The sequence below is a fragment of the Drosophila rhopaloa genome, unplaced genomic scaffold (genome assembly GCF_018152115.1).
Source record: "Drosophila rhopaloa isolate 14029-0021.01 unplaced genomic scaffold, ASM1815211v1 contig_2, whole genome shotgun sequence".
NCBI lineage: Eukaryota > Metazoa > Arthropoda > Insecta > Diptera > Drosophilidae > Drosophila > Drosophila rhopaloa.
In genome coordinates, this window is record NW_025335083.1 from 17,992,127 (window position 1) to 18,136,305 (window position 144,179).

At 39.1% G+C, this 144,179-nt stretch overlaps 4 protein-coding genes and 3 non-coding genes across 8 annotated transcripts; 4 read left to right on the forward strand and 3 right to left on the reverse strand.

The window, feature by feature from the left end:
* Nucleotides 1-8,831: 8,831 nt before the first annotated feature.
* LOC123037800 lies at nt 8,832-9,248 on the reverse strand. The gene is made up of 2 exons (XM_044460269.1): nt 9,192-9,248; nt 8,832-9,132 (listed from the first exon to the last, which is right to left on the reverse strand). Exons 1-2 carry the CDS (start codon nt 9,201-9,203, stop codon nt 8,935-8,937), a joined length of 210 nt encoding a protein of 69 aa, XP_044316204.1. The 5' UTR covers nt 9,204-9,248; the 3' UTR covers nt 8,832-8,934.
* A 10,882-nt stretch (nt 9,249-20,130) lies between these two features.
* On the forward strand, nt 20,131-20,202 carry Trnap-agg. The gene has a single exon. It is a non-coding gene; the product is annotated as a tRNA-Pro (tRNA).
* A 398-nt stretch (nt 20,203-20,600) lies between these two features.
* On the reverse strand, nt 20,601-20,672 carry Trnap-agg. The gene has a single exon. It is a non-coding gene; the product is annotated as a tRNA-Pro (tRNA).
* A 205-nt stretch (nt 20,673-20,877) lies between these two features.
* Trnap-agg lies at nt 20,878-20,949 on the forward strand. Its single transcript has one exon. It is a non-coding gene; the product is annotated as a tRNA-Pro (tRNA).
* Nucleotides 20,950-21,146: 197 nt separating this feature from the next.
* Nucleotides 21,147-108,669, reverse strand: LOC108042519 (protein outspread). 2 transcript variants are annotated; one of them, XM_044459791.1, is made up of 11 exons: nt 107,838-108,669; nt 59,640-59,720; nt 33,874-33,939; nt 32,669-33,245; nt 24,004-26,675; nt 23,585-23,719; nt 23,372-23,511; nt 23,097-23,246; nt 22,933-23,044; nt 22,371-22,728; nt 21,147-22,094 (listed from the first exon to the last, which is right to left on the reverse strand). In XM_044459791.1, the coding sequence occupies exons 1-11, from the start codon at nt 108,036-108,038 to the stop codon at nt 21,886-21,888; spliced, it is 4,701 nt and encodes a 1,566-aa protein (XP_044315726.1). In that variant the 5' UTR covers nt 108,039-108,669; the 3' UTR covers nt 21,147-21,885. The 2 variants fall into 2 exon arrangements, with proteins under 2 accessions (XP_044315726.1, XP_044315727.1); XM_044459792.1 differs by lacking the exon at nt 22,371-22,728 and having other exon boundaries at nt 21,981-22,094.
* On the forward strand, nt 37,796-39,661 carry LOC108042517 (alcohol dehydrogenase). Its single transcript, XM_017120842.2, has 4 exons — nt 37,796-37,923; nt 38,556-38,682; nt 38,741-39,145; nt 39,215-39,661. Exons 2-4 carry the CDS (start codon nt 38,584-38,586, stop codon nt 39,479-39,481), a joined length of 771 nt encoding a protein of 256 aa, XP_016976331.2. The 5' UTR covers nt 37,796-37,923; nt 38,556-38,583; the 3' UTR covers nt 39,482-39,661.
* On the forward strand, nt 39,766-41,401 carry LOC108042520 (alcohol dehydrogenase-related 31 kDa protein). The gene is made up of 3 exons (XM_017120846.2): nt 39,766-39,874; nt 40,431-40,835; nt 40,896-41,401. The coding sequence occupies exons 1-3, from the start codon at nt 39,779-39,781 to the stop codon at nt 41,211-41,213; spliced, it is 819 nt and encodes a 272-aa protein (XP_016976335.1). The 5' UTR covers nt 39,766-39,778; the 3' UTR covers nt 41,214-41,401.
* Nucleotides 108,670-144,179: the final 35,510 nt, after the last annotated feature.

The window sequence follows — 144,179 nt, forward strand, 5'->3', positions numbered from 1 at the left end:
AATATATTTCTCAACAGATCCTTCAGGTTGCTGTCCAAGCTCAAGGTATTTCTGTCTGATAGTCCTTGCGCTTTCAATTATCAATCCTTTTATTGGAAGTAAATCAGATTATTTACCCCATAATATTATTAGTTAATTTTTAAAAGGTTTTTAAAGTCTTCTTTAAGTTCCTTTGGGGCTGGAAACTAATCACTAGATAAACCAACCCACATGATCATTATTTCGGGCCATGAAATAACATTGTTCACCATTATTTTACCGATTTCCCGCATCAAAGCGAGCCGACAATGGTAGCTTTTCATATTTTGGTAATTTTGACAAATCGTTGTTCATCAGCGGCAGAAAGCAAATTGTCCCAAATGGTTTAGAAAAATGTTTGAGGCGCATGAAAATCGAGTGAGGTGGCCAACGAAAAGTAAATTAATTAGGCGTTTCAATCATTTTGAAATGTATCTTTTCCGTGCCCCAAATTGGTAGAATCATTTGTCAGAAGGCAGTCCTCCTCCCCCAAAATTTTGGGATCCCCCAGAGTTTGGCGTGCTCGTGTCAGTTGGCCGGGTCGAAAGGCGTCAATGGCGTCGAAAAAAGAAGGCAGAAGGGGATTCTTTGGAGGAGTGAGTAATTCGAAGCCCATCAACTCGAAGTCGGCGGCAGAAGCAATAATCAAAAGTTGTAATTATGCGTTATTTATTTTTTATTTATTGTGCATTACTCACAGAGAGAATCGGTACCGATATGAGGGACGCCGATTCCCAACTGATTTATTGTTGATAAATTTATGAAAATTTTTCTTCCCGACCGACCGACCCTTTCTGGCCAGAATTTGCTGCCCGGCCGGCTGGAACTCATCAATATCATTAATCATAAAATTAAGTATCATTTATATTAATTTATTATTGTGCCACAGAAATTTCAACAGAGCATTCGTTGCCCTCCTCAGCCACCGCTGGCTCCACTGATTTATCATATAATGCTCATTATCGTCCTCATATTTATCATGATGATGTTGTGCTCATTTTCGTCAGTCTCACGTTCCACCTCACTCGCCCCGTCTCGCTCCCGCCCGGCTCACTCTGTCTCTGTCTCATTCGCAGGCCATCATTAATCAGCGGCCGATCCCCCCTCTCGCTCGCTCGTCATTAGCCCTCTCTGTCGCTCCTTTCGTGCCCAGCTCGGAGCGGTGTAATTAATTATGGTCTTTTGTATTCCACCGACAATTTTCAGTGCTTTATGGCTCTCCTCTCTGCCGTGCTTATGAAATATTGTGTATAAATTGGAAGCACTTAATCATTTCGATTTACATTTTAATTAAAATATTATATATCAAAATGGGTCCCCGATGATCGGATGCCGGCCAGGGGGCGCTTAACCCAAAACATGTGTCGGTGGATAAAGCCGCAAAGTGTCTGCGTTTTTGGCGGGGCTTCCCCATTAAAAAGTAATTTTTAAGTTTTATACACACAGGCCAAAACAGTCAATTAAATGTGTCCCAAACTATGGGACATTTTCAACTTTGCGGCAAGGCATTCCACCTCCGGTGTATTTATTTATGGGACTACATTTTAATCTACAACATTGGGTGTCAAAGGGCGATCCAATGAAAAATAATAATGGAATCCTTTGGCCCAGTCAACGAGGAAGGGACTCAAAGGCAGGCCAGGAGTCAGACAGGAGTCATTGCCGAGCAAACAAAGAATGGCATGAAAGGACATCGGCTCCGAGCCAAAACAGGAGCCAATCTCATGACCAGCTAAAAAATTAAAACGAAATGCAATGCCGGGGCAAACACAAATCGAACAGGGAAACTGGCTCGGGCTCCTTGGCCAATTCACAATTTAACAAACTAATAAATATTTTGCTTTCGCCTTCCGGTGCTACAGGCTCTGAGCAATGTGCTCGCTCCAAAGGACATGGATGTGCCTTGTGCCTGGGAAAATGGAGCAATTCCTTTGGCATCTGCAAAGTGCAGGGGACTCATGGAGGGGGGCGGGGGAAAATCAGTGGGGGCACGGTGCGAAGGGTCGGGCAGAAATATATAAATCAAAGGTTGCACTAAACTTTAGCCTGCTCGATGTCGTTGCCAGGATAACAACAAGAACGATGAGCATTGCTGGTGAAATGCGTCGAGTGATGGCAGCGTGAGTCGAGTATTATGGTTAAAATGGAAAATAAAGACAAATAATAACTCTGTAGTCTTAATGTTATACCTTGAATCACTTTTCCAGAGTTTATTTTATTCTGAAGACATCTCGTCTTTCAAACAATCGGTGTAAAAAAGAGGACTAGATCAGCTTACCTATAAATAAAATACCATATTACACCATACGCGGTTAAGGAAGCTATCGCCTTTTGGCATTCTAATACAAATCAGACATTTTTATCCCTAAAAGTAACAAATATGTATTAAAATACTTTATTCTCCAATAATGTTAAAAAGAAAATCTCTTAAATCTCTATATTAAAATATCAACAATATAGTATCACATCAAATAGATTAATAAATACAAATAAAAGTTTGGTTGCAAAACTCAACATACAAGTAGAGTGATATTGTATTGTTGGATTGAAAATTTGGGTTACCAGAAATGTAGTACCTCCTGTCTTTCAGTGTACGACGGAGTGATGCAAGTTGGATTAGTTCGTGGCACGCTGACATCGCCAGTGGGATCAGCAGTGGGTAGCCTTTGGCTGCTTGATAACTTGATAGGTGCTGGCTGCATTGTTGGTGCCACCGTTGTTGTTCTAGCTGCTGTTGTTGTTGTTATGCTGCTGCCAACAAGGACACTTCGGTGTTGGCCTTAAGAAGGAGTGAGCGAGAGGGAGAGGGAGAGGCGGTGAAGGGGGAGAGGGATAGCGACTGGGGCTTGGGGATCCGCACATGGCTTGCAACTGCCAGGCTGTCGGATATGCACTGACATAAATTGCTTCAACTGACAACGCCAGAGGACAAGGGGGACGTGGGGACCGGCAGGATGGATACTGCCGTGCCCAGGACCTTGCCCCATGATTACTGCCTCTGTCTCTGTCTCTGTCGCTTTCCCTGTCTCTGTCTCGGTCTCGGCGCTGGCAATAACTTTTCTGTGTCCGGGACCCCGTCTGCTGCTTTGGGGTAAAATTAATATTAAAATGGAAGCATCGCCTTCGCCCAATGTCCGACGCATTGCAATGCCAGCAAGGACCTATCTCACGCTCTGTGCTTCCCCCTTTCACACTGAAAAAAAGAGATTGCCTCTTTCCAAAATCCGAAAAAAATCACCTCGAGTTTCGGTTTTTTGATCAAAACCCTGGCAAATAATGGTCAAACGTTGGAGTGTCATATCTCGTTGAATTCGTTATAAAATTTCCAATCGATTGGCATTCACACCAAAAAAATTTTTTTTTGGCTCGGTTTTCGCAAAAATTTATGATGTAACCCCTTATAAAAAATCGAAAATCGGTCAAAAAATTAATTTTCCCAAATTTACCTGAAATTGATTGGTTAGGTTCCCAGCTGTACGAAAAAGTCATTCTTTTGGCTGTGTGAAATAAGTTTTTCGAAATTGGATCAAAAAACCCTAAAATATTAACTTGAGTTTCAGTTTTTTATCAAAACCATGTCCTTTATTTGGTCAAATTATGGAATGTGCAATACCTGATGCGCTTTATTATTAAGTACATTAATCTCTACTTAAAAACATTTTTTCTGAGTGCACCTCCGGTATCCCTCCCTTCGCAGCTGATGGGGGCACTGCCAGGGCAAAGGACATTTCCAATTTATTTACGCTCAGAGGCACTTTGTCTGCTCCGCTCGCCTTCACCAAACTCCTCTGAGTTCCTTGTTCGGACTGCTCCTCTTTCACTACTTTCTCCTGGTCCTTTCCCGCTGCATATGACAGTATTTGTGTAGCTTGTCAGGGGGAAAACAGATGGGGGAACGGGAGGGATCAGAGGTCGAATCTCTTTGCCTCTTTGCTAGTCTGCCTTTTATTTTTGACAGCAAAATGTTCCTTCTGGTCGTGTTAGCGTGAAAAGTGTTGAAAGGTGTGAAAATGAAAATTTACTACTTGGCCGCCAAGATTTATGCTGGCCAATATTTTCGCTTTCTCCTTCAAAAGGCGACTGAGAGTAAGAGGAACTGTTAAGGGAAGAGAAATGTCCAAGGACTCTGGTGTCATCTAAATGAAATGAGAGAAGTGAAACTTTGTGTCATCGGTATGTTGTATCTATAACTCTAATTCTTCAGCATACTCTAACATTTTACTTTCCTGCCTTTATTGACATTTCAAAAAAATTATCTTCTATTTGACAAAACTAATATTGTAAAAATAATCACAAAAAACAAAATAAAATGGGTAGAACTAAATTTAATTAAACATTCTTGTTGGTAATTTAAGTTATTGGTTTGGATTAAAATAATATACAATATACGTACTAAATTTGTTTTCAATATTTCTTTTTAATTTTCAGTCATTCAACATTATCTACAGTTTCTCTTTTGTATTTTTCTGCAAATATTAATTTCCCTCGCTGCAACGCTCTAATATCAATTTCCGCTTTCGCATGGAATCCATGCAAATGTCCTCCTCTGATTGCCTTATCGATTGCCGACAACCTGATCCAATACATCCCGTCTGTCTGTCATTCGCACTGTCGTCGATTGGCATCCCGACTTGACGTATCCCCACAGCAGCAGCAACAAATCTTGTGTCAAGCATCCCGACACGCACTTGATAAATTATTATCTGCAGTCTGGGTGATGAAAGCCAATGAAGTCGGCAGGAGGGAGATCGGGGGAGCTGCTCCATGGAGTTCACGTCGTTGCCCTCGGTGCCATGCACTTTGCACTTCGGCACAATTTATATTTAAAAGACAGGAGGTGTATGCAGTGGGATCCAAAAGATGGCCATACAGAGTGAAAAATAATGGTGTCAATGGCAAATTGCCATATTCATTTATTGTACGCAATTCCTAATAAGTTCGCATTGGATCAATTATACACAGCAATTTTTAAAGTAATTTTTCAAACCTCTTAATTTAATTTCAAATAACCAATAATATACATCCAAAAGTTTTTTACTTCCGTTTTTTCCTGTAAGCTGGTATTCTTTATAACTAAGAAATTTTGGATTCACATATTCCAAAATATTTTTTTATTATGCCGAGGAAATAATAAATGTTCATTTGTATTTATTTTCATAATCGTTGAAATAAAGGTACCTATTTAAGGAAGTGGATGATACATTTGTTAGTTTTGAATTATATCGTATTTATTTTAATAAAGGTCCGAGATTATTTTATGGCATTCTTAAATAAGATTTATGTAAGTCCAATCCTCCTAACCTATTTGACATTGACATTTTTGCTCAGTGCACCTGATTTGAGGAAAATGAGAAGAAGCTGCAGCAGCAGTAGCCGGAAAAGTGTCCAGCAGCTCTCGAGAGCGACGCGTAAGTGGAGCGGTAAACAAGTGACCCGACCACGCCCACCAGCCACCGCCGCCCACATGGAGGTCATGGGAAATGGGATGGGCAGGCGGATGTTGGAAGTCGAAGGAGGCAGCTGGAGGCCGAGCTTTGTGGGCAAAATGTTGGCTGCAGTCGCTCAGCGGGCGGGCGCCATTTACCAAGTGTCAAAAGCAAAGCTAAAGCTATTGTCGACATGACTTTGGACGACAACAACAGCAAGAAGAGTGCTTTTCCCACCGAAAAAGTGGAATGCTTTGTTGGCAATTGCCGAGGAGTTTCCCGGCGAAGTTGGAGAACTTGCAGCTGTGCAGGACCTGGAGCTCCGGACTCCGGACTTCGAACTTCGGAGAGAAGCAAGGAAGGAGAGCAGCATGTGTCAGCTTCTTTTCAGAACGAAAAGGGATTTTCCTCTCCGGCGGGTCAAGACGAAGGCGGGACCGATAGAAAAGTGGGTGACAAGTAACCGGAAAATGTATTTTATTGTTTGCATCCGGACATTTCGTTTTTCCGACCTCTGCCCTCTGGCAGCTCAGCCCCCCTCCCCTCCGCCGACCAGTGACTTGGTCTTCTGGCACTAAATTTGTCGAGTAATTGATGATATTGCACTTTTTCCCCAAGTAAGTTCGGGGAAAGAGGAGAGCTGCAGATGCTCTGAGAGTTGTGGGCGTTATTGTGGTAATGTCCTGGTCGAGAAGAGTGGCAGGGTAATGGATGGAGATATATGCTGGTGGACACTGAGAAGGGGAAATGCTGCCGTTGATGCCGTGGGTTTCTGTAGACTAGTGTGATGTTTGAAGAATTATTATCTATGTGTATTATAGCAATGCATCGCCTACGGGGCTTAACGTTTCAAATATATTGGTTGGTAAGATCATCATCATAGCTTCCATTGTTGAAGTATTGTTGCTAAAGACTTCTTTTTATAGCGTAATTCCAGATTAGACTTACATTTACCCGCCCTATTTTACCTCTATAGAAACTATATATAATATTTTAAGAGGCTTTTAAAATCTTTGGATTGGTTTGTATATTATAACATTTATTTATATTAGGTCTACATTTTTGTAGTCAATTTGGTGTTATAATAAAAGTGTAAAAACAAACTAAAATTTTGAATGATCAGGTACTTTAAATTATTGGGATAAACACCGATCCTTAAGGCCCAGAGCGGTGATGTTAGTCTCTGTCCCACCAAGCTCCCACCAACCAACCACCCATTTGAGCCAGTTCGAGGCAGGCTAACTTGATAGATTGTCTAAATGTGCTGCGTATGAATGAATGAATGAATAAGCGAGTGCGGCCCCATCCACCACTGGCCCAGTCCGCCGTTTGATGGCCACCTCGAAAACGCCCGTTGGGTCCGCCTGATGCTTCTCCGAGATTGATGGCCAAAATGGCTGTTGAAACAACGGCGATGTGATGGCGATGGCGATGGCGAACAAGCAGCAGCAGCAGCAGCAGCGACTGCCGCTCAATGAAGAAAAATAATCACCAACATCATTTATTTTCCGTTTTGCCTGCCGACGTCGTACAGCACACATCAATCTTTTGCAACAGCAACAGCCAACTATCGACCATGACCAGGCCTGGACTTTGGCTAAAAGCAGGGAATGGGATCGGTCTGGGGAACTGGGACTTTTGGCCGTGATGTATACTTTTGTGAGCCTGACAGCTTCTGACGTGGATGTGGACGTGGACGAGAAGCCAGGCTTCAGCTTGATGTTTGATGGCTGATGTTTGATGCTAGGAGCCCGGAGGTTTTGCAGGTTTGGAGGCTTGGAGGTTTGGAGGCTGACAGACGACTTTTGACGTTTGCCTGCAATTAACGATGCCATCCCACTGGCTCAGTGTTGAAAAATGACTGCAGCTGCAGGTGAAAATGGCACGGCAGAGTGTTGGTTAATGACACGACAACAGCTCGAGTCAGCCAGCGCGGAGGAGACACCCCTCCCCCGCACTTAAATCATTAATTCCAATGACGAGGACCCCACACACGCAGCCCCATCACTCAGCCAGAGTGATGTCAAAGATAGACGAGCAGCCCGGAGCAGCTCCAAGCAGCGGAGGATGTGTCTCTGGCGGTGGAAGTGGTAGTGGAAGTGAAAATGGAAGTAGAAGTTGCCCGGGGCAGGGGTAGTCATCATCTGGAGTCGGAGTCAGCGTCGGAGTCAAAGTCGCGTCCTCGTTTGCTGAGACTAATTTGTGGCCCTCTTCTGAGACGCCCACAATGAGAAACACTACACTCATAGAAAACAGGGTACTGTAAAGCGACATCTGAGCCCAAAATAAAAAGGCTTAGGCTTGTGTTTATTCTATTAAAGAGAACACACTCTTTATTCTTTTAAATTGATTATAAAATTGATAGTAAAATGACTAAGCAAATTAAAATTTAACAAATTACGCTTAAAAAACAACAATAAGTACTTATAAATATCATCTTAAATACCATCATTTTGCTATGTTGCTTCCTACGCAACTGTACTTTTCCTTTTAATAAATATCCATTAAAATTAATAAATATTTATAAGCTTTGTAGTCTTTTTTAAAATATAAAATAAATCATATTAACAAAGTGCTTAGAAAATTTGTACAAATTTCATAGCATACTTTTCAGCTAGACAAGATAACATCACGATATAAAAAAGTCATGATTCGTAAAGGTTTTTCCTCAGTGCAGCCACAACTTTTTGATCCTTGCTGAGGCTCGTTATGTGACTAGTGACTTGGTTTTGTTGCCAGTCACTTGAAAAGTCATTAATCATTTTGGTGGATTTCGCTTTTTGCGCCATTTTGGGCGTAGTTGAGCGCCGAGCTGTCGGAGTCGCTGGATTTCGACTCGTAGTGCTGCAGAAATCCATCACGCACCCAAATGGCAGCCACCACCCAAACATCCAAACAGCCAACAGCTAACAGCCAACATCAATGTCAACGTCAGGCGGAGCAGGACGCGGATGTGTGCGCGGATGCGAGCGCGGATGTGAGCGCGGACAAGGCGACGGCAGCGACGTGTGACAGGCGGAAGAAAAGAGCCACCCATCAAGTGAGTTGGGCCAAAAAAGAGGCGGAGTGGCGGAGAAGCCGCCGCTGAATGAAAGTGCTTTGTGATTAGGAGTCAAAGCATATGCTTTTTAATTTGCATGTCAGTTCGCGGTGCCAGTGTGCCGTTGGCCAGATGATGTACTGCACGCTCGTCTCGGATTAGAATGCCTGTCTATTGCACCGTGAGATAGTCAGCAGGTTACTATCCGCAATTTGTGGACTTGTTATGCGAGCTAAATACAAGATACTGTGGGCACAAAGGGTAGATAGTTCCTGGAAATTATGGCTTGAAAGGGGCCAATCCGTTGACTAATTGGTGATATTCCCTGTTGTCAAAGACATAAATAGTACTGTTTTTAATGTGTATTGGTTAAATTATTTATTTCGAATTTCAAAAAAACGGTTATTTTATTTGTTCTGAAGCCAATAAAAGATCTGTTTGTTAATTCTGCTAGTTCCTTTTGCCCATATTATACCTAGGAGGTTGAGCAGATCGTTGACCATACGGCTGAGCAGATAAGTCTGTGATTACGTAGCCGCCGCTTTGGGGGGCATCATCGGTTTGTGGAGGTGGACATTGTGGAAGCACATGCCCGAAAACGGGGATTGCAGTCATCAGGACAACAGCCACCACAACAAAAAGTAGAGGCTGAGGAAATTATATATTTTAAATTTATATTTTATAATTTCTTTAACTGCTGTACTCACCAACAACTTCATCTCGACAGATATTCTGAATACGAGTTCTCCCCAGAGTGCATCGGTTTATATACCCCAGAGCTGCTCCTTATCGCTTCCACAGATGGGTTTTTATGCGCTTTAGCTGCGATAATGGACTTCGAGGTCATCTCATTTCTCGGTAGAAAGAACATTACATCAACATTTTCAAAGAATTGCAATAATCAAGAAGATAGACTTTCCTGGTATTTTTGTATGCTAGACTTACACTCTGTTGTGGAACCGATTGACAAAACATATTATTTATTTTTATAGTCTTGCAAATTGTCCTATCATGTCTCTTTCTCGAAACAATGAACTGATAAAACTAGCTCCACTCTTTCAAATTGTTCACTGTATCGATTGGAAATTAGTTATACATGAATGATCTACAGTTCTTTCGACTACACTAATGAAAAACAATAGTTTCGAGTTTGGGACATGAATATTTATGTTAAGCCACAAAAATGTTCAAATATCGGAAACCCATTTTATAATTAATATCCCTTAAATAAATTTAAGTATTAATTAAGTATTAATTAAGCGAAGATTTGTTTCTATTTGTTGTATATTACATTAGAACGCCATCTAGCGGTCATCAACAATAGACCTAGATTGTTGTATTTCTACACCAGCTCGAATTTACCCAAGTCATCAACCATACATTAACATGGTAGATGCATTGACTATATTTTTGACGAAACAGCAGCGACACCTTCCATACTTAACGAAACCCTAACAGAACTGTGTTAATCTGTTAACAGAATGTTTAACATATAGTCGGCCGATCCTTATGAAATTTGGTAGGTTGGATTGATTGGCCCAATATAAAACCCATTGCAAATCCCAACTTCCTAACTTTACAAACACAAGTTACGGCAATTCCGATCAATCAGTTATATGGCAGCTATAGGGTATAGTCGGCCGATCCCGTTCCGACATATATACTGCGTGCAAAGGAAAGAAGGGTGTGTGCAAAGTTTCAATTCGATATCTTTAAAACTGAGAGACTAGTTTGCGTACAAATAGACAGACGGACAGACGGACATGGCTATATCAACTCAGGAGATAGTTGAATACGTAAGGAAGTTGGGTAAAGATTATATGGCATTGTAATCTGATTTTTGTATAGCTTAAAATATGTCTTAAAAATGAAATAGAGTGTGATTGTAATTTTTTTTGATTAAAGCATAAAGCAAAGTATAAGATATAGAAACCCATGCCGAAAGGATCAACCAGGAAATGCTAAGTGACTCAATAGCACTTGCTACCTGGCACCTGCCACTCTGTCAAATCGTCCACTAAAAGACATTTAATTTAAAAGGCTCACTCGTCTCCCACCCGATGGCAGTCACTTAATGCAGATTCGCTGGAGGTGCGGTGGCTAATTAAAACAGCAGTTAAATTAGCGACGTAAAGCTGGGCGAGCAATTGACAAATTGTCGGCGAGACCGCCAAACAAGACCAAGCCGAACCGAGTGGAATCGAAACCCGCCGCATCGATCAGCGGCGACAGAAACACTTTGCCTGTCGTCTGTCGGTTGGTTTTGGCCATCTGGCGAGTTGGCCAATTCCTGGGCCGCAAGATGCCGTTAAATGGACACGCAGCGCGAGCCACATCTGAAGAAAGAGCTAATGCCAGATCCAGAGCCAAGGCCCCAGACTTGCCGCAGTTCTCGCTCTGCGTAGCCAGAGATGCTTCCTGTTTGATAAATTTGAAAATCAATTGAAAATGGCCGAAAGGCCGACGCATCTTGGTGGGAGACAGACTGTGTGTAGAGGCCGAGAGAGATTCGCGGAAAAGCAGCTGGAAGCTGTTCCGAGTTGAATCCCGAGTCGGAGATGCGTTCCCCCTGGGAACTGGAAACGCCAGTCACCGCTAAACTCCTAGCCAAGTCAAGTGTGGCTGTGGGACAGGAATTAAACTAGCTATCTGGGAGACTCCGATTTGAAAAACGGCTTTAAAACCTTTTGGAACCAAACATGTATTTTATAATTCATAAATAATTTAGTCTTAGTCCCCGCTAAGATATGCTATATGATATACCTTGTATTCTGAACAGCAAACAAAACCAGTCACACATTGTTTTAATAAAATAAAATTAGAATTAAGCTAAATTTAATTATGATTTTTAAGTTGTATAAGCAAATTTAGCTTATTAGAATCAAATGTTCAGAACACCGGTTTGAATAAAGTCCGATGTAATGTTACTATATTTATGAAGCTTCTAATTAACGGTGTCAAGATAAGAATTCATTCTTAAGTTTTTCTTTAATCTTTGTATTAATAATTTGTTTTAAGTTTTTCAATTTTTTTCCTGAGGTAATATATCCTTTGCCTACTTTCTAGTCACCTGTCACTAGCTTCAGTCACTCCATAGCCACGCACTTGCAGTCGCATCTCTGGCACTCACTGGCCATAACCCAGAATATTTAAGTTTTTTATTGATATTTTCTAGCCATCTATTTACCGCGGCTGGATCATCTGCCCGCTGTCCGATCCCCAATCCCCGCTACGATCGATGCAAATAAATCACTATGGAAAATGCAGTCGATGAAAAAAAGCGACGCGTAAGTGCCGCCAAATAAATTTCGCAATTTATTTATTGCAGAGTCCGCGCGGCTGCCGTTCGATTTGGATGAGGATGAGGATGGAGATGGGGATGGGGATTCCCCTCGCACTCCCTGTTTGGAGTCCATCCATGGTCAGGTTTTTGGCTATCGGCAAAACAGGCGCGTCGCGGAAGAGAAGTATTTTATTTCATTGCCAGCAAATTGGCAATAAGTGAAATTTGTTGGCCCCGCTCGGCAGGTGTGTGCCAATGGCCAATGGCGATTGAAGGAAAAGGAAATTTGAATCGCACGCAGATTCCCTTACTGGGGAAATTGGGTTAGCAATGCCACCTCTGAAAAGGGGGGCGTGTCCGCGCCCTTTTAGCAGCTCCTAAAGAGCCACTTAATATATCATCGGGCGGTTTAATTTGCCGATCGCTCAGGCACCTGCGAATTCCCGCGCAGCACAGCCGTAACCGATCGACTCTGACCCATTTCCCCATTGGTAAACATTCACTTTTGTGTCCGTAATTTATTGTTATACCTGCGCCTTCAACGGCATCATTTTTGCATAAATAAATCAACCGAAGTGGAGGCGAGCTGGCGGGCAAAGTGCAAATGAATTAGCATTTGTATTCACCCGATTCCCATACGCATCATTAGCCTAAGAGGCGGCATCAAGTGCAATTTAACCGTTAACAAAAGCCCATTGTGGGCTAACAACCCATTGTGTGAGTGTGTGGTGTATGGAGTGTGCTGTGTGTGGTGTGGGGAAAGCCTTTTACCCGCCAACCAGAAAGCCCGCGGAAAGAAAAGAATCCGCGCAGACGCAAATTGATTGAACGCAGCGAAGGAGTCGCTTCTCCATTGGAGTCGTCGCAGCGGAGAACCTGGCTAATGACCGCAAATTAACACTGGCCAAGGAGCCGCAAGACGAGTGTGTCATTAACAGAAGTGTTTGCCATCGGAGGGGGGCGAGGAGGGGGATAAGGAGGAGGAGGAGGAGGAGGAGGAGGAGGAGGAGGAGGAGCTGGTCGAGTGGCAGCCACTCACTTTGGCGCGGGCTTTTAGCATATCTTCTAATAGATCGCCAACTTGGCATACTTAACTCACGTTCCGAGTTAGTGTTTTCCTTAACTCTTTCTGGCCAGTTGACCGTGCTAAGTTGGGCCATAAATCGGCAGTTAACGCTAGCAGATCTCCAGCTACCGTCGTCGCCGCGAGCATTCATAACTTAAAGATTCTTCAAGTTCGGAGTATGGAAACCGTGGAAAGTCGAGGCGAAAATCTAGACTTGGTCTTAATGCAAGATGATGGTATCATGAAAGCAAATAATTGTTTCTAAATATATTAAAACACGTACTTGATTAAAGTAGCAATTTATATAATGTTCAAAACAGCAAAGTAGCAATCTCATACATAAAAATCCATTTCCGAACTTAATTAATTCTTTATAGACTTCAATCTGTATCCCAATAATAAAGATACATTGTTTCATATCCTCAAGTTAATATGGCTCAAAATCTGCGATACACTTTCATGTGGGAAGTATCACCGAACTAACCCAAATCTCGCCCAATTATCTATCACTATATAAAGCTATCCAGCCCACCCCGCACTTCAATTTGCAATTTGAGGCGAAAACCCAGGGAAAATGCAACATTTCGTTTGCAAATTGCTTGTGTGTAGGTTTTGGACAACTTTTTCTGTTAGCATCTTTCTATTCCTATAATTACCACAGAAATCGCATAACAAGCTGCTGCAATGGCGAAGGAAAAAAAAAGTTGCAAATGGGGGGCGGATGGGGAGTTACTGGGGATACGAAAACTGGGTCAGCTCTGTGGCATTATTGGTTTAGTGGATCAAACCGACAACGACTACGCAAAAGGCAATTTGAGTTGCAGAGGAGAACGAAATAAAACAAAAAGCATGGACCTCCACCGGCCACATTTATTAGATCAATGTCTCGGCAACAGCTAGGCAACATCGAGAGCAACAACCATCGGCTACCCACAGGACTGAGACTGAGACTGAGACTCAAACTGAGTCTCAGACTGAGACTGCTGAATAAATTGCAGAGGCTGCGGCCTACTCGAGCAGCAACGAAAACAAAAAGCTGGGGAAAACACAAAATCAAACGAATGACTAGCATGAGGCCAATATATAATAATGGTTAAACGCCCAGGCAGCGGTCTCTGCACTGCACTGCACTGCACTCCTCAGCAGCAACATCTAATAACAGCAGCAACATCTGCGGCGGCAACAAGAACAACTAAACAACCAAACAACCAAACAACCGAACAACCAGCCACCAACTGCCCATTAAACGGAGCTCTAGAGAATCCACCTCGATTGGCATTGGCACTGGCGAAACAATTTAAATAGAATTCGCCAGCATCAATGGGAAATTCGAATTGAATTTGTTGCTGATGCATGTTCAAGTTGCTGCTGTTCAGCACCACCCAACCAAAAAACTCGGAGAGTGAAAATAATCATTAAAATAAATTGGTGGCTAAATCTGTGAAGGATTTATAAAGTCTTGACCAGATGGAACTATAAGAAAAGGTTATAAAAAACCAAATCGTCGAGGTTATAAAGATTACAATTATTGCAAATCATCAATGAGCTTTTATTTTATATTTTTAAATTAGTTTATATCTTGTTTAAATGACTACAAGCTTTAAAAAAATGTAGTTTCTTTTTTACCAGAGAAATTTTTTAATTTTATAAGCTCTTTAAAAGCTTTTTAAATAAAATACAAAAGTCGCTTGACTTTAATCCTCGATGACTTTTGTTTAGTCCTTAATTTAAACGACTGCCAAGCTGAATAAAAGGCTTGGTTAATCTTCCAGAAAATTGAATCCATATTTTACCAGCTAGAATCTAGTCAAATTGGATAAATATTCATTGAAACTATTTTTTCTGCCAGGGTAGTGGACAGCATCACAGAGAATTTGTAGGAAACGCATAGGCACACTTGCTGCAAGATTTATATGCATCCATGCTCGGTATTAGAAAATTGTCTGGGCAAATGTTTTCGGCAAGCATGTTGCACATGTTGCACATGTTGCTGCCGCACAGCCACATAGTTTCTCCAGCAAGATCAATAAAACCTGGCCGGCTACTGGCCTTGCCTTGGTCGGTTCCGCCTATTGCCGTTTGCTGCCTGCCTGCCTGCATATTAATTTATGTTTCGACATTTGCCTTGGCCCGGAGAATTTCCAAACCACACCCAACTACAATTTGTTGCTGCTTTTCGGCCAATCGGCTGACAAGCAGTGCCTAAAATTCAATTAAAAATATTAAGGCTGAGCCTGGGCCCAGCTACTGCTTATTAGACTTTTGGGCCGAACATTTCTTCATGGCATTTGATTTGGGGTTCTCCCGCCCTGCCCTCGCCCCTGGGCTGGAGAACATTTTCGATCAGCGATCAACGATCTGAGATCGACACCTTGAGCCCCTTAAACCAGTGGTTTGCTCGATTGCTTTGGCTACCGATCAACGACCAACTGCGCTCCGAAAGTGTGTTTATCCAGGCTGAACCGCAAATTATCACTGCTCGTAAATAAAAACGTTTCTTTTTACGGCTTGATGGTCAGAAATTGGTGACGATTTCCAAAATTAATAACCAAATCTTTATTATGGGGTACTTTTAAAGTAGCTGCAAATAACACATTTCAGAATTTAGAGAACAACCAATAAAATTGATTCTAACAATCAAGCTCCATTTTGTTTAATTCCATGCGCCCAATAATTATTGTTGAAAATCCGGCATTGAATATATACAACGTATAAAAAGGAAATAGAACCACTGACATTTTTATATAAAAATATGTTGTCCTACTAAACCACAGACTGCCCACCTTCAATTAACATATGTAAATGTTTGGCTGATAGCGATATTATAACGTTTTCCTTTTCGTCAACAGAGCTTTAATATGCTACTTAGCCATATTTGAAACTAAACATTAATACAGTAAATATGATAATAAATTGCAATGGAAACCCTTAAATGGTTATGTTAGGTTTAATACTGATTAATTTTCTCAGTGCCTCAAACTTTTTTCCAAAATTTCCGTACCCCTCACCAACAACAAGAGATTCGCGATGATCTTGACCATGTTAATTCCCTTGGGGATGTGTGCTCTGTTACGTTAACTGCAAGCCGAAACGAGAACAAAGGCTAATTGGGGAAAGCCGAAGTTTAAACACCCTTGCATACAATCAAATAAAGGGATGAGTAGAAAATTATATAAAACTATTATTTTAGACATTAAAATTAAGATATGCGCAAATTTAGTACCGCATACACAGCGGAAAACCTTGTTCACTGCGTTACAAGCTTCTGACAAAAATGATAATACCCCACTGGAAGGATAGAAGAAAGACACGCACTGTGCCCGCTCCGTTAACCACCAGAAACGAGAAACGGTCGACAAATTTATGACTTCACAGTTACCCACGGATGCAGATCGCAGAAGGGGGATCGGGATCTTTTGACTGTGTGCCCAACTACCGCACAATTTACGATCGGTTCATTTAGGTGGCCCATTGTCCGATGCACCGATGTTTATGCAATGTTTTTGTGATTTCATATCGGCCAGCTGGGAATTTGTAGCGGCAACGCCTTTGCCTTTCATTGTGGGCGTTGAATCTGGCCATCTCCCTTTTCCCCCAAACTTCAGGTATATTGCAGTGCCATCTCCATTGGATCTTTCTCCACCTATTTTTTTTGTGGTGCTGTTGTTGTCTGGGAGAAGCGCATCCTAGCCAAATATGTGCGAGCCAAAAACGTGAGCCGAACAAATTGTTACTGCCTTAAATAGTAAACAGATTTTTTCGTTCATTCCTGCCACGGCCAAAAACGGGGTCTGCGTATTACGGCAGCCAACGAGGCTGCCTTCGATTCTTCCCAGTCGATTCCCAGAGGGTTGAGCTGGGTCAATCCTCGGCAGAGGTCCCCAGGAGCATTTAAAAATCAATTTGGGCGCATTTATGTTTCACACGATGGCCCAGAGAGAAACAGAAACAGAAACGGAGGAGCACTGAGCCGGGGAAGTCGCGTTTGATGATTATCTCGGTTTGTGTGACTTTCGGTTTCCAAGCTCGTGTACGATCCGTGTATATGGTGTGTGCCTGGAAAATGGATGGAAATGTGTGTCACCGGGTCTCTGTGTCTCTCCACCTCCAAGCTGGCAATCCTCCAACTTTAGCCGCAACTCCCATTCCCATTTCCATTCCCAATTCAAAACAATTACCAATTGTTTATTTGTTCTTACAACTTGTTGTCGACTTCCCCAGTGGCCTGGTGGTATTGGTGCTGGTGACTTCCCCATCCCGATGCCAATCCCCTCTTCGCCTCCACGAATTCATCAATTGCCACACTATCTTGATCTCGAGTCGGCGCACAGAAGTTTACTCAGTCGAAACGGTCCCAAACCGAAACTTTCCTTAGCCACTTTGACAGTCGGCACTTTATCTTCGCCGGCTTTTAATTTCACTAATGACAATTGATGAGCGTACACGTTTATGAAAATGGAAAATCTAATGAAACTGAATTTCCCAATGTTAGCCAAGTGAAGTAAATCCAGCCGCGCAAAATCCAATGTCAAAGTGTTCCATCAATCAGGGGTAATGTGCTGGAAGTTGTTAGAAGAAGAGGCGGTTTTTAAAGCTAAACAAGATATCATTAAAGTTGTCTAAGTTTAAATTATTTTTTTAGCTTTCTCTGAATGATAATGAGGCATTTTTGTCAAGGTTTCCAGAGCTACATTGCGAATTTCATAAGCTCAAGATCGAAACCACATTTTAACTTTATAATAGAATTTTCTACATTCTTTTTGAAATATCTGTACAATTTCGTTATAATAAAATATAATATTCCTAGGTAATACTCGTTATTAAATTCAAATTGGTTTTTGACGTATACCTTCCAATTAGCTCAGTTATTGAATAAAATGTGGCACTGCCACACACATTTGGTGAATGCCCGTGGAGGCATTTCAAGATCGCGGCACTCGTAAATCGCAGAAGCCTGGAAACATTTGCCGCGACCAGCCCACAAAGCGATCTTAAAGACAATCCGCAACAGGGATGACTAGAAAAGTATGCCAGCAGCGTTTTCGAGTTGCAGTTGTTATTGTTGTTGCTGCTGCTGTTGCGGCTTCTGCACCGAAGTTGTCATCGTCAATTAGTTTAAAGGCAGTATAAATTTATGTTAACAGCTACCAAACATAATATCCCCTGAGAGTCGGAACGAAACGAAACCATTTTCCCTTTTCACCATGTTTTCAGCAGGAGAAGAGGGGCAACATCAACGCCAGCTACCGTTTCTGCCACTGTTGCAAGTTGCTGATGTTGCTGTTGCTGCAGTTGTTGCTGCTGCTGCTGCTGATTTTGCTGCTCTGGCATTGTTTTGGGGCGCGCGATTTCGTGGCCGTTATAACAGGCCCAAAGAATCCGAGGCGGACGTTATGCCTCAATGAAGTCAGAGTCTCAGTTGGATCTGGGATCCCGATCCCCCTTCCCCTCCCCTTCCCCCACGCCGGGGCAAGAAGGCCAATTGGGTCGTGGCTGGGCCTTTGATGTTGTCGCAGTTTGTTAGAATCTGCTGCTGCAGCCAGGAGCCACAATAAGAAACAAAAAATTGCACATGGCCCAGGCGTAGCATTATTTAATGTAATCGATCGTGATGGGTTTGTTCTAATTTGCGGTGATTTTGTTTTTGGCGCTTGTTAAGAACTGCCAGAGTGAAAGAGCCAGGCGAAATCCTTTGAAGTTGGTCAACGATTTAGTGTCGTATCTTTTATGGTATATCATAAAAGTTTACGTGTCCGTGTTTAATTAGTTGGGGGCAGGACGTGAGTGGTTGAGGTGCCATAAATTGCCTTGGCCTGTCGAATTTTTCACCGTCTAAAATTATAGTTTAGTAATTGGATTAATGAAAAAGATAATCTGCTGAGAAAAGCTTTTTGGTTAGATGTCCTAAATCAAATTTATTTTTGACATTCAGATGTCCAAATAAGTTTTAAAAATTTTCCTATACATAAGCTATGGTGTTAAGTAGTAAGCTTCCCTCTTTTAAATTAACTCATAACGTTTTTAAATGAAAATATGAAATACAAAACTAACTTTATTTGTTTTATTAAATCTGATATACAACTATTTGAATAAAATAAAATGTGGGTGTATTCCAAGATTATATTGCCATTTGATAAATAACAATACAATCACTGATATTTGTAGGTACATTTAATACAAAGTTTCTTGACAAAATTCCTAATTTTTTTCCATGTATTACTGGTTTTATGCTTTTGTTCTTATTTCTAGTTGCGTATCACACTAATCAGAGCTCGTTGCTGCAATATATACATATGCGAAGACTTTTCTCAATTTCAAGTTGGAAAATTGCATGGACAACTAGATGGTAATTGCAGGTGTGCAACATGGTAATGACGACTTTGGCCAGCGGCATGCTGTTGGGTGGAAGTGGAGGCCCCAATTGAGGGATGATTGGATGGGACGGGACGAGATCGGGAATTGCGTTGGGAAGAGGCGGACGACTTCCACCCGATCATGCTCATTACTGGGAACTAGTTATGGTTAGCAATGACCAGCTCTTAGCCCCTTGGAATCATAATCATAGATGACCCAAATTCTGGGCTAGATATAAAACATAAATATGTGCACGCCATCACTTTTCAGATGATTATAAATCTCACTACACAAAGTTAGGTAGTTAGTTATTACGTGGCACAAAAACTGTAGAGAAATATAGTTCGCTAGTTAAATACATTTGTATATAATAATTTTTCATCACAAAATTGTATATCACATTGTATATTTTGTATGTTAAAGGTGCAATTCGTCATGACTTTCTTACCTCGTTAAGATATGTTTTTGTTTGATTTAAAGTGACGTCACAATCACTCTGCTGCCAAAAAAGGCAATCGATCCAGAAGAAAAACACAACCCAAGTGACCAAAGCAGATATCCCAGAGTTCTCGGGAAAAACTCCATAACAGCAAATGCATTCTGCATTTTAAACTCGCCAAAGGGTTTTTTAGTCCAGTGAGTCCAGTCGCACGTCCCAAGGGAACGTTAGTTGACATTTATGGAATGGGACTTCTGTCTTCCTTGGACTGCCCAGTCGCTTTTCTTTTTCACTTTTCTGAAAACCATCCGATGCGGTAGACTGCCTGGAACCATCGATGTCTGAGTCTGAACGCGCTCATTTATTCAGATGCTCGTTTTTGCTGCAGAAATTGCATGACATCGTGTTTTTGTCGCGTCTTCAGTTTTCCTGGAAGCTTTATTTGCACTTGCGCATGGAGTGGCTGCCATGACAAAACGGAAATTTAGCGCGAGTTGTTCAACTGGCTCGTTGGTCTAGGGGTATGATTTCCGCTTAGGGTGCGGGAGGTCCCGGGTTCAAATCCCGGACGAGCCCAAGAGAAAATAATTTTTTTGTATTACCTATGCTGGCTTTTTTGTAAGCAACTACCTATTCAGTAATACTAAAGAAGTAATTAATGTTAAAGCATAAAAGCACTTTTGTAAACTAATCCAAGTGTAAAAGTATAGAACTTAATCCATTCTTCTTAATATGCTATTTTATCGCCTCTTCTAAAAATTAAAGATGTCAAACCTATTTGGCAGTTAAAAGTCTTAACTTTAATTAAACTCCTGAAAAGGTAAGAAAAAAACAGGAAAATACAATTTTATTGCTGTAGCTTTTATCTTAACCAAATCGTAAATAGCAACAGTTGAATTGGTCTCCTACCATATGAACAAACTTAGTAAAAAAGAAATATTAAATCAGCATGACCCAAAAAAGATACGTAACTTGGGCTCGTCCGGGATTTGAACCCGGGACCTCCCGCACCCTAAGCGGAAATCATACCCCTAGACCAACGAGCCAGGTGATCGTCGCGGCTCACAAAATCAAAGCAATTTTCCACGCTGAGTTGGTTTGTCTACGTGTTTAGTGAAAATTATTGGTTAAAATGATAATAATAACTGGTTTCGTGGCTACTTTCAAGGCTAAAGCTTTCTGTTGACCGTGAAAGAACCGGGCTGTACGGGCGGTAACCTAAGTAAGCGTTTGGACAGACAAGTGGTAACTGGCTCGTTGGTCTAGGGGTATGATTTCCGCTTAGGGTGCGGGAGGTCCCGGGTTCAAATCCCGGACGAGCCCAAGTAAAATACATTTTTTGTTTTTTTTTTTCAAATTATAAACATTGCTTATAGTTTTTATTTTTGTTGCACAAATAACGACTTATGGGTAAATAATATTAACATTTGTTGTTTTGCCCCTCTTATTTAGTAAGATTAAAATTGCATTAATTTAGGTAAAATATATTTGATTAATACCAATGGTTAACAAAACAAAAGTAAAATTAGATGATTTATTGTTTGTATTTTCTTTATGTATAATGCATTTACATGTATGTAAGCTGAAAACAATTTCAATATATTTAATACAAACGAAAAAAAAGGGAAGCAGACAAGTTTAATTGCTTCTTGCTCGCTTTGAAGTTGACCTATGAACTACATAAACATAAATAAATGACACATTTTGTGGACATAGAGAATTGGATAAACGTACAGTAGAATAACATACAGATACAATGATAGAATAGATGATAAATACATAAATTTGGCCCAAAATTGTTGTTGTTTTTGTAGCTGTTGATGACGCAGTGGCTGCTGCTGCTATATTTGTTGGGGTTAGTATTCCATTGCTCGACGTCCCTTCCACTTTTTGGGATGGAGGGGGGTGAACAGTCGTTGTTAGCTTAACTCCATTTGATATCTGAAGCTCCTCATATAAATATTTTACTCATCTGCTACATCACCAACATCATCATCATCATCATTATGATCTTCAACCAGTTTTTTGCTCTGTTAGAGAAATGTTATTCGTTTTATGTACATACATCTTGATGTTCTGCCGTTCGATTTTGTCTTGCATTTGGTTGCTTGGTTATTAATATATTTTAAATAATTATAATTATTTAGTTATTATTAGCACTAATTATTCTTTGGTTGTTCCACTGGTTCTGTTTGTTGTTTGCTTTTGCTTTTGCTCTTGGTTATTGCATTTCATTTTTCGATATTATTTTCGATTTGTTCATTGTGCTTTTTCTTCCTGGAGTTCCTGTTGCTGAATGTTAATGACGGCAGCCGTTTTAAACATTTGCTTGTGACTGGGCTTATTTGGATCGGTTGTTGGTGCTGTTGCTGTTGTTGTTGTTGTTGTTGTTAGTTTTGATGATGCTGGTGATGTCTGTGCAGCGGATTTTCTCAAACTCTTGCCAAACGTGGAGTTGCCCTTCAAACCTGCAACGAGTGCCAAAAAAAGAGAGAACACACCCAAAATTAGTTTAATCTTTTGGCTTTGCAGTGAAAGCCAAACAAAAGTTGGCAATACAGAGATATATTTATGTGTTTTTACGCCGGTAGGAGCACTGAAAAGGGCCAGGATATGTAGGTGTACGGAAAGACAGACAGAAGCAGAGACAGCCGTGATGATATTGTGTAGAATGTAGGAGGAAGAGTGCTCTGCCCCAGGAGAGATAGAGAGTGGTTCGAGTGGAGAATGGCTTTTGCGTTTACCTGGGAAGCTCAAACGATTCTGATAGATGGCGAATATATCGAAGGGCCTGTAGCATGGCTCGTAACCATCCTCGGGCCCATCGACATCTCGATAGAGGGGGGGACTCTGATCAGAAGCGTTTGCGGCAGACACGGGGGAACAGTTTAGCATATGGGGGGGTATCACGAAGAGACTTTGCTCCATTTTCTCGGGTGGCGCTCGCGATGATTCGGCAGTTTCTGCATCGCAGTCGGAATCGGAATTGGAATCTGAATCTGAATCCGGATTGGACTCAGTGTCGCTCGAGGCCGCTGATGTGGTTGCTGTGGTTGTGGCAGTGGCTCTTGTTGCTGTTGCAGCCATTATTTGTGGTGCGGGCTTGGGTGGTTGTTTGTAGTTGTGGTGTGTTGTTTGTGTTGTGTTTTGTTTCGGTTTATATATTTTTTTTTTGGGATAGTGGAAGATGGTAACAAAGTGGATTAGTTGTTGTCTGCTGCTGTAGTGATTAGTGTTAGTCACAATTTATACTAATTCGTCTAGTGTTAATTTAGGGGCTTGAGTGGTCTCGTGCTAACTCCTTACCTCGCTATCTTCACAATCAGCACCTTCTCGAGCGTCGGTGGTCAGGCCCTGCACGAAGTGAACATCATTCGATGGATCATCGGAGGCCAAGTGGGCACGAAATTGCTTATTTCTGTAAGATATAAATATAAGGATCATTAGGTATGCAATATGAATCACGTTACCTTAACTCCAGTTGCTGCATCTGCTGAAAATGTCTGAGCTTGCTGTTGGCCATATGCAGCTTTTCCTCCAAGGCCGCGTTTTCCACACACTTGATGGAGTACTTCTCCGAAAAGGATAAAATTTCCAGACGAAGCTCTCCGAGATCCTCCCTGAGTTGTAAATGGAATATATTTAGTTAATATATATATTGAAATTTCATTTTTGGAATTCTTTGTACTATATTTATAACAGATATAACGCTTGTCTTGACGATAACATTAAAAACTAAACTTACTCCTTCAGTTTGGCTCCATCACCCCTCATTTGTTCGCCTCTTTGGACCTGTCGCAGGAACTCCTGCTTGAATCGAGCCACCTCCCGCTGAACTTCGCTTTGGTGCGCCTTTCTCATGGCATCCAGAGCAGCCAAAGTGGCCTATAAAATAAATAGGGGAATCCAGAAAGGTAATGAAATAGTTGAAAGGGCTATATCTTTTTGTGATACCCACCTGAGTCTCCTCGGCCAGGGCGGTTTCCTTTTCGGCCAGCAATCGCTCAATTTCCATCTTGTGTTTCTGCTCCAGGTCGCAGGTGAACCGCCTGTGCGAAGTCTCCATGGCACTCAATCCCTTCTCGCAGAGGGTCTAAAATACATAAAATACAATATAACATAATATAAAATGTAACAATATATATTCCTAAATTCGTAATTATATTGTAAATATAGTTTATCTTTATTAGTTAAAATATTACATGAATAAAAAAATTGTAATATATTTCAAAATATGCCACTCATACGTTTTTATTTTGCTTTGAGATTTATTTGAAGGTAACAACTCTTGCAAAAAACATCTCCAATTTTAGACTTCAGTTTTATTTATTGTTTCAGCTAGTAACCGATTTAATCCAATTAGTACTATGTACTCACCCTCAGTTGTTCGATCTCGGTTTGATAGCGCTTGCGGAAGCTCTGCTCGTCGGCTGCGTTGGCGTGTTCGGTGTGGTAGACCTCCCTGAGGCACTCCAGCTGCTTGCCATGCTCCCGCTCCAGGAGCTCCAGTCGCTTTTCCAGGCGGCGGCAGCGCTCCTGCTGCCTTCCCAGCTCCTCGCTCAGTTCCTGGCGCTGCTGCAGTAGTAGCTCCTGCTCCTGCTCCTGACTGGCACACTTGTCCAACGCTTGGGCCAGATCGCTTTCCCGCTGCTCCAGCAACTGCTCGCTCCGCTGCAGATCCGTTTCGGTTTGCTGCTGCAGGGCGGATAGTTTCTCCACCCGTTGCCGCAGATCGCAGCACTTGTGGCAGGCATCCTGCAGGCAGGTGAGCTCCATCTGCTCGCTGACCATCACACAGGTTTCGGCCAGGGCCCGTTCCAGCTGACGCAGTCCATCCTTGCGATCGTTCATGGGCGAGACGGAGCGACGGGTGCGTTGGCCCGCCCGTATCTGCTGCAATTGGGTGAGACTCTGCTCCAGACGCTCCTTGCTGCCCAGGAGCACGTGCTCCAGACTGTGCAGACGCTGCAGGAGGTGGGCGTTCAGCGGTGACTGGCTGCTGGACTCGCTGCTCGAGGATTCCGGCGGTGTGCCCTCCTTCCGCTCCACCGTTTCCCGCTGCAACTCGCTCAGCTTCAGTTCCAGTTGCTCCTTGCCCTTCAGTGACAGCGAGCGTCTCCTCTCCGATTTGGCCAATTTCTGCTTGAGAGCCCGCACCTGCCGCTCTGAACTGCTGTATTTGAGCGTTAAATCCTGAATGCGGGCTGCCATCAGCTGCAGTTGAGCTCCATCCTCGTGCTGCCGTCGCTCCAGTTTTTGCTGCAAAGCAGCCTGGGCCAACTCCAAGGCATCGTATTGGTTTTGCGACTGCTTCAGTTCCCGCTTCATGGCTCGAATTTCATTGACGGCCTTCTCGAAGCGCGACCTCAGCTCATTGTACTCCTCGGCCAGCGAATCGCGTTGCAGGCAATAAGGATCGATGTCGCTGATGGTGGTCAGATCGCTCAGCGAGTCCATGCGCTTGATTTTGTGACGCTGCAGGTTGCTCAGACCACCGGTGCCGCCTCCGCCGCCGTGATCCTGGGCCTGCAGTTCCCGCAACCGCTTGTAGAGTCCTTCGTTCTCCTCGATTCCCTGGGCCAGGCGATCCTCCAGCTGCTTAATCTGGCACTGACTTTCGGTCAGCTGCAGTCCCAGGTTGTGCATTAGGTCGGAGGCACTCTGCTTGGCCTGGCTCAGTTCGCTGTTCAGTTGCTGCTGCTGTTCCTGCAGTCGGGCAGTCAGTTGCTGTTCGGTTCTTTGGAGGGTGGCCAGTAGCTCCGACATGCGAGCTTCCCTCAGGGAGGCTTCTGCCCGCAGGGTCTCACATTGTTGCTTCAGCTCCCTGCTCTCCGTCGGCTGCAGCTCCTCGGGAACGACCAGCAGGGGCAACTCATCGCTGGCCACACTGTCCACCGTACTTCGTCGCGAACTGGGCGGCGAACTGCGACTCCTTTTGTGCAAACTGGCCAGGCTGCGATTGCGCAGGCAACTCCGCAGGACAGGCGGTGAAGGCGAGAGGGGGGATCCCCAGTCCAAGCTGTCCCGCCGTCCGCCCTCCGATGCCGTCCTGTACTCCTCGTCCGAGGAGAAATGCGGTCCCGCTGGGGTTCCCGGGGTCGCAGGACTCGAGGCTGGCTGCTGCAACTGGGCCTTGATGAAGTCCTGCTCGATGTCCGTCTGCTTGGGCGGCGCATCCAGTTGGGGCAGTCCGGCGGCACTTCGTAGGACTGCCAACCAACTGTTCCGCGAACTGGGCGACAAGCTGGCCAGAAGCAGACGCTGCTTGTCCCAAGTGGTCAGCTGGAAGGCGTGCTGTTTGCTGGCCGCAGGTTCCGCCAGAACGCTGGTCAAACTGTTCACGTCCAGGACGCCATCGAGGACACCACGCTCCTCGCACAACGGATCGCGGTAGTAGAAGAGCGCCGCTCCACTCAAAGTGAACCAGTGCTTGGACCACTCGCCCGTCCGATTGTCCTGCTTCATTAGCCAACCCTTCTTGGCATTCAGCGACTCCTCTGCGGTGACCTTAGCCGGTGGTTTGCCTTGACCCGCGGAGGCCTTACTGCTCGCCTTGCCCACCGCACGCAGCTCATCCGTTTTGGCCATGTAGTTAACGCACAGCTCGTCCAGATTGCAGCCGCCATCGGGATCGCCCCTCTCGTGTTGGTAGTGCTTCGGGGACTTCAGGTGCAGCTGTAGCCTGGCAGTGGGCTTCGCCTTGTCACCCTGCTCCATAACCGTGGGTATCTTCTTGACTATGGCTGAGACGATCGCAGGCGTGGAGTTGGAGGCCAGGGGCAGGGATTTGGGACGCTCGCTGGTCGTGTTCTGGGACTTATTGTTGCCGCTGTTGGAGGTCACCTGGAAGTCCGTTTCGTCCCGCGATGTCACCTGGTACTGGCTGTGATGGCTGAAGTGGTGCTGGTTGTTCAGGGCATTGTTCACCGCCGTGGACCAGCGTTTGTTCTGCTGCTGACTCAGATTCGTTATGGTGTTCGCAATGTCCTTGATCGTCTTCTCATCCCGACGGATGTCCTCGATCAGCAGGCAGGTGGTGGGCTGGGAAACTGAAACAATATGGGAAAGGGAAAATGTCAGTTGGAATTTAAGTTAATTAATACAAAGAGTATCTATCTTAGACTTAAGTTGAAAAGTACTAAAGCTCTGCAGCGTTTTAAATTCCATAACTGTTTTCATAATTCTCAATTACTAACTTGATTGAAAATATTCTAGCTTATCATCATACCAAGGAAAATCTCAAAGCTCTTAAAGCATTTAGAACAAAGCTAGCAATCATTGTCAAATTATAAAGAAGAGATCGTTTAGACAGATAATCAGGCAATTATAAGTTTACGATCTGTGCGGTGATCAAGGATCATAAATTGCCCATCTGCCTTAGACCAAAACAAACCTCGGCCTGCAATCTACACATTCTTTTCCTTTAATTGGCTCAACGTCTTCATTAAATACTTTGAAATATGAGCATGTCGGTAATTTCATTTGGTCGGCTGTCCGGGATCTCTGTCTCTCTGGACCTAAGCAAACCATATCAATGCCATTGACTGAAATTAACTTAGACAGAGGATCGCGTGGATGGTGGATTGGGGATTGGGGATTGAGGATTCGGAGGTACTCCACCCCTAACAATATTTATGCCCAGCATAGAGCCATAAAACGCGGCGAGGGATCCAAGTTATGTGCGCGCAAATATAATAAAATTATTAAAACGGGCACACGATGGTATTGTAAGGGGATCCGAGGGATCGCGATAAGCCTGGCTGGCCAGCAAGAGTGCCATAATTTTATTAACACCCAAACAAGTCGAGGACGAACCATCGGAGACGAACCAGACGAGAGGCAGCTCCGAGTTGTCCCATAAAATATGTGATTACAAAATATATATTTAGACGCGAGTGAGTGAGTGAGTTTTGCCCGCGACCTGTTCCAGCCAGCCGCCACATTTAGGTTTATTATGATTATGATACAAATTTCCGACTGGCCATAAAGTCGAGCGTCTGAGGCAGCGACATGGACCTGAACCTGAGAGTCTGAGGTCTCGGTTTTGATCTCGGTCTCTGAGTGCGCATCAATTCGGTCAGTCGAACAGGTTGGTTGGTCGCTTTTCGGCTGCTCCGCGGCGTTTATCTTGATTATTGAGCTGTTGCGAAAAGCGAAAGGAGGTGGACCAGCAGCAGCCTCTGAACTCCAGCTGCAGATACGGATGCATGGCTAAAGCTCCTCGGCCCGGGATGGGTATCCAGCTCAAACTCTGACAGAAACGGAGCTGGGCACTGACTGACTGACTCACCGAGCAGGTTCAAGGTTACTGTGCTAACTGCGCCAAGGGGAGGCTACGGGGCGGCTACGTGGTGATGGTGATGGCGATGGCGATGGGCACGGGGTATGCCTTTAATTGGTCGACTTGTCGGCCCATCGCACAAAAGCAAAAGGCTGACCAAAGTGGCCCTGGCGACGGTACGTCGATTAGGGTTCGAGTTCCAGTTCGGGGCTGGGACTATGTCAGCAATGGAATTTATAATGCTTATGATATTACACATAGCCGAAGGACAGCAGGACAATGGTAGTTTACTCCCCGAATGGGGTTCATTATGTTTACGATGGTGCGGTCAGGAAATATGAGTTCGTTTGGAGTTCAAGATGTTAAAGGGTCTGAAATTATTGCCAAGCAAACTAATGATCACTTGATCACTTGTAAGTCTGAAATATAGAAGAAACCAGATGATAGATCATTTGGATACCGATATTCATGTTGATAGAACCTTATTTCTTTGCAATAGATTCTTAATTTTAGAAATTTTCCCTTAAAATCGAAGTACATTTTTAAAAATCCACTTTGAAAGTAAAAAAACCTTTCTTTAAGCCTCATAATGGCTTACATAAAGTTAAATTAATTCTTGAAGAAAGAACTCCTGGGACGTCTGACAAGTTAGCTTGCCATAAATCATAGTATTCAAAATGTAAACTATAAAACTACTAAATTCAGGACACCCTATGGCGTAAGCAATAAAGATCCCTATGAGGTGAGGATCTCTTCACCAGTTTACAGGTCATTCCTCATTCGTTTCTTGATGCCTCGCCAGAATCGCCCATAAAACCATCCCCACTTGCTGCTTTATTATCAGTGGCCCTTTGTTTCGCTTTTGTGGCCTGCCCTTGATGTGTTTTGCACCATTTAATATTTATTGTGGCTTTTACTACGCGCTTTCAAGTTCAAGATCAAATCAGGGAACACAGAGTCCAGTGGGGCAAAAAAAATGAAAACATAAAAAAAAAACGCGTAAGGTGCTAAGTGTAATTAAGTTGATAAAAACAGTGTTCGCAGATACATGGGCTGGCAAGTGGCTTGATGCCGCTGCTGATTGAGAGAGCCCTATAATTATGTTTCCCTGCAGATGAGAACCTCTGACCATGAGACAACGTAAAGGGATGGGGAGAGATTCAGTGCTTCAGCTGCGGGATTTTTGGAATTGTCTCTGGTGGCGACTTTTTTCATTTCTTTAATTAACAGCATTTGATTAATTATGGCCACAATTAAGCGCACTCAGAACAACCCACTCAATCATGGCCGGGCTTCCTGCAAATAACTCCCGATCTCCTCGAACACCCGATATTTCCCCCACTTTGCCAGCGAAGCTCCGCCTCAGACGTAATAAATAATCAAATTGCAAGTTGATTTACCTGCCCGGCTCTGCCTTTTGGGCGAACGAAAGCGAAAATTGCCTTTGGATTGGAATCGCTCCCGCCCGTTGAAACAGCCTCAACCTCCCACCTCCTCTTTTGTGCCCGAGGGCCCCCTCACACGATGACTTTGAAAAATTTCTAACTGGCCGTACAAAAAAAATAAAACCCTGCCAGACCGGACCCCAACTTGTTGCATAAATTTTACTCGCAAGTCGTTACACTTATGAATATTGATTGGTTATAGGTGATGGTGGCGGTGGGGCTGCCGCTTCTTGGGCTTCTACCGCCGACGGTTCGACTCTCGAGCTCTGGTGTTCTGGAGTTCTCTTCTCCAGGCTCGTAAATCGCACAACCTGCATCGTTAGCTGCCGAGACGCCCCTCCCGGCCCATTCCATGCTGTCATTTTGCATTTGCACAGAAGTTGTCCGGCCTCAATGGAGTTGGGTCCTCCTAACCACGTTTGTTAACATGCTTTTTCTGTGTGGCTCATAATGGGACTCCTCAATAGAAAGATAATGAATTCGCGGCGCAACTAATGGAACTCTCTATAGGTATCCTACAAAGTTGCAAAGGGTCGCAATTAGGGATTGATATAGTATGAAGGTTAGGCACCGATAACAACGCTTGGCAGATAGTTCAAATGCAAGTTCTATGTCAAACTTACACCGAGGAAAATAAGTATGGAGTAAAGAGAGAGTAAAGTTATAAGTCTTTGATTTTTTGATTCGAAATTTTAACACAAACCAAAACTAAACTTTAAGCGGACCGCGTTAGACATCTTGATTTTCTAACGACCCAATGTAACCGTATTTCAAACATTTCTTGTGAGGAATAACAAGCTGATCTTAAACTTTTTCCAGTGCAACAGATTAATGAATTGTGCAGCTACTTTGTTGCAATCATAAGTAGTTACTTCTGCTCCTCTTCTAGCATTTAACAATTTGTCATTGTATTACAATCTTGCACTTAATTCTTGTGAAACTCCAACTTCTTCGGAAACTTGTTCGCTTGTAATGGGCCCTAGGTTGATGCTTTGATTGTTGGTCTGGGATTTGTCTGGGGATTTATTTTTTCGGGGCGTTTAATCGCCAGTTGGGTTGGGAAGTTGCAGTGCTGCATTTCGTCACCTCTGCCGAGGGGCTGTTGAAATTTCTAAACTAATCCACAGAGCAGAGCCTTTCCACACCAGACCCCGAGATTTATTTGCACTGTAATTATTCACTTTGCCGTGAAACTTTGCCCATTACAAGTCCCTACACACGTGTCTGTGTAGCCACACGGATGGAGAGGGTCTTGGCGGACTCATGTCCAGAGGGGCTATCATGTGGCACTGACTTGGAAAATATTTCAACTGGCCCCGGCCTGACATTGGCCTGCCGACGGCTATTAGGTGTAGACAGTTTATAATCTTTGTCGTTGTGCATTTTAAGAGCTTTTCCCCACATCCGCACCCTAACACCCATTCAGAAAGTGGTCGCCTCCCCTTCGCAGCCGCCCGACCAATGAATTGCCTCATTTGCCGCACAATTTTGCTTATTGATGGAATGTAATTAGTCTGTGTCAGCACCCAGCTCCACGAAGCCGGTGAGCCAAATGCCCTAGAGTCCTACCTGGTAACTGATCTCGGCCTCTCCAGACCCATTACTAGCCAACGGTGCACCGCTAATCGAAAAAGGTGGCAAATGTGAGTGTGAAAACTGACCATTAGAGTGCCTCCAGAAGCGGTACTTTCCGCAGGTACGTGCAATAATGAAATGCATTCTTTAGAACAACTATTATTATTATGATTTGTCTGGATAAACAAATGGCTTGCATTTATAATTCTATGTAATATTTGTTGCTATTAGCAACTGAACTTTTACGATCATTTGTTGTACCATGAACATACGCAGATTTATTTGGTTTTAGTTTATTTATTTAAAAGGCAGAAAAAATGTCAATAAAATGTAAATACCATCCTCACGGTTAGCTAAATGTAAGTTTAAAGCTTAGAATTGGAAATTTACAGTTTAAAACCTATTTTTAGCTTACCATGAAGACAAGAAACTGGGCCTAAATCAGCTATATGAATTTAAAGCCCTCTTTACCCATTTGTCTGTTTTTTTCTCAAAAGGTCTTTAGGTTTTCACATCGGCACCCTTTAAAGTTATAGCCCCTCAGATTTGTCTAGTTGCATAGTTCATTTTCGCTTTCCATTTCGTGGCCACAACAATTCGAACTGGTTCACGTATTTAACTGGCGATTTATCAACGGAATAATGCCATTTGATGTGGATGCTGAGCCTTGAATTTGCAAGCAAGCAGGGAGTTGGGCGAAGGGTCCAACCGTGATGGCACAACAACGGATCTGAGGGCAGACACACTATAATTTAAGCGTGAATATCATTTTTCCATGAACAAGTATCCTGCAGCAATGTATGTGAGAACATTCACAGTAACTGCAATTACCGACCCACCAACCGATCCAGCAACGGACCAACTCCACTCGATCCGTTGTGTGTTTGTGTGTGCGAGAGTCTGCTGGGATCTAAAGAAAATTTATGAAGCCTACCATTATACGATCTTAAGTAGTGGCGGGGATTTCTCCTCCACCAACTCTGCTGCACGTTTGTCCCTGTGTTTGTGTGTGAATTCAAGGTTAATTTCGTGTCTGCGGCTTTAACTAGCTGCACGCACTGCCCTCCATCTCCATCTTCATCTCCATCAGCCGGTTCCCTGCATCCCCGAACAGCCCCATCCCTGCAATCCCTCAGCCGAGTCTGACTCTCTGACTCTGTCCGTCTGGGCCGTGGTTGATAATTTTGATTGCTGCAAGCCATAAATGATCATAAAAATTATAGCAGCCGATACGGGCCCAACCGAACTCAACTCTACTCCAGGCAAAGGGAAAGGGAAAGGGCGGGCGGAGGGAGACAATTCGCGAAAAAAGGGTGGAAAATACAGAGCAGAAGATACCCAAACTCGAAAGCCATTTTCTTCAAAAAGTAAAAGTTCGTTTCATCACCATTATTGCACAAGATAAATTTGCCCTACAATAATTCATTGCTTTGCTGACTGGTAAATTAGTTAAATTACTATAGACTACGTAATAAAGTTTGTTACTCATGGAACCATAATTTCTTAAACATTTTCTAACAACAGATAAGTCTTAGCTAAGAAAGAAAGTTTATTTTTTTTAAGATGTTATTTAAATAAATATTTTAATGCTTACCTACAACTTAAGTCTAACGAAACTAATTTTGGTAATACATCAATGTCTTAATAGGAAAAATTATAATAAGAAGAAAACGTTTACGAAGTTTTCGTCTAATATTTTATGTACAAAATTTCCGCATTTTAGATGCCAAAAAGAACTCACCCCGATTTGTGATCTCGTTGCCGGCATTCCGATTGTTCTCGTCCTGGCCGCCAATGTTGACAGTCTTCGACTTCCTGCGCACCGTGTCATCCTCCTCGTCCTCCTCGTCCACATCCTCACCAGTTTCCACACCGTCATCCTCCTCGTCGTCGGCAAGAGCGGATTGCGTGGTGGTCAGTGCCGATCCTCCGGTTTTCGTGGAGCTGGGACCCAGATCCAGGGTGCTCAGCAGATTGCCGGCCGACTGCGAGGACGTGAGCGTGTCCTTGTGATAGGAGCTGTGCCGATTGCCCAACTTTGTGGAGAGCGTTAGATCGCCATTGCTCGACTGGCGCAGACTTCCAACCACTTGACCGCCGGGCAGAGTGGCACTCCGCTTGTGGCGACCTTTCGACTTGGGAAAGGCGGCCAGGATGTTCAGCCACCACTGGGACTCCTCCGAACTGGTGCCCTTCACAAAGGTCACGCGCTCGGGGGCGGTTATGGCGATGGAGTTGGGATGACCTGTCACCTCCACGGCGCCAGTCACCTCCAGCACTTTGGTCATGTCCACGCACGCCTGCGGTATGGTTTCGGGCTATCGGAAAGAGATGAATTTCCTTGTTAAATTTGTTCAACTTTATATTTTCATTTTCACCTAAAAATGTATAACTATACTAATTAATAGTTCTAGGATTTTAATAATCGTGAATACAATCCCAAATAATAAATATTAAACTGTTGTGTGAAGTCTTCAAAATCGAGATATGCTAAATGCCACGTAGTTTATGGTTTTCAACTTGATTTTATGGATTCTTAAATAATTTTATAAGTACGATAGCTGTAGTAATAAATAAATCGTGTGGCAATTAGGAACCACTTGAGTTCTTTCACTTCATAAATTATTTGCTGACTAGATAAAATCAAATTTGTTGGTGTTGCCCGCTGCACACTTTTTGTGCCTAACGATAAGACATGGTCAGTAAACATATATATTTTTCAAGAGCAAGGCCGTAATCAGAAACATTCCCGAGGGATAATTAAATATTTAAAGAGCTCTGTTATCTCATATTTGCCATTATTATTATTATTATCATTATTTGTCTTTTAATATTTGTTATTACTGCAGAACCACTGACTGTTATCACAAAAAAGATATCCAAAAAATATTTTTCCTTAGAAATGTTAACTAATAAAAGATAAAATAGTTTCAGCAAAGTACTTACATAATCATCTACCGAATACGTTAGCTCGCCATCGTCATAGAGAACAAACCATCTCCTCTGCCAGCGCTAGAAATCAAAAATAAAGAAAATGTCCATTAGAAGTCAATTCAAAGATGGAAATATGATTTTCTTATGTTTAAATACAATTTATACAAAATTCTTATATAGTCAATTTCAGTCGCAACTCAAACTAAATCATTTTTTGATCTTCACTTAGTGGTAAGACTAACTCCCAATCTCATCACTCTAGAACAAATTTGCATTGTCGCTCGCAATTTGCAATATAAAAGGTGGGGCAAGAAATTGCGAGGAGAGATAGAGTTCGGGGGGTAAATAATGTTCAACGCCCCCGACAGAAATCATAATTCCTTTATAATTCGTTCTTTCATATATTTTCTGGCGTTGTCATTCCCATGAAAGGTAACCAAGCCCCAACGCCTTCGCCTTTGCATTGGCACTGATTCGGTGTGGATCTGGATCTGATTCTGATTGTTATTGTCGGTTGCCAGAATCATAACAAACGTGCAACAGCCACAAGGGTATAGGACTCAACGTGTGTCTGATATTTATGCAAATTGCTAAAAGTCAAAGCAAATTAAGCTCAACCTTCAGCGAAGATGACGTTGAATTCTGTTGCCCCATTGCGTTGCAAGTCGAGAGTTGCAAGTTGCAAGTTGCAACTCCCTAAAGTTGATTTCTCCCCATCCAACAATGGCCAGGTGAGAGGGAGTGAGTGTGAGTGGAGTGCCGAGGTGTGTCGAGCGTTTTATTTATAAGGCCTAGAAGAAGGGAACTCGCACACGAATAATCAAGCCTCAGCACCATTTCTCACTTTACGCTCTAGTTCTTTATATTTTTCGTACTATTCTTTTTTCGCCTTCGCTTTTTTTTGCCATTGAATTCATAAATATTGAATCGAATCTATTGGGTGTTTGGGCCTACAAGAATGTTTGGATTAATGAAGTGAGAGGTAACGATTTCCTTCAGATCTGATGAGCTTTCTTTTGGCTGATCAGAATTTGTGGAGGCAATAAAAACATGTTAACGATGATAAGGAATTATTTTTATTTTGAAAATATTCACGACTTGATGGTACATAAGAAGTCTATATAAGCTCTTAAAGTTTATTTATACGACATAACAGTGGACATAAACACTTGTAAATTATTTATAAGTATAACACATTAATGTTTATACCTAGTTAATTATTTAAGAGCCATAGAAAATAATATGAGGAAATCGTTGTGCGGTTTTCCCAGAGACCCCAAAGTAAAGTCAAGCGTACAGGGAAACCTGATCAGCTCGCGGGAAAGACTCTCTGCACTCAATTACGTCAAACCAGGTTGAATTCCTCCTTTTCGCCGTCGAGAGATTGCCAAGAGTCAAATGGGTCAAGCAGTGGAATAGTAAATTAGATTATGTTCGCATCGAGATGCAACGGAAAGCACGCCCCAAATATTCATATTAGAACGCACCAAGGCTTCCTCCAGCCCCACCAGAGCCCCCTGGATCTTCACATTTCCCACTTTCGCCCTAATATACTGGAGGTAAGCAGCTTAGACCGCGTCGTTTAGAAGCCCCAGTTTCGTTTCAATAGGCAGACACAGACACTCGCAGCGGGAAGACAATGCCACTGGCTTAATTAGCCCGGGGAACGGCATCTCAATGCTGGCGAGCGCGTACTTATGGGCGTGAGTGTGCCGGTGCGCTGGTGTGGGAGCTAGTGTAAATCGGTTTTGACAGGTACGCCGTTGGCGTCATTACCCCCGCAGAGGTTGAATGTCACCGGCGGCAAGACTTGGGGGCCAAGCCGATAAGGCGCACACTTGCCACCGTACAGTGCACACGGAGAAAAAGATTTGATCTAATAATTTAATCAGAAATAAGAAAATACTGCGTTATAAGCAATATGGTTTCAACAAGACATCATATACTCATTAAGTTAACTTTATAACTGACCACTTTAAAATCAAATGAGAAATAGAGTTGAATTAAATTAAATATTTAATATTCCTTATATAAAAATGAACATAGCGTAAATTATTACATAATTATATTTTAGGAAATGTTAGCACTAAAAGCTTTCCTAAACTTTTAAAAAATACAAAACACAACAAATAAATCTATAAATAATTTTCCTGTTGACGTAGCTGAGAAACATAATAAACAAATTTAAGTGGTTGGCTTCAATACTTATTTGTTAAATTTGCATATGAGTGCCATATTTTTTTTTACTAAGTGTACCTAATAAAAATAATAATCGACGGGCTGCGCTGGCCCCAAACAGTACGAAGATGTGAGGTACGTGTGCTGATAAGGAAAACTGTGGCCCAGACAAGTCCAGACCGTATTAAATTAACGTCTGGAGGCCCGAACAGTCATACGATGTTGTTTATATTACTTCCCGGACAGTTGCCAAGGCAGCCGAGCAACTCGTTCGATTAGTGGGTCAATTCGGAAAATGAGTTATTGATTGTGTAAGGAAATTTCGAGCTGAACTTCTTTATCAGTGACCGAATTTTTCCTAACATGCTCTCTCCAAGTGACCATGCATGTTTAGTGATAACACTCAGTGCGACCCCCAAAGATTATCAATAGAAGGCTATACTTAATATAAATAAATTAAAAGAAATAAACGAAGTAAAAATAGATTTCTTCTTTTATAAATAATTAAACGTCCGCAAAAAGCTTTCAGAGATCGCAGCCATATAAGTCCCGACTTCTATATACATAGCCCACATTTGTTTAGTTTTCCACATCAGAAAACTGGTTGAATTTATATGCAAATTGAAAGCTTGTTTCTTCCGCATGCTTATATCTCTTCTCACGTATCATTGTCTCCTCCCTCTTTCAATTTAACCCCCTGAATAGAACACAAGTATGGGAAAATTTCGGGACTTATTCGATAAGATTTTCTTATCTTTAGCTAATTTGGGATTGAGATAGGCTAAGGGAATAGTTTAAGCGGTCGGTTTGTTAAATAAGCAAGAAAATAATGTGTTACGACTGGTAAATAAGTATCATTTTGGTATTACAAAACAAAATTTAAAAAAATTTCATGAATACATTACGCTTGCTTACAATGTCTGTGAGCTTTCAAATATAAATTATTTTGAATACCTATTCAAATATTAGTTTTAGATATACCCTTTTCAATGCCAGCATGGGTTAACTTTTAACTGTTGATGTTCGGCTGCACTTAAAACCGCTATTCCAACTCGGCCACAAAGTGGGCTTGGTCGCTTCTCGCAGTTGCGGACAAGTGAGATTGCTAATGAGCTGCTTTTAGGGGGCGTGTTGTGCTTGCTTTCCTACATTTCTAGATTGATTCTACGCTGCCTCCAGCTGGCCGCTCAACCCCTTCGAATCCCTCGGGCTCTCTATCTGAGTTACACGTATGCAAATTAAGCCGAAGTTCAATTGTGACCGCAGCAACAACACAAGCTTGGATCGTTCTATATTTTTGCCAGCTATGCTTGACATTCACAAGGTTAAAGCTCTTACTATATTGTATGAGGGGCTATACACTTTCAAAAATATGTTCACTTAATAAAAATAAAATTAAGTTTATAATATGAACTATGAGTTCGGCTAGAGCTTAAATTGTTGGGTTATATTGTCTTCTTCGCTTTTAATGAAGCCTGTTTTTTCCGTCACAAAATCCTTTTTGATATAATTTGAAAATCTAATTAAAAATAATCTGTATATAAAAGAGATATAGATAAAAGATACCTCCTTTGTATTGATTAACCAAAAGGAAAAGAAATGTGTCTCAGTGCACTCTCTGCCGCTGCGTTATCTATTGTACACGGCATTTATTTGCAGATCATTTGCTTGTGTATTTTTATTGCATTTTACATATTACAAATTATTTGAGCGCCGCTGCCGCCGTTAGCGTCGACGTCGACTGCAGTCGACCCACGCAGAACACTATTTAAGGCGCTGCGAAAGTCGAAGACACCGATTATTGTCTCAGTGCAGTTGTCAGTTGCAGTTCAGCAGACCGGCTAACGAGTACTTGCATTTCTTCAAATTTTCTCAATTGATCAAGTAAGTAAGAAGGAAGGCACCCACTTGATGGGAAGACTTATTTAATTTAATTTATTAAATAATTGGGAAAATAAAAACACCAAGAGTAATAAATAAATAAAAAAAATTCCAGCCAATAATTAGATCTGATAAGATTCACAATTTTGAACAGTGTCAGTGGAAGATCGCTTCTGTTAAATTATAAAATTGTTTGGCAAATTTAAATTGCTGCGAAAAATACCTGTTAGTTAACTTCTATAATTAGACATTTTAACATAACCCGCCCCTGTTAACCGGCGCCGTGCCTTCGTTAGCTATCTCAAAAACAAAGCGCGTGCAGACCATCAGTAATTTTCCAAACATCAGACATAGTGCGGCATAAATTATAAACATACTCACAGAAAAAGCTTTGCCGGTACAAATCCCAAACAAAAACAAACCGAAGTGTGCCGAAAAATAAAAATAAAAATAAACCATAAACTAGGCAGCGCTGCCAACGCTGGCGTCGCAGTCAAAATAGACGATCGCGTAAAGTAAGATAATGAAAAAGCTCCACGTAACCGAAGCTTCTGCAGGGAAGATCTTCCTATAAATACGGGGCCGAACCGATGTGGAAACCAACAACTAACTGAGTCCCCTTCCCATCGCCACAGATCGAAAGAGCCAGCTAAAGAAGTCACCATGTCGACTACATTGACCAACAAGAACGTCATTTTCGTGGCCGGTCTGGGAGGCATTGGCCTGGACACCAGCAAGGAGCTGGTCAAGCGGGACCTGAAGGTAACTAAGCGAGGTAGTCTCCATTAGAGTGAGGTCTAATCCATGTAATCCCTCGCAGAACCTGGTGATCCTGGACCGCATTGACAACCCGGCTGCCATTGCCGAGCTGAAGGCAATCAATCCCAAGGTGACCGTCACCTTCTACCCCTACGATGTGACCGTGCCCATTGCCGAGACCACCAAGCTGCTGAAGACCATCTTCGCCAAGCTGAAGACCGTCGACATCCTGATCAACGGAGCTGGCATCCTGGACGATCACCAGATCGAGCGCACCATTGCCGTTAACTACACCGGCCTGGTCAACACCACGACCGCCATTCTGGACTTCTGGGACAAGCGCAAGGGCGGTCCCGGTGGAATCATTTGCAACATTGGATCGGTGACCGGTTTCAATGCCATCTACCAGGTGCCCGTCTACTCCGGCACCAAGGCCGCCGTGGTCAACTTCACCAGCTCCCTGGCGGTAAGTCCATTGCAAGTAACACCTCTTTGGATTGGGAAATAACTCCCTTTCTATAAATGTAATCCACAGAAACTGGCCCCCATTACCGGTGTGACCGCCTACACCGTGAACCCCGGCATCACCCGCACCACCCTGGTGCACAAATTCAACTCCTGGTTGGATGTGGAGCCCGAGGTGGCCGAGAAGCTCCTGGCCCATCCCACCCAGCCCTCGTTGGCCTGCGCCGAGAACTTCGTGAAGGCCATCGAGCTGAACCAGAACGGTGCCATCTGGAAACTGGACTTGGGCACTCTGGAGGCCATCGAGTGGTCCAAGCACTGGGACTCCGGCATCTAAACGTGATACTTCCCGGAAGCACATAAAATTAGTTCATAGGGTTCTGCGAACCACTAGATATTCAGGCATGGCAATAAGGCTGATTCGACGCACACTCACATTCTTTCCTTCTAATACGATAATAAAACTCTCCAATAAAAAAACGTAAAAATATATATAAATATTGAGAAATCCAAACAAGTGATAAGCCCTCTATTTAATTAAAATAGATAAAGGGGTGTGGCACAGGGCAGGGCAGGAACGGCCAGTTGGTCCGCCAATCAGTCGGAAAACAGAAGTCGTCGAAAGCGGGAAAGAATGTTCGATTTGACGGGCAAGCATGTCTGCTATGTGGCGGATTGCGGAGGAATTGCACTGGAGACCAGCAAGATTCTCATGACCAAGAACATAGCGGTGAGTGAGCGGGAAGCTGGGCTCTGGGCTTTGTGATCTGGGCTCTGGCTTACTGGTTCCACCCAGCATCCAACGCACTCGAAACTAGTCCAACAAGCCGCTGTCGAAACTAATTAAGTTAATGAGTTTTTCATGTTTGTTTCGCGCGCTGCAACAATTTAGTTTGTGTTTCAGTTTGGCTTAGATTTCGTTGAAGGATTTAGCACTTTCGCTTGTCATGGTATTTTTGAAATGATATTTGAAATGAATGATGCTTAGAGGGCATTTCCAAAGGTGTATCTAACATAGATTTGATATTAAATGTATTTATTTATTTTTAGTGACAAGATAAGCAATTCACGGTTTGACTCTTTGTGTTTCTTATCTTACAATACTTCAATGAAAGATTTGATATTAAACCTCCTATGAAGTTTATTTTAAACAATAAGATAAACAATTTTTCGTTTAAATGCTTTTATTCCTTATCTTCAGTTGCTTATTAAGAGAACAAACTCTTTAAAGAGAAACAGATGCATAGGAAGTATTTGAATATAAATTACAAATTTTTCATTTTCAGAAACTGGCCATTTTACAGAGTGTAGAGAACCCCCAAGCCATTGCTCAGCTTCAGTCGATTAAGCCGAGTACCCAGATATTTTTTTGGACCTACGACGTGACCATGGCCAGGGAGGAAATGAAACAGTACTTTGATGAGGTGATGGTCCAAATGGACTACATCGATGTGCTGATCAATGGAGCTACATTGTGCGACGAAAACAATATTGCTGCTACCATCAATACAAATTTAACTGGAATGATGAACACTGTTGCCACAGTTTTGCCCTATATGGATAGAAAAATGGGAGGATCTGGCGGATTGATTGTGAATGTTACGTCTGTCATTGGATTGGATCCATCGCCTGTTTTTTGTGCCTACAGTGCTTCCAAGTTCGGTGTGATTGGGTTTACAAGAAGTTTAGCGGTGAGTAAAATACATTGTTTTGCATTGCCTATGTTTTATTTTGAATAATATTAACTTTAGGACCCTCTTTACTATTCCCAAAACGGAGTAGCGGTGATGGCAGTTTGTTGTGGTCCCACCAGGGTTTTTGTGGATAGGGAACTAAAAGCTTTTCTGGAATACGGACAATCATTTGCCGATCGCCTTCGACATGCCCCCTGCCAACCGACATCTGTTTGTGGTCAGAATATTGTCACTGCCATCGAGAAATCGGAGAATGGCCAGATTTGGATTGCTGATAAGGGTGGTCTGGAACTTGTCAAATTACATTGGTACTGGCATATGGCCGATCAGTTTCTGAACTATATGCAGAGCAACGACGAAGATGATCGCGATTAATTTCAAATCAAATAAAACAATGAGTTACTCCAAAAGTAGGCAATCCATTTATAAATGATAATAGATATGGGTCATCTATGGGGTGTGAATTAATAATGACAAATATCGGGGTGCCTAAAAGTATGCAGCAGATTTTTTGGGAACTTTAATTAGATGGTGTTCATTATGTGCTTGGGGAAACTCATTCAATGTTATTGATAAGAAAATTGAAGAAGGAAAAATACACAAATAAAAAGTGTTTCCAAAACTTCAATATCAAAGTTTTTAGCTATACATAAGTTGGAATTGAAAAATACGGAATATTATTAAAAACATATTTAACATATTATTTATTCATATTACAATTTGATTATGGTTTTTTCACATTTTTACTTTTCTCATCTGAGATTTTAGACTTAGCCTTTGATCTAAATTGCAAATGTAAAGTCAAGACCATCTACTCAAGACTTTTTCCCCCATCAATATCCGCAGCATTTTCGTGCGCAATTTTAGACCGTCTCTAGTGGCATCTCAACTATGGGAATGCAAGTCGAAATTTTGCTAGAGCAATGCCGTGCATTGAACTTTGGCACATTTCCTAACGCACAACCAGCCAGCCAGTCAGCCAAAGGAAATCCAATCGAGCGACCGAGAATTGAATGCGAAAACAAACAAATCTGCCGACACATTGCCCAGGAATATAGTAGTGAGTGGGGAGGGGTTCCACGTTCCATGTACATGCATACATATAAGCTAGCTATAAAGAAGGGTGAACAGTGGGCACGCCGCCTTGGCATACTTCCAATTCGAGTGCGTTGTCTTCCTTCTCCTAGTCGGGGCCACTCGGATCGTAAAAAATCAATAGCCACCAGACCAAAAAGAGCCACAATGCCATCGGACATTGAGGACCCAACGCAGCGGAATGGAACCAACGGAATCGCATGTCTTGGAATCTGGCCAGGCCATATCAAACCATTTTTCCAGAGTTTCCCCCATCCACAACGCTGCCGTTGCAAGTTTGCTTTCCTTTCCGCGGCGCAACTTAATTCCAAAAATCGATTAGTCACTGTAAGCGAACCATGCAATTGTCCAGCATTTTTCATTTATAACTCCTTTTTTTCGTTTAATTTTTCTGGTTTATTCCTCTTCTCTCGTTTTTTTTTTTGGCACACGCTTGATTAATTTGGCCAGCTGCCGGGAGTCAAGGGGGGAGGACATTTAAAAATGCAGGAAGTAATCGATTGGCTAGGGCACAATAGCCAAAATGGGAGAGGCCATGAGTCGCAAAAATGTTGGGGTAGGTTGGCTAAATGGAAACGTGGAAAAGCTAGTAATTTTGTAATACAAGAAAAGCGGCTTTAAGTAATAAATATTCTTTGTAGGTAATTGCACAACCACACAATTATCTTTGATACGGTTTTTTATGGCTTATAATTATTATTTATTTGTTTATCTCAAAAAACTAATATTAGTATACTTAAACGTTCTGACTTCTGTATGGTGTGCTGGTAAACACGTATATGCTTATTATCGTAATAGATATTGATGGTAATTTTGTATTTAATAATACTCTTATGTTTTTAAACATAACAATTACTTATGAGAGTATCTAGGCTGCGACTAGTTCTAGTATTTTATCCACCACTGTAGATCGAACAAAAATATGCGACCGACCGGTTGCCGGCAGTAGGTGGAGATTAATCAACAAAAAAATTTACGGAAAAATGGAGGAAAAAAAATAACTGATGCTTTTTAAATGGCAATACGTGCCTGGTCACCAGGTATTTTACTAATTAACCTGACGGATGCACGCCACAGCCGAAGAAGATTGTGATTATGCAACTACATGGATCGGCCCAGCTGTCTGTACATAGGCGTTTATATGTAGGAGATAATAAAGTTGCGATCTGATGGGGGCTTATATGAAACACTGATAATGTACTTATTAAGGAACGTAATAACATTCATTAAAAAAATGATGGTAGTAATTAGGCAAAGGTTATCTAACCAATTTTAAGTTCGAATTTCAAAGGTAAAGGATGCTAGATTGTTCTTTCAAATGTTCTGCTCTATAAACTTGGGGCTTAAATTCATTGAATATATTTTTATTGTTTAAGAGATCAATCTGTATACATTTGCTTTAAGCATACAAATAACAAATTGTAACCTACTTTCTGGGAATCACTGCAGGAAACATTATAATTTTATTAGTTATAAAATATTTCTGACGATTTGTTCTACAACGTTAATGGTGATTTCTGATCTAGTTCCCCCCGGGCAGAGTTCACCAATCTCGACTCGTTTCATAAGACATGCGGTGCGGCAGCGTGGCAAAAAAAGCAACACATGAACACATGTTAGATATGAGAGCACATGCCCGCACAATCAGCTCTGAAACTATGAAACTTTGAAACTCTGAAAGCCAAGTCCAAGTCCCATTTGTATGGGCGACTCGTAGACTCTAAAACTCTGGGCCTGCGAATGCGACTGAGATTTAGACCGAGACTGTGAGACCGATGCGGAGTTTGGAGCGGCGCATAAAGATTATCTATGGCCGCACATGGCACCAGGCGGTCAGACAAGATTATATGCGAAATGCGAAGCCAAATAACAAGTGTTACTCAAGGCAGCAAATTAATAGCCAACATTTTTCTAAACTAATCACGACAAGTGCTCCGGGTTTGGGGCTGACACAGAAACTCAAACAGCCGGCTCAAAAGGCAAACGCCAACTGGCGGCCAAAGACAGATAGATCAGAGCGGGGCTTAAATGCCAGAAAATGCAGTAAGCGAAAAAATAAACATGAAGAAAAATGACAGGCAAAAACGTTACTTGCCCTCCGGGGCTCGTCGCTTCTCCCCCCTCCCAACCCATCCATCCGCTTCACTCTGGATTTCTAGCCATATATCCATGGACCATGGACCATTCCCGATTCGGGAGTGGAGCGGAACTTGAGCCGCCGATCTGAGATTCCGACACGTGCCGGGCGACAATGGGACCGCCAAATGCCCATAACAATGGCTGGAGTACGAACAGCAAACATTTTGTAAATTTGCGTCCATTGACACTTTGAATGATACAGATCTCGCTGCTCTGGATCTCGGTTCTGCTGCTGCTGCTGCTGTTGCTCTAGATGGAGGGTCACCCTGTTTAACCGGGAGGGCCACCTAGCCGGCAGATTGGCCCACGCAAAGTTCCTCCCGCTCCCCAGTTTCGCCCCCTGTTCTGGACGCATGGTACCCATTTCAGCCTTGAGGCAGCAACCACTTTGTATGTACAAGAGACGAATGTGAAATGATGTCAGTGCACTGCAAAAATTGGGGCAATCGAAATTTTGGAGTATGTATATGTCCCCAATGAAAACAATGAATTTTTTTAAAGGAATATTGTTTCAAAGTATTGACATGAATAAAATAAATACCTTTCAAAATCTTGAAATAAAATGATTGCAATAAAATATGAATACAGTGCTTAATCCATGAAATAGTGATATGTAAATTATTCTAATCAAACATAATTTTACAACAAGAAAAAATTAACTTAAATTTCCACAGTTTTATACCAAACTGAAAATGTTCCAGGGCCATTGTGAAATATATTTCAATTTTGGTCAAGATTTTGATAATGCAAACCAATAATAATAAATAAATGGTTTTCGTTAATTTTAGATTAATCAAAATAGATAGATGGAACCAAAAAACTATAAACAACTTAATAAATTCTAAAACTGTATTTTTCATAACTTTTTTTCAGAACTTCTTTCCTTGCAGTGTAAAAATAAGCAATATTCTGAAAGAGGGAGTCGTAAAGGGTGGTGATGGAAGGGGGGCTCGGGACCGGTCCTGGGTGCATGTAACACAATCAGGAAGTAATTTTTATGCTATGTACCCATAGCATGTGTCGCCGTCATCGTCGACGTAGCTGATGTTGCTGCTGTCGCTGTTGATTTTGCCCAGGTTGTTGTTGTTGCTTAGCCGGTGTGGATGTGATGTGGATGTGATGTGGATGTGGATGTGGATGCGAGTGATCTGGCCAGTCAGTGGAGACAGTCGCTCAGGCAGCCGAGAAGTTGGGAAGTTGAGCTGGGTTGAGGAGTCGTCCGTTCGGACAGATCTTAAAGTAGTGGCTTCTCTGGGGTGGGTTCGTTTTCGTTCTGAACTCTCTGCCGAGTTGTCGGGGGAATTGCATTTGAGCTCCCTTCTCCCTTTGGGAGTCGAGGGGCTGAGGGGCATGGGGGCCACGGCATTGATTGCCGAGATGATGATGACGACGATGATGTGAGGCAATCGCTGAATCAATCTTGGCCAGTAGTTCAACGTTTACTGTTATTAGTTGCTGGAACATTGCATTTTGATCGGTCCCAATATATTTTGCTCTTCGTTTTTCAATAGAAAAAAGCCTGGGGCCACAAAAAGGTGTGCACTGACGATAAAGCTTGGAAGTTTTTCTGTTTATTGTTATATGTTTTTGATTGAAAATACAAAATATCGTATTATATATTTTTTAGGTATAAAAAGAACAAAAACTTTGGTGAGCATGTAAAATATTTTAAAAGAATTCCAACCTAAAAAATGTGTTAACTAAGTCAGTCCTTAAAAAAAGTTGACAATATTTTTGATTATTTCCTGAGCAAGCTTTATTTTTCAACCTGGCCCACGGTTAATTATGACACTTTAATAAGCAGAAAATGAAATCGAAACCACTCGGGCTGAACCATCCAATCAACAACTCTATCTAAATAACAAGTATCTCGAATGCAATTTAAGCTGCCCCACGAAAGACCTGCAAAATGGGAAACCAACGGAAAAACAACGAATTGTGAAATAATTTGGCAATTTCAAATTTGATGGCAAGCCAAAATTGCGGCAATAGAAATCGATTAGCGCCACGCTTCAGCTGACCAGCAATATAATACAAAAAAAAAACAAAATTGGAGAGCCCAAAAAATTAAGCTATCGACAATGGATGAGGAAAATGTTCGGTAAACGGGCTCGTGCGGAATGCGTTTGCTCTCTGGTTTTCCTCTCCGGAAAACTCATTCAGCCATTAAATGCCGTTATCTGCTGATTACATAATAAAAGCACAACCAAGAAGCAGCGGCAACAAATGCTACTGCAACAGTGCCCAGAGCTAAGAGACCTAATTCGAGGCGCATCTGCAGAAGAGTTACGGCAAATGCAGCAGCAACTGCAGCAGCAGCAGCAGCAGCCGCAACAGCAACATGCAATAATATAACGTAACATTTAGAACGTCTTTGTTGTTGCTGCTGCGTCTTTGTTGTTGCTGCTGCTGCAACTTGTGTTGCTGTTACCCACAGCAAAGCTGACCAAGAGAAAAGGCTGCCGCAACAATTTCTCGCAACATTTAGCTGCCTTGCATCATTTGGAGCTGCACTCAGGGAAAATAGCAACCATTATTTATTGCCATAAAATAGTAGGGATTTAAATTGTAATAAGCATTAAATAGCTAGATAATTTGAAAGTTAATAAATAGACTCTCAACATTTTAATGTCTAAAACTAAACTTTACACTAAACTGACACTTATGTAGTTAATACAATTTCTTTCGGTGTGACAACTGCGCTTACTTTAATGGATAGGAATGGGGTGGCACACGCGGCTTCGACAAGGGAATGTGACAATGACTAAAAACAGGAAGGCAATATTTCTGAACGGCTTTTCCAAAGAATACGCCGAATTTTATGAATAGAATTTCTAAAATCCCTTTTTTTAAATATTTTTATTCATTGCATTTCAGTTTAGGTCATAAGGAAATTCTGAAGAAATTAGACTTTAATATTAGCTATAAAATATGCTCTAGTATGCGTTAGTACGCTTTAATTGATTTTATATAAAAAGTGGCTTAACTATCAAACAAAGCAGAAGAGCCCATGATATTTTCTTTTACAAGTCTCCTTGTTAAATATGATGAACGGTATAGAAACGGCAACATGGACAAGAAGAGCGACACCAACAGAGAGACTTTAAGGTCGTTTCGTATCTGCAGATACAATATTAAAAAGAGCCTTATACATTATTATACCCTTATAGAGGGTAAAGCCATGTTGTCATTTCTCCTGCACAAAAATAAGAGGATGTCCTTTCTCAATATTCTGAATCCCTCATTAAGTTTTCTAATCGAGTTTTCAAAAATGTCTAAGACTATTGCTTCATGTTTGAAAACCACTGAAGATAATAAAACTTTCCTGAATATCAAGTTAGAGGACGAATTTCGCAATTTCTTTTAATTTCTTTAAAGATAATGAACAAATTCGCCTTGGGACAAATACCATTTTATGTAGTTAGCAGCCATTTAAGCAATAAAAAGGGTATTTATGGATTTGGATTCCTTGGCAGGCAGCTTTCCTTTCTTGTTTTGGAGCCGAGAAAATGCGGTTGGCGATTGCCTGGCCGAGTGCTGTTCGCCGTCCTACCTGGGCTGCCTTGTATCTAGGTGCAAGAAATCGAGTCTCAAATTGCGCCAAAGCCGCCAACTGGCCCGCTCCGCTCTTGGCCATTAGTTATTAGAGCTTGGTCAGCGTGTGTGCTGTGGCGAGCCTTTGTATTGGTGTCTTGGAATTTTCAACAAGTTTTGCTAAAATATGATATTACCCAAGCAGGTTGCAGTCGAAAAAAGAAAAAACGAAAAAAAAACGGCAACGGCAGAAATATTTGTATGGATATTTGGAAATGGCGCCCCGTTCCCAGTCCACGATGGGTATGGGTGAACAAACTCCAAAAGTGACTTCGGTTGCAAGAGACCCGAAAAATGCATATATGAAAACATTCGGGGGGATCGTAAGTCAGCTGACCATTGATTGACGTTGATTGTTGGCCTGTTTTGTTTGTCGCGCGTTCAGTGAACTCATTTACAGATTCGGTTTCTTTTCGCCAGTGTGACAAGGCATTAAATGTCAGCTAGAGTATCCCCAATTTTGTGTCAGCCAATCTGACAGCTCGCTGTGATTTGTGACCATGGAAGAGACACTTGTGAAGGAAGATGGGTTGAATAGAAGATAGAGTCATAGAGATATGCATGCACGTGTGGTCATTCGGCCAGGCATTTCGCACGATAATGAAGCTTATGCAAAGTGCCGAAGGTTGAAGGTCTTTGCTCAGCTTCATTTGTTGTCGAGATTTTCGCATTTGATTTATGAAAATTGCAAATGTTTTTCTTTTGTGCAAACAATGTGGGCAGGCCACTGACAGAGTTAGGAATTTTAAGTGGTTCCAGTTTACTCGCTGTACTAGCAAATTTGGAACTAGTTGTAAATTGACAAAGTCGTAAAGTCTTGTTGCCAGATTAAAAACAGTATGCAAATATTTCTGTTCAGCCAGCCTTTAATAAAACTCTGTACTAGTTTCTGAGTTTAACGAGTAGTAATAAATGGTTCAAATATGTTGTTGTAAAAAAGTAAAATAACATACCAAAATGAGTACAGGAAAATTAAAAAAAAATACCCTTTCTAAACTTGTTTTTTATATATGTGGATGTGAAAGTAGTGTTGTAAAATATATGGATTTTGGTACCCAAATTTGACTTAGGATATGTGATATTGATGTTTGTAAAGCTTCCAGGACTAATTAAGAAAAATTTCAAAAAACACTATTTAATTTCAACACATGCTTGTCAATAAAAAGATTTCAATAATATTTTTTGCCTCATCTGTTGAATTAACCCACTTCCGATGACTTTATCTTAGTCAACTAAAACAGCTTGTGTCTCGTCCAAAGTTTGCGCAAAAACCTCCCACAGTTCAGACAGTAATATGCCATAATAAATTGATGCAAATGAACTTTTGACTAACGAAGGTCAATTGTCTTTTGTCAGTGTTTCTATGTTGTTTATTGTGGTGTGTTGTCATAGCCACAGTAGAAATAAATGGATGGATTGGATGAGGTTCCCCGAACCACAGATAAACTTGGGCTAATTATGAACCTCTGACCCCCCTGCCAACCCCCCGGGTGTACGAAAAGAAACTAATTGAATCGGCCTGAGCAACGAAAAAATATATAACCAAAACAAAAAACAGAAAAAATCGAAGAAAAATGCCATAATGGGTTCACTAATTGCTTCAATTAGACATCGACTGAGGCTCTCAAAGGCAGCAGCAACAGGTGTGCAAAACGACCGACAAAGTTGTGCAATATCTATGAAGCTCAATTGCAGTCGGTCTCTCGGTTGGGGCCAAGTATACTTGGATCTCTCTATTGTTTTCGAAAGTTCACGATATTTCTGTTGTTTCGCTTTTGCGGTCACACCTTTGTGGATTTTTCAATTAAACGATCAACTGACCTTGATACTTCGCTTCGCAATTCAGTTTATGCTTACACGGTTCAATCACTGTATCTCGTCTTATTCTGTATTTGATCTTCACTTACCTGAAAGAAAATAAAACATTTGAAAAGATTCATTAGTGAGTTATTAGATGCAAGAACACGGACTTAAGGAGAACAAACACACTTCCTTATTGCCTACGGCGAGATGCCTAATCTGGCCAGCCATTTAAAGCCCAAGAAACCTTCGCATACACTTAGAAAAAATATCAATTATAATTTGAATAATTAATTACTTTTAACTAGTAAGCTTAAGACTATGAATTAATTTTAAAAGCTATGAATTAATTTTTTTTTCTATCCTTAACGAAAAAAAACAAAAGATATTTCTTCATAAAATGTTTTTTGGCTTGAAGGTTTTTTTAAGCTATCATTTAAATATACAATTCACGATTAAAGTCTCGCATATTCAATAAAAATCGAGTATTTAATACATAATACATTTTTTAACAGTGCCATTAACTCCTTGATGCTTAAGAGATCCCAGCAAAGAGCTGGCTGGCATAATGAATTGTCAATCATTATGCAATCTTCGAGTGAAAAATGATGCAGCAGGTTTCCCTGCTCTCGCTGGGATATCTTTTAGCCGGAGAATGCGTGGGCCGCCAACATTTAGACAGACTCCGAGACAGACAGTCGGACAGGCAGACAGACAGACAATCTTGTGATGTGCAACATGGTCTTAGATCTTTTGCCGTGGCATGTGGCGCTAGAGTAAAAGGCTTCAGAGAGAAAGAGGCTTGAACTCGAGCCCGAATCTCGACTTGTAGTCGGCCCCATCATGTATAACACGGACAGCTCGGCGCGTTCCTTACCCTTTTCGGTTCGCTTTTTGGCGTTTATTATGTGGCGTTCTCGTTTGCATTCGGAAATACGCATACATGTGGCAGCTCCCAAAGACTGGGCCCTTTTAGGAGACAAGACAAGTTGCGCGATGATGGATGCCACAAGCTGGGCTCATAAATTGAGCTTGTTTCAGCCGAGCAACAGAAGATGGACAGATGTGCGGGGGCGTCTATTGGTTAGCCTTGTCAACACACCCAGTCTGAATGGCTATTGGGAAATGCCTTTGTGATCTGTGTTCGATTGCAATGCTTACGAAAGAGTTTGAGATGATTGAAAAATGGTAGGAAACTGACTTGGAAATACGATTTGGGTTTATCTCAATGGACGAAAAATTAAATCGATGGAAGAGTTAGGAAACTTTAGCATGAGTTAATTATATATTTTATATAATTCTTAAAATGTTTTTTCTTTACAAATTGATTACTAACAAGAAGAAGTACCATTTCATAAAACTTTGTATTCGTAAAATAATTGTTTTGCTTCTATAACAGAAACAAAATTAGATAATATGAATTTTAGTTTTGGTTTAAGTGTACAACGATAAAATTCTATTTAAGTTTTAGCCGCTTTTTTAATGATATATTTCCTGAATTAAGTGTAATAAAAAACCATAACTGGCATATAAAAAAACAAACAATTTAAAAACGTTTTTTTTTTGCCAAAATTAATGGCTTGAGTATTTATGATTAGTATTTGAACCAGTTTTATTCTGCAACTTTAATTGACAATTAAAAGTTGTCCTAATAACCCATGAGACTTAATGCTTACCACATACTCCATAACGAACTGAAAACTAATCAGTGTCAATAATGATCAAATGCGATTGCCAAAGCACCGCAGGAAGTCAATTATTGATTTAGTCATTACCAAACAGCTGGGAGCTCTCAATTTCAATATTCGTAAATTGATTATTTCATTGTTGCTGTGAACGGTGCAGTTTTGTTGTTCTCAGGTGAATGCAACTTCCTTTGGGGCGACAAAAGAGCACTTGCTGTGGTCATAAAAGTTAATAGAGTCGACTATTAACTTGTCAGTGGGCCCCACAGCAGTTGGCCATTTTGCAAGAGAGGCGACCATTGCGAAATATCTACATACATATGTATACATATAGTCGGTGGGGCAGGGAGAATCCAGAGTTGGCAAGTCGTCAAGTCACCAAGTCGTCAATCATTTTCATTTCGTTAAACGTGTCAAATGACGGTCGCGAGCGGAAATCGTTCACTAGTAGTTATTTTCTTTTATGGGGGAATGGGCTAACCGCCGGCGACTGGGAGAGCGGCAATTGGCTTATTAAATGCGCCTTAATGCGATACGTGTTAAGCGGGCAGTAAGCAGCAGCATAAAAACAACAAGGAACAACAACAAAAAAAAAGAGAAAAACGATTGCAACATCGCTGACACGCCCACAAAACTGCAGCTGCAGGAGGCGTTTTTTCGTAATTAGTGCGAACGAGACACTCTCCAAACAGAGCTGGAAAAACAATACCACCGACAGTGGTAACACAAAAAAGGTAATTACGCGGAAATCAAACATCTAACGTCTCCCTGGTGATTTTGCAAAAGTCGTTACCGTTATGATGAAAACTTTAGTGCGACCATTTCCACCGCCCCCCAGTTTTTCCACCCCGCCTATATCCCCGTCTCTTTTTGTTTGGCTGTACAATATTGCACATGGGCCAGATGACAAAAACAAACTGCTGCAGCGGATGAAAAACAAAACAAATGCCGACAGAAACGATATACGAACTTGCATAAAGCAGCAGCCAGCAAATGAAAAAAGTTAAATAATACCTTGCAGGGGAGGGGAGGAGATGTGAAGGGGCTCAGAAAGATGAGTAGACATCTCATAAGCTTTCAAGTGTGTGAGTTTCGAATGGGCAACACGCTGGAGTGTGTCAAAATCAAAGGTCTACACTATACCGGAAGTATAACGTGACAAAAGGTTGAAAAAACATAAAACAGAATTCTTAAAGTAATAATCAATGTATTAATTAGTCAATAACGCGAGTTCTTAACGCATTTTTAAGAAATCGACCACAATATTGCAAAAGCACAAAAAATAATGGGGCTTAAACAATTCTTTGATATGATAATATGTTTTGAACTTTACTGAAGGTAAGAAAATGCATTTATAAATTAAAGATAAACTATTTCGATTTCAAAAGGATTTAAAACCGATTACTGAACTAACCAAGGCTCAGTTTTGGGCAGTTTAAAAAAGTTGTATTTTATCGATAAAGGATTTTTACGAAGTGAATTCAAACACTCAACAAAGTGCTTTACATTAGCCTTATTGTTTGACCAACCAAATTTACTGTATATATTCCGATTATATTCCTGCGATTTCATGCTATTTCATAAGTCCAGTAAGTCCCACATTCTCCATCCAGGGTATCCAACAGGCAGAAATAAAAGCCAACATTTTATTAAGGCTGGCCCGCTAGGCTTGATGAGCACAATAAAACCACACCACAGTTAGAAATATAGCCTCCGACCGTCTGACAGTTCGTCAATGCAACCACACATAGGCTGCAGCACCACTGCACCACAATAAACCCCCAGACCCCCCCACCCACCACCCATCGCACATAGCGGCTCCATTCAACGACAATGACGGCGTGGAAATCCAATACGCGATCTCTCGAAGTCAACGTCATCTCCGTTAGACGCTCAGTCTACGTAAGTCTCGCCTTGTCTCAGCCCGCTGTTTTATGTAATGGCTAGAAGCAAAAAGCGAGGAAAAATCACTGAAGGCGAAGGAGACTGAGGCAGGCCATAATCCATTGACATAGCACTCCAAGTAATACTGATTGAAGCAAGATTGAAGTTCGCACACTCTTTCCACTCCTAAGAACTGAATTTAATTTATTACTATTTTCAATGTCATAGGAAAGTAGATATAGATTTGATTCGCATTAAGGATATTTATCAAACTAGCATACAATTCAATAAATTATTATTAAATAATTCAAAGATAAGCTGACAGAAAGACAAAGCTTTAAAATCTTTTTAAAATATTTTTTACTAAGTTACCTTTTTCTAAGAGTCCCAACAATTTTTAAGTGTAACAGAATATATATTAGTTTTAGAAAAACAATACAAAAACTTTTCAAAAATGTAATCGTGAAAACTGATTTAAAAACAATTTTTGTTAATTAAAATCAAGACCCAATGTTAATTGAGATTTGATAAGTGACATATAGTCATGATATATAATGTATTTTATTTTTGCTAGTATAGGGTATCGAAAATCCATACATTGTTGATTCGTTGTCATTTTGAAATATGACTTTAAACAATGTGCACAAGTAATTCTCTTCTTGTCTCGCTTTTTTTCTGAGATGAGTTTTGTTTTGCCCTTTTTCGCCATTGAATTCTTGTGGCGTTGGTGGCGACAGCCTGAGCATTAACCGTTAACAATTGTGGGCCCTGAAAGACCAGGGCAATCAATTAACACACCTTTCGGGTGGGTGGAAAAGGGCGGAGGTGCACTCCGAGCACCCACGTCGAGAACTCCATCCACTTCGTTTTACTCCAGCGTTGACAGTTGCAAATGCATCAGTCGGTCGCGCGAGTCGTGGGCTAATTTGCGGTTTCAGCTTGCAGCCCAACTAATTAACATATAAATTTAGAGGTGTTGCACTTTGTATTTATTTATGAATGAAACTGACAGAGACAAAGAGATGGCTGGTCGTGGAGGTGGAAGAGGAGGATGGCAAGTGGGAGAGTTTCCAGTGCACTGAGAAAAATAAGTGTCTATAAATTGGTGTATTATATGTCAATGATCCAAGGAGGTAATTTGGGATATACCATTAAATGAATACTCTCAGTTTGGTTAATAAAAACCAATTAATGAGTCTTATAATTGCCAAAAAAACAAACCGTCTGAAAAATTGTCAAAAAGGGCAAATATTTGGTTTACATTATTGGTTTTTCTTTTTTCTAGGTTTGCTCAAAATTGTTTTCTGTCAGTGTGCAAATCTGTAATATGCATCTCGTATTCTTATGCAAGCCAAGGTCGACTTCAGTTCCGTTCACAGAGCTGCAGCATCGACAAGCCAACCAACCGATTGCAGTTTATGGAAAAGAGTTTAGCCAGCCAAGATTTATTGGCATGTTATTCTAATTGCTATTTATTGGCGGTGGGAGAGCAGCAGCTCAGCTGCCTTGCTGTCTGACAGTCAGTCATTCAGTTAGTCATTCCATTCAATCGTTCATGCGGCCATTCTCAAGTTGGCAGGCCGTCAAGTGTGCAAATTAGTTTGTTTGGTTTGGTTTTTATGCATGTGCTTAACCCACTTGTCCGGAGTGTGCTCAGAATTGATCACCACAAAAATAACTGCATATTTGCTAAATATTTGCTTTATGTCAATGCAAGTATTGTTTAAGGTTTGCAGGGAGTTTGGTTATTCAATTTTGTTTTTTATTTTTGAACATATGTTTTCTGAATTTATTGAATCGAGTATTTTAAATAAACATTTTTGAGAGCGTATTTCACTGTTAATTTTGTATCATTAATATGCAATTAGCACCTTTGAAAACGTATTCGTTAGGCAAGATTGAGGGATTAATTTTTCTTTAAAGTCCATTTGCAACACACAATTAACAAGCACATAAATTTGAACAACTTCTTGGGGCTTACAGCATCGTGATCGATTCGTTTCAGAGGTGATAGATCGATATTTTTCCCCGCACAGACCGTATAATCATTAGTTCTGGATTACAGATCTACCACCTATGCATCCGCATCACCCACAGTCTCACCGGCAATTCATTTCCACTTCCATCCCATTTAAATCGGTACGCCTACAGCGAACTCAATCGATAGTCTCCATTCCTATCATCCGTTAATTGCAACTAATGAATTTGCTTACGTGTAGACACTTTTCAGTTAATATTCTAATTTGTTCTCCTCACCTCCCTCGCCGTTTGTAATTAGTTTCGAGAGGAAATTACAAACGACTACGCATACTGTGGGCGTACGGCGAAAAAAGAAAAACGAAATCAAATGGTTTCAAGTCTCTATCGAGCTCTAGAAAAATGGAAAGAGAACGGGGCCGGATCGTAAAATGTTGGATGCTTATTTTTATAGCGGATTCTCTCGGCTATCAAAAGACCATAAACCGAGTCTGGGTCTAAGCCTGACCGCAAATCGCAGCTATTACCGCTAGAGAAACCAAATTAATATGCAGCATTTCGTGTAATTCGCCCACCAAGCCAAAACACTTCCTTAATAAAGCCCAGGGAGACCGACCGCCGGGCCAGCTAATGCGTGCATAATTTTTAATAAACATTTTTCAAGATCCCCAGCTGCAGCTGCGGCGGACTGCCCGTGGAGGCAGGCCGAAAACGCTTCCTGGTTTAATTAATAAAGCCACAGACTGGAGAGTGCGGCAGAAGGCTCTCCCGGCTCTGCAGGTCGACTTGTCCTGGCCAACTTGTCAATCAACAACATTTCTGAAACGGTGGCGGTCAGCCATGACCATGATGATTGTGATTATCAATTTCATTATCAGGCCCCGGCTCGAGATCAACCCGAGGCAAACACTTCCGTTTTAGAAGGGGGGTACTTCGTTTCAGGAGCAGGTCCATTGCACCCAAGGCTCGCCAAAGTGCCCAACTCAATGCCTCCTCACGCAAAAGTCGTCATTATGAAAATATTTCCCCGCAACCAGCATCTCCGGCAAAAAGCTTATCGGCTGCTGCTCAGCCAGCGCTTATGTTGCCCACGTGTCCGTCCGTCTTTTCCGTCCGTCCGTCGTCACCGGAGCAGGTTTTTCCTTTCTGGAAATTATGCACTTTGTATGCAGAAAAGTTGGCGAGGCGATAAAAATCTGCATAATTCCAAGCCGCAAGTTTATTGCCATTTCCTAGCGTTCGGAGCAAGGGAGAAAGATGCTCGGCGTGGCGAGAGTAAGACAGCTGGAAAAGGAGTTTCCCCCCCATTTGGCTGGACCCTTTCATAATCGTAATCAATATTAAGTTATATGATAAATTATCGGATACCAAATTGCAGCATTTAACTTGTCAAAGGAAATTATCGGAAATTATGCTAAAAAGGGTTTCAGCGGCAGTGGCGGTGAAATTACTTTCGGAACTCCGGACGCTTAACTTAACTGTCGATTTGTCTTAAGGGTTATGAGACTGATCGAGGGTATTGGGCCGATCTCAGATCCGAGATGAAGTATAAAAAAACCAGTAAATTGATTTGTATAAAAATCGAATGGGCTCAAAAGAAGAAGATTTAATGACAGTAGTTAGTTTTATGTCGACGGTTCTTTTTTACATAAAGTCATTATGAATGATACTAATTAATTAAACTGTTTTAATTATCCTTTTTAAATCTTATTACGAATGATACTATTAAATTATACTATCTTATAAGATTTAATTTTCTCTGTTTAATAACAATTCGTTCTTTTTTACTGCCTTACTATAAGTAACAATTTAAGACTGATGAATGGTGTCGTGTGATGTATTCGTAAGATTTTTAAATTATAAGCGTAAGAAAACAGTAAGCAAAACAGCTTTCTCCTGAGAAAATTATTATTTTGTCTCTCACCACCCACAAAGACCACAAACAGCATGGAAATCTAATCGAAAAACCATAGACAACAAAACACCTTTGGGGCCTCCCAATCAAGTTCAGGTGCATAGCCGGCAGACCCAAACAAAAAGCTATCCTAATAATGTTCAAACAAAAAAGTGCCAATGCAAAGAGTCGAGACAATAAGAAATTGGTTGCACCTGCAGCGGTTGCGGGGTTGCAAGACTGGGGAAGTTGTATCTTGGTATCTTGGCCAGAGCACAGAACACAGAGCACGTAATTGCCCCACTGGGGGTACATAATGGCGGCAGGAAAGGGAGCAGGCATTATTGCAGCGGCGGCAGTAGAGGTTCTTTGTGGGTAACCCAGAGCCCAGAGCTCAGGATTTGCTGAAGGCCAGGAAAGGGGCACCACTTGATGACTGCTCAACTCAGATAAAGAACTGATGGGCGATGGAGATATTTCCCCGAGAAGCCGGGAAAGTTAAGCAACCTGATACATGGACTTAAGTGAAATGGAAATTGAGTGTGGAATTACCATAGGGAGAGCAACTTAGTAAGGACAATTAAGCTACTTCCTATGATTTAGTGATTGCTTTTTAAGTAATTGTTTTACTGTAAGATTAAATTTAATCATTGGAACATCAATTTATACTTTGTGAATTAATAAAGAATACATTTCACAACCAAAAAGAAGTCTTCGTTGATAATATGAATAATATAAATACTATAATATAATACAACCCATTTAAATACTTAACAAAACTTAATATGCACATTTTCTTGATTAATTCAATTATTTTTGCACATTCGCCAAAAGAAAGTCAGCAGTAAACACTGGCTAGTTGCTCAAATTTATTTCCTTCCCATTCCCGCTCCAGCACCACAATTAGCCCCGCCCTCGATTCAAGACACTTGACGATTGCCTTCCCCGCTCGTTGGATCTGAGTGCTTTTCCAGCACAAAACAGCTCACAACATCCGGTTAGTGGCTGCGACTGCTTCTGCACAAATGTTAATTAAATACCTGTCCATCTATTAAAAAACATACGTAAATTTATGTTGTTAACAAGGAAGTGCGCTTTGCGCATGCGCACACTTTTATTATTATCATCAGCATCGCTGTCGTTGCCGGAGTTTGTCGGAGTTGGCCGTCGCTCAGCACAAATCAGAGGCAGTGTGGCCACCATTTGGCCATTTCTACCTGTCCGCCCGATCCCTCCCCGTTCCCCCTTTCAACAGCCCACCTGCCCCTGCCCCACATCCAAATACTCGCTGTAACTGTTTGCAGCCATTTGCATATGTCGCCGAACGTTTGCGTTGCGGTTTTAACGATGCGCTGCTGTCGCCACGTCGCTACGTCATTCGCTAATTGGTCGAGATACAAATCGCCACGAGAGAGTGAAGTGACGACGTCGAGGCCTCCAGTCCAAAACCAAAGCCAAGTCCAAGTACCAAGTCCAGCTCCCCAGGAAGAGGATGAGGATGAGGATGTGGAAGAGGCGTTGCCGGTATTGGTCATCAGCTGTTGAAAGTGCGGGTGCTGCTGGAAGTACATGCACTGCAACAAAGATCTTTCGTTTTCCCATTGACAGAATGGATTATTTATAGCTCATTCTGACTTTAATGGCGTTTAGATAATCATTTCAAGTAAGATCTATAGGTATGGTAAATAGCTTCTTAGATATAACTACCTTAATCCTGAATGGGCACTTCCAGGAAACGAATTAATGACCACCTTAACCTCCAAGCTTCTATTTATTCTTATATCATACTTTATTTATATTTAAGAAAAGGTTTTAAATTGTACATAAAATTCTCCATTAAATAAAAAACGACTATTTAAAGTTGTTAAAATTGTGGTGCTTATAACTTTACATATTTATATTTTCTGAACAATATAACTTACTCAATTAGTTATAACCGATTGCTGGATTAATGTAGAAAGATTTTTTGAAGTGTATCGACTGCCAAACTGTCATCATTACCTTCCTCTTTCCGTTCCCCCGTGTCACCTTTCCCCTCGCCATCAAACATCGGCACTTTCTTTGCCAACCGTCCAAAAACAAATCGGTGGCTGTGCGTCGCCTCTGTCCCGCCAGATGCTGTCAAATATTTGCTCAAGTGTTTCTGCTTTTCACACCACTCCGCCAAAGCCACCGAGTCTCCACCCATGACCACCCCACCCCATCCCAACCCACCACTCCCCCGCGGGTGGACAAGGCTGGCAATTTGCTTTATGGGATTTACTTGTAGTGGGGATAGGCGGTTTGGCATTTTTGGGAAAGTGGACATCGGAAATTTGGTTAGCCTTAATGCATTCAAGGTGTGATTTTTTCATTTCGTGTGCCCCCAAATGAACTGGTTCGCCAAGTGTGGAACTCTTGGGATGGGGATCTCTCTAAACAGTCAGTTTGTTTGAGAGCTGTGAAGATGAGGTGCTAAACTTGCAGCGGTCATTAAGTTCACCTTGTATTAGATATGGATTTGGACTGTTATTCTAAAACTAGTTACAATTGGTTTTACCAAAACCAAATGAACACCTGCGATCATGAAATTATTTTTGATTGGCGAAATTGGCAAACAGCATATTGACAAAGTCTGACTGAACTTATTCATAAAATATTTCTTTTGTGTAAACTTAAAAATTAATTTAGAGTGCTTTAAAGTATCGATAAATATCAGCTCATTCTAGAAAATGAATTATCAATAGAACTCACCTTTGTTCTGTACAATGGATTGCTGAAGTCCCAGTCCGGCGCCACAAATAGATATCCGCATTTGGAGACCTTTCGCGATGCCTATGAAATGTTGAAAGAGAAGAAAAGTTATGTTAATATTTATTATGAATAAAAGTGTCGCATAAGCCTAATAAACACATTTCAATGCCGATTGGTTACGGAATATAAATTACATAATTTTGGCTGGAAAGTCTAGTGAATTATGAAAATATTTTCTAGCTATTTGTTAACGAATAATCAATAAATAACCAAAACTATTTAATCCTAATTAGCAAAACAAATTTATTCACAAATATCATTGGCGAAAAACAATCGAAAAAGTGAACAAAGTTATCATATCTCGCTTATCTTTGAACCGAAGAAAAAAACAAATTTAAATGTATTTTTAATTAAAAAACTGCCAAATTTTCTTAGCCCCCTTTTGTGTTTGGCTTTAACGCTGTCTGCTTATCGGCAATTTGTTTTGTGTGTGTGTGGCGCACGTGCTACGTTAACAATACCGCAACCAGATATGCGCACATATATATGAAGTTTTTACCCAAACTATTCGTCTAAGCCATGACTAATGTTAATGACGTGCGCCAATTTAACTGTCTGCGTGGTATTTTTGGCTTTTATTTTTTGTGGGGTTAAAGCAAATAAAATAAATTACAAGTAGAAACGACTACACAAACCAGACCACTTGGCCGCCACACATTGGTGGGGGTGGGGGTGGGTGGGGCTCAGGGGGTCTTGGCCTTTGCACACCTCTGGTCTAGAGCAGGCGAACAATAAGCGACAATTGGGCCGCATTTAAAGTGGATTTCGGTCGTTAGTCGCGCCCGCCACTAAGCTGCTGTCGGTCTCTTGTTTTGGATTGTTTTGGTCTGGTTTGGGTGGGTGTACATATATTTCTTTTCGATTTGACAAAGCTGCAAATGAGAGTGCCAAGTGGGGGATACCACAGTGCTCCCTGCAATTGAACCCAACTGAACTGGCATTTAATTTGAGGCAGCTCCCGCGGTGGCCTAAGGTCGTCAATCAGCCTCTAATTAACGAAAGTGAGACTATTTTAAATTGGAGCAAATATCTATATATGAAGAGGTGAAGTTAATCACTTTCATGGAATACCTAAGTATTACTTATCAGTAATATAAAAAGGATAGTTTAAGCAAGAGGTAAAATATAAAAAATAGAAAAATGTTGGAACATAAACGCATTTTATTTCAAAATAATAAAGAAATAATTTCCATTGCGTAATGCATTAAATTGCAAGTATTAAAATATTAACAAAAAACTACACAATTAGAATTTGATCAATTCTACATGAAAATAGGTCATCACTATATTGTACAAGATTTAATTATTTACTTAGTTTTACTTAAAGAAAATAAAAGCTAAGCATTAAATTCTCGGAAAATCAATTTAAAACGATCTTGTAATATTTATCTTATCGAAAAGCCAAACTGCCAAACTTCCTCAATTTCAAACGGACCACCAATTAAGTCGCCTTTTGCTAGTGACCAAACAACCTCAAAAAGTGCCTGGGATCCCGAGTTTTGACTCGATCCCGACCGACCCCGATCATGTCTTGTAAGCTGACACCATAAAATGTTAACAAAACAATAAAATAACAAAAACGAAAACCAAAGCCCAAAAACGAAATGTGTAATACGGTAGTTCCCGGCCACTCACTCGCCTCTGAAACTATCCAACAACTTAACAAAGTTGGCCGAAAAAAAGAAAAAAGAAAACCTCCCACTCCTCTTCCACGGAGGTCTAATCGAGCTACTCTATATACATTTTTTCGTTTGGGGTCTCCGGCTGTCTGGTTTGCAATTACGCTGGCTAATTTTATTTATCTGGTTTGTGATTTTCTTATATTTTTTTTTTTGGTAGCATTTTATGATATTCTCTGTGGTTGCTGCTGTTGTTGTCGGTGGTGGGTCGCTTAAATGCTCCATTAACATTGATTTATGTGAAAAGTCGCACGTTTGTATTCAAATAGCTGGCGGAGAGAGAATGAGTGAGAGACTTGTAACAGTTGCAACAGTAGCTGCAATTGCAATTGCAGTTGCAGTTGCAGTTTGCAGCTGCTGTCAGGCTTTCATCAGGTTAAGTCAGTCGACACGTTTTCCACATAAATTTCAATGGGTCCGAGAAGTTAAGTGACAGAAATAGGTTCAGGTTTAGTGGGTAGCACCTTCTAACGACCCGTTTGCGATCGGGGGCTCACACGATCACCAAATTGCGATCTACTTTTGTCACATTACGGCCACCGCTAAACTGTGCGACGTGTGGGGACTCCACTTCGATGGCGAAGAGGGGTTCCACAGTACCGTTGGCTACTACTACTCGTAATACCCGACCACGTACCCCAGTCCCGACTCCACTGGCACTGGCACTGCCAGACATTCAAACATAAATTATCAATGCCAGCCTGGTCGCTGTTTTGGTTGCTTGCAAAATTAACAAAAAAAAAAACCTTATACGAAAACTACAGGCGCAAAAATAGAAAAAATTCGTGACTAAATGAGTCACAATTGTCTTCCAAATTGTGCGAACTGTTTTTCATTTTTGTTGTCCCCCAGAAGAATTGATCAAATTGAAAGGAAATGACTCTGCTTCTATTGATATTAATATACCCTCAGTAAACAGTTTTCTAATAACTGCTTTGTAAATAGTAGCTGTGGGAAAAAATATATTTCCCATAAGGTCAATCATGCAGGAAGATCGAGATTATAAGTTCACCTTTACACAGTGTTGGATGCCAATTACCTTAAGCAAATTAAAATCTTAAAAGAAGATTTCAAGCTTAGAAATGTTAAAGAAAATACAAATTATAATGTAATGAAACAAACTTAAATTTTGTTTGTATCAGAAAGATACTTTTTGTGTAAATTTACATATTTATTTCTTACTTATTTGTTAGGTCACCTGTTTATTAACACTTTGTTTTTCTGAAATGACTTTAAAAGTTTCATTATTCAGGAGCCAATTTCGGAGCCTTAGCCCAACCCAAATTCTGTTTTTAGGGTATTTCAAATCAAATCCAAGCCACATTCTGAATATTTATGCATCGCGCATGTCGCTGCTGACACACAAATGGGAGATTTTCAAGAAAAACTGGGCGAACTACGGGGAGTACGGGGTCTTTTGGGACTGCGCGTGCAGAATTTTGAATGAGCCGCTGGGAGGATGGGCGTAGCAACGCCCCCAGGCGCTGGCTAATGAAGCAAAGTGCGCCGTGCAAATGTGGACCAACCCAGACAAAAGCCTAACTGATTGATCGCGCCGAGTGAGTAACTCAGCTACAAATACACATGCTAATGACAAATCAAAAGGTTGTGACTGAAATTGGGAACTGAGTATGTATCTTGCCTTGGGGCAATGCTAGGTTTTTAGGTAAAATTTTCTCAAATAAATGTAATCGAAAACCATTTCCGATCAAATTAGTTTGTAAACAAACTAAAATTAAGCCTCTTTTAAAATCGATTAGAACTGTTATTGGAACAACTTTAGTAACAAAATAAATTATAGATTCGCAATGGCTGAGTCTTAAACCATCTATACATTTAATTAAATGAATACGATAGTTCTTATTATATAGCTAATAAATAAACCATATCTGTACAAAATGTCAAGTGAGATGGACGAGTGTTTAAAATCAAAAAACACTCCAAAACGAAAATCAACAACAAGAAATTCCAGTGAATAAAGTTTACATCAAATGTTAAATGAAAAGGATGTGTATCTAACTTAAAACCAAGAATAATTTGTATCTTCAAGACGAAAAACAACATGAAATTGCAAACCTTAGCTACTTTTGAACAAATCACATACAGACAACACTCGATATGAAGTCATGCAAACACAATTATGTATGACAGACACAGGTAACGATTGGGGGAATCTTAGCTCATACTTATCCGCCATATATATGCAGTCTTATACTTACTGGTTCTGCCAGACTCGACGAGGAACGCTATTGCGCAAGCGTGCAAGATTCGAATAGAGAATGCATTCGGTTAGTTAGTGAATTAAATAGTTATAGGCAAAGTCATAGAAAGAGAGGGGGGTGAAGAACGAAATGACTCAATTAGCGGCGGGGAAGATGTCTCTGATGGGCTGCCAGCGATGAGGCTGATGCATTTTGACATTTAGCCACATTCGAGATGACATTCAAGACGCTCGAGATGATGATGATGCCGAGCCCCAACTTACCCCAGCTGCAGCAGCAGCAGCCAAATGAATTTAAATTGCATGAGACCGACTTGTTTTCGATTTAATTTGATAAGAATCCCGGGGCGAGACGGGTCGTCGTCGCATACTTATGACTGTGAAATGTCAAATCAAAAGTCACGTTTTTCACTCACTGCCGCGCGCTGATTTATTGGCAGCGGCCGGGGCTATTAACTGAACCGTACCGCTGGCCATAAATCGGCTCGGATCGCCGAGCTCCACTTGCGGAGTTGTGGAAAATTTCACTTTTGCTGCCGCTGCGGCTAATAAGCCAAAAACCGATTGACAAATAAACAATTTGTGGCATCCCCTCCACATATCACGTATGTGCGCACACTTGCAGCTATCTATATATACCGTGTTTAGTTAGTGAGCCGCACGCACACGTGGATCATGTCCACCAAATCCAAGTCCAAGTCAAAGTCAAGTCAAGTCCCAAACAAACCAGCTTCGAGTTGGAGTGGAAAGTTGTTTGCAGCTTCAATCTCTTGAATCTCTCGTCGAATCTCTTGGGCTTTTAACTCAATTTCAGCCTGCTTTAGCTGCGACTTCAGCGCTAGCTTTGTTTGTTTATTTATTTTTGTTTATTTATACATGTGTATTTTCAGTCTTGCCAATGCAGTTGTTGTTTCGCTTCGAGTTTCTAAGTTGCGGCTTAATAGGCAAGCAGCGGCAACAACAACTTCTATCGGCCCAACATCCTCAACCGCAGCGACAACAACCCCAACAACAACAACAACCGACTAAATCATCATTAGCCACCACATCCATCCAGTTGGTAGAGAGATGGAGATGGCAACAGGTTTTCGACCGTCCGCTTGCTATAAACATCTTTTGCTTTTCTGATCACTAATTTTTGCAAAAGTTATCAAATGGTTTTTCCTAATTTTATATCCCATTCAATAAAGTAATTAAAGTCAAGTATAATAGTTGAAACATGCGGACAACATGAGCTGTTCATCAATAAAAGTTACAAGATTAATGTTCTTGAGTTATACGTTTTATAATTTGTTTGTATTTATTCGTTCAATTTTGATGCGACTTTTTAAAGATTGTGGAATTTTAATGAACATACGGGGAATTTAATTCACTTCCGCAGAAGTCTAACCAATATGCTAATTTGAATTCCCTTGAAAATAAAGTGGTGACAAAAATAAATTAAATGCAAAAACCGCTGGATAATCCCCGAAGCCTAAGATTTCCCCTATATAAAACGAATTCTTCAGAAAGCGAAATCATTACGGCATTTTCGGAATTTCATGTGCATAATGCTTTTGTATGGGACATGAAAATTACAGGCCATTAATTCTTATAATTGAACCATCAAATTGTAAAGTGGATGAAGTCCAGCGAAGTCTGCGCCTTTGTCATACAGTCCTACCTTCAGTAAGTGGGCCAACGATCGAGAAAAACAAGATTGAGTGAGACAATTGGAATTACTTGGCTGGCCATCAATGAATGAAAACCATTTTTACCAGCAACATTGTTTTTTCCGGTTATAAATCGTATCAATCAATCGATGGGGAGGTTTCGGAGGAGCATAATTAATGTGTGAGAACAACTTTCTTCGCTGACCATGAATCGAAGCGCCTCAGTGGTTCGGAATCCGACTCCGGATAATAAAAATGAAAGTGGCCCTCGATTTGTTGGCCAAAAGGGCCGTCGCCGATCTTAGGCGCGATTAAGCCAATGACGGCTAATCTCTGCTCATTCATAAGTATAAGTATATGCCTTACCCACCACGCATGGAGACGTCTCCGACATGAAATATGATTAATAAGTTTCGCACGCTTATTAAGTCCCCCGATCAAAAGGAAAAGATATAAAGCTGAGAGAAGAAAGTGGTTTGCGATCGGCCGACACACAGGTTGATTGACTTAAAGAAGGTAGGGACAAGGGTTAATGCCATGAGCATTTTTAAATACGTCTTTGTGTGTAAGCTTTACTAGTGTAATAACATTTTTAAAAAGAGCCTGGTAATTTTAAAAATTTTGTAATTATTTTCTCTATTAAAAAATAGTATTTACTATCGTATTAGCTCAAATTTACTGATCATATTCCCAAACCTCATCTTTAAAATGATTTAACTTATGAATCTTAGGCGCAGATCTTTATTTATAAATGGTTTTTAGATTTTATTTAATTTGAAAAAAGTTTCCCTACCCTAAGACCATATTTAACTAATAAGAGTTACGGTACCAAATGCCAAATCAACTTTGACAACTTATTCAAGGGTATGGAAAATCGAAAGTACAAAAGAAATCGAAAGCGAAACTGCGCAACACAAACGAAACTTAAACAGAAACAGAGAGACGAACATCAAGTGCAACAAACCGATGAACCGTCGGGCAGAGAGGGGGCAGCTCCCCGGGGGAAAGGGGTCGCAGTGGCGTGGAGTGCTAAGGGGGGTCGAGGGGCGCTAGTGGCAAGTGCATGGCACGGCATGGCATGAAAATATGGTGTGCTATGGCACTGGGTAGCAAGTGTGACTGACCAGCAGCTGAGAGGCAACTGCAGTTGGAAATGAAAGCGAATGTCGTCGTTGTAGCGGTTGTATGTTTGGTGCACTCAAAAAAATAAATTTCAATTTATATGAAAACAAAATATTTCTAAAGGAACTACCAAAAAACGCCTGTGAAGATTATAAAAGACTGGGGAAAAACAAATTGTTCATTTTCCAAAACTTTTTAAACAACCATAAGCGGCTTTCCTTTTGAAAATATTATACAAAATTATTTAATAGATTAACTAAAAAATCGGTTGAAACAGTTTTACTTAAGGAAGAAACTTTTAAGTACCCATATATTTTTTTTAACGCCATTTTTAGAAGACTTTATATAAGAATTTCTGCGTCTCTAGATTTTTTTAAATTTGTGATTCCTTTCCACCTAAGTTTTTCCGTACTTCGATATAATTTTTCCGCGGTGTATCCGCTTGATCATCGCCTGCGGTGCGCGGTCGCGCTTCAAGCTCCATTTACGAAAAAAAAGCGGATCGAAGCGAGGGCCAAAGAGATACAGCCATCGAATGGTGGGGCCATCGGGGGGGCAGACAGTGTGTCTGTTTGTTTGTCCGCTTGTCGGCCAAACCGATCCGATCCGGAACCGCTGGCAGCGATCGAATCCGATTCGAGGCGAGTCAACGTATCCCAACATCCGACCAGTTCTGCATTGCATGCCAAGAATTTCGCCTGCATCGCCCAGCAACTCGTAGAGTGGGAAAGTTTCGGGCCGCAGCTTTGTTGCTGTCCCATCGGCGGCATCAGAGTTATTAACATAACATAATATTGACTTGGATGGGCCGTGCCCATTGTGTAATATTTAAGAAAAACAAAAAAAACGTATTGGAAATTTCAGTTTCTTCCACCTCTCTTTCTTTTCCCCAGTTTCACTTTCGTTGGCCGCTGTGGGAAGTGCATTTTGAGCCTCATGCTGAGTGGGAATGGAATCGAATCATATGAGATCACCTGCATGGGTGACATCGTTTAGGCCCGGTAATTAGTCACCATTATATGACGTGGAGAAAGGGAGAGCTTGAGAAAAAAAAGTTAATTTAAGAAAACTTAAGGCTAAGAAAAGTATTGCTTATGGCTTTCATGAAAACATATAGGCGGTTATTTAATTAAATAAAATCTTTAATATAATTTGTAATTTATCGTTCGTCACTAGAACCAACTTTTCTGGACAATATTTCGTTTTTTAAGCCAAACAATAAGATAAGATATATTTTGTACAATTCTAAATTGGATCCAGCATTTATACAATTAAACATAATTAACCCTAAAAACCCCCTTTTATACAAACAAAAATATAAATCTAGGCAACAAATCTTTGTAATCAATCCAATTGCGATTTCCGTAGTTTTTTACATTATTGCTACCTCAATAAAAACTCCAACCGCAAAATCAAATTACAAACCCATAAGGCAGCAATTAAAGCCAAGACTACAATTGCTCAAAAAGAAACCACCGCCAGACCAAACTAATTAAAACTCCCCGCGGGTAACTCATAAAAGCCAAGCCAAGCCAGTAAATAAATAAAATTAAAATCTAGTCATCCAGACGGTGGCCACACACAAAGGCGGAAAATGCAATCCTTTTTATTTTGTGGTGCTGTTGTCTGAGAAATTACAATAGAAAAACTGTCAGAAATTGATTTCCAAATGGGAAAACAACGCACGGGCAGCCGCACAACAAAAATTACAAAACAATAGTTTAAAGCCAACATTTCACTTTCAATGGACGGGGGCAGAGGTGAAGAAGGGCGAGGAGGCTTTTATTGGTAGCTTCATCATCTTTCGCATCTGGAGAGACTTCTGCGTGGATGTGAATGTGGATGTGGATGCTGCTTTGGTTGCCTCTTCATTTGAAAGCTCGGCATTTGAAATCGACGTCCGATGGTGGAAAATCGTGCACATGAATTTCAGTAAGTAAAAGTAAAAATCACCTTCAACGTTTTTGGCTTCTTGTGCGCCGCATATGTTTGCATTTGATTGTGTTTCTTTTTTGTTGTACGAGTACGATTTTTTATTTTATTTTTATTGCCGCACATGAGTTTGCAAGTTGCCGGGACTCAACTCAACTAGACTCCGTTCCGACTTTTGGGCGATAGACATCGCACATACACTCGATCGCACAGGTCGTGTCTGGCGACTTCATGTTGGCAATACGACAGAGGGACGAACGGACGGGCAGACGGGTAGACGGTATTACAATTCATTTAGAAATGCATTTAAAAATACATAAAATACTCTGACTGTGGCAGCGGCATCGGCGGGGAGTGGGCAGCGGCAAATGAAAATGAAAGCGAAAAGAATGTGACAATGAAATGGAAAGTTTTCGCCAAGTATTTTCAGTGTAATCATTGCCATAGTATGCATCATATGTGCAGAAAACTGGTAAGACTTGCTCCTGAAAGTCTTTGTGTTTCCAGTTTATTTCAAAAAGGCTTCATTTTGCTGGCTTTACACTAACTATATAAAAAAAATTTTCTAAATGGGTAAACAAATTAGGAACGCATAAAAAATACAATACCCGAAAATTGCATGGGATTAAACAAAAGGAAAAAATATTTTTTTAATTATTATTTCAGAAATAGGTTAAAAGCTTGCCTGGTTTGATCGTCCTAAATCCATTTATATTTCAAATTTTTCATTCAAAATTTTGGTAATAATAGTGGCCGTATAAAAATGTAAACATAAAAAAGAACAACCTAAGGCTGTCTGTTTTGAAATATTAAATACCAAGTTAGTTAAAGACCCAAAGCTATTTAATCTCACACCAACTCGCCGGTAACAGATTTCTTAACTTTTCAAAATATATGCTATTACAAGCAATTGCAGTGTGGCCAGCTTATTTAGTTATGCACAGGACAATCAAGATTTCCCCCATAACTTGCCGCTGGTTACATTACCAATCAACAGCAATCATCGTTATTTATGAGAGTTGCACAACGATGATCTGTAAGAAAAAACGGAAAACAGCCAAAACCCAAAATAAAGGGGGACCAGGACCACCTGGATTGATTGTCTTTAGGTATCCGAAATTAATCATCTGTCTGATTTTAAGGAAAGGACGCGATGAAGGGCACACAGAAAAAGAGGGGGTCTGACAGATGACCAACAGCAAATGATTCGTTGTCGTGCCCTTGTGTGTCAAATTCATCATTAAATGTCAACGCTTCGGGGGACCTCATGCGAAACTCTCGCCAAACTAAAAAACCAAACCGATCCAAGATCGAACTGTGTGGGGGAAAATCGGAGAAGGTGCAGCCAAAAAGGTTAACAACTCGATGCCAATTGAGTAACTTAACAAGGAGAGCCACAGGGCGCTTTAGCGGACCAAAACAAAGGCGGAAAACTTGACAGGGCTAGGAAAAATAGTAAGAGCTCGTTTCTCGGTTACCCTGCAATAACCAAATAAAATGAGAAATGATGGCGCCTCTTAATTCATAAACAACAAATAATTAAAGGCACAAAAGGTAAAATTTTATTAGTAAATTATTTTTATATTATTTGTTGTATTTCAATTAAAATCCCTTTAATAACTTGATTGAACCATAAAAAATAGTTAGACAGTAAGGTTCGGAAATAGTTTATAGACCATAAAGGCCTAAATGAAAATTATAAAATTCAAATATTAACCACACATAGAAAAAAATTAAAAGTAGGTCTTTATGAAAATGGAGTTCCCTGATTTTTTGGGTATTATATGTAATTTGGTTCACCTGCAATCCATTAAGCCCTCGACCGTTCCCTTAACCTTGACAACAATATTCCGCTTCCTTGAGCTGTAGATATACACCTATAAATATACATATGTATATAACACAGACCCATAACAAGGCGTCTTGCAACGCGAGAAAACTTGCAGCAGGAGAAAAAAACGAAATAATTGCGCGACTGCATAAATTTTCGCAGGCCAAAAGACGGCCAGACAGACCGACTCACAGCTACTTTCGTTTTTAATTTAAAAAAAAAATAACAAAACGAAAAAAAAGAAGTACGGTACTGAAGGAGGAAAAGCGCTTTGCGGTTGTGGGTATGTGTATGCAAGAGATCGTTGATCGTTGATCGCCGTCAAATGGCAACGAACCTTCGACAGACCGCAGTCAAGTTTTGCCTTTGCACATAAATTTTGTTTGGCCATCGATGGCGAGGAAGTCGAGGAAAGCCGGGAAAAACTGAGGAAATCTGGTGAAAAAGGGGGGAAAAAGGGGCAGTGGAAGCCTAGGGTACGTACTGCCGATGAAGATCGATGATTGTCATCGTCAGGGGCTGCTTTGCCGCTTGTTGCCGCTGCTGCTGTTGACACTAAGTGAAAGTGAACTTGATGGGGCCACGTCATGATCGCCGTCATTCATGATCGAGTCCGTTTGATCTTGGGTTTCCTTTCGGGCCGCAGCTCTGCATTTTCCCCCGATCGTCCAATTAGAAATGTTTGACATTTAACATTGTTCCGGGATACGCAAAATGTGGCACCACCAATCGCAATAGCAATCGCAATTCACAACTGGGCGGCTTAGATGAAAACCCATGCTTTTTGCAATTTGAATGGAATTTTCGCTGCATTTACCACATGTGTGTGTGGCTATGTCCATTGCCAGCAATTTGCGTTCGATTTTGGTCAAGAAAAAAAGGTGAAAAGTGAAATATGACAAGGAGTGATGGTGAGGGGGCTACTCTTATCTGCAGCTGCAATTCAATTTCTGGTTATTTCCAACCCTCCTTTTTCCGCCAAATTGATGTTGTATTTTACAATTTGGTTTCTTTTTCAGTTTTCGGCCAGTTTTGATTGCACTTGGGCAGATTAGATAAGCAAATGTTAAGTTATGCGATCGTAAACTAAAGCTGCGGGTTTTCCTTTTCCCTCTTACATGGTTATAAAAAACACAGTAAAATAAAGCAAAGACGTTTGATCAGTTTACAGGGAAAGCTCTCTGGAAAAATGGTACAGCCTAAATAAGCCATTAGTAAAATATGTTTTAGGCTAGACTTCAGCAGGAGTCATAAAGGGCAACACTTATTTATTTGTATTTTTATTAGACATTTGTACAAAACGGGGGTCGAATTTTTTTCGATTATTTTTAACAATAGCAAACGGTTAGGAAAGTAGCGAATAATAATATAAAACTATTTTACTATCTCTACATTTATAGATTTCGCAATTAGGCTGACAAAATGCTTTCTTATTTCTTTGTATTTAATTACTTTAAAGGTTTTTATTAAGTCTTGTCGAAAGTACATGACGAAAAATCTTAATGTGAAATATTCTCATAGGAAATTTTTGATAAGCACCCATCAAATGACCTCCAACTTATTTTTAGTGACTGCCACAACGTTTTTTAAACCCTTTCCAAATACCTCTTTTATCTTAAATTTGTAATTATCTACAAGCTTACGTATGTTTTTTCTATTTTGACCGACATAGATTAGCATTGTGAATGGCTCTATCGCTTGGGTGTACTGGTTGTGTGTGCTTACCTGCAATGAGATAAAGAAAATGGTAGAAAAATTAGTTCGGTTAGTTCGGTTATGATAAATACTATGGTTTGTGCGGGACACAGCCAACGACCATTGAGTGGTGCATTGAAGGAAAAACTGGCACAAATGACTTTATACGAGGCAGTAATTCAACAAAACAATGCACACACACAAGCCAAAAAGGTTAGGTTAACTTATATGGTTTTGGGGCCGATCCGGACCCCGTCAGTGTTGTTGTAATTACAAAATTGGTTCGGCAAGCGGTAGAGAGAGTTTCCCGATACCCCCCGCTCAACCCATTGGCCATTCTGATGATTTTTATGAATGAAAACAGTGGACAGAAACGGTTCAGCGTTTGTCTATTTATGGCTAGGCAATACCTGGCTCCACACTTATCAATATATGTGTATAGTCTTTGGCCGGTTTCACATTTCATTCAGTAGAAAATCAGTTGCTCAATAAGCGAGAATCGGAAAAGTGGGACACTACCGCGTCGGCGTTGCAACTTCCTTTTTGCCTCTTTTCACTCCTCCACCTCGTTGTCGCATTATTGTTAAGGCAGAGAAACCAACAAACAAGTCAGCGAGCCAAATTCAACTGAAGAAGTCACTTAAGTGCCAACGTAAAAACGTTTAAATGCCATTGCGCATACGCCACGTTGGACACAGGCGGAAGGAGAAGAGGTCGTCTGTCGCTATGCTATTTAACATAATTTGGTCATGCCATTGCAAGCGTTATTACTTTTACGGCTAGGTCTGCATTACTTGGCACTGAGTTCCAACATACTTGAAAAAGATTTTTCAATGTTGGATTGGTTGAGTATTTAAAATATTCAAGGATTTAAACTGAATGGGAACAAAATGTAGAACATGATTAAGCTTCCTTACACTATATATTTTATAAAAATTATTTATGTAAAATAATATATTTGTTGTATAATTTGAATCCATAACTCATATTTAATTTTTAAGTGGCAGAAATCATTTAAATCCCTATTACAATTCATGTTGTAAAGTTAAATAAGAATAACACCCCCTAACAACGAAAAAAGTAATAATATTTTTTGAAGTTTAACTTTGCTAGGGCATTCCTCATTCCTCAGCATTTTTTCTAAAATGCTCTTCCGCAATTATAGTCGTATTTTTCTTTATGGCACTTCAAGCCTCAATTCATTTCTCTACGTGCATAGATGGGTTAGGAGTATGCCCCATTGTTGGCTGGGCAGTTATGTTTTTTGGAATGTTAGTGTGTCAGTGGGACAAAGTGTAATGAAATGAAACTGCAGCAGTTTTCGTTACTTTTATGGACTTTTGGTTCGGTTTCAGTCGATGCAATAAGCAACGCCTCGACGTCCAGTTACATAAAGGCCAGGCTTATTTTCAGGTGTCAAATGCATCGGCCCAAGAGAAATAAAATCTGGGTACGTGGGCCGAGTCGGACTTATACTTTCGCTGTTATTTACGACCACATACTAATTTTCGAATCTTCAAAGCCATAAAGATTAGAGGGAGACGGAGCCGAGGAGTTGGAGCTGGTGAAGTACCGCTAGAATGAAGTTTGCGCGCGCCAAAACAATTCCAGCCCGACAACGAGAATCGCAAAAAGGAGCCAAGACGATTGCCTGGCAACAAATTCGCATGACTTCCGTCATTGACATACAACATGACAGTTGATTTCTGTATTTGATATCCCAGCGAATTTACCACTGCTCGCTCGTTCGCTCGTGTGTCTGTATGTTGGACTGAGTCCGCAAAAGACTCCAAAAAATACGCGAAGAACGAAGAATCTCTGGAGGAAAATGTGTGATGAGTGCCAGGCCGCAAGACAGGAGACCCGGAGTCATCTTCTGGCTGGCTGTGCAGTTAAAAGAACATTTCGCTGAGGCAGCATCAGCATCAGCAGAAACTGGGAGACTCGGGATTCTCGTCGGCCACTCTTCGGGAACCGTTAAATGGTACAATATTGAAATTTATTTTTATGCTGATGCTGATGATGATGACGATGATCATTTGGCGATGGGGGAACCGGTTGCGATGGCCCTGCTCCTGGCCATATGCCAATGCCATTGCGGAGTTGCCTGGCTGCCTGGTTGCCAGTTTGCCGGGAACTCTGGCTCTTTGCCGTGTCCCAATGCCAATTGGCCAAATGTCAAAGCAACGCAAATTCATCATCAAGCCAGTGACAGCACTGCCGGAATGGCAGGAAAACACTGGATGAACTTTAAATATGATGGGAACTTGGGACAAGAAGAATGATGGGAATTTTGGAAATGACAGAGCACCAAAAGAAACAAATTGTAGACTTTTAAAATTAGAATACTTTAAGTTATTTGATGCATACAATCAAATCAAATGTAGAATCCAATCATTTATATATTTTTGCGATATGTATTCAGTTAATTAATTGGGGATTGCTTTAACGAATTAATTTATGTTAGCTCTCATTAAAGCAAATGTTAAGTGCGTAATTTTAAGAATCTTTATGAAAGGTAGATTAGAATTTTGTTAATATATTAAACCTTTTTGGGTACGAGTGTTTTATTTTAAGAATTCCATAATATTATGTTTCGACCGTGAGTTCAGCAAGTTGAGTGGAAATATTCACATTAGCCCATTCCTAAGTGCAATGTGTCCCACAACCCGCACAGTGGCTACAAAACATTACCAATCGAGGGGAATTGGTTGTTGGTGCTGCTGGCTGGCACTGCGTGCTACTTATCGCCACTTGGCCAAGAAGTTGAGGTGGAAGAAGAAAATTCAAGTATAAATTACCAAACCAAGCAAAGAACCTGCTACCAAGACTTATGACCGTATTTGATATTGCCTAATGGTCTGCTGGCTGCTTGGCTGGTCGGTTTTTCTATTAAATGTTTTTCTCTTTCTGCTGCTGCTGCGGCCAAAGGAGAGAAGCAGCAACTTGGCTACTTTTCAACTAGAAGTAGGAGTTGTTGACTGGAATTGCTCAATTTGTGTGTGCAGCAGCAGCAGCAGCCGCACAAACAAAGCCAACGAGAGGTAGCGGCTAAATAACAAGCCAACTTGGATGACGATGCTTGTGATGCTGATGCTGACGTACATTCGGAGCTCGTCCACCTCACAGCCCGGCGTCTTACCAATCGAAGTCTCTTGGCTCGCTGGTGACGGCATTTCCAGCCAACATTGTTGTCCCAAACAGCGGCAACACCAACGTAGCGCGTAAACCAACAACAACAACCACCGCCACAACTTGGCAATTGCAAGTTGTATAATTTATTTATTTTTCCTATTTTTCTTCTATTGTATACACTTGTTAGAAAATCGGGCATTGCAATCCGACAACGAAGTTTGCTTGGGCTAATACAAAAAGTTCTTCTTATAAAAACGTTAGAATACATCTATGCACCTAATAATACAAAATCGACTTGGTGAAACTTATAAATATTTTATTTAAACGTAGGTTTAATAATTCCCTGAAATTTTCTTATAAAGAAATAGACAAAACAAATTTAAAGTTAATATGTCTGTACATATATTATATTAAAATATATTTAATTTAAGTAATTCTACAAAATTTAGGAACCGTCTTGAGATTGTTTAAATTAAGTACTGAATATAAAATGATTTGAAGTGTTGTTTCTAAATATGTAAAAATTGAGTATGTTTGGATCCTGAATTTACTTTATATGCTAACTTCAAATCAAATAAAATTGGTACCTAATGTATATGAAGATCCACGATTGATTTGATTAATAAATTTCACAATTTCTTTGCCATTTTTTCGCTATGAGTGTAATCGATTTCCGTCAAACTTCTGTAATTAAGTTTGCCGCCTATCTTTCCTACTCGATTCTGCTATTTTTTTGTTCGAGTCATTTTCAATTTTAAATTGTACAAAAAAACACTGGTGGCTGCCTGAGCCGAGTGTTGTAGTTGCTGCTGTAGATCGATTCAATGAATTTAAAATGCATTTAACTTGAAATTTAGGTCAAAAGTTGTTGTTGCTGCTGTTGTTGCAATTGCTGTTGCTGGTGTAGATGTTGCTGCAGCAACCAGTGAGGCAGCCGGTGCTGAGCTGCTGCAGTATCCACTGCACGTTCATCAAGTCTGAAATATTCTTAGCGTGGCATTTGGAAAACAACTTGCGAGTTAGAATTGTTTTTGCCGTTTTGCAGATAGACGACTGGTTTTAGTTGGGGATTGCGTAGTGCCGGAAAGTCGGTAAAGTGCGGGAATGCCCTATGCCATCCCTCACTCCCCTCTTAAATTCTAATTGCACTTTTAGCTAAGTCTAGCATTTTCCCCTATCTTCCACTCTACTGGAATTACTTTAAACAAGTTTACACTTGGCCACTTGTTGCGATTGCGATTGAGATTTGCGGTTCGTAAATATTTATGAGTTTAGACTGGCCAATGAATTCGAGTTTCCATCTCGACGGCATCATAAAAAACCATAAAAATCTAAATCAAACTAATAATTCGCTGATTTTCCAGGTGAAAATCATCTAATTAGATGAATTTCAAGTTCTATTTGTCTCGGCCAGACTTGAATGTAATATATCAAAACTAATTAGTCGACATCTGGCTTCTGTTGATGCTGCTGCATTTACTGCGGCTTCTGGCAACTTTCACACTTTCCATTTTCACACTCGGAAATTAATCAAAAGAAAAATTAAGCACAGGCGACTTTTATTTATTTATTTTTTTGTGTTGCTTTTAGTTTGTTTTGTTTTTGATTCGTTGGAATGCTTTGAATGCATTTGGAAACTATAACAAATATTTTTATTGTAAATTGTTTTGGGCCTTAAATGGGGTGAGCGGCATACAACAACAGAAGTAATACAATGGGCATTGTGGCCAAGTGGAAAATAAAACAAAAGCCATTGAAACTAAATAATAAAACAAAAACAAAAGTAATGGGAATGGATTTTATTAGCAAAAGAATTGGAGATGCGATATATGGTCAAGTGAATCGGTGTTTAAAAATGTTGTTTAAAAACGTTTTTGGGTATAAGTTTTATTCAATTTTTTAGTTATAGAAAAATGAGCTCATACATTTTTAATTCTGACTATTTTTACAACGAATAGATATTAGCATCCCACATTTTTTAAAAGTTTTTCTTAGGCTGTATTATGGTAATTCATAGGAAACATATTTTCTGATAAAAAACATAATTCGCAGCCAAACGGTGTACCCCATTTAAGGATGTTTACAAATAGCTAAACACAAATACCTTACTTATTTCACCTGGAAAAGCTTTGGAGTACCAGAACGGAGTTGGCCAGTTTTGGGCCATTGCATAGATCACTGCACACATGCAATGGTGGGAGATACCCCCGATACCTTATATATCCCACTCTCACCGCCACACATCAGACATCAGCTAACTGCGGTTTTCACCAGAACTCTTTGTTCAATGGAAACAATGCTTTGAACTGTTACCGAGTCCAACAAAAAAAACAGCTCGTAAATGGGTTGAGATTCGGGGGCGTTGTCGTGTGGACAAATGTGTTTTGTGTCGAATCCCAAAAGGCCAACTGGGTCAGTCACACTATCCCAGGGCAAACCGAAATGAGGTTCATATAAATGAAAAGTATTCCAGAAAAAAAAACAAAAAACAAACAGAAGAAAAACTTTCTCGCACTCGAATCTAATGGATTGGATTTCTGGACTCTGGTGGAATTCTAAGCCTCCAGAGCAGGAAGTAAATATGCAGGAATCAAACGGAGACAAGATCACTTTTCTGGACTTGCATTATCAAAAAAGAAAACAAAAAGAATGGGGGACTGGCAATGAAGGCAATGGACTGCACCGACTTGTCAATCAAGCGATTGACTTTTGCACAAAATCCGCAGACAATCTGGATGCCAGCGGAGTAGCGACGACCACGAAGACGACTACTACGATGATGATGATATCTAAGCTGGGCTCAGCTCTCCACAGAGCATCGACGGATCGCATCCAGTATACAGTATCCAGTATACAGTATCCACTATCCAGTATCTAGTATCCAGTGCCCAGGTCCTCCCAACTAACAGCCGAAGAGCCGAGCGTAGTTGTGGCATTTCAACTTGGCCTTAAGCGAAAAAATTATTCCTTTGCCTAATTTGGTTTAAATGGAAATTCCGCACACCATATTGTACCAAGGACTTTAAATGACTGAGCGACGACGACGATCCCAATGGCAGGGCAATGCCAAAGACTTCGGATTCGTGTCTTGTTCTAAGTGAACTATTTTTGGTATTTCTCCTCTTAGCGGAACGTTTGCGATTTGGTTTGGGTCCGACCGTAGGGCGAAATTGATCTGGGGATGCGTCCAATCATTGCGAAATGATTTACGATCACGATAAAGAGATTAGTGCTGCAAGACTTCCCTCAACCGAAACTCACGTTGAATAAATGAGTTTGGCAATCAATTCAAACCGAGAACAAAAGTTCTCTCTTCACTCTGTAAAGCTTGAGGAATATTTGTAAGAATTATATTTAGAACATGAACTAATTCGATGAGCTATAAAATACAAGCTGCTACACAATTAATGGCAATTAAATTAATTAATCTAGATTTAAATAATATAAAAAATGGTGTCTAACAAATTATATGAACTTTATTTTATTCTTGTACATAAATGTGTAATAAGGAAACTTGTTATACCAAAATAATGAATGACCAAGAAAAATCCAATGACATACGGCTAAGTGTAAACTAGTTTGATATGCAGATTTAATCTTAATTTAATTAAACTGATATATAAGCCATTTACCAGTAATATAAAAAGGTATTGCATATAAAGTAGTAAATTAACCTTTGCAAAGAAAGACAAGACTTGTTAAGATGTAAGGTTTCAAATACTTTATTAAAAGATAAACGATATACGAGGCATAAGGGCGTATATGTTGTATTTATATAACTCAACTGCATTCAGTTATAATCCTTTCTCCTGCAACTCATCCTCCGACTTACGATAAATTCGCTGCAATAAGCGGGATTAAATATTGCAGGTCGAGTCAAAGACCAATAAAAATGCATTTAATCCCCCAACCATATAATTTATAACATTCGCCGAGCCAAAGGCAAAAGGCAAACAAAAGTAAAAGTACAGAGGTCCCCGCCGCAGAGCCTATAAATACCACATACACATACCATACTCGTTTGTATGGGAAACCTGGAAACCCCGAAGAGATTGAGATACCTCCGCGCACTTATATACTCGTATATATTTTTAGGGACACAGATTGCAACGACGCATGTGGCATGGGGCACATTTGAACTTTAACACACGACCGCGCGAGCGCGACCAACGACGTCGAGGCACAATAAAAATTTCAAGTTTGTCCAAGAGACATATGGGCAAAGATCCGCTGATCCGCGGGGTCAACGTTATAAAATCGCAAGCGGCAGCGGCAGCAACGGCAACAAAAAAAGGCAGCAACAAGCAAATAATTTATGACCAACTTGATGCATGGTGGCCATTTAAGTTATGGACTTCTCCGAAGGGAGCCGGGCGGGGTGTCAACTGCCCGATCAGCAATTGCCATTGCAATTGCAGCATATATAGCAGGGTGTATATATAAATGCGAGTATAAAAACCGATGACGCATCGTCTGCGTCTGCAATGAATGCACTTTTTCTGCAATTTGACTTTCGTCTATAGAGGCAGGCCAAAGCCAAAGCAGACGAACTGTCTTCTCGTCTGCGAATCGGGGGGTTATTGTTGTGCTCTTTGTTTTTGGTTAGTTGTCAAAAGTCGGGGGTCGAGCGGTGGCTGAAAGGGGTCCCAACTGACAGGCACAGCTGAAGCGGCCCCTCTTCGTTCCCAGCCAAGAAAATACAAAAAAGAAACTAGTCAGCCTTCCAAGTGGGCGTGCCAGACGCACTCAAAATTTCGTAAGACAACAGTGTTGCGAGAAAAATATTACGAAAAGTTTTCAAGGAGCGGTCGAAAGAAAATGGGATGCCCTTCAAAGAAAGTTTGCACTTTGAAAATATGAATTAAAAGTTTGTGATATTGGATATGTTTTATATCCATCTTTGTCCAGAGATCAGAGAAAGACCAGAGAGTTAATTATAAGCTCTGTCATATGTACAGTAATGTTATAAGTTTGAAAACTTGTAAGCTTAAAAAAATAACTAAATAAAAATATATTATAATATATTCTCTCTTCTTAATTATGAAAAAGATTCAACATTAAAAATGTGAAAAAAACTTGTTAAGAAAATCATGCATGAAGAAAAGTCATCCATGAAGGAAACTGGAAAAGTGTGAATGTGTAAAGCCCCTCCGATTCCGAAAATTAGCTGAACATTTCCCAATGGTTACAAAATAAGTTTCCGAAACGGATTGAGCGAACTTAAATATGATTAATGGATCGGTGTCCAAGGGATTTAGTAAATGACTCGTCATCCGCCTCTTCAGCCTCATTTTGCTTCTTTAATTTTGGGTTAATTAGCATATACGCATAAATGCATTTCACCGACCAAAAATCTGAAATCTGAAATCTGTGTCATCCGGAATGATGGGACTAAAAAACTTTTGGCACCAGAATCGTGCGCAAGAAATTTACCCACCAGCAAAATGTCTGCCCAATAAAAATAAACAGCTCGCCACATAAAACAAAACAAAAAGCGAAATACGGGGAAAAAATGCACATTGATGTTAATTATTTTGGCAGTTGAATGCAGCAGCCAGCAGCAAGGCAATGTGTTTATTTTTATAATTCTCCTTCTCATTGTGAAATGGGCGCAAAGTGCATATTAAAATGTCAGCCGGCTGGCAAAGATGGAGAGGACAAGCTGCAGGTTTAAGAAATGAAAATACAAAAAAATTTAAGAAGCCGAACTTTTCAAAATTACCAACTGCCAGCATTATTTTCGCAAAATTTGCCAAATTTGGTCGATACCAGGCAAAAGTCACAAAATTAAATGACACAAAAAACCGAGAACAAATAAATAAACAAATTCAGTGCTGTTGAGAGTGCGCTCGCTCGGAAAACAGTCGGTTCAGCAGAAAAAGTATATATACCAAGCCAAAGCCAAAACAGTTTTTGATGCAAGATATCAAGTTGTGTCTCGAGGTAACCACCTCCTCGGCTGCCGAAGTCAAAAGCTGGCCCAAACCAATGGCAGGGTTGGGCCCTGGCCAAAGTAGACCCATTGTCGACGTTCATCTGTCCGTCTGTTTTTATTGCAGTCGACGGCGGCCTCTGAGCGGGCCAATTAACCCTTATGCCGGAAAGATCCTTTGAATTGAATTCCATTATTGAGCCTCTCTCATAACATGACAAATGAAGTGGAAAATTATGATAAATCGTTGCAGTCGGCTTACTCATATATACTCAACGTTTAAAATATTCAGTGCTTAATGTTTAAAAGCAACATTGTGTTGATACAATAACAAAGCAGTATCCCTTGTTTAATTTTATGATAAATATAAAATGATAAATGCAAGCAAATGTTGAAAGGTAAAAACTTATCTTACAAACTAATAAAATAAAGTTTTTTGGTGTTCATTTCGAAGACGAATTTTTTTTAGTTCTCCGGAGTTAAATAAATGAAAAAAAATATTCATGATTAAAACTGAATCTTTTGACAGAAATAACAAGCAGAATAAATGAATTATACCAACATTTGGACCGCGAATTCTTATGCATCATTCGTGGCAGCTAAACTTCTTTTCGATAGAAGATATTTAATAAACATTCAACTCCCAGGCCGCTGATGGGTTAAGGCATTCCTTTTGCCTAGTCAAAAGACAATCCGACAATGTCGTAACTTGGCGCTAAGTTAAGCGGCTATGAAAGCTAGTTACTCCACCTCCTGATCGTGTCGCTGTTGTGGCCACTTGGCCCGGTGGCAGTTCCAGTTTTTAGCTGTTTTGTTTCTGGCAGGAAGGCGCAGGGGAGTGCCAGAAGAACTGTAGACTCCGCTCATCAATTGACAGGTAACCGCTACGCTTTGGACATTGATATGATTAGCGACTTTTAATTTAACGCTTCTCTGAAGCGCGTTAGAGCAGCAAACCCCACGGACCTAGGATGACTCCTCTGGGGCAGATCAGATCTGGCCAGTTCGGAGTTTGGGTTTGCATTTCCGCAACCAGATGCGGCATCAGTATGAGTCGCGTAACCAAAACCCAGGCCAGTCCCAGTTTCAAAGTCCCAGTCCCGAGTCGTAATTTGTCAGCTTTTAGTAATAACTTTGGACATTTACCGTAAGCGACAGCGATCGCGATAAGTTTTTCAACCTGTTGTCTTGGGGCAGTCGGAGCAGAGCTGTTGGCTCTCCTGGAGCAGATAAAAGAGCAGATAGCCACGATCCGCGATCCACGAGATACTTTCCGAGTCGGAGACTGCGCCTAATTGATTTTCGCATGCGACGTGACGGCCTCTTGGTATTTTTTTTTTGTTGCTTGCGATTTTCTTATTTGGTGGCATAATTATTGTCATTCATAAATTGTGGGCTCGTTATCTATAGGCGGAGTGAGTGGCTCGGTGCGGGAGATAAATGTGCAAATGATTTGCCAACTGCGATTTACGGCCACAACGGCTTTTTCTCAGCCTCTTTCTTTTGCTCTTTATGGACTGCCATAAAATGGTCGACGGGCCAACTCCTCTCACCAAACTAAATGACAAGAATTTCCAATTCGCTGGCGGGGCAACTCCACCCATTGATATATTTGATAATTGAATAAATGGTCTGCCACAAAAAGCTGGCTTCTATATCAGGAATTCGTGCCACACAAATTTACGGGGCCAGTAATCTGGCCGCTAGGCAAACTTCCAACACTTTAGGTAAAGCAAAGAAAAAATAGAAGTACATTCAGAGCAGAAAACTAGTTTTAAGCATTTTAAAATAAACAATAATCACATATATTTAGTTAAACAAATATTTGTAGAACTTAGCCTAGATATTGAAATTGATTTGACTGTAATGAAATTTAGGTATTTATTTTATGGAACCAACTTTCTTTTATAACATAGATATACAAATAATGTTTGTACAGATAGCTTGTTAAATAAATAAAAGTATAAAACAGTCTTACTTTTTCCAGAAACCGAAAGTGTAAACGTTTTTTATTTACATTTGAATTGCAGTTTCCCTTTTTTCCTCTTGCCAGCCTATAATCTTTTCCCTGCCAAATGATTATAGCATTTTTCTGTGCGAAAAAACAGCCAGTTTGTTTAAGTCCCCATTTTTGTGTCGGTTATCGCTGAAAGCTCATCGCGATTACACAATTCTCTCCCCAGCACAACAAAAACCGAAATTGCAATTGCAGCAACTGAAAATCTCTAGACTCGAGGGGAAACATTTTGTAAATACTTGCTGCATGTGAGGCTTTCTTATTTATTGAGTTCGGTTTTTGTCTGCTCCGACCGTTGTCTTTCTGGCCGTGGCTGCTGTATTTTGTATTTTGGCTGCAACTCTTGTTAATTTCAATGTGAAAAAGAAGTCAAGTGAGGTCGAATCTGGGTATGAACATTTAGTCGTTGAGGCTAATAACAACAACCTCGAAAAGAGTCTGCGACCCATTGAGGTGGGTGAGATGTTGTGGTTTTTTGCATCTCGTTTTTTCTTCTTGCCCAAAAAGTTTTTAAATTGTTTTCTGCTTGTTTTTGCGGCTTGTAATTGTTGTTATTATACAATTTGCAAATAGTAGCAAAAAATGGCCATAACAATGTAAGCTGCTAAGCAACAATAAAATTTTACAAGCACCAGCAGTGGCAAAAGTTCGTATTTTTTTGTGGTTCACTTCTTATTGCATATTTGACATTTCACTTGTGCAGCTCAGCAATACTTGCAACTGAGGGGTAACTTCAGTTTTATTTATTTACTTTTTATGTGGACTTCAATGATATTTTGTCGAGATTTTTCATGACAAAATATTTCCGATTTTTGCGATAGATTAAACCAAACAACAATAACGGCGACAGACTTGAGGGCCTTTGTTTTGTTGTTGTTGTTGTTGCAGTCCCCTGATTTATTGATTTTTCCAAGCAGATAATGTGTGATTTTTCTCATAGACTCTTGCAATTGCAGTTGTTGTTATTGTTTCTTAATGTGAGAAACTTGTGTGTCAAGAGAGCTTTACCTCTTGTTGCATAAGCTTTCTGGCGCCCCCTGAAGCCCCCACCAAACTCAACTTAACCCAACCGAACCCAGCCAACCTACGACGACGTCAGTGGAACTTATATCTTATGTGAACTCCAAAAGGCGGTCTCGGCATGCTCCAAACAAAAAATGCTCAAAAGGAATGAAAAGATACAGAAACGTTTTAAACAGGCTAATATGACAAAATTTTTAGACAGCTTGTCTGCTGAGTTAAATAGTGGGGGGCCCTTACAATCGAGGGTGGCTCAAATAATTTGGGATTTGGTTTAGTGTTGACGGCAATTAAATGAAATACAATTTATGTTTCTGTAAAAGAGTCAAGGTATAAAAACTAAACTGAGCTTAAATTTCAATAAGTTAATTTCAGTTTTTCATTATACCTTTTAAGTAATGGTTCAATTTAGTGGTTTCTAATTTTATGGTAGACTTTCCATTACGGCAGCTAAACTCATTAAACACCCCTCGCCACCTGCAAGAGGGAGTAACTTAAGCTGCTGGAACTAGCTTGCCTAGCCTGAAACCAAGTAACGTAAGCGTCGCCAACAGCCACCATAAAAGGTAATTTGCATAATTTCTAATTAAAATATTTTTAAAGCTGGCAAGCCAAAGTTGCAACGGCTGAGGGAAGGCAGACAAAGTTCCATTCGGTTTTCAGGTTTGCTTTTTGTTTTTTTTTTGGAAAAACTCCTTTGGGCGTCTAGATAAAAATTTCAATTAATTTAAATTTGATTTTTATAGGCATTCACCTGCAGGAGAAGACAACGAGCCGACAAACGACTGACCGACCACAAAAAAAAAGGTTTAACTCAGCCTATGCATTCGTAATTAATTAAATCGCTTTGAGCTTGATTTTTTTCGCTTTTCGATTTCAAATTAGAGGAGTGGCACTTAAAGGGGCGGAGGGGAAAAGACTTTTCTTTTTGTCAATTATTTGAAGGGGGAACGTGCTGCGGCAATGAAGTGAAAGTTGTTTCAATATCGAATCAAACTGTCTTCGCTGGAAGTGAAAAAATTAAGTAATTTTTCAGTTAAAAATATAGAGAAAAAATAATAATACAAAAATACATTACAAAGCTTTTGGGTTTCTCTACTCATAAAATAAAAACTTGTTACAGTTTAGTCGGGGAAAGAAATGCAGGCTCACAATGAAAAATAATAACAAAGAGCTGAGGCCCATCATCATCACATCACTTCACCTGTTTTTCGTTTATTTCTCATTTTCATTTTCTTATTTGTTCAATGCTATAATTTCGATTTTTTTTTTAAGCAGATCCCATTGATAATGATCTTGCGCCAGTCACTCATCCGAACTTGACTCGTCAGCCGGTTTTCGTAGTGTTTCTCATTGTGTGATCGACTTTGTCCGTTTGTCAGTCGCTCAAGTCACTCAGTCAGCCCGTCAGTCTGTCAGGTGTATTGAAGCATTCGAAAATTGTATCGAATTATAAAACCGAACGTATTGTAATCAACTTGACTGGACTTGGGCGCAAAGATCACAAAGGAAAATATGATATCGAATGTGAAATGTGCAAAGGTATCAAGAAAAGTTGATTAGGTATGCAAATCTGGATAATCGGTGGGTTTGGATATGAAGTAGCAAGCACCATGCAGACAATCTTTGAGAAATATTTTGGGTTAGAAACTCTAGGTAAAGAATTCATGTTAGGTAAACCAGTTAGAAACAGCACCTAGAGCAATACATTAATTAAGAAACACATCCAGCTTGAACTGGGGATTGAAGAAATATTGTGACAAAGACTAATTAGCCAATTACTTAATAAAACTTGATTTTTATGTAGTTTAAAGCTTTCATCTCTGACATCTCAATGAACCCGTAAACCGTTTTGTAAAAACTGACCTAATTAGGGTATTTAACCTTCGTCGGTAAAACGTTTCAACCGTTTTTTTGTCTGGCTTGCCATAATAATAAGCGCCCTTTTTTTTGCAATGCAACACAATTTACTGCTTCTACCCTCCGTCTGAACCTCAAACCCTGGCTCCGTTTATAAATCATTTCTCCGGTGGATCAGCAATTACAAACACATGGCAGATGTTAAGACTGGGGAGCTAGAGAGGGAAAAAAAGCCTGATTTTGATTACAAACGGCGGATACGTACAGATGTACGGGTACAGACATATAATTTAATAGAATTGTTGTAAAAATGTTTACCCAGTGCGGTTTGAGGTTTTCATTCCGATTGCACGAGCTGCGACTGCGCCTTGAGGTGGCCTGATATTCAGTATTCAGTATTCAGCTTTTATTACGGCTAATGATAATGCTATGAACATGAAATGCCAGCTACGCATTCGAAGGTAGCCTCGACTGAGGAAAGTCCTACACGATTTGCATGTCTAACGGTGGTTTCGCCGCTCCGAATATGGCCAAAAGCGTATCTGCCAACAATGGTGAATGTTGTTTTACGTCCTACGATTATTTATTATTGCCACTTGAGACAATAAAGTCAATAATTCAATTGCACATTGCACACATGTGAAAGTGCAGCGGCAAAACATTTTGGCGAAAGGCTCGGCCCCAAAAATCTAATTAGTAATGCATTAGTGAGCCCAAACATGGTAAATCGGGAAATGGGAAATTCAAAATGGTAACGGTTTGCCTTATTATTTTCCTATTTTCCGGGCCAAGTTTCTGCTCCATTGAAATCAAAAGTAAAAGCTTGAATACCAAACAAAAATAAAAACACAACACAACTTCAAAAGCTTCAAAGCCGCATTTAAAAGAGATCACTGATCAGTGGGTGTTCCTCCATAAATGGGTCATGGTCTCCATCCCCCCCTCTAAATCTATATCTCAACAATAATTGGACAGTTGGGGCTCCTCATTACACCCGCCATGACACACTTTCGATCGTGCTAAGAGATCGTGAAATGGGAGCACAGCTTTTGTTTGATAAAACTCGAATTGAAAACGAAATTAAATGATTGATTGATTCAATGAAAATTGAAAAGAGAGTAGAAAGATCTTTGATAGCGGAAAAGAGGGTGAACGAATGAATTCGGTTACTGAAGTGAATTAATGAGATCTAAAAGGGCATTGATGTGATGTTCTAAATAAATAAATCTTTCTGCTGGGGAGGAAAAGTGAATCGAATATTTGAAAGTAGTGCAGAGAAAGTGCATTTGATTTGTTCTTTGTTTATGTTGGAGTTTTTAAATTGAGGGCTGAATCTTACAAAAATTATAATTTATTGATTACATTATTTTTTGCATTTGCGTTGAAGCCGAATATCACGGTAACCTTATTATAGTTTCCATTTCAATAGGATTATTTACGATTATTCTAGATTATGTTTTACATTTCCCCTTAAGAACATCTCAATCGCGCTCAAAGTGTCTGCATAATGACAAGCCACAAAAGTGAATGAACAGAAAATAGTAGGAACCAAAATCATTACAATGCCCAGACTTGGGCTTTCAAAGTGAGGATGGCGATGAAGAGTTCGGAGGAGGAGGAGGAACGCACCGGGGCAAGGCAGTCGCAAACACAATGCATTTGATTGAATAATGAAGCCCAAGTAATGGCAAAGCCAAACAACATCGACAGAGACACACACAAAATAAAACCCGATTCGGGCTGAGTCCAAGGCAAAACGCATTCGTAAGCATGGCAAAGGCAAAAGGCGAATGATAAACAAATGCAGATATAAAGAAAAATAAAAAGACGAAAAGAAAACATTCGAATACAAAATAAAGTAGTTACAATTTCGAGGAAATTACATAACATTAGGCATGAGCATTTTGAAGCAGCCGCGCGAGAGTTGGGCAAGGCAAAAGTCATCGCGCGAATTAATGAAGTGGAAAATAAACAAAATCGTATAATCTACAACAGGGGGGAATTCGAGCAAGGGGACCTAGTTTTTCACTAGCCGGCAAGGCTGACGGAAAATGAAATTAGCTTCGAAAACAGAGAGACAAAAGACTATGACAGTTTTCCAACATTACATAACTTTACCTCTGCGTTTTTGTCATTAGGGTTTCCACCAGATATCCCATTGTTTTTGCCCCGGTCACTGCCCCCCTGATGGGTTTTAAGTGGGTGGAAATAAGGGGCAAGGTTCGCCCGGTGGTTCTGGCAAATTACCTAACAAATTGCCAATGTTACACTTGTTAACTCGTTTCGATTTGCTGAGCAAGAAAGTGAACCTCAGCAGTATAACAAAGACACTTCGTGTACTTTTTTTCGTTGAACAATAAGAAATTTTGGGGCTGAAAAATGGTGTGAAATTAACATTGTGATTTAAATAAGAAATGGTAAACAAGAGCTTAAGAGCATCCTAAATCACCCAGGGCCTATTTGTTACATTTTACTTTATCACAGTTGTAAACGTGGTTTTTTGGAGCTGAGGCACTACAAAGTAATGTGCAAGAAAAACACAATTTTAAACTAGTTTTTAATAATGTGTAAAATTGTTTTATCTTAACTTGAAACTGGATTCAATTAAGCTGGGAGAATATTTATTTTTTATGGACAGTTAACACTGCTTCAAGATCGGCGCCACTCAGCTCATTTTTGCTGATCATTCAAAATAAAAAAACTCATAGAAGAGAGGTGGACGCCGAACTCCTCTTCACTTCTTCAGCTTTCTACAAACGCTTTTATTGCTTAACGCTTTGCCACGGTGAGTTCTAACTGTCGTAGACAAACCAAAACGGGACGGAAATAGGTAAAGAAATTGAGGGAAGAGTGCTACGCGTTCTCAATGAGTTTTACAGTTAAATGTGTTTATTTCTTCCATTATAATTTCTTTAAAATACGAAATGGGAATGGGTCAAAACTCCCGCTCTATTTTGACCACGTGTGTTGGGGAGACGGCCCCCGGACTCCTAACCACTTGCTCTGCCCCTTCTTTCGACACGTTTTACTGATCGTGCCAATAAATCACTATTTTTTGTCTCCATCTCTTTTTCGTTTCGGCTAGCTGTCCCTCTCTGTTTTCGCCTGCTGCCAGACAAAGCCAATAAATCAAATTGCAACCGTCAATTGCTGTTAATTTCTTTGGCGTTGCATGAATATTTTTTATTTATTTTTATCTTTTTTTATTTCGGCTTGGAAAATATATAAATTTTTTCACTTTTATATGTGTATATGTAAAATGCATAAATTATTTATTGCTAAAAAACAAAATGTCATAAGTGTCTGTCCATGTGGACACTGTGGGAACCTTTCGGTTGATATTTTCTGCATGAATTGGGTTTGGTTTTTAGGCCCTCTCTTTCAGCGGCTTGTGTCGAAATATTTCGTCGTTTTGTTGTGTCAATTGGCGGTCTGCAGATAGATCGATCGCTCGACCGCTCGGACACTGGACCCTGGACACTGGACGCTGGGGACCCCGAGAGACCAGCTGGGCGGTTTTGTTAGTCATGAGGTCCAGGTCCCGGAGAGCTTGTTGTAAATTTTGATGTATTGATTAGAGTAGGTTCAAAAAACCCACTTCTACCGGGTGACCAGGGGGTGAGAGGTTTGAGTCTGGCAAAGACATAAATTCAATTGTGGTCTGGTGCAGTGAATGGAAATAAAAAGCATTCATTCTCATGTGATTTTATGGTGAATTTAGTGTCACTTTATGCCAACCACAGTCCCAATCAAACCATTTTTTATTTGGAAGACATCTTTATTTTAAGAAATAATTAATCCTTTCCTAAAAGCCATAGTTTTTCGACTTATTTATATTTAAAAACGATAGGACTGACAAAAACAGTATAATAATTATGTTTTACCTTTTTCCCAACCCAACACTTTCTTCTCAGAGCGGCGTCTTAAAATAAAGAAGACATTCCCCAAGGTTCTATTCTGAAAGCAACTCATATTAAAATTAATTGCTTCACATGTACGGGAAAAACCTGTTAGCGCCGCTCTGGCCGGCTTTTTGAGCCCTGAAAGGCAACAAACAAAAAAGGTCAGCATTTTTTATTGACCCAAAAAAAGGCAACAAACGAAAAAGCAAAACAAAAACAGAAACAACTTGAACGCCAACGCCAAGTAAAGTCAAGCATTTCTAGTTTTATAGCGGCAACAAACTATAAGATTCCAAGCGACAGTTGATAATTCTGAGCTGTCTGGGTAGAGGTCATTCAATAGACGGGGATCAGCTGATAAGAGCCCGGAGTCGTCATGACTTTCCAGAGGTCTCCTTGTCTATTTGGATTCAATTGAATTAATTTGGTTTTTATGGTTCATTTGGATGGGCCATTTCGGGGTGCTAATTGAAGACCCGATCCGATAAGTTCGTCCAGATGTGGTGGGAAAAATAAATATAGAATAGAAGTGACCGTTGTTAAATGAAGGAAACAAGAAATTGGTTTATTTAAAGTGTCAACACAGATAACGGGGCTTTTGTAAGATCAATTACAACCCGTCAATCAATAGTTTTATTTTATGTGTGTTTTGATATTCAAGGGTTTGATGAACATCAAAAAAGGGTGGCTTTCTTTGAAGAACGATTATGAAAAATAATACTATATTTCTCAAGATCACTTCATTTCAATTTTGGTAACCTTTAATTTGCTGATCGTTAAACAAGCTCTAAATTCAATATTTTAAGCACAACGTGCAGGTAACAAAATCAATGAAGAAAAAGAACCAGGAAATGCACGTTTATATAAACACCTTTCAAAATGCAAAGCACAATCTTGTTTTCATGTTCTTGAAAGCAATTTTAAAAGAATTTCGCATATTTTGGTATGAGACCCAGAGTAAGAAGAAACCTTATGAAGGAATATCATCACCTGGAGTACTCATAAAAATTTGCATAAGAAAAATAAAGCCTGCGTGTAATAACAGTAAAAAGGCCAGAAATAAGAAGAACAGAAGACCCAAACAAAACAGGAAAAAAAATTGAGCGCCGAGAGTGGAGTACATAATAATAATATAATTTTCTATAATAGAACTCAATGTGCCGAGTGAAAGAGATGGATAGAGAACAAACGAGCACAGCAGCAACTGATTGAGGGAACACAGCAATAACAATAACAACATCACCAGAACACACAAACACACGAGACCAGTTCAACAACCTTTTCGCTGAAGGAGCCTGAAGAAAAGCTACATCAACAGAGAGATAGTGCACAGAAAGAAAATAATATGAAGTAATGGGCAGATTGATCCAAACTTTATTATAATAAACAACTTATTTTCAAAAACACCTCTCAGTTTAAGTTTCTCGAAGACCAAGACCACCATATATTTTTAGTAATTACTTACCGAACCAATCCTTATATAGAAAGGTTTTCTAAAATTTTTCTTTGAAATGCAGTGTTATTTTATTGCACTATCAAAATATGAAAAAGAATATATAAAATTCAATTTATAGATAGTTTTGATTTATGACATTTTTCATATATGTGTGTTTCCAGTGACAACATACATTTTAAAGACCTTTAATAGGAAAACATAATATTTTTATGGACTCCGAGCTATGTTAATTAGAAAACTTCAAAATGTTTTTTCTGTGTAGGAGGAGAGAGAGATCATTTGGGTGGGGGGATGATGAAAAGTTAAAGGGGAGGGCCAATGGGGCGATTACTTCACTCACACCACGCATTCAAGGTATCCACATCCACATCGATGATGATCGGCGGGAAGAAGCAGAAGAAACTCAAGAAGTGCAAGAGGAGGAAGAAGAAGATGGAGAAGACTGGGCGAAAATTGCCCACAAAAGGGCGCCAACAGAAACCACAATAACAACAACGAACGGTACCTTCGCAGAGAATCTTGAAAATTTCACAAATCAAATCAATATAATTGTTTTTCCTTACTCACTTCCCAGATGGATATTGATATATGAAAAGAGAGAGACAGATAAAAAGTGATAGAGCGAGAAAGGTTGCATAGAGGATGGGGGTTACAATTACCTTGTAAACATGAGAAAAAAGATTTTCGAACGGAAGTTGATAGCTTATGGCGTTTGTTCTTTTACCGAATTGGTTGGGAAAATAATTCCCTCCTCTATTTACCTTTACTCTGTTTGGGTACTTTCTATTTGTAAAGTGCGGAAGCCGTGTTTACTATCAAAAGCACAGATACACAGCTCGCACAGATATCGACTCTAGGATGATTACCTTGCCCTAGGTTGTCAGTCATTTGCATTTGACGAAGATTGCGCCATGAACCGTGTCATGAGTACTCATTCACACTCATTCGCACTCACTTCAGTCACATTTCCAATGACTTTTTGTCCGCCGACTGGCGCGTGCAAGAAATCGAAAATGACTGACAAAATATATACGCGTACAATTCATATTCAAATCAGTTGTCCAACTTCTCCATCTCAACTGACAAACGGGCTGCACCTAGACCTTGTCAACGGGTTGGGTAAAAAAGACCAATCGCAAAATCAAAAGTCCAAATTGAACGCAGAAAAACAATGAGAATTGATTTTTTTATTTGTACGAAAAGTACAAAAAACAGTTCAAATTACCTATGCACACAGCAAAACTTATTCAGCGTGCTTTAAGTGAGTTGGGTATTTTTGTCGAGGTAAGTTTAATGTTTCAAGAAAGTAAGTGTAAAAGATTTAATCAATATCTATAAACAAGAGTATTTATTTAAAAAAAATGTTCTTTTGTATATCGAGCTAATTTGTATTTTTTAGACAAGAAGTAATTAAATATATGTACCTCCAGAATCGTGTTTTGAAAATGAAGTTTTAATTTAGCAAGAGATCATATATCTCAGTATCCGGCTTAAACATATGTGATAATCTTATGCAGTCTTCATTTTAGGTTTTAACCTTTAAAACCTTTTCAGTGTATTAACTGTTTTCATTTAATAGAAGTGCAACTTTTTCATCTTGTTAGTGGATTTTTATTTTGTTGTTGCTTTCAGCTACTTCTCCTATTGCCCGAACAAGCCACTCAGGCCATAATCTAAACGAATTGAATGGAAATAAAGTGGGCCACACACACACAACGTGCAGCCACATTTGTCAACTCAAATGAAAATGAATGAAACGCAATGAAATGTATCGAATGTGTGAGTATTCGTTGTAGTGTGTACAACCGTATCAAGTCAAAGGCCAAGCCCACCTAACGCCTCAAAAGTGAGTTGGAATTGGAATTTCTGTGTCAGACTCAACCTCAATTAGGTCTGTCATTGTCGAGCCAAGAAATAATCATGTTAAATGCAAAATAATTTGATTAATTAAATTAAAATTACTTAATTTGTGTGAAGGAACATACATACATGCGAAGTGTCTATGAGCGACTGACTTTCACACGAAATTCAGCTCAGCTGATGAAGCGACGACATTAGCCCAATTCGCTTTGATGATTTATTAGATTTTTTCTAGGTTCTGTAAATTATTTTTTGGTTGCTGTTTTTTCATTTGCCCGCTTTGGCAGCAGCAAAAAATTAATTTCTCTTCTTTTCTTCTGGCGGAAGTAGGTTAATAACTGATAACGCTGCGAAAATGTAAACATTACCAAAAATGAACGTGCAACTTTGCGAGATAAATGGTTAAACAGTAAAAAGCCAATTTATTTGAAAACCATATTCTGGAGAGAGAATAAACATATTCATTTAACTTTGTTTATTAACGGTTTCTTTTGTATTTTCTTAAGTGTTTTTGGAGCAGCTTCACTCAAGTAATACAATTTATATGCCCTTTTAAACGAAACCACTGCCTTAAATTTATGTGAATTTTTTGCCCAAATGACAAACTTATTTCGGCACATCAAATAAATCAGTCAAACAAAACGAATAAAGCTCGTTTCCTTCTTAATTAATTATTTTCATTTGTTTGTCACTTTTATTTATGTTGACTTTTTCAAACGACCAATAAAAACGTTATTCATTTAACTGTATATGTTTTGTTTATTGCGTTGGGCTTTGTAAGACGACTTTTATAACTTTGTGACTGATTTTATTGAAATCTAATGGTTAGTAATCATAAATGCATAATCATTTTCAATTAGAAAATACAGTAATTTAAAAATATTTGCTGATGGAGAATATCTGTTCATAAAAATATTGCATATAATTTTTCCCTGTTTTTCCGGTGGTGAAAATAACAAATTAACAATAATGTAAAAGAATTTAGGAGTTTTCAAGGCCATTTAAGAAGAATGTATATCTTACTTTAAAAACTTTCGTGGGGAATGATCTTACTCGCCGCTAACTTAACATTGAGCTAAAAATACCTTTAGAACCTTCCAATTTGTTAATTTGCAAATGAGTCGTTTTCTGGGCTGTCGCATAAACGTAAAACATTTTATGACTTTTCATTTCGTACATACCTGAAACGAGAACGACAAGAGAAACGTAGAAACAAATTAGTAAAGAGATGTGAAAACTTTTTGTACGTGTTCGAATAACCCCTTTGGCAAAATATTCTGCGGGAGGGAAAGAACTGGCTAATCACCATATAACCCAAAACACATCATCAGTAGCATCATCAACTCAACCCGTAGAGACAAAGCCAAAGTTCTTATCTCAAATGATTCATAATTGTGCAGAAAGAAAACATGTTGTCTCCTTTTGTTTCGTCTTTTGGGGTCAAATATTTGCTTTCGAAAAATATTGTTATTTAAAATTTCAACAACAACTAATTATGGCCCGAAAATGCCTATTAATGGCCACCATGATAAATGGTTTTGGATAAGGGGGCAAAAGACAAATTAGGGCCGCAATTTGCAAGTCAACGTTTAGGCAGCTATTGTGGTAGTTAATTTTGCTGCCTCGGTTCGGTTGCTGTTGCGGCATGCCCCACACACAACAATCGCACTCGCAATCGCTGGCCAAATATGGCCAAACAAGAAATATATCTAAAATATCTTTAATTAAAAGTACAAACGTACGAATTATGCAAGACGTGCTCAAATATGGCAAACACCTAAATATTTCATGAGTTGATAAATTACACGCATATCGCCGAGCCAAAAATGCCGCAAGCCCCAGACACCCGCAAACACATATTTCCGTAAATATCTGTAGCTCTGTTCTCTCACCCACAGGCGTACATGATATCGCCGGTCGAAGCTCGCCCATTTACCGCGTTTGTCGCCAGCTCAAAAGATACAGATACTAGAGCTAAAGCTGGAGCTGAAGCTGAAGCCCAATCGACAAATCCACAACGACCCACGTACTGTGGGAGGCAAAAAACAAATCGAAGACAAAACATAAACATTGCAAATTGTGGGTGAGTGGCTCGGTGGTGCGGGGACTATCGGTTCGTTGGTGGGGTGGCTCTTGGTGGGTTGGGAGTTCCAGCACAAGTACACCCACCCGTTGCCGTCGTCACAGCATGCGGAATCGAAATGCTTATTAAAAATGAATTTTTCCTGGGCATTTTCAGTTTGCTTGCAGCAATGTTAAATGCTTGGGGCTGCGAAAATTGGACAAGAGTTTTGACAATTTCTTGAAGAGCAAAACAAATATCTATATATCACTGCCAGCTTAGCATATTTATTATTTGAAAGCATAGTAGGGAAGTGAACTTATTTGTTGATATATGAGACCGTATTCTGAAGCACGAGATGGGTTAGATTTAGTTTAAGATTAGATTGAAAATATAATTTATGTAAAGATATCGCTTCAACATTTTAATAAGAGAATAAGTACTTTACTTTATCATCAAATAAATTTCGTAAGCTCTTTTTAATATATATATTTTTTTCTCTACTAAAATATAAGTCCTTTGGACTTTTGTTATAGCCAAATGAATAAGCTACCAAAATGAATAAGCAAATAAAGTTATCAATATTTTTTAAATATAACAACCTCTCTTCATTTCGGTTTTAATTAAAAGTAAGGGAAATAAATTGCACCTTTCCATTCGCTTCTCTTTGTGAATCCGTTTTAATTGTTTCAATCTCCCTTATTGAAAATGGCATGAAACTTTGCACCCAGTTGGAAGCTCTAATTAAACACCATCCTTTCCAACTTTAAACCCCCCCCCTCCCGATTTCCGATCACTCATCATTTGCATTGTAGCCGCCACAAATTTACAGTAATTGCAGACCGAGCTCTTTTTTTGGGCAGCAAGACAACAAATTTATTTTATTTAAATGAAATTCCCCCGAGGGCAAAGTCGGCGGTGTTTGCTATTTTTTATTTCAGGGCGCGGCTTGAAACTCGGATTTTTTCATAGGGGGCTGTGTGTTCAGGGTGTTTGCAGCGGAGCGAAATTATCATGTCCACCTACGTAATTTAGCATGTGTTGTTGCCGTTGTTGCAATTGCCTAAATTATTGGTTATAAATAAATGCTTTTGCCTTTTGTCGTCGGCGACGGTGCCACAGTCTTGTTCATTTTGTCTATTTTTATACCCTTGCAGAGGGTATTATAATTTTGGTCAAAAGTGTGCAACGCAGTGAAGGAGACATCTCCGACCCTATAAAGTATATATATTCTTGATCAGGATCACCTCCTGAGTTGATATAGCCATGTCCGTCTGTCCGTCTGTCCGTCTGTCCGTCTGTCTGTCCGTCTGTCTGTCCGTCTGTCTGTTTCTACGCGAACTAGTCTCTCAGTTTTAAAGATATCGAATTGAAACTTTGCACACACCCTTCTTTCCTTTGCACGCAGTATATAAGTCGGAACGGCCGGGATCGGCCGACTATATCCTATAGCTGCCATATAACTGATTGATCGGAAATGCCATAACTCTGCTGTTTGTTAAGTTAGAAAGTTGGGACTCTCTATGGGTATTATATTTGGCCAATCAATCCGACGTACCAAATTTCATAAGGATCGGCCGACTATATCCTATAGCTGCTATATAACTGATTGATCGGAAATGCCATAACTTTGGTGTTTGTTAAGTTAGGAAGTTGGGATTTTCTATGGGTTATATATTTGACCAATTAATCCGACCTACCAAATTTCATAAGGATCGGACGACTATATCCTATAGCTGCCATATAACTGATTGATCGGAAATGCCATAACTTTGGTGTTTGTAGAGTTAGGAAGCTGGGATTTTCTATGGGTTTTATATTTGGCCAATCAATCCGACCTACCAAATGTCATAAGGATCGGCCGACTATATCCTATAGCCGCCATATAACTGATTGATCGAAAATGCCATAACTTTGGTGTTTGTAAAGTTAGGAAGTTGGGATTTTTTATGAGTATTAAGAATGCATCATATGAATAATTTTGGAGAATATAATGTACATAATATTCTGCAAGGGTATATCAACTTCGGCTCCGCCCGAAGTTAGCTTTCCTTTCTTGTTGGGTCTGTAATTGCCAATTTCTGGGACTTATTGTTTTTGCTCAGGTTCCCCTATATATAGGAACTCCGTTTAGGTATCAATCTTTTTATACCCTTGCAGAGGGTATTATAATTTTGGTCAAAAGTGTGCAACGCAGTGAAGGAGACATCTCAGACCCTATAAAGTATATATATTCTTGATCAGGATCACCTCCTGAGTTGATATAGCCATGTCCGTCTGTCCGTCTGTCCGTCTGTCCGTCCGTCCGTCTGTCCGTCTGTCCGTCTGTCCGTCTGTCCGTCTGTCCGTCTGTCTGTCCGTCTGTCTGTTTCTACGCGAACTAGTCTCTCAGTTTTAAAGATATCGAATTGAAACTTTGCACACACCCTTCTTTCCTTTGCACGCAGTATATAAGTCGGAACGGCCGGGATCGGCCGACTATATCCTATAGCTGCCATATAACTGAACGATCGGAAATGCCATAACTTTGGTGTTTGTAATGTTAGGAAGTTGGGATTTTCTATGGGTTTTATATTTGGCCAATTAATCTGACCCACCAAATTTCAAAAGGATCGGCCGACTATATCCTATAGCCGCCATATAACTGATTGATCGGAAATGCCATAACTTTGGTGTTTGTTAAGTTAGGAAGTTGGGATTTTCTATGGTATATATTTTTGGCCAATCAATCCGACATACCAAATTGCAAAAGGATCGGCCGACTATATTCTATAGCTGCCATATAACTGAACGATTGGAAATGCCATAACTTTGGTGTTTTTAAAGTTAGGAAGTTGGGACTTTTATGAGTGTTAAGAATGCATCATATGCATAATTTTGGAGAATATAATTTACAGAGTATTCTGCAAGGGTATATGAACTTCGGCTCCGCCCGAAGTTAGCTTTCCTTTCTTGTTTATTTTGGTACTGTCGTTGCCGCGCACTGGGCACGTCTGAGATCAGCCCAAAAGATCTTCAAATATCCATTGTTTTCAAAACGACGCTTCCAAGAAACTCACGAAAAAACCGAGACCAACATTTTACGCACAGCAAAAACAAAAATCACCAGAGAACAGCCAAATTCTAAACTGCCAAATAAATGGAATGTATTTTAGATGATTTATCTAGACGCGAGGCAACAACAAACAAGCTGAGCAGAGCATAAAATTGAAACTTCTACCTGGAAGTGTTAAAGCTCCTCAGCTTTATAGGCCGCGCCCGGTTCGTTTCCCCACCTGCCCGTGGATTCCTATTGAATTTCGACTTGACTCGACTTTAACTCGACGCGGCTCGATCACCTTGACCGCACACCACACGAAAAAACACAGATACAAGCCCAGCCAGGCAGACTGAGAGAGAAAAAATTTACATATCGCCATTTGCCACGGCCCCAAAACCCGAAGAATCTTAAAAAACGAGCTAAGCGCGAAGAAGTACGGCGATCAACAGCAATAACAACAAATTGGCAAGGCAACTTTTCGCTTAGAAAAGCCAAAGAAAATGCATGAAAGCATCTAAGATGATCATAATCATTAAAGTTTCAAAGGTGAAATGTCAGATGATAACAATAGATGTTATTGATATGCATAAGCATCTTAGAATTAAACACAAAATCAATAATTATTGGGTCTTTCTTTGGAGAAATATTTTCCATTTGTTAAATAACCTATGAATCAAATGTATTCGTGTTTCAAATTAAAATGATTTCAAAATAATTATAAATTTCTGCTCCAAGATAACAGAATTTTGTAGTTTGAAATAATCGCTTATTAAATTTGTATAGTTGTGTTGTTTTTTTGTTGGTTTGATTATCATAAATATTTTTAAATAAATAAAATAATGTATGCTATGACGTTAATTTCAATCGATTGTTTTACCATGTATTTAAAAACGGAAATTAGATTCATCAATAGACTTCCCATAACATCTTTTCACAATTATAACTCATTAATCAAATCTTTAGTCGCAATAAAAATCTTCTAGCTCAGGGCTGCTTGCTGTTTGTACACGTTTTGACAGGTGATTTTTTGATTTATAAGATCTGTCTTATGTTTATTCATGAAGAACAGGCATTTTTCACATTCAGTAACCCTCGAAAAACCTGACTAATGCATACATAAATATTTATTTATTTCGTTTTAATAGGTTTTTTTTTTCATCGCTATACAGGAAATTAGCATTTGATAGTTAATTGCAAATGCCTGAAAGGCGGGTATTTTTGTGTTCAAATTGTTGTACTTTTTGGCCTGTTTCGGTGCCAAAATATGCGCACCAATAAATATTTGGCCAGGCAATTTTCACAATTATTGCGGCGACGAGGAGGTGTGGAAATGTGGAATTATGGCATGCAGTTGGACCGCGACGGGTCTAAGTCTAACGATTTCTACCGAGCTCTGCAAGGCTTCCGATATCGTGCAAATTACTTTCCAATTAAACAGCAATTTCAATGGTCGAGGAAGAGAAAGAGTGGAATGGCAAAATACAGGTTGCAGTCGTGGCAAAATCATAATTATAAACTAATTTGAAATCAAGATGCCCTTCTCAACACGTCATTATTTCAGGAAAATGCCAAGGCGCGATTCCCCATCCCCCAAGATCCCCTGGATCTGATCTTCCACGGCCTCCGTCTTTATCGCCGGCAATCTAATGGTGTTTGCCCGGTGTTACCCCTTCTCAGGGACCTGGTCTTATTCCAACTCTATCTCTTTCAAAGCGAAGAACCGTGCCCAGGGGCAGGTGTAAAGATGCCATAACTCAGAAGATTTCGCAGCGCGGCATTTGAACTGGAACTTAGGCTGCAACCTGAAGCTTGGAAAGCTGGGGCCTGAGTTGGCTTTGGTATTGTGTCTTGATTGAGTGAGCTCGGCAGGAGAATAAGAATTCAATTATGCAGCAAAATGTCACATGGGACGGCTGGCGAAGGGAACAATGGTCGGAGGCAGTGCATCTGCCCGCTCCCCGGGCTGTGGCTGCTCGTCTACTGGCTGATGATGGCTGATGTATGAAGTGGCAAAATCGTTGCAGCGAGGCAACAAGTGAATGTCGGGGCAGTCGGGGCTCCACTCGGGCCGTTTTCCTAGGGATGGGTAGATGGATGACTAGATGGCATGGCTTGGAACTGCCGCGGCTACTGAACAGAATTAGCTTTCAATTTGAACAGCAGAAGGAAGCAGGGCCACGGCGATAGATTGTGTGTTTGCGTCTTGGTACAGTGGTCGGAAACTAGCTTAACTCAAGTCAACTATATAGAAATCTTATAATGAATATTCTGATTAAGCATTATACAGGAATTTCACATACAATGCTTAGCTTATTTAATACTTTTCAATGTAGATATCTGTATATTCCAACTATTATTAGAATTGTGTTAAAAACGAACAAATTTAGACCTGACATTTAGTAATTAAAACAATTTCTCTTTCCTACATCCCCGTTATATTGTTTTCATTAAATGAAAAGTAGTCTAAAAAAGCTTTGAGTTCTTAAGAAATGTATTAATTAAATATTTCCATAAATTTAAATATTTTGATATGGATAAATATTAAATCAGTATATTAAAAGATAGCAATTTACGTGATAAATTCACCGATCGATAAAGAAACCACTTCATAACTTTCGAATTCGCTGAAAGAAGATATCAGAACTTTTACCCCTTATCTTATCCCACTGTTTGCGGGGCCTGAAAAGCCGACTTAATTAAGGCATAGCGCAGAGATAGAATAGGTAGACAAAATAAAAAATAAATAAAATGCCGCCGCAGCGGAAGATGTCGCCGGGAGTTTATAAACTAAACTCTTGAGCTCAACTTGAATCTGAAGGGGGAGCCTCAACTAAATCCGCGGATGCGGCTCTCTTCCAGATCATAGTTTCAGACTTTTGCCGACTTCAGCTTGTTTTTATGAGGAAATCTAATAGCCAGGGCTAGAGATGAAGCTGAATCTGAGCAGCTGCAGAGATGAAGCTGTTGGCGTTAAGAAGTCGATTTGGTTTTGCCGCTGCTGTAGATGTTGCTGCTGGAATGATTGATGATTTGTTGGCTGTGTATCGCGATAAGGTTGGTGGGCCCATTTGTTGGCCCCCATAGCTGAACAAAGCAAAAAGAGCGCCTCAGATTGCTGGAGCAGCCAACTTTCTGGGCATTGTCTTGGGTTACCTTTGCTCATGTTTTTGAGCGACAGAGAAGTTCGTGCTGATAATTGTGACCAGCCCCATGCAAAAAAGAAAGACGGTGCGGAATTGAGAGCCAAAGTGCAGAATGGCTGAAGAATATTCAGACGATGCCTCCTGCTAATTGCAGCCACAGACAGGCACTGCCAGACAGACAATGAAGTACAAATAGCAGCAACAAACTTAGATAGATAAGCTCAGCCGCCAAGTTGGATGAATTTTAAGCGATCTTTAGATACTCTACTCTATTCTTTTCAGAACATTATTTTAATTTAGAAAAAAAACATTTAATTATACTAAAATTGGACTCATTTTTGCAAGTCAATTTATGCTAATATCATTTATTATAACAAATATAATGTGTAAATCAATATAAATAAATTTTGGGTACTAAGATTAATAAATAAAAACATTTAAGGTTAAGATTATAAGCCGTCAATAATTTAAACAATTGCCATTGACTCTCTCAATTTCTAAATTGTTCTCATAAAGCCGGGCTTATCAAAAATTTAAAATTAATAATTGTTCCCATAATTTTCTACATAATTATCTTGAGCATATTCCCAACGTCAAGTAGACAAGGTGGAAAATGGCGATAACAATTATCTGAAAGCTTCGAAATACCTTTCGCTAGAAAAATCTGTTGCAATATCTAAAAACAACCTTTCACAATAAAGCAAAACAAGATAGATAACCTATCCGTCAGATTAGACCGAATACATTTGGAATAACAAACTGCAATATACCACCTGGACCTGGACCAACCGAGGAGTCAGGATTTTGACACCGAAGCAAAAGAGTTGACTTCTCTTATCTGGTTGATGGTGTTTAGAATGCGCAACTGAAAACTAAACAGTATCTTGCAGACTGTCTTCTGCAGTCGAGTGTATCTAGCGGATACCTCTTTGTTGCTTTATTTATCAGGTCTTTAGTTAGTTCTTTTGTTTTCACACTTGCACAATTGTTTGCCTTGGCCTTATCGCTTTAGAGTGTTACCTTGATGTTTAACAATGCAACTAGCGAACTATAGATTAAGATAGCAATAAGAGATGACCCCAAAAGCGATCGAGGATGACACAGGTGAATGGACGGGTTCAATGCACTTGACTCCGCTGCAGAGCCCATACACAACTAATTAACCTAGAAAAATGCAAATTTCTGCAACACACCCACTTCACATGGAAGGGGCCCGAGAACTGGGAACAATTTCTAAGCCAAACAATCAATCAACGTTGTTGGCCACTTGAGCACGTCGTCGGGGAGATAGGGGGAGTACGTTAAGACTGGCAACGAGGATACTCGAAGGTATGCCACAGGTGTGGAGAGGGGGGGGTGAGTGTTCAGGATGGGTGTGCAAAAGTAATATTTATTATGTGTATACTTCTCTGACAAACAACACAAGAACTTGGCCCAGGCACACTGGCAGAAACTGAGAACGAGCCCAGGACAGAGGCCTCAAAGGGCCAAAGGGGAAAACGAGAGACCGAGAGGCCGAGAGAATGAGGTCTGTGGCGACTCCACTGGAGACCTGGACGGAATGGCATATAGGATGGCATGGGAGTCGAAGTCGGAGTCGGAGTCCGGGCCTCGTCTCTCATGGCATGCTGCTGCCAATAGCTCAATAACACCCCGGGGACCAATTGAGATCTTTTTGGTGGGATAGGCAGGCACCTAGGACACCGATGGCCAGCCGACTTAGACAAACAGTGAAACAGGGGGGGTAATACAGGGAAAAAGGGAGAATCATAGACAAATACACAACGGGGGCACACAGCCCGAAATGACACCCGATTTCCAACAGTGAAACAACTTTGGTCTTTCATTGATCGTAGGCAAAAAGTTTATGTTCTCTTTTTATTTTCCATCATAAAACAATTTAAACAATTAAGTTTAACATACCTTTAGGTACATTGAATTCAGCAACTAATTGTATGTTATAAGGGCCGTTTTTAGACTTGCCAATTATTTTATATTAGTTTCTAACTTACCTATTACAACAACTCATTGGTTTAGAACAGAAAACATTTTTTGAGCATTTTTAAATCAGTACTAATTAAATTAAAAAAAATGAATTCCTTTATTTCAGGAGCAAATTTATAGGATAAGATCTCGCAAACAAATAAGATACTTATATCAGTTTCATTACTGTTTAAGGATTATTTAAAGTCTTCAAAATGTATTTTAATTTTATTTATAGTTTTCAAGATACCTGCTCCCACGGTGCCCCATGCCAATTGTTTTGCCAGACAAATAGACGGCCGCCGAAAACAGCAAAGAGTCCACAATTACTGCCCATGGGCCAGAGTTCTTGGTGGGGTCCCAAGTCAAAGTCTTAGTTTTAGTCTTAGTGGGGTGCCCAGTCACGCGCCCGGGCAAAAACAAAAATAGTTGCAAGATGAGATTTTCCTGGGGTTTTAGGGCATCACAACCTAAAGAATACTGCAAGCCTTTGACCTGACCTGTCAACATGGCACAGCCCCCCAAAAACACGAGCTTCATCTTCTCGAATATAATGGGTTTTGAAGTGGATGGCCCCCGATAACTGAAATGTTCCGCTCCATTGACTTGACAATGCATTCTGACATCCGTTTTGCACCTCGTCGCGTTTTCTTGGCCTTTGTTTTTGCGCATTTTCCTGTCGTACCGCCAACTACAAAGGGAACCCCTAACGATAGGTGGTCTTACAATGCCATCCCAAGCCATCCCATCCAAACCCATCCGATCCATGGCCAGGTAATCCGAGAGCCGTGTTAGGGACGCTTTTGCCGGCTTCATTAGCCTTCGGATCGGCGACAGACAATGCAACAATTATGGCCCAGCATTTATGCACTAGTCAAAACCGAAGCAGCGCAGAAGACAGGCGAACATGGACACTCTCTGCAGAGCGAGAAACAAAAGCAAAAGTGTTGCTAAATTTAGAACGACTGCCAAGTAGAAGAAGTAGAAGTCGGGGACTAAGCCTGTGAGGTCTGTCGGTTGAGTAACCGCAAAAGGGGACCGCTGGAGGGGTCTTTGGGGGGACTGACTGCTGCCGACGCCTTCTAATTGCCGCTCGACGAGCGGAAGCCAAGAGTTGAGTTCTATTTTTACATACATATACATATTAGCTGCGGAGCAACTGCATCGGCCGAAGGGGGAGCCAAATGTGGAGCAAACTGAAGGAGTGCGGAGACCAGCGCCGAAGTGCACAGATTTGACTTTAAAATGTCTACAACCGGAGGGGTTCTTTAATGACAGCCGTAACGAAGTCCCACTGTTTTAAAAATAGTTTCTAAGTTGGCCTCTTCCAGGGTAGGTATAAATACAAAATGTGTGCTGTAACCGAAGGGACAAAACATTTAAAGAGTCTTAGCTAGAAACCAATCTTCAAAAATCTATTGTATCTAAGGAACTAGATTTAAAAAAGATTTTTGAAATTATTATAATTGGCATAGCTGATAGTTTCTTAAACCAATTTAATTAACTAAATGAATGTCCAAAAACATTTTAAATTAGTTGTCACTTATATTTTATGACTCGCGTTAATTGTGTTTCCTAGAACTATTAACAAAAATCAACAAATGAGCTTATTGCTTTCCAAATTAATCGTACAATAAACCCACACCGTTTTTGCAATAAAGGAAACAGTTGAATAGTTTCTTAGTTAGGATGTTTAGCCTTAGATCTGCCTACTTATGGCGACTCACCCCTGCCCTGCTCCACTTCCTCGTCCACTTCCCGATACCCGCCGTCTCCATTGACTTGTTGACACAGTTGTTCTACCCACTGGATATTGACTCAAATGACTTTCACACTCAAATAGTAAAGTTTATTTATTTTCTTCTTTGTGAACACTTGACTCCAACGCTCCGCTCCGCGCGGGTAATTCAATATTGTAACTCGAGTTATTTATAAATTAGGAAATGCTGCCAGGAACAGCTAAGCCAACAAATCGATCAACTAGTTCTCCAGTTTATGGATCATTTACATACCCCCTGCACTCCGCACTCTCCTTTCTATATTCCCCTGAGGGCGACATTTTTCACGGCTGTCAAGTGCTGCTGGCCTCGGGTCTTTCAGAGGGTATTTCTCCATGAGTTCTCGTTGTTTTCGGCTCTGTGACTTCCTCAATAAATGGTTAACAATACAATGGAGTAGGTCTGTGTGTGAGCATTTTGCGCTAATTTCATGGGGGTCATTCTGAATCTATTTCTTAAGATCAGTCACGCAGCTGAAGTATGCTCTCCCCCGGCTCATAAACACATTTGAAGCTTTTGAAAAACAAAATTTTGATTTCTACGCCAAGTGCGCGTAGAAAAAACTAATTTACGCCTCGGGCCTAGAAATCTCTCGGGTGTCCGTATAATTTTGGGTGATCAATTAAGGAATGACCTATTCCAATTTGGCAAACAGACAAGAGGCGAGCCAGAAATTGCTTTTGACAATCGCATAATTCATTTTTGCAGGCTTCTCGAAAAGTCCGGCACTTGTGGGCCGTCAATTAAAGTGATCAGAAAAATAACTAGGCACAATAATAAAACATTTGTCGACCCATAAAACACAGACAAAAACTGCACAGCATTCCCTGTCTACAGAATTAAGATCTAGAACAGCAATAAAAGCAGAAACAGATCAGAATTTATTGGGTCAGTTGTTTTAAAATATATTTTCACAAAATAAAAACGAAATGAGCACAAAAATTACAGAATATTAATTAATGATCTGACAGGGCAGACAGGAAATATCGCAAGGGGCTGGGTAAAAATAGCATATCTAGATATAAGATTATACTACACTTTTAGTTACGTATTTACCAAATCTTATTTAGTTAAATCACTTTTCATATATTTTAAGTCTACTAATTTGTATTCTGTACCTCAACTCTTTCAACCTTTTCATTTGCTTAATCTCTAAAAGAAATAAGATTAGATATTGTATATCCAAATGATGCCTAATCTTAAATCTTTATCTTTCGACAAGTGTTTAGAAGCAGTTGACATATCTTTCCCGCTGTTATTCTACCACCTTCATTTGCATAGCTCACCGAAAACCGAAACTTTCCCAATGGTAAACTAGTCTTCTGGTTTTATTTTTCAAAAAGGCAAGACCGCGCTTAGTTTTCTTCGATGTTTTACGACGACGATTTTATGTTTATTAAATACAAATTCCAAAACTTATCATGGGTGCATAAAAAAGCCGGTTGGCCTTTCAGCTCTGAATTCGACTCCGACTCGGTGTTTTAGGTTGGGGCGTTGTATTGTCGTAAATTTTTTGTGACCCAAACCCGGCCTGGGTAAACATAATAAACGATTTTCACTTTTTTCTTCGGCCTTTCTCCGCCCCTTCAGTCTTGGTGCTTTGATTAGTTTTTGTTATTTTAATTAGTTTTCAGTGGCATTTTTTTCGAATCGTTGTTTTCTTTCCCGAATTCTAAACCCAAATTCCAGAGAAACGAGAAAGCGAGAGTTTTCCTTTGTCGCGCCGAAATTTTGTTTGTTTTTTAAATGTTGGCTGTCTTCTGGTCTTTTTTGTAACTTGATTGAACGAAAGTTTCAAGATTAGAAGATGATTTTGCCTGTGGGCGAACGATGCTTTAGGTCAAGTTGATGAATTAATCTTGGTCAAAACTTTTGTCTTTTCCCAGAAAAAGTTGTTTGAATCAAACTAAATTGTGTCAGCTTCGACAGCTTTTACTGGCTAGATTAAGCTGTTTTAATTAAAAATGTTTTAATTAGAATAAATAATAATATTGATGAAATCCCGGGACATAAATCATAAATAACTTTAAACAACAGTTTGCACAAGCTGTTTTAACTAAAATGTTTTAATTAGAATAAATGATTAAATGCCGAGACATAAATCATAAATAACATTAAACAACAGTCTACACGATCATTCTGGATTTTCCCCATTTTAAAATTACATCTATGAATGGAAATATATTTCTGGCTCACAACTTAGTTAATCCCCACCATATAAATTCCCTACAAAATCTATACAACTTCTTAAAACTGCAGCCAGAAGTCAAAAAACGAATAGCTAAGAGAAAGAACAAAATGAATCACAAATTTGTGGAACAAAAGAATAACAACGAAAAGCCCGCACAGAGTTGGAAACTAAATAAAGATTTAAATAGCACACACAAAAATAAAGTTACGCACAAGTTTTTTCGTTCCTGACTTCTCTGAACTATAAAACGTTCAAGAAAATATTTGTAAGTCACAACATTGAAATTACCATCAGAAAATGTCGGTACCAAAAATAGTTCTATTAAAGCGTAACGTCATATGCTTATAGTTTTATTTTATTTAAGAAAACGTACAATTTTTAACTATTCACTTCGAATCCTTAATATATTTTCGGCAAAATGTTAATGCTCAGTTTTTAGTATATTGTTATCTGTCTGTTCGCTTTAAGCCTACTTCAAAAATAAAAGCTGGACAAAATCGTCACCAAATAAACTTGATTATCAAATAACTTTAGTATGCAGTTTTCTGTCAGCGCCAAAAATCAGGAAACTCCGTAGTATTTAATCTAAAATTTTGCGAAGAAGGAAGTTTCGACTCTTGGACTTACCCTATTGCATTCCAAGGCGGCGGCGGAGTGCTCCTCCCGCTGCCGAAAACAGTGGCTGCACTTGCTCTTGTTGAAAATGTTCGGCGTGAATTTGCGACAGTCGGCGGTGCGTGCGTTTGTTGTTGCTGTTGCTGTCGGTGTGGGTGGTGCCGATTTTGAGGGGGCGGCAGCCACCGTGGTTGTTATTGTTGCAGTTGACATTTTCGCTGCTTTTTTTCAATAAACAAATAAAAGGGTGGGGAGTTGAAGAGGAGAGAGAGTGCGGAAATGGACGTACTTTCAAATTACTCCCAGAAATTGCATGGCAGCGGAACTATTTTGTTTTAATCGGTTTGATTTGTTTTTATTTCGATTCGCAAGGATGCGGTGTTACGTAAGCCGAGACATTGGCTTGTTGTTGTTTTGGCCCTAAAAGCCTTTGTTTACCCCACTTTTTAGCTTTTATCAGCTTGTGATTCTCTTCTTATTTTTCGGGTATTTTGATTACGCACTCAGTGGGAGAGAGAGAGGGAGAGAGATGGGGAAATTATTCAATTTCGCTTTGCACTTTGATTCTTGGCTTTGGCACACACGCACACATTTACGCACAAAAAACACCGCCACATACACACACACACACGGCCGCGAAAGCCACAAAAACACAGAAGTTTTGGGCTTTTTCTTCTTTTGGCCTTCTTGATTCTCCTTCTCCGCCGTCTTTTGTTTTGTTTTTTCTCGTATTACTCGTATTATTCTTGTTATTTCAGTAGTATTTTCGTCGACCCGGTATTTATTTTTATTCTCGCGCTAAAAGAAAAGCGCTCTCTTTTTAAGCGACCGTACCCGCGCGTTGCTGAACACGGAATGAGAGCCAGTAAGAGCACCCGCACCGTTAAGGCCAAGAAATACAGAAAATACCAATATACCGGAAAATACCGCAAACGAGAAACGAAGTATTCACGTGTCGACCAATTCGAAGTCTTTATACCCTTTTAAAAATATATTTACTGACTCTTGATTCAATCAATGTTAGATAATATAAATTAAAAATTTCAATTTGATTTTTTTTTCTGCTGTTGCCAATGGGAAATTTGTTTAATACAAAATTCCAAATGCGAACATTGCTCATTGATTTTAAAGTTAATCACTCATACGTACTGTTGCCTTAGATCAGGCGTTTCATTGCTCATTGCCCTTAATGTTTATCACTCATACGTACTGTTGCTTTTGAATAAATAATTTATTCCAACTCGTATTCATTCCACACCATTCTAAGTGTTTGTTTTTTTAATTATTTTTATTTTATTATTTTTAATTTTTAAATTTATATAGCAGAACTTTACAAAACTGTAATGACAGTTCCTAAGATTCTAATAAATATTACTTCATTTAACTTAAGCTATTTGTTGTCTTCAAAACTCTTGAATGATGTACAAACAAACATCTGAATAAATTAATAGCATATTTTATTTATAGGGTATGCCTCTCTTTGTTTCTCTCACTCTCTTTCTTTCTCTCTCTCTAACTCTCTCTGCACTACCTCTCCGCTGTTCGACAATGTTAACCGATTGATTACTGCAGCTCCCTCTGTTAAAAGCTAATCTGAAAAATACCGTTGTTTTATGTTGGTCCTAGAAAATAAATTTAACTAGCATTAATATAAATAACTATGGGGTTGTCCTTACATACAATCAGTTTATTTAAACTAAACCAAAAATGACCTAGTTAATATTAAAAATCATTAAAAAAGTTAGTTTACCTATAACTGCCTCATAAAATCTGTTGTTTAAAATATTAGCTAATTTTGTAAAAACCTATACGAAAAAAATAATTTTTAAGCGAAAAAAATAACTTCATATTTTCTTAAACTAATTATTGAACGCTGTTAACCGGTTAAGTCGTTTACAGAGTTTCCCCTCTCTGCATATTCAATGTTGCTAAGCGCATGTGCACTTGTTGCTCCATGTTGCCAAGCAAAAGCAATAAATGTTGCAAGCGAATTGGAGCTGCGTAACCAAAAAAAATATGCTATTCAAATTATTAACTTTTATAGCCAAAGAAAATCAAAGTGTTTTTTATAATGGTAGGTTTATTTTTGTAGTTCATACTTATTTCGAATTTAACCAAAGTTTTATGAAAACTTTAGGGAGAACAATTTTTTTTTACAAAAAATAGTTTTAGTTTTGTTTTGGTTTAGTTTTTGGGTTTGAGTTTATTAAAAAACTTTATTTTTATCCAGATATCGCTCTAATGTATAAAAGTAATGAACATATTAGATCAGCAAAGCGGTAAACTTTACGGAACTCACATTTTAAATGGTTCCCGAATTTGTTTTGTCTAAGTTTAGCGTAACTTAGTTAAAAAATGTGTACTGTGTTTCGGTTGGAACTTGAGCGATTTTCAAGAAATGTACCACTTATGTATGTACCTAATAGACAACCTTGACTCAAGCTTTCGTTATCTTGTATTTACTTGTACACACATACATATATACATATGTATATGTGGCTTATCACAATGGTCCACATCGTTTAGTTTTGGCGCGTGTCCGAGTGACACATTTTTGGAACAACATATAAGTATATACAGTGCTCCCTTGAAACAGAGACCAAAAAAAAGCTGACTGCTGAGTACTTCAAAGAACTATTACAAATGTGAAAAAAATTTTATTGACGACATTTTTCCAGCAACATTAGTAAAACTTTAAGTCTAAGATCGACTTCCCACTGTTCTGATCCAGCATTAATCATGTATGAATGGAATGTTTACTTTTTAGGGGCAGTACTGTAATTTTTATGATTATGAGTAGTTTTTGGGAATTTTGTATTATATATACAAGAATCGTTTCAGTTATAGCTTCTTGGAAAAAAGGCGAACTAATTTAAAATCAGTTCGTCGGGAAAAGTAGACATGTGAGGTTCTACGCTCTCAAATTGTTAAAGTTGGGATTTAATACGCCTCTAGCCTACAGTGCAGCGTTACTTTAAAAATTCACCGCAATGAGTTGGACTATCGAATTAGTCAGTATATACATTTTATAAAGCAAAAAATAGTTATCAAAATGATCAATTATCCCATATTGCAGAGCAGCGCGGCAGGACACGTGGTGAAAAACTCTTATCCAGCGATTTGGCCAACCATTTTGCCTTAATTAAATAGTTTCCGCTTGAATATCTGTCTGCTGCCGGAGACTAGAAATAGGATCATAGAGTGGGTGCAGTGCAACATGACAAATGGCCCTCATTGTCTTGGTGCATCAGTCCTTACACACCGTGACCACGTGTTATCCTGCGATTTCGCCATACCGTATAAGTGGTACGTGGTGGCCCGATCGCAGGGTATTACGTGTCCACGGTGTGTGACGACTGATGCCTCAACACAAGCGTGGCCTTGTGTGATGTTGCACGCACCCATTGCACGATAACATTTCTAATTTTCGGCAGAATATTGATATTCAAGCTACCACTCTAAATTAAGGAAAAGCAATATTGGATTGAGGCCGAAATTCAAACAGGACCCGGTGACAATGGACTCGTCTGAATTTATATGGCTTTGGACAACTGTACTTTAAAATAGCAACAATAATTGCGAAAGCTTCGACTAAGGCATTAAAAAACCAAGTCAAGATTGATGACTTCAAAAGGAATCCTAAGTTGGCGATCAGAGAACAATATAAAATAAATATTTTAGAAGTCAAAACTAACTTTAAAATCTTAAGTAAATATATTTGACCGATAAAACTAACTTTAAAATCTTAAGTAAATATATTTGACCGATACTGAGAAACTAAAATAATAGTGTGTTTCACTTGAAGTTTTTGAATAAAATTAAGTTAAGCCTTGAAAACATAAAATAAATTTTAAAATAAAATTGTATAGGATTGATATAATTTTAGCTAAGCTAGAAAATTTTAAGACGGTATTACATTGCCAAATATAGATTAAGTGAAATGTACAATATAGCAGATAATAAAAGTTAAATACAATTATTCAAATTGAAGTATTTCCATCGATTCAATGGTTTCAACATGTTCCAGATTTTCCATAGCAACATGTTGTCAACAGTTCCAGCCAAATAAATGTTGCTAAGTTTCCGCCGTGTAATTGATGAGTTTTTTGACTCTCAAACTGGAATAATGAATTATGCTGGTGGAAAAATCAAAGCCGGCAATCATTTCATTTCACATACAATTTGTTTACAGATTTCCCCAGAAAAGGCCAAAGCAACAACAACAGCAGGGCGGCACCAATAACAATAACAATTAACTGCACGCTTCATTAACAGCCTCGGTCAACAAATTTTCAAGTGCGATGCAGAACCATTAAGGGAGTGACAGGGATAGGTAGAGTCAGATAGAGGGAGAGGGCGATACAGATAAAGATGAGCCCTTTTCACGCAACAGCAAGAGGAAAAAAATAAAAACAAATGGGAATACACTGCGAGAAAATCTCAATGGGAATATGTATATTGAAAATAAAAAGTCTTGGTATATTTGAAAATTTAATTTTAATATTCATGTATATTCAAACATTTTCAAATATTTTTTTAATTTTCTCTACTTTCAGAAAACTAGTTTAACAATAACAGTTTTTTAAAGTTTAGATTTAAATTTAAGAACCTATAATTTCTAAATATGTTTCACACCAATTTGGGCAAGTAATACCAAATATAATTTCCCAAAATATTACCAAGCCAACTTCTTATGTTTTTTTCCGTGTAACACAAAAACTGATTAATTGAGCTTGTCGAGGGTTCTGACATTGAAGGGGCTTGCAGCAAAGGGGTAAAGGCCTTGAGGAATGGGGAAAAAGGAGTCGGCCCTCGATCAATATTTTGACTACCACCTATCTTTCGGGTTCTATGTATGAAGCGAAAAGGTTCGAGGTTAAAAAGCCTCAAAACGGAAAGACTAATGTGTGGCGCTGCCTTTAAAAAAGAACAAAGGGAGAAAAAGAGTTAACAATCAAGGGGAAATGAAGAAGCGAACGTAAATTCTAGTTTAATTGCACTGGCATTGCAATTATTCATGGCGCTTAGGTTCTCATTGCTATCAAAGATAAAATTTGTTTTAAAACACCATTTATTCAAGCTTAAAAATCATATTCATAACCTACTTTAAATTATTTTTGATCTATATTATTTATCATAGAAAATTAAGTTTGCGAACTTATTTCAAGATATCACTAATGATGTATATTTTAGTATCCAAACTTGTAGGGAACGTCAAGCTCTAGATCGATATTTGATGTATAGCTTTTATTTGGAATAAAAAAGATACATATTACTAGTAACCAGTGAGTTCATTGACCACCTGAGCTACCGTGTCTGGCATTTACGGTAATTAGTTGATTTTGAATTTGATTCGAATTCGGCTGGCTCTTGTGCAATTGCCGAAAATGTTTCGATTGCATTGGCAGCTGCCTTGCACCAAAGCGTTGCATGATAATGGCTTCTTTTTGGGACCATTGTTGTGTTTCTTGTTGTTATTGTTGTTGTAATACCTGCATAGCTGAAAAATGCATTACCGCATATTGATTTCGTCGGGGAAGGGGGACACACTTTGTGTGCGAGTGTGTTTCTTTTTTTTTTGGTAGCCACCGCCGCTCGTTTTGCACATTTTCCACTCTCATTCAAATGTCAATCGAGTCACGAGTTGAGTTGTCCCCTTTTATCGCCCCCCCCTAACCCCCTCCATATCCCACTGCCCTGGCACTCAAAACGAATTCAAAGTAATGTGGAAGACAAACAATGAAGAAGAAAACCTATTTTCCTAAATATTTCCAAAGTCCTTACTGAATGTCTAGTCTTTTTTTGGGAGGTCGTTAAAATTCTGCGCCTTTAAAATTACCCAAGAGATGAAATAATCATTAATGTGCAGGAAAATGGCTTCATCAGGTTTTGTTTCAATATACACTAGCTTATAAAATATGATGTTTATGGAACAATTTAAAACCCACTCCCTAAATGCGATGACCTAAAACTAGATAGCTCTATTACAAATTTTCTATATTAAAGTCATGCTTCATTAAAATATACTAGGACAAAAGCCTTTGTATACTGTATTTCAATTCTCACATAAGTAATATGAAATTCAGACAAGTCTGGCGAATGTTTCCCAAACATTAAATTTCATGTATCATTAACTGATCCAATAGCAATTAGTCCAGCGGACTTGCCCATGGAACTGGCAACATGCAACATGGGGCAGGAGCAACAACAAGTGCAACCGATCCCGCCTTCGGGGTGTGTGACCAAAAACTTGGATCACGCTTCTTGTCGGAGCACTTGGGTTAATAAGTATCTCGTCTAGCCATGCAAATCGTGAACTGAATTGAAAATCAAAGCACTGAACTTGAGGCAATCTGAGCCGTTGGTTCCACCGCCCCCGTTGTAGTTCCACAGTTTTTCATAATCTGCGCGTGGGCTGGCACTTTCCATGCCCCCGTCTGAGGCATTTTCCCAAAGTAAAATGGCTTTAAAAAATACAAAAATTATCCACACTTTGCGCCCTTTTGACAGCCAGTGAGGCTCGATCCATGGGTAATTTAGAGAGAAGAGGGCGAGGTCTAAATGCTGCACATGATGTCTGGTGCGGTTGTTGGTGCTGCTACATATTAAATTCATTGCAGCTGCAAACACTTTCACTTTTTTCTATGCTAATTTCCTCAGAAAACCGAGCAAAAGAAACATTTTGGAAATTTTTAGAAAGAGCTGAGTTTAATCATTATAAAATTTTCAATCAGCAATGAATAGATCTTAGAAAATAACAATTTTTTACAATGCAACTAAAATAATAAAGTATTAGATATATGAAGATTGTATTTGTTATCTTATGACAGACAAAAAAGGAACAAAATTATATCAAAGTATTTTTTACTAGTTTCGGAAATAGGCCCACGCATTAAACGATGTATTTTTTGTTCCCCTTTTTTTAGACCCCAGCATTAATATTTCTATAAGAATTCCATAAATAGACAATGATTTATGTTGAACTTGCCACTTAATTCTAATCAAGCAGTATGTCTTGACTTAACCAAAAGATAAGTTATGAATAGATGAAATAATATGGAATCGGATATATAAATAGATATCTGAGAAATATATGGAGGCATTATTGTTAAACATTTTATGACACATTTCCAAGAAAGTGGTAACGAAAAGGGGAATTTCCTGAATTCTGGTGGAGAACATGTATTAGCCATAGGTATTTCCAGGAAACCAGAAATTTTTTTAGGAATAGGATTTGATTGGATATTTTTAATTAATTGAAAAATGTTACATTTCATTAAAAATTTGTTCCATTCCATAACACTTTTAAAAACATTTTAGTAAATAATCCACTTGGCTGTGAACTCTGCCTTGTCTAGCTTTCAAAAAAAAAGGAAAACACCATCTCAACTTCCTATATACAGCGTGCTTGCGTTTTAAAATAAGCAAATGTTTTTGCATGTGGCTATGTTTTGGGCGTCAAACAGACTGCATAACTGACCAAAGCCAACTAAACCTATAACGAAACCGATCCAAGGCCCCAGCCAAAGCATTTTGACTTGACTAACGGAAACCACCTGCGAACAATTTTCATTCGGCAGCAACAAAACCAAGAAAAGCCAACGAAAAATGCCACAAATCGACGTCTGACAGTCTTTGGCTGGTACTGGTACCAATTTGGCAGCGATTCGCGGACTCACGCCAGTTTCAGGGTGTGGACTCGGGGGGAAAAGGGGCTGAAATACACGGATTGGGGAAAGGGGAGGGCGGGACCGAACGTCCATAGACCTTTTTGTGAAAGTGAAATTTTTCGCAAAGTCCGCTCCAGAGTGTGCGAGTGTCTGTGTCTGCCAGCGTCGACTTCCAGTTAGTTTTCCTCCACTTTTATGAAGGTAGTATTACACCTCTCATGCAGGAAAAATCTACATTAAATTTATGCAAGGTTTTCAATTTATTTAAATAAAATTGTACATTTTTGGAGATATACGGGATATTATTTTGTATACTTATAAATTCAAAACCATATTGTTTACTTCAGTTTTTCGAGAACATAATTTTAATCATTAATATATTTTTCAAGAATAACTCATTACTCATTATTTACATTAGTTTTTAAGACAATAATGATAAAATCCGGTTTTATATTAATGCACTTGCATTATCCCCTTATACATTATCTTTAGAAATTTTAAAAACTTAATTTTTTTCATTTTTAGAAAAAGGAAAGGTAAAAATTACTTTTATTAATAAATTATTCATGTTTTTTTTGGATTAGAAATTATGACCAATTGTAAAAAAGAATAAAACACTTACATGTATGCATAAAAACGTAAAAATAAATGTTAGTAAGGGAAATATTGAAATGTCTTTAAAAAGTGAAGCAAAACAAATCAATAATAACACCCTTTAGAGCATACCTAGTTCGATGACTTTTTCGACCAACGTTTCCTGCTATGCGCTGTTTTTTTGTCGGTTTTGATAATTGACTCTAAGCGCGTGAATAATAACAACCAGCAACGGCGGTAGTTGCAACAACAGACGTCAGCGGCAACAGGCTGCTAGGAAATCGCGTTTCATTAACATGGAAAAAGGAAAATTGAAAATTGGGGAGGGGAAAAGCGTCACAGGCATGACATGAGCCGCCGAGAGGGATGGAAAAGCTTTGCAGGCAGGCTGTCCAACATTGCGTATACTTGTTGCGGTCGCCAAACTTATCTTTGCGAGTTGTTTTATTTTTCAACGTTTTTCGCTCGTTTTCCTTTTGATATAATACCTTTCGTTTGCTCGTTTTTCGGGAAAGCAGAAGGAAAAACGTTATTTTTTTTACTATATTTTTCATTATTTTGGTTGGTTTTCTTTCGGTTGAGTGCGACAACATAATTTACCGCTAACTCTTCATCAACGCAACTAGGCACGCAAAGTCAAAAAATCGTGGTGCGAGGAGTTTTCCATTTTCCGAGTTTCCCATTTGCTCGCTCAGTTTTGTCGTGTCTTATGATTTATTTGACATGACAGCCAAACGAACAATGATTTATTTGTCAATGTAGCATTTTTAATGAATTTTATTTTCAATTAATTCTTTTTTTATTTTCCAGTGCGCGAGGCAAACAAATCGAAAAAGTCCAGATGCAGACCAAACACGCAATTTCGACGCCCAGTTGAGATCGGAGTGTGAGCAAAGTCTTCTATGGTACGAATGCATCACGTGGGTTTCCTGCTAGCACCAATTCTGTGCACCTGCTGGCCAGACATCGAATAAATAAGCACAACACAACAGCAAATAAAAATAAAACACAAAAACACATAAAAGTAGCAAAACAGAAATCAATTATGAATCACTGAAGCAACTTTTACATCCCCAATAACGAATCGTAGCAGCTGGTTAACCAAAAAATGACTCAAATGTGCAATAACAATTTTAATACTCTCTTTGATGGACCAATTATTTTAAAGTATATAAGTAAGGAACATCACCTTCAGGTAATAAAACATAAATAAATGCTTAGTTATCATAAATGAGTTAAAACTTCGTTCAATTAATAAGAAACATTTGTATCATCAATAAAAATATTGAAAGAAAAAAAATATATAACCCTGTATTAACATATTTTCCTAAATTGCCAAAATCTTTATTATTGTTTTAGAATTAATAGTAATTGATAAGAAAACTAATTGCATTTTTGGAAAATTTGTTAATTTACTTTTCCAATTCTGACTTATAATAAATTAGTGTATTAATACTTTTTATTTAATTTTGAAAATATTTAATTAACCAAATGGACTAACCAATCTTTTTATTTATACGGTTTTAGCACATAAGCCAGCTTTATCATGGTATGCCCAATCGGATCTGGGTTTTAGCAAGGGCGAGCAAATATTAATTTCACTTTTGACTGCACTTGACCCACTCTCTTTTTAACGCAAAGTGAAGTGCATCTTCGCACAGCATCAGCAACAACAACAGCAACAACAACAAGGAGGCCCAGAGTAGTATGCAGATAAATCATATAATAAACAGAACACAGCAGGATATCACTTTTCTGGGTAGGATGGCCTCAACAGACTTCAAGATTTGATTCGATGACGAGTTTTATCCACTTGCAGGCAAAGAGATTTTGCGATGCGGTTGCTGCTGAGTCACGGATGCTTAAGGAAGGAGCTAAAACAAATTGAAAGCCGTCATAAAACTGCACAAGAAATCGATAAACGCAGAGCTGTAAAACAAATTAAATTATGCTCTTCAGGACTTAAAAACCGAAACCGAAAGGCAAAGTAAAAGTCTAGGCCATAAAGACTCATTTGATATGCGTATTTAATTGAATATTTTTTTTCTTTCGCCTTTGCTGTTTGGGAAATCGCCGTTTTCTGTTTACAGTCCACATAAATTTCGCCCTGTGGGTTGTCCCCCTGCAACTTTTGCCATTTACCATACCCAAATCTCCTGTTGGATATATCTTTTTTCTTTTCTTCTTACATAAGCCGAATGCATGTTGCATTTGAATACAATTAGCAGTTTATGATTTTCACTTTTACAACATTTTCGGCATGGGGCAACCCCACTCCATCCCATCGGAGTCCATCGATAAAGTGCAACGGCCAGCGGACAACACGTGTGCTGCTGTTGTTGGCCATGGTAATTTCGACTCGAACAACTCATTTTCGATTGCGAAACAAGTGGCAAAAGGGCAGGCATCCAGAGAGGTAGACAAAAAGCCAACTTAATAGGACAATTGATTGCTTTGGGAGTGTTACAAAAGCTGGGGGAAAAAAAACACCAAATGCAACCAATTTACAATCGGGAGGGCAGGGAACCGAAGGTTTGGTGGAAAATGAAAAAACCAAAAATGATGTATGAGTATGTGGAAACTTTCTGAGGGGTCTGATCAGACATGGGTCAGTCAAGTTGGCAAATTTTGTACAATTTTATCTTGACATAAACATGGGAAACATAACAGTGGGAAACCAAAGGCCTTTTATAATTAAAGATCTTTAAATATATATACACCCAACTTATTTACATTAATCACTCCAAACCGTTTCTTTATTTCGTTTAAAATACAAATATTTACTATTGCATTCAGAGTGCCAACGAACAAAGAGCAAAAAAACTCCCGCTCAAGTGTTAGAAAATTGTTTTATCCATCGGTCCGTCATCAACTTGACCCAAACAACCTCATCAAGTCGGAAAGTATCACTTTAAAACGTTTTACAAATTACGACTTAATCGCGTGCCAACCACAATAAAAAAAAACAACAAGAAAACAACGAGCAGAACAACTCGAACTCTTGCTTTGCGACGTCAGCTGAAAAGCCGTCAAGTTCAAAGTAACAAACCACAAATTGAAGGGAAACTCTTTTTGGGCCTGTGTTGGGGTAAGGTCATTGAAATTCCCTGCTCTTCAAGATCGCAGACTTTAAGTTTAAGCTTGGCTTAATTGACGTGAACAACATGTGAATAAAAATCATAAGTAAGAGAGGGAGGAGTGAAAATAATTAATATGTATTTCTTTTATCTTATAAACAGTAAGGTTTTATACTGAAATACCCTTTTTGAATTTTTTATGAGCTAAGTTTTTAACCAGTACTTTTTCTCTGTGACTTCGGGATCCAAAAGCTTGACCTTGTCTCTAAAATATTAATGGACTTGGCAGTTGAATGCTGACTTTGATTACTTGATTTGATTTTAATAATTCTAATTGCTTTTCGGCTGCATTTCCTTCTCAGTCAGGCTCTTGGCATTGATTGATGAAACGTAGCTTTGACTTTGAAATTGGTTCTTGACGTTTTTGTCGTTGGCGTGCCAAAAGCATCATGGCCAACTAAAACAGATCACAAAAAGTAAATGCAAACAACAAATGTATAAAAAAAAGAGAAAATACCAGCTTGATTGGTAGACCCGACGACCATTTCACTTGTCCAAAGCCAAAAAATAAAAAAAGAAGACAAGTGTCAGGCGAAATTTCACACGACAGAAAATGGCAAACGGCAATCAAATAAGAACACCACATGAATATGAATATTCGATTAAATGATGAATGCGTTGCGGGCCAGGCCACTACATTTCGCCCCCACTTACAGTCAAACCCCTCATCACGAACAAAGACGTGCCAAATGAATGAATGACGGACTGGTTGACGGAATGAGGTGGCAAAAATATTTGCCGCGGACTGACAGTGGATGGAATATTATTTTTGAGGCACAACAAGTCTTTATTGTTTCTGAACAAATATTAAATACACCAGGTTATAAAGCACAAGTTAATGTAAATAATTATTAATTTGGGATATGGTAATATTTCATCAGCTTTTTTTTCGCTATGTAATTACAATTATTTACACTCTTTAATGTTTATTGGGCTTTCATAAATTTGTTTTTAGAATATATATGTACACAAATTGTTCGGTAATATCAATATAAAAATGTATTTTTCGTTTAAAAATATAAATATAATTAAAAGTGGTAAAAACAATTTTAATATTTATTTATTTACTAAAACAAAAGTTAAAAGTGATAAATTGGAAGTTGGACTTTACTTTACAACGTTTTTTTGAAGGGTATATAACCATAATATATTTTAAACCAATAAAAATTAAGTATGACCCAAGGTATTTCCGCCAGTTTGTTGAGTAGGAGTCAAGTGGAAGTGGAGTAGTGTAAACTGAAGAAGTGTAAGTAGCAGTAGCCTCTGTTTCGGAATGCCTTCGGCTTCTTGGTGGAGTGGCTGTCGCTGCTGTTCAATTTTCACTGGCTGACATACGCCAAAAAATGCCGGTCCCCCCGAGTGAAAAAAACAAAACCGAAATCGCATTTTGCTATAATTTAATCAAAATTGGAATTGTGGCCAGTCCCCCATGATATTCCGCTGGGGAGAGTGTTTTCCTCCTTGGCGCCGCACCGCAACATTTGCATTCGTTTTCATTCGGCGATTCACTTTTGACAGTGTAACGGCCGCAAACTGTCATAACAGATGAGGGGGAAAAAAAATCGTCAAAAAGACTAAGTTACAATTTATGTTTGATGGACATTCGCCGGATTGGTTGGGTGAAATTTTGATGGCGGCGACGACGTTGATGACGTTCACAGTTGGACCTTGATGGGAGTGAGTGCGCTCTTTAATTAGCTGCTGCACACAAAAACACCTGGGCCGAAAGGAAAACTTTTTGACTCTGGCTTGTCAACGGTTGAATGGGAAAACGGTGTTTGAATACACGGAATATGGCTTACAATCTGATCGGAGCTTGTAGATTAGCCACGAGCTCAACACTTCCAGCCAAACTGTCGACACTTGTCAGGGAGTCGTAAATGGCCACTCCCTGCCAAGCTCAGGCACTCATAAGTATTCATATTCCACGCTCTAAACTGCACCCCAAGTTATGTTCATGTTTTTCGTCAAACACTTTAAGGACCATGATTTTCGGGGCAACATTATTCTAATTTTATAGATCTTCGATGGCCGATAATGATCATAAAATTGATATTGTACCTGTGTCTTAAATATACCAGTTATGCTAAAGACACTTAATAAATGTTTGATCAGGTATTTTCTTTGTTTTGTCACTCGACAGATTTTACAAATAAAATGTTTGAATATCAATTACACTGCTTATATCTAGCAAGCCATTAACTTAAAAGTCTTTAATTTCTTGATGCCTAATTTTCTGTTGCTGAACATATTTATAACATTGTATATTGTTAGTCATTGGTAATACATTTAAACAACATTTAAAAGGGCAACAAATAAATTCATAAACCAAATATTTTTTTTTAAATTTAAAAGAAGTTTCAAATCTAGAGGAATTATACTTTTTGATAAAATTCCATTAAAACTACTCGGCAACTTTGTAGCTTCTGAGCATTAGAATACAGAAAAGTCTATTATCCTACGTCTAACGAATTCGTTACCCCTTTTTTGCCCCCATAGCCCCACAAATTTCCACCACCATTAAGAACTATAAATATCCACAATATGCACATAAAAATTATTCACATAAACAAATAGAAATCTTTAGCATGCCTTATGGCTGCACAGAATTAAAAACCAATGAGGGAAAAAATTTGAATGCACGTGTGTTAATCATAAATTTTAAACATGTTTCAAATGCAGCCAGTGAGCGGTGGACATATGGACATATGGACAGCAGGACAGATGGACAGATGGACGGACTGATGGACTGACGACTGGAAACGTTTTGGCGGTGGCGGCGTCCAAAAAAGCGAACGCAGCTATAATAAACGCATGAAAATATGCCTGGGGCGTGCGCCAAGCGATTTCACCTACAGATATATGTATATATATGTGTACTCCGCAGAGGCGGCGAAAGGGGGGGAGATTTTCGGGGAAAAGGGGGCTGGTCGCAACCACGTCGACTTGTCACTTTTTTGCATAAACGCACCCAATTTTCGATGCGTATATGAGTGAGAGCGAATGAGACTTTGGCCACATGCCATTGCGTAGTGGATTTTCGTGGAAAGGGGGGCGTTTAAGAGGTTGCCGCGCCTCGGTTTCAGTCTATTAAAAGAGCTGCAAGCTGGGCTCGGTGGTTGTCAATTTTATTCCATTTCCCCCCACTGTTTTTTTCAGCCATAATGCTGTTGTAATGGGCCAACAAATTGCCATTGTGGCCGTTGTTAGCCGAGGTCTTTGCGCCTGATCGTGTTGTGAATTGGCAATTCGATGTGTTTTTAGCCAGCTACAGTGGCAAATGTCACAGAACTTAGCAAGCGTGATGGATTAACTGGAGATTGAAAACGCCACAAGAGATTTTAATTAGTTTTTTAAATACTACCACTGCAAGCGTGAACTTAACCTGTGTTTGCCTTCCAATTAGAAATAGTCAAAGCCGCCTAAAAAAATGTCGGCTTACTTTTTAAATAAATATTTCCAATGCTGTGCAGCTAAACATTAATGTTAATAAAAATATACTTGTTTGCTTATTTCTTTAACTATATTGTCCAAAGTATTAAAATATAAATAACACACCTATTTAATATATAAATCATTACTTATAAAATAACATGGAAAGCACTTGCATAAATTTCTTTTCATTTATAGTATTGTTTTGTATAGTTGATGGTCATATCATAAATTTTGTTTGATGCACATCAATGTTTATAAGGCTTACAAAAAACTCATTATAGGTACGTGTATTTGACTGTAATTATAAAGTCTCATATTTGCCGAGTTGAAATTATTCTGCTCCCAAATCATCATACAATTAACTGCTTTTTTTGCCATACCACCTATAATTATAAAGCAATTATTTACAGTTCGCAAAAAACCCTAGCAATGTCATTTCGAAAATATCTCATCACTCTGCCAAAGACAATGTGCATTTTCGCGTGCAACGGTTTTGCTCTTTTCCCATTGTGAAAATGAAAGTAATTGTAGGTAAGTTTTCCTTGTGATTGCATTTTTGTTGCCACAGACGGTGGACAAAACGATTTTCAACAAGTTTTCAGAGATTGCATTGGCCTGCACATTTCCACACTTCAAACTGAACGAAAGAAATTGAAATTAATTAAATACATAAGCAACACGAAAGCGGCTTTTTCCCCTTTTTCCAGCCAACTGCGAGTCACTCAATCAACTGTGACGCATCGTGCACAAAAATTGTTTGTCAACAAATTGGAGCGCGACCAAGCCCACAACAAACAACAAACAACAACTAAAAATGCAATTAAAAAATCGAAATGGAAAAACAATAAAATCACAAGAGAAATATGTGCTTAAAGCATAAACATGAACAAGCCAGAGATGGAGCAAAAAGGCGAACAAAATATTTTACAACACTTTCGCTCGTTAGAAGCGGGCGGGTGCAGCGTCAGCCAACTCAGCTACAGTGCCGCACGAAAGTCTACTGCTCGGTCTTGCCTGCACTGAGAAAAAATTCCCACTAAGACCTAAAAAGTTTTTTTTAAAGAAATATAGGGAAATACAGCTTACATTCTTATTAGTATTGCTCCTTAAGTTTATCTATAACAAATATTCCTGGAGTTATGAACTTCCAATTTATCAATTTTTTACAATAATGATTATATTAAAAATAATTAATTAAAAAAATTGTTTTTGAAATATTGTTAATCCGATCATCAGCTTTCAAACGATCATTATAATACATATGAATTTTAAACAACAGTTAATATTTGTCAGTGCTATAAAATTCAATATAAAATGTTTTGTCTAAAATCGAACAGGGAGAAACAATATTCGATTCCATAATAAAAAAAAAACAGTGCCGTAAAATTAATTGTAAAATAAATATATTACCTTTAATGTTGAGAGCACGCCTAAAGTTTTGTTCTCAGTGTCGCTACCTGTCTCCTCTCTATGCACTCATTGCCGCTTTAATTGCCCGGTGAAAATGTGCAGCAACTGCAGCCGGGGCAACAAAACACTACAGTACTAAGGCGCTTACCTGCGGCTCTACTCTAATTACCCTCAAAAGCTCTTGGGAGTCGATGCCTCTCTGATCATCTCTGATCCCTTTCTGTAAGATTTTTGAAAGATGCCGCCGTGCTGGGCGAGCAAGTGAAATTCAAGTGAAATTAATCAAATTTGTTTTGAATTTAGGTTGAGACGTGGTACGATTTTGTTGGGTGAGGGGATAGCTTGGGCAAGTCGTAATTAGATTGCAGTCAAGATTGTTCAACAAGTGAAAATTTGTAATTGCATTTGTAATTTGGAAGTTGGAAGTGTTTTATCTTAGCTATTTATATTTTTGACTTTAAAATAGACTGATTTAAAATATTTATAAAGTTTTATGAATGTATTGGAAAATGTCACATTCTTTAAAATGTATCCTTCATTCAACTATTTTTTTCTAAGATTTAATATATAGGTCGTATTGACACAAAGGTAGTGTACTTTTTTTTGCTCTTCAAAATTTGGAATATATTTTTAATCAGGTTCTTATACAAAATATTCCTTGTAAAACATTATTTTAATAAAAAATATTATTTTAAAAAAATTCACTTTTTTAAAACCAAATATATAAAATATAAATGAAATATTAAAGGAACACACTTATTCTAAAAACAATTTTTTGAGACAGATACGTATATAAATAAAACGCAAACTCGGGAAACCGAATAATATTTAGCAATAACAATTCATCAAACAACGCCCATTCAATGCCGCAATTCGCTGTCTGTCGAGGCCTTTCTTCTGCCGTTGGAAACTCAATTTCAATTTGCTGCCAACTCCCTCCGCGGCCAATTGACAGCTTCTTGGGCCAGCACCTTGGCGAAACTTGGGTCAATTGGTTGCCATAAATCTTCATAGAACATTGTTGACTGCCGGCGACAGTGCGAAATAAAAATTCGAATTTCATTACAATTTTTATCCCGCCGTTTCTTTCCCTTGCGTTTTCAAATTATAAAAATGTAATAAATCAAATTCTCGTTAACTTGCTGCGACGTTTAAATTTGTTTCAGGTTAAAGACAGTGAGAGAAGGAATCAGAATCTATTCTAATTAAATAGGTTCATTCGAATGGAATCGAGTGGCGGGAGGGGGAAAATGGGAGGTGGGTCTGATTAATGCCGTCGAGCAAGATAATGACAAGACAACACCCAGAAACCCACCCAGTGGATGGGGTTTCGGGGTTGGATATGCGAATCTCGATCATCTGCTCACTCGTGTGTGCAGCAACTGCAACAGGTTCCTTGGCAGTGTTGCATGCAACCGATGATTAAAACGGGGCAAGCTCCAAACTCTTAATTCTTAGCCATTTTCACTGAAATTGTAAAATATAATTTCCGAAGAAATTCTTTCTTTCATCTGGCCTGACTGCCAATTACTACGTTTCTCTTGTTAATTTTGTTTTCTTTTTGCACTCAACTATGTTTATTTTTTCTTCCATTATTATATATTTTTTCTATGCTGCCGCTTTTCATGCGCGACTTCATTTAACTGTGCTTTGCATGATTATTGCTCCAGTTATCAGCTCAACGACAACAACAGCAAGAGCATGAACATGAACATCGGCTTCTGGGACGGCGGCCAGGTAAAATTATGTTGAACAAAGTGCAGCATGTTACAAATATGGGCAATGGATTGGCTGGGCTTTGCAAAAAAGAAGGTGCAGCTAGGCAGATCGCTTTGGGCTTTGTCGAGCAGAAGATATTTGTACATTCGAGTCTTAGATGCACGTAGGAAAATAGCAAACATTATTTCGAGCAGACATCTCGTGAATGTATAAGATATATTTTTTATTAAAGATTTACAAGAAAATATTTTAAGAAAGTCCGTATTTAATCACAAATTAACAAGGCTTTAAAACATATTCAAATTGAATCATAAATGTAAGAAGCCTTTATTGCGTTTATAAACTCAATGATGAATTGAATCATTCGATGGTGAATGTAATCCTGTTGATATACCTGTATGATATTTGTATGATATAAATATATATATTTATTCAAAAAATGCTTTTAGGTATTTTCCTGTTTAAATCATATTGATAATTGTAATTAACTACTTGATCTAAATATTATTTATATTACTGAACATTTTTTGATTTGATTTATTGATATTATTGATTATATGAGTTAAAAACTTGTATCCTTTAAGTGAAAGTAAAATCTTACTAGCAATGTGAAATAGATAACTTTATTGTGTGCTAACTTTCCCAGTTTCTTCGCCATTTGTTTGTAAAATATTTCCAAGCTGGATTCCACACCCAACTGCAATAAAAATCGTAGACGTCCAAGCACTTAATTAAAATTACATTGCTGCAATCGTACTTCACTCGTGCAATGCTGTGTGTGACTAACATAAAAGGGGGACTATTTGTGATTTTACATTTCAGATTTTTCCCGCCTAACCATTTGAGGGAAACTCGCTCGGGCTCACCTGCTGCTCGTTATCTGCAGTATTTATGTCATCGTTAAATTTGGCTTCCAGCTGCTTTTACCTGGACTCGAAAACAAGTGCTCACGAGGCAGTGTTCTTGCTGCCTTGGTCGCTCGTGTCGCTGGCATAGGTGTGGCACAAAATATTTAAACACAGCATAAAAATTAAAAACTAGTCTAATCACAGGCCAGTCGGCCAGTTCCATGTTGCAAGTGTTGGGGGCTGGCAAAAGGCTTCAAGTGAGATCATTTACCGTAGGCCAGGTGATCCGATATTTAAAGGAAGAGATAAATTTAGTTTAATGGCGACTTAAAGCCATGAAAGGATCCACAGAGAAATGTTGTCAGAGAAAGGTTGAAAGTGGAGTTCAGAGTAGTGCGTTTATACAATGATTTATTTTCATACATTCCGACCATAGCTCTAAACATGTCTTTAAAAGTTTTTTGTATCGGGCGATTTACATTCACCGATAAAGTTTACCGACTGAAAGTTAGTTGAGAAAATTCCAAATATTTTAGAGAAAACATAATGCAGTCTTATTTCGTTTAAAGGAAATTTAAGAATTTGAATACATTCTGAGTTGATCTATAAATAATTATACTAATTTATTTCATTATATTTGATTTGTGTTTTTCAGTAGTTGAGAGATTCACTTAAATGGCTTTTTATTTCGTAGTTTTTCTCTAACCGTAACTGTTTTAACGAAATTAATTTATATTTTATAAGCATTTGAAATTAATGTGCAGGATATCATAATATAATAGTGCTTAGTTGCATATGCGCTCTAAGCTAAATAGAATTTAATTACTTTTTAGGACATTTCTACTCAAAACCCACTTCTCACGACGTTCTGGCAAAGGTGAGTGCGGAAAATGGACCGTGTGCCATTTATGGAGGGGCCATGGAAATCAGATTTGCGATTAAGACTTCAAATGAACGCTAATCCCTGCGAGCTGCTATCTGCTGGCCCCAAAGAAGTTTCGCCATCGCGTCCAACTCTCAAACTATCGGCCCGGGAACAGGTGTAAATGATTCCGGGGCTGGAACATGACGTCGTCGTTCCCTCTCCACCTGACCAGTGCGTTCTTAACAATTTCAAGTGCTCAAGTGTTTTTCCCCCAAACGAAACTGGTTGCCTTGCCGTCGTATTAAGTTTAATTTGCATGGCGAACTAAAACTGAAAAAAATGGAAATACTTTTAAAAGACCCCCAGGCGCCAGCGTCTTGACACATTTCTGCGGGCCATGAGAATGAACTTTTTGCGATGCAAAATGCATTTCCAATCGCTGACCCAATTGCCAAGGAGACAGAAGTAATGCCAGCGGAGGGGGCAGAGCGGAGTAAGGGCGACCCGGGGATTGACATCAATCATTGCACTATGAGACATTATTCTTAACGTCATTCGCCGTCTTAGCTGGGTCAATTAGAAATGACTAGGCAGCTTTTGGGTAAAAGTACCAAGTGCAAGTTGCTGTTTGGAGGGAGAACCCAAGCCCAAGCCCTGCACCTCCACCTCCATCTCCACCCATTCGATGGCCAAGAAATCTGCAGCTAAACGACAATCGATTAAGGTCAGCCTTCGCTGGGCCTGGAAAGTTGCCCCAATGAACGCCCAGCAAGTGGCGCCCATAGTGAAAAACTTCAGTTGGTAGCCAAGCGTAGATCTACAAGATCTCACACAGGAAAAAATCAGATCAAAGATCAATTAGATCTCTTGCGAAGGTAATTTTTGTGATAATGCAATCAGTTCTTAAATATTGGTGAGCAAAAACTAGATTAAATATATATGTTTCTTGATAATGCAAAAGATTCTTAAATTTTGGTGGAGAAAAAATGTTTTTAAAATACCATACTGGTTTTAAAGCAAAACGGGTTTCAAATGATAAGTGTTTACAAAGCTTTTCAATTCCTCAATTTTGACCTATTCACAAAAGAAAAGGAAAGTCCAGATTTAGTGTACAAAATTTTATTTAATTAATATTTTTAAACATTTTAAACATGTAAGAATGTATAAAGTATAATCATAAAATCATTTTCAGCTACGTTATAGAAAAAATATAATATAAAATATCTATACTCCAGCAGAAACTAGTACTGTATAAATATTTTTCACAACTTTATTAACAGAATATTAGCTAAAAATTTTGCGAATTTGAAAGAAGCTATGTTATTTAAATATTATATAAAATAAAACTCTCACAGCTATGATACTGACGATTGAAAGAAAATAAAAATATTTTTCCTGTGCCTAATGGCGATCATGCTCAAGTTCAGTGTGCAAGAAGTAACCAATTCATGGTCAAGTGGCAAGTGGCAAGTGGCTGCGATTTGCATGACCAGTCGCCTCCGATGGGTGTGCGTGAGGCAATCCCCGAATCGAGCATAGTGGATCCCGAGAAGAGGAAGATCGAAACTGGAACACTTCAATGTGCCACAGCAATTACTGCCGCAGTTCCAACTTCTCGGTTTCCCAGTCATGCAAGCGATTTTTCCGGTGGGTATCGAGTGCACCTGAGGATCGGAGGGATGGGATGGGTTTTCTTTCGATTTGGTTGCGTTGCTTGTGACTCCCATCGCTGGCTATCGTAGCTGAGTAGCTGGCACAGTGAACCATTTGGTCATTTGACCATGGAATTTACATACAGTCCATGGCTATGTGAACATTTTGTGGTTTTCCAATGATTTCCTCAGGAAAAAAGAAATTGTTAATCTGCTTGAGTAAGCAATTTTAGAACTAGTCCGCTAACTCATCTCATCTTGTATCGAAAAATATTTCCAAGTTCTAGATAATAGTAAATGATATTTTTAAAATGATGAACATTTTTTGTTATATACACCACCTACTGGATTATCCGGAAACCAAAAACATAAAAAGCTTTTGGAAACGACCTCTCTTGGCCACTTTAGATACTTTCGTGGTTCGGAAAGCTAAGTCTATTAAAATGTTGCATACTTTTGGGAGAGCGAAGTAAATAACACAAAAATGGCGCCATCTGTTAAGGCAAATGTGTTTATTACCTTTTGACTTTCTGGGGAGCCATCTATGAGAATGTGAAGGCACTATTTAAATAATTTAAAAACTAGCCAAAATTCATTTCATTATTTCAAACTTAAATTAAAATAAGTGTATATTTAAGATTAGTTAGGAAATCAAAACTTTTTGGAAACTAGTTGGACCTTCGTCCTGATAAATAAAGGTGATGAACATTTTAAACTTAACTGGATCGACTATTGAAATGAATTCAGGGACATGTCCTTTTCCTTTTGCAGCGGATTGGATTCATTGCTTATAATGGCCCGATCGCAGCACAATGAGGAAGTATAGTTTCCATTCAACTTGATGTTGAACTTAACTTAAAGTTTAAGCTAACTTTTGAAAACAAAATTATTTCCGAACTTGTGGATGAATAATATATGCTAATCCGAGTAAAGGTTTTAAAAGTTAATGTGTACCAGATTTTGGCAATAAACAAAAGTTAGAGGGTTATTTTTTAATTAAGTCAAAATACGACGCTGATGACCTCAACTATCAATTCCAGGTTGATTGGGAAAAATTTGTTTTTTTCGTTTTCTCAATTTTTTTTTAAAGGTGACATCATGATGTGGCGTCTACACTGATCATTCATAAAAAATGTAGCTTCCGTTCTTGTAATTATGTAAAATTGAAACTATAATTTATTAATACATACTAACATTGTTTATAACGTATCAAAACATCAGATCGTTGATATACAATATTCGTTAGAAAAGGTTGGTATGTTAATATTGGCTTAGATTTGTAAAGGTCACTTTGATCTTAGATTGTTCTCCCGCCCCCGAAATATGTTTCTTTCCAGAGAACTGTTGTTATGATTATCATCTCAGGAAAAACTCACTCGCATGAAATAAGTCTATTAATATGTAAAACTTAGTTCATCAAGCCCTACCCTAACATGGGCGAATGCCTAAGAACATTTGTGGGTGCGTACATAGATACTTATCAAACACGCCCCCATTTGCTGGGCTAAGTGAGGCGAATAATTCATGTCAATATCAAAACTCATTTACCTGCGGTTGCCTCAGCCTCTCATCAAAAAGCTTGTGAGGCAAAAACCAACTAAGAAGTAGATCAAACGGGGCCATGGAGGTGAAATTTGAGGAAGGGGCATGGGTGGTGATGGGTGTGTGGCATTCTAAGGCCAATTGAGGGAAATGCGTTCAACCGGAATGCCGCTTATAAGCCATCGTTGACAACAGAAGCCTGGCGACCGACCAACGAATGTTTCAAAATCTCGATTTGAAATATGGAAAAGTTTTGTTTCAACTTCCCAGCCCAGATAGGCAGACCAACAAGGAGCGTTTTTAATTACTTTCCCCCCAGCCATTCATTCATTTCCACTTGTTGCCCATCAGTTAAAAGTCAAAAGAGGAAACTCTCCGAATGGTAATTCCATTTCGGACATTTCACGCTTGAAAGGATTTCATCCTACACCGACCGACGCTGATGTCTATCGTCCTGTGGCCATTACAACTTATTGCTACTACTGTGGCCACTTTTAATACACCAAATTAACTTTTTCGTGGGGTTTTCCTCCGGCCACGCCCCCTCCCACCGAGCATGCCGCCCCCTCGAAACGCAGGGACGCGTTTATCTGCCGGTTATCTCGCCTTTTGTTGATTAATAGCTCTGCGGTAATTAATTTGGCATGAATGAGGTGCATTTGTATAGAACGAGATGGATTGGTATGGAAATTATCTTCAATGGAGATGTAGGGCTCACCGATATCAAAAATGGGTATGAAAATTTTATAGGAATAGGGCTTGGTATGATGTATGATTTACAATGTATTAATTACCTCCAATTAATTAATTAACTCCTGATTAAGAAAACTATTCAATGGTATCTTAAAGATACATTTAAACTATCGATTTTGAAATAAGTTTTCTATAATTCAGGTAGTACAAAATATATTATTCATTTTTTTTATAAATTTAATAAATAATTATAGAATATTTTTAAGACACCATTTAACCTTTTTATCAATTTAAAAGCAAGTAATTTAAAGTTTAGGAAAAGCTTTTATGGAATTTTTTAGGAGTATTTTTTTGGAAACTAATTGCTTGTCCATTCTTTTTAGTTCTATGCTAAGAAAATCCGTAAATGTGAAATATACTAATGGTATTAGAGAGATATTGGTAACCCTGGAATATATTTAGCCCTCTTCCTGCGCAGAGTGCTCGTATTACCTGAAACTTTTCTCATTATATCTGCACTTACACAGCGCCAAACAGTTGGAGCCCCTGGATTCCACCGACGGAGTGAACTTCTGCCCGCCCCCAGCTTCAGGTTTTACCAATGACTTCCGTCATCACCGACACACTCGAAGTGTAAATTTGCATTTGCTTCTAATTACGAGCGGGAACAAGAAATTGCCCAGACCTGAGCAGAAGGCCCGCATTTGCAGCATTCGAGGCATTCGTAGCATCCCAGCATCTTGGCAACTCGGAAACTCGGCATCTGCAAATGGAGGAGCACTTGCGGCAATTGCAATTTAGAATTTTCAATTATATTTATATTTTTTATGGGGTTTTAGGGTGGCCGGGGAAATGGAGGCCGCCCACACACTCGCATACACGGAAGCACTGGAAAACTACAAATCAAGTGCCACGCACGCAAATTTCCTTTAATTAAAACCAAACTTTTAAGAGCCCCTCGTCTGCATCTTCTTCACGTTCCTCGGCCGCAGATGCATCTTCACTTGGTTACCCAACTGCAAACTACTCGTGCTCAACTTAAGCGAAACCAAGGCGACATAATCTTCGAGTGGGGCCCAAAGTGCGGGCCTCTTTTGTTGGTCGCAAGGCGAAAGGGATTAAAGGCCAAAGTTTGCTCAGGTGGAGAAATACAATTAGCGAGTAAGACGAGGACAATGTGAGTGCATATGTGCAGGTAAGGGCTTACTGATGAAGTGCCAAGAAAAAATCATTATCAAAATATCTAATCTTAAGTTTAGTTGTAAAACATTTTCCATAAAGAATGCTTTTTTGTGATTATGAAAGGGATAAGTAATATTTTTGGACTAAAATGGATTTATTTACATATATAATCTAATTTAAAATGGTGGCATAGTATTATGATGGAGCTTTCATAGTTCATGAATTTACTAAAGAATACTAAATTAAAATTCTTGATTGGGATTATGAAAATAAAATCAAAGCCTTCGAAAATCTCTTTCAAGCTTGGATTTGAAATTGCTCCCGCACAGACATCTATCAAAAAGTAAATTCAGTTTTCTTCGCGTTTCTGCAGGAAGTGCACTTAGTACGAAAACCCAAGGAAGGAAAAAGGGGGCCAAAAGACAGGAGAAGCAAACTTCGCCCGCCCCAAAAAGCGAGTGCAGTGGGAAACTTTTCTAACCCATATTAAAACATATTTGCGCAAAAATATGCAGATGCCTGGAGAGTGCAAGGAAGTTTCCCGAATATATACCATATCTCTATATGTATACCCATATATATATCTATATATATATAGGCAGGTGGCGGTGGTGCGTTGGCAGTCAATTGCTCATTGACTTGGCTCAAAAATTGTTGAGTGTCGAGTTCTAAGTCCTAAGCCCCTGCTAACATGTTGGCGAAAGTTCCCAGCACACCCAGATACGGAAGAACTGACATCTTCCTCTTCGGAATTCCATTTCTTTCGGGTTTAGTTTCTAGTTAAGTTTACGTGAGCGTGGATTTCAAGCTGTGCGCGCACATAAGTTTGCGGCTTAAGCATGTGAAATTCATATGGATGGAAACACACACACCCCTAGCCCCACATATCCAGCCCGGAACTCCACTCGCCTGCAGGTAGGGCATAAAATACTGACTGGGCTAATGCATTGCCAGCCAGCCACCCTAATAACCTTAGACATTGCGTCGACGGGGGTGCCGAAAAAGTCAAACGAAGTTACTGGCGCCAAAAGTTTAAAATTAAACGTAGTTGGATCCAAAAAAAAAAAGAAAACGTAATACCAGACTCTTTACAATCCTGTTAGGTTTGTCAACACTTTAATACTTTACTCCAAATGACAGGTAGAATAAGAAATATTAATAAGAAATTCACAGAACATATTATCTGTACTACATGTGTGTGTTTAAGGGGTTATATACAGTTAATTTTTTTCTTACTATAAGTTAATTTCCAGGATAATAAAAACCCAAAAAATAAGTTTTGAACGTTTGATTTATTCGGAGTTCAATTTGAGACTGATTTTATTCATTTAAAAATTCCCTGATCTAAGCTGTGGGTTGGGGCAGCGACGTCGACGTGGCCTAGTTCTGGTGGAGCGGCTGAAACTGCAAGGTTTGCAGAATCGGCATTTTGGTACTGCGCTGTGGCTGCTGACCGGATGCGTGTGTTTATGTTATTGAACTTGGGGGTGCTTGGCGTGTTTATGTTATTGAACTTTCGGGCTCTTGACCGTTGTATTGAAATGTTGCAATGTTGCCATCGACAATGTTGCAATATTTCTCGGAAAAAATGTAGAAATATTTCTGTGATTAACTCTCCCTCCTTAAAAACCTGCTTGTCCTCAAGAGGTGTTAGAAATAGGGAATATTATTAAATTCTGGTATTATTTTTTTAGGAATTGATATAATATTAGTTTTGTTGTTTAAAATTTGTGGAGGCGGTTCTTGAATATGTAGGATTACTTTTTCTTTTCTGTGAATACAGTTTTTTAATACGATCAATGCAAGAACAATGGCGCAAATTAATGTTACTGTGGTTATTCGGTTTATTGTAGAATCATTCTGTAAGGTTTGTAAGTGCTTTCTATTTTTGATATGTAGAGCTTCCAATGCTTCTAATGACAGAATTTGAATGCGTTGTGCTTGCAATGGGGTAATTTGAATTCGTGGGATTTCGGGTTTCATTATTACTTTTTCTTTGTTTGTAAAATTTTTTCCATTTATATTTATAGTTTCGTTTAAAAAGGTAACCATGAAAGTTCCTCTGAGTTGATGTGAAATATTGTTTGAAATTAGGCTGCCGTTAAAGTCATTTAAGAGTAGTATGCCATCGTCTATTTCCTCTATTGGTTCAATGTGGTCCGAGTTACTATAATCACACAGCGATTCCTTTCCCTGAGCTAGTTTTGAAATACATTTTGAATTACTTAAATTAACAATTTTTCCTTTTTTACAAATTTTAACATAGTTCGAAGTTTTACAATCATGGGGTAGGCCTAGTATTACATTGTTTGATATAAAAAGTTCTTTAGTTTCTAAATGTATTATTAATTGGTTTCTGATGACAGGCTTTAAAAGAAGATTTTCATAGTTAGTTGGTTCGAGTTCAGGTATTTTTATTAAGTAAATTATGGTTGTTTTATTATGTAAGACAGACACATCAACAAATTCCAGTGTTTCCTCAATTGAAAACGAGGTAATGTTATTTTTTTGAGATATTTTATTTATTTCGTTAAGTTCAGGTTCGTTTAATAAAAGAGTATTAATTACGTTAATTTTAGCCCATTGTATTGCAAATTTAATGTTTCCTATTTCTTCTTTCATAAGTCTAACTTGCGTTTGCAAGCTCGACGCAATATCATTATTAAAAAATCTGTCTTTTTGAATTGAATTTGCTAGCATATTGGAAGTGGTTGTTAAATTATTTATTCTGTCTTGAAGCTGATTATTGATAATAATTTGGTCATTGTTATTTTTAATTAAATTATTGAGGTTACTTTCTATCATAACTAAATCTTCGTGATCTGGGTTACCTGCGATATATTTCCAAGCTGAGCCAATCATATTTATTGACCTAGCTCGACGGCTTTTTGTTGTTAGGGTAAGTGTGCTTAGAGCAGAAAGTGATTGAATTATTTCGTGTGTCAGAGTGTGATAATGTAAACTATTTTGTAATCTGTTTATTGTGTGTTCTCTTATTTGTAATAGTTCCGTTTCAATCTGTTTTAAATTTATGACGTGAATTAATTTTATTGTTGATATCTGTAATTTTCCTATACCCTTATGAATTGTTATGGTATGTGCATCGGTATAATTTGTTATGTCGGTGGTCGCGATTGCCATTGGTATCAGCGTTATTAAAAACAACATCCTGTAATTACAAAAATGTCTCATTAAACAACGGTATTGTAGGGTTATGGGCCGATCACTCACGAACGGACTGATAACCCCAAGCGGACAACAGCTGTAAACGTTATAGGTAATCTTATTTATTATATTTTTTTTTTTTTTTTTTTTTAAGTTTTTTTTTTTTTTAGTTTCGGACTGACGTGGACAAAAATTTCCTAAGGAGTTTTCGGACTTAGTTACCTTTAATATTACTTTTATGAACTACCCTTCCTGCTTCTGTTAAAATAGTTGTATTCCTGTTTTCTTTGACAATTTCTTTTTTAAAACGTGGGGATAATTTAGAGCCTAGTCTGGTGTTTTGTTTTACAAATATTTCTTGTCCTGGTAGATATGATTTTATAGGTTTCCTTTCTTTGTTGTGGTTTTCTAAATCTATTAATTGCTTTTGTTTAAGTTTCTCTATGTTATCCTGCCTGCTTTTTTCATATTGTTCTGGGTCGGTATTAATATTTCTGCCAAAAAAAATTTCTAATGGTCTTTTCTTCGTTACTGAATGTATTGTGTAATTGTATTCGTAAATGGCTCTGTCTAATAATTCTTCAAAGGTGTTGTATATTTGTTTGGTTTTAAGGCATCTCATTATTTCCGAAAGGGTCGAATGAAATCGTTCAATCTGTCCGTTAACTGAACTTTTGTAGGGAGGAGCTTTAAAAATGGTTATATTTAATTGATCTCTCATCATAAAGGTAATAGATGCTGAATTAAAAGCTTTTTCATTATCCATTACTATAAATTTGGGTACTCCATAGTAGAATATTATTTCGTGTAACTGTTTTTTAATGTCTTCAGTGGATTTGGATTTTATAATTTTTGCCTGTGCTAATTTGGAAAATTTATCTATTGCAGTCAATACTAATTTCTTTTCTGTTGAAAAGATGTCAATGTGGATTATGTGTCCAGGGTATTCAGGAATTGGGGTTTCTTTAATTTCTGGATTGGGGGGATGTCTATCATATTTGCCTTCTTTACATACCCTGCATTGTTTGACTAATGTTGTTATTTTTTGTTTCATTTTGGGGAAATAATATTTTTCTGCAAGTTGGTTTTTGTTTTCTTCTGCGTTTCTATGTGCTCTGTTATGTGTTTCTAATATTAATTCTTCCTGCTTAGTTTCTTCTGTCAAATCTTCTACTTTATTTTGTGTGAATCTGATTTTAATGGATCCGAAATGTTCCGGATAAATTCGCTGTATCTCTCCCATTATCTCTTCTGATGTGAAAATTCCATTTAGGATTGACGGATTTAAATGTTTTTTTAATATTTCAATAAGATCAATATTCTGAAAGTCTGGTCGAGTTATAACGTGTCTATGAAAGGTGGGGAACGGAATAGTAAATTTGTAGTCGGGGGGTATTCTTTGTAAATAAATATCTGATTCTTAAAGGCATTTATTGGTACTTCGACGCTGGGGATAAGGTTATGACCAGAGCTCTGCGCGCTGTGTTGTGTTGCTGTTAATGAGTTAATTTGGTTGCTTATGGGGATCCTAGACAAAGCATCGGCCACTATGTTTTCCTTTCCGGGTTTATAAAGTAATTCTTTATTATATTCGTCAAGATATGATTTCCATCTCTTGATCGCTATCCCTCCCTTCCAATTACAATCGTGTGTAAGTGGTTCGTGGTCAGTATAGATTTTAACCTTGGTTCCACCGTAGAGATATCCTCTAAGTGTTTTTACTGCCCATGAAATGGCTAACATTTCTTTCTTTGCCGTTTCGTAGTTTTCTTCGGTTTGAGATAGTGTTCTAGATATGAAAGCTATAGGTCTGTCTTTTTGTGAAAGTACTGCTCCAATTGCGTGATCGGAGGCGTCTGTTGTCAATACAAATTCCTCGTTGAAATTTGGATATTGTAATATTACGTCTTCTGAAATTAGGGTGCTTTTTAATTTATTAAAGGCCTGAATGGCTTCATTGTTGAAGTGAATAGATTTCTTCGATGAAGCTTTCTTCGAAATTCTCCCATCCTCGCCTCTAAGTAATGTGGTGAGTGGTTTTGCTAGTGCAGCGTAGCCCATAATAAATCGTCGGTAATACCCTGACAGTCCAAGGAAAGATCTTAATTCCTTAACGTTTTTGGGAATGGGGTAGTTAGCGATGGCCTCTACCTTTGTTGGATTAGTTTCTATTCCCTTATCTGAAATTACAAATCCTAAAAATTCAACTTTATTTTTGAAAAATTCGCATTTATCCAATTGGCATTTTATGTTAGCATTATTTAAGGTTTCAAATATTGTATCTAAATTTTTTGAATGAGATTGTGCGTCTGGACTGAAGACAATTATGTCATCGATATAAATATAACAGATTTTCCCTATGTGTTCCCTAAGAATGTCGTCTAGGGCACGCTGAAAAATAGATGGTGCGTTTTTCAGTCCAAATGGAAGTCTTGTGAACTCAAATTTTCCGTTATTCACGGAGAAGGCTGTCTTTTCTATATCGCTTTCTTTTAAAAGAATTTGATGGAACCCACTTTTGAGATCTAACACAGAAAACATTTTATTATTTCCCAGTTGTGCAAGAACTGCATTTATGTCTGGTATCGGGTATCTGTCTGCTATTGTAACACTATTTAATTTTCTGTAATCTATTACCATTCTATATTTCTTTACATTGGAGGCATCTAATTTTTTTTGGTACAATCCACACTGGTGAATTGTAAGGCGATCTAGAGGGTCGTATTATATTGGTGTCTAAAAGTTCTTTTATTTGTCGGTCAATTTCGTCTTTGAGTGCCATTGGATATTGATAAAATTTCGAGTAGACTGGTGTGTCAGTGTTTGTACGTATCTCAGCTTTCACGTTTGTTGTGTAAGTCAATTTTTCGTTTGGTTCTGCAAAAAGATTCGGATATTTCTGAATAAGTTGGTTAAGGTCTGATTTTTGTGTCCCAGTAAGATGATCTGTCCGAGGAATAATTAAATTTACAGCTTTGAATTTTTTTTCTTTAATATGGATTGTTTTTCCATTTTTTAAGTGCATAGATTTGGTATTAGTGTTAATTATTGCTCCTAAATTTTTTAAACTGTCGTTTCCCAGAATGGCATCAAATGTTTTTAAAGTCGGTAATAAAAAAAATTTAATTGTTGTATTAGGGTCGTTAAATAAATTGGCTGATTTGTGATGTGTAATTTTAATACTTCCGCCAACCGAGATGGCGTCAAACGGGGATTTATTTTCTATAGGATTTTTTACGAATTTTGGCAAGATGTAATTATTGTTTGAACCGGTATCAATTAATATTTTTAAAATTTCTCCACTCCTCAGTTTGCATTCAAAATATGGCAATGAGGAGTTTGTTAGTCTAAAAAATGAAGGTAGGTATAATCATATTGGTATTCTTGGTCGGCTTGGTTTATGGATTCAGAATATTCTGTTAGGGATTCGGGATATTCAGATTGTGATTCGTCCTGTGATTTTATGGTTTCGTTATATTCGTCAAGGGTTGGTGTTTCATCTTCCACTTCTGAAGAAGTGTGAGGGGCTGCTTGAATATTAAAATTTCTGGATTTTTTTACGGCTTCGTTTAGAGGCATTGGTGGTCTTTTACCGGCCTCGAAACGTATGGGTTTGTTCATATAATTGATATGTTTTGATTGCATGGTCCTGTCGATGTCCATGGGTTCTGGTCGTGGTTGTGGCTTTACAGCCAAAGGTCGAGTCGGAGGAAAGTTTCCTGAAGGTCGAACTGCAGTATATTGTGGGACTGGTGGAATTTGATTGTTATTGTAGAACTGGGGTCGTGGTTGATTAAACATATTATTATTTTGTCTAGGTGGAACTAGAGGATTTTGATACTGGTTATTAATGGGGAATGACCACTGTGGCCTGCTTGGCTGTGGTCTGGTTGGTTGTGAATGTGGTAAGTTTTGGGAAGGCACGTTTCTAAATCCGGATTGTTGCCCTCTATTAACTGCATGGTTTGCACGGAACGCTTGGTTCTCTAGCTTTAAACAAAGATGTAAAGCTGAAGGAAGATCGGTTGGTTCCTTCATACCGAGAAGACGAGATAAATCTCCGCGAAGTCCGCGCACAAAAGTGTCTAAGGCTTTGTCCCTATACATTTTCGTCATGAGTTGTTCGGCTTCCATTCCTAATTCCATACATCCAACCTTATTAAGAATAAGCGAAAGGTGTTTGTAGACTGACTGATGAAATTCCTCTACCGACTGGTGAGCACCCTGACATAGAGTTGTCATTTGGTATTCAAGAGTGCTTAAATCCCGCTTATCTGCGTAGTGCAAAGTTAGACATTTAGAAATGGCATTCCAGTTGAGTGGAGTATTATAAGATTCTAACGCAGTGTCTGCGTTTCCCGTGATTTTATTACGTATGGTATGTAGAATCCCAAAATACTTAGATGTGCCTACAGTGTGTTCATATGTTTTAAGAACTCTATCCACACCCTTTTTCCAAGAACTGAATTCTATTGGGTTGCCAGAAAATTCCCTTAAGCTTTTTACGATGTCTGGTACCCTATCCAAACCTTCGAGGTTAGCTCGATTTTCATAGGAAATTTCCTGATTTGGAATCTGTGCAAAATCGAATCCTGTGTTTTGAGCTTGTTGTAATAGGACCGGTAATTGTTCAGCAATTATTTGTCTGACTGCTTCTTGTAACTCTAATGCTGCCATATTGTCTCTGTGTTCCTGATGTAATTCCTGTCTATGAATTTGTCTTTGATTTTGAACTATGTTAGCTGGATGTTGTTCTACCTGATTTAAATTATTATTTTGAAGTTGTTCTGGCTGATGTTGAGGTTGTTCTTGAGGTTGTAAATCAATGACGGGTGGTCGTATAAGATTATGCCGATTGGCCATAGGAGATTTTTTTCATGGGTCTGTCTTACGATAAAAATGGTTGATAAGTATAATTCTTATAAATATTAAGTTTCAAAATTAATTATTATTTTTTTTATATGATAAGGAATGAATGTTTCATTTGCTTAAATTAATTTTGTAATTTTAATTCGAATTTAAATAGTAGTAGAAATGTTTAATCAAATTTAAATCACTTAAATACTTTAAAATACTTTAATTCAATTGGTATTTAAAAATGGTTATTAATTAAAATTTATATGAATAAAATTTTAATAACTGAAAATAATTAAATTTAATTTTAAATTTTAGATTCACTTAAAATTTAAATGGAATTCAAATTTTAGAACTTTAACTTTAAAATTTTATTTTAAATTTGTAACTTTTGATTTTTATTAAGATGTTTCTTTTAGTGTAGAAAATTTTTCGCTTTTATTTTTGGTTTAACTTTTGGTTTGGTTGCCTTCACTTATTCACTATTCACTTAACTTATCATGATGTGGCTACACCTCCTGGTGATCCGGATGTCTTCCTTTTTGTTTCCTACTGGGGATCCTGCGATTCACACTTAGTAGAGGTTGTCCTGCGGGCGTACCTGACAGTACTTGTAGTCCACCGATGGATCAGTAAACTTGTTTTTCACCGACCGGTTACCGTCTTCAGCTTGCAAAATTAATTGCCAAGGAGTCTCTCTGATTTCAGGTTTTATGTTTGGGCCAACGGAGTCGCACAAAAATATTTTAATTATTTGCACTAAAAGGAACTTAATCGTTTTCCTCGCGTTGGTCCCTGTTCGGGCGCCAGTTAATTTCCAGGATAATAAAAACCCAAAAAATAAGTTTTGAACGTTTGATTTATTCGGAGTTCAATTTGAGACTGATTTTATTCATTTAAAAATTCCCTGATCTAAGCTGTGGGTTGGGGCAGCGACGTCGACGTCGCGGAAGAGACCGCGGCGGTGGCCTAGTTCTGGTGGAGCGGCTGAAACTGCAAGGTTTGCAGAATCGGCATTTTGGTACTGCGCTGTGGCTGCTGACCGGATGCGTGTGTTTATGTTATTGAACTTGGGGGTTCTTGGCGTGTTTATGTTATTGAACTTTCGGGCTCTTGACCGTTGTATTGAAATGTTGCAATGTTGCCATCGACAATGTTGCAATATTTCTCGGAAAAAATGTAGAAATATTTCTGTGATTAACTTATATAGATATCTGAGTATACACACACAAAATTTCAAGTCGTTCCGACGAATATTTTCGAAGTTATAGACAAACTAGTGAAGGTTCTGGGGATCGGATCTCGCAGTACCTGAACCGACTGCCTACCTGCTACCTCTACCTTCCTACCTCTTTTATAGGAGTTTTCATCTGTCTAGGGAAAATCTGCTACTGCTGCAGATGGATTATTTTATGGCCCTGGAACAGATGACTCAGTGTAAGTTGAAAAAAATTAACTAAATGGGTTTTTCTCGAAACGGTGTTTTCAAAGTCGGTAAGCAAGATTGCTCAGAAACGGCAGAATTGATCGGTCTGAAATTTTTGTACAAGCTTCTTAACTATATATTTTTTTTAGTAATTAATTGAAGGATTTTCCCATCCATTGATTTTTATAAACAATTAAAGAACCGAATTTTGGTAAAAATTCGAACCTTTTGCTTTGAGTAGCCGCCATTTTGTCAAAACATTTTTTTTTGCTAATTCCATCGATTAATCACTAGATTATTTATTATATTACTGCAATTTATTTGGTTTTTGCATTTTAGATGATCCAGTCCAGAGATATCGTGCTCACCGCAAGAGGCCTTTTTTGGGGAATATCAGCGTTCCCCATATTTATTTTTGGCAATAAAAAATATGTGAATATATTTTAATGTTGTCATAATATACCTGCCAAGTTTCAAATAAATAAACCAAATAGTTTATTTTGCAATAATTTGTTTTTTTCTTTAACTGAACATGGACTTCGACATTTTAAAATATTTAATATAAAAGCATTTGGCTAAAATCTTAAAGTTCACAGTTCCCAACCACTTTTTGTTTACCTTTTCTTAAACGTATGTATCTGTGACGCAAAATATTTAATTATATATTCAACTTCATTAATGCTTAGAAGAGCAAAGAATGGCTCTAAAATTTGCGTTGCGGACGCAGTCTAATTATGTATATGCAAAGTGTTTTTCGGGCTTTGAACCTAATGGAATATAATTTGAACAAAATTATTGAAAATTGACGGTAATTGAAATGAATTTGAACAAATTTGAGGGCACGACGATGGGTGTCGTGTTGGGCGACCATCAAAGGAGTCAAAGAGCGTTGAATGTTGCATTTTTGACACGCGACGAAGACGTTGCCCCAGAGTGTTTTGCCAGAGCTCTGCAATTTTGTGGGCTTAGGCCTGCCGAAAAGGGTTCATTAGACATTTTACCAAAATTACTGCACATTTCCACAGGCGACTTCTCTATGATTAGGCTTGAAGTAGTGGATTATTTGAAGTAGAGCGTTTCCCTGATTTAAGCAAGCGGGCTTAACAAAAACTACAACTTGAAAAGGGATAAAGTCACAAGTCTCCGCACTAAACAGCTTACTTACCAACTGAAAATAGAGCTTGTGCCCGACTAAACACAAATTCAATGAAAATAAAAATAAATTAGCTGCTTTAAATGAGCCAAATAAATTCATTTAGGGCTTTATGCGCTCCACTGAAGTCTGCCAAGAGACACCGTCGTCGTTGCTCGTGTCACCCTCTTTTTTGGCTGGCAGGTTGAGGGGCCAAGTTAAAGGCAACACGTATTGCCAAACTCGATTGCCCCTGGCGCCGCACACCAAATGCAATTTCACTTCACCCTCATCGAGCTACAGAAAAATTTCCAGGGTCTCAAGTATTCCCTATTCGCCGTTGAGCGCTGCAGGTGATTCCCCCTCGAAGCACTTATCTATTGAGTGAGCTCCGTTTGCTCCGTTTGGACAACTCTTGAAATCAACGCCAACGCCAGCAAAATAACAAAAAACAAAGTTTCTTTTGATTATGCCAATGGATTTGGCTTATCTAAATACAAATGTAACCGAATTGAAAAATATGTCTTTCGCTGGAATTCATTTGTAAGTCAAATCACATGGAAGTTTTGTCTTTTCAAATCTAGTTTATTGTTTTGTTTTATTTTTTACAAATATGATACGTAAGCAGATTTATGGAAGCAATGTTAAGTGTTCTGTTCAGTTAGAGAATAACCAAACAACATGTTGAAAATACAAACTTAAAAGTATATGCGGATGTTTATTTAATAGAAATACAAATTCAACAGTTCTGAAAAGAGTTCAATATATTGCTTCTCAGAAACGTGCATCTGGAAACGGAACAGCTTAGTCATAAATTTAAAAAATCCTATTTAAATATAAATTAGCAAACTATAAACATTCAAATCGAAAGACACGCACCTGGCGCCTGTTCACCCAAAGAAAACAAAAACCAGTCAGTAGCCAAAACAAATTCAAAACCGGCTTAAAAGAGAAACGCTGGTCATCTGTGAGGAAAGCCCCACGTCTGTGCCAGTGTCTGGGGACAAGTTTTTTCCTATGCGGGTAAAGA

Bases quoted from the DNA above. Each gene is read 5' to 3' on its own strand.
- LOC108042517 (XM_017120842.2), top strand. From the start codon at position 38,584: ATGTCGACTACATTGACCAACAAGAACGTCATTTTCGTGGCCGGTCTG. The intron at 38,683-38,740 runs GTAACTAAGCGA...AATCCCTCGCAG, and splicing joins TGGTCAAGCGGGACCTGAAG to AACCTGGTGATCCTGGACCG. The intron at 39,146-39,214 runs GTAAGTCCATTG...TGTAATCCACAG, and splicing joins ACTTCACCAGCTCCCTGGCG to AAACTGGCCCCCATTACCGG.
- LOC108042520 (XM_017120846.2), top strand. From the start codon at position 39,779: ATGTTCGATTTGACGGGCAAGCATGTCTGCTATGTGGCGGATTGCGGA. The intron at 39,875-40,430 runs GTGAGTGAGCGG...TTTCATTTTCAG, and splicing joins TCATGACCAAGAACATAGCG to AAACTGGCCATTTTACAGAG. The intron at 40,836-40,895 runs GTGAGTAAAATA...TATTAACTTTAG, and splicing joins GGTTTACAAGAAGTTTAGCG to GACCCTCTTTACTATTCCCA.
- LOC108042519 (XM_044459791.1), bottom strand. From the start codon at position 108,038: ATGTCAACTGCAACAATAACAACCACGGTGGCTGCCGCCCCCTCAAAA. The intron at 23,512-23,584 runs GTGGGTATCACA...TTTATTTTATAG, and splicing joins CCCTGGCCGAGGAGACTCAG to GCCACTTTGGCTGCTCTGGA. The intron at 22,095-22,370 runs GTAAACGCAAAA...CACTCGTTGCAG, and splicing joins GAATCGTTTGAGCTTCCCAG to GTTTGAAGGGCAACTCCACG.